Source organism: Hemitrygon akajei, chromosome 28, assembly GCF_048418815.1.
Source record: "Hemitrygon akajei chromosome 28, sHemAka1.3, whole genome shotgun sequence".
NCBI lineage: Eukaryota > Metazoa > Chordata > Chondrichthyes > Myliobatiformes > Dasyatidae > Hemitrygon > Hemitrygon akajei.
This window is the reverse complement of record NC_133151.1, coordinates 20,371,522-20,500,253: the sequence shown is the minus strand read 5'-3', so window position 1 is coordinate 20,500,253 and position 128,732 is coordinate 20,371,522. Positions and strand designations below refer to the sequence as shown.

General features: G+C 44.3%; 3 protein-coding genes, 1 non-coding gene and 2 pseudogenes across 4 annotated transcripts; 1 reads left to right on the top strand and 5 right to left on the bottom strand.

Moving 5' to 3' along the window:
* Nucleotides 1-13,082: 13,082 nt before the first annotated feature.
* LOC140717847 (uncharacterized) lies at nucleotides 13,083-26,692 on the bottom strand. The gene is made up of 3 exons (XM_073031569.1): nucleotides 25,974-26,692; nucleotides 14,271-14,406; nucleotides 13,083-13,247 (listed from the first exon to the last, which is right to left on the bottom strand). Exons 1-3 carry the CDS (start codon nucleotides 26,690-26,692, stop codon nucleotides 13,083-13,085), a joined length of 1,020 nt encoding a protein of 339 aa, XP_072887670.1.
* Nucleotides 26,693-27,326: 634 nt separating this feature from the next.
* On the bottom strand, nucleotides 27,327-62,049 carry LOC140717846 (uncharacterized; annotated as a pseudogene).
* Nucleotides 61,892-61,973, top strand: trnas-aga (transfer RNA serine (anticodon AGA)). The gene has a single exon. It is a non-coding gene; the product is annotated as a tRNA-Ser (tRNA).
* Nucleotides 62,050-62,112: 63 nt separating the features above from the next.
* Nucleotides 62,113-76,505, bottom strand: LOC140717844 (uncharacterized). The gene is given in 3 exon segments (XM_073031567.1): nucleotides 62,113-62,248; nucleotides 64,875-66,042; nucleotides 76,331-76,505. Coding segments are annotated over 3 exon segments (1,479 nt in total).
* Nucleotides 76,506-82,155: 5,650 nt separating this feature from the next.
* On the bottom strand, nucleotides 82,156-101,014 carry LOC140717843 (uncharacterized). The gene is made up of 5 exons (XM_073031566.1): nucleotides 100,783-101,014; nucleotides 100,259-100,663; nucleotides 99,613-99,883; nucleotides 96,523-96,571; nucleotides 82,156-82,320 (listed from the first exon to the last, which is right to left on the bottom strand). Exons 1-5 carry the CDS (start codon nucleotides 101,012-101,014, stop codon nucleotides 82,156-82,158), a joined length of 1,122 nt encoding a protein of 373 aa, XP_072887667.1.
* Nucleotides 101,015-101,298: 284 nt separating this feature from the next.
* LOC140717842 (uncharacterized) lies at nucleotides 101,299-113,994 on the bottom strand (annotated as a pseudogene).
* Between the last annotated feature and the right edge of the window lie 14,738 nt (nucleotides 113,995-128,732).

Below are 128,732 nucleotides of genomic sequence, written 5' to 3'. Positions count from 1 at the left end.
AGCTTCGCCTAGCCTCGCTTCGCCTCGCCTCTGCCTCGCCTAGCCTCTGCCTGGAGCCTCGCCTCGCCTCGCCTAGCCTCTGCCTGGAGCCTCGCCTAGCTTCGCCTAGCCTCGCTTCGCCTCGCCTCTGCCTCGACTCTGCATGGAGCCTCGCCTCGCCTCGCCTCTGCCTCGCCTCTGCCTGGAGCCTCGCCTCGCCTCGCCTAGCCTCGCCTCGCCTCTGCCTGGAGCCTCGCCTCGCCTCGCCTAGCCTCGCCTCGCCTCTGCCTGGAGCCTCGCCTCGCCTCGCCTAGCTTCGCCTCGCCTCAGCCTGGAGCCTCGCTTCGCCTCGCCTCTGCCTGGAGCTTCGCCTAGCTTCGCCTCGCCTCTGCCTGGAGCCTCGCCTAGCTTCGCCTCGCCTCTGCCTGGAGCTTCGCCTAGCTTCGCCTCGCCTCTGCCTGGAGCCTCGCCTAGCTTCGCCTAGCTTCGCCTCGCCTCTGCCTGGCGCCTCGCCTAGCTTCGCCTCGCTTCGCCTCGCCTCTGCCTGGAGCCTTGTCTCGCCTCGCCTCGCCTCTGCCTGGAGCCTTGTCTCGCCTCGCCTCGCCTCTGCCTGGAGCCTTGTCTCGCCTCGCCTCGCCTCTGCCTGGAGCCTTGTCTCGCCTCGCCTCGCCTCGGCTCTGCCGGGAACCTTGCCTCGCCTCGACTCGGCTCTGCCGGGAACCTTGCCTCGCCTCGCCTCGGCTCTGCCGGGAGCCTTGCCTCGCCTCTGCCTCGCCTCTGCCTGGAGCCTTGTCTCGCCTCGCCTCGCCTCAGCCTTGTCTCGCCTCGCCTCGCCTCTGCCTGGAGCCTTGTCTCGCCTCGCCTCGCATCTGCCTCGACTCCGTCTGGAACCTCGCCTCGCATTACCTCCATCTGGAACCTCGCCTCGCATTGCCTCCGTCTGGAACCTCGCCTCGGCTCTGCCGGGAGCGTTGCCTCGCCTCGCCTCGCCTCGGCTCTGCCGGGAGCCTTGCCTCGCCTCTGCCTCGGCTCTGCCGGGAGCCTCGCCTCGCCTCGCCTCGCCTCGCCTCTGCCTCGACTCTGCCTGGAGCCTCGCCTCGCCTCTGCCTCGCCTCTGCCTGGAGCCTCGCCTCGCCTCTTCTCTGCCTCGCCTCTGCCTGGAGCCTCGCCTAGCTTCGCCTAGCCTCGCTTCGCCTCGCCTCTGCCTGGAGCTTCGCCTCGGCTCTGCCGGGAGCGTTGCCTCGCCTCGCCTCGCCTCGGCTCTGCCGGGAGCGTTGCCTCGCCTCGCCTCGCCTCGGCTCTGCCGGGAGCGTTGCCTCGCCTCGCCTCGCCTCGGCTCTGCCGGGAGCGTTGCCTCGCCTCGCCTCGCCTCGGCTCTGCCGGGAGCGTTACCTCGCCTCGCCTCTGCCTCGACTCTGCCTGGAGCCTCGCCTCGCCTCGCCTAGCCTCTGCCTGGAGCCTCGCCTAGCTTCGCCTAGCCTCGCTTCGCCTCGCCTCTGCCTCGACTCTGCCTGGAGCCTCGCCTCGCCTCGCCTCTGCCTCGCCTCTGCCTGGAGCCTCGCCTCGTTTCGCCTCGCCTCGCCTCGGCTCTGCCGGGAGCCTCGCCTCGCCTCGCCTCGCTTCTGCCTCGACTCTGCCTGGAGCCTCGCCTCTGCCTGGAGCCTCGCCTCTGCCTGGAGCCTCGCCTCGCCTAGCCTCGCCTCGCCTAGCTTCGCCTAGCCTCGCTTCGCCTCGCCTCTGCCTCGACTCTGCCTGGAGCCTCGCCTCGCCTCGCCTAGCCTCTGCCTGGAGCCTCGCCTAGCTTCGCCTAGCCTCGCTTCGCCTCGCCTCTGCCTCGACTCTGCCTGGAGCCTCGCCTCGCCTCGCCTCTGCCTCGCCTCTGCCTGGAGCCTCGCCTCGCCTCGCCTAGCCTCGCCTCGCCTCTGCCTGGAGCCTCGCCTCGCCTCGCCTAGCTTCGCCTCGCCTCGCCTCAGCCTGGAGCCTCGCTTCGCCTCGCCTCTGCCTGGAGCTTCGCCTCGCCTCTGCCTGGAGCTTCGCCTAGCTTCGCCTCGCCTCTGCCTGGAGCCTCGCCTAGCTTCGCCTCGCCTCTGCCTGGAGCTTCGCCTAGCTTCGCCTCGCCTCTGCCTGGAGCTTCGCCTAGCTTCGCCTCGCCTCTGCCTGGAGCCTCGCCTAGCTTCGCCTAGCTGCGCCTCGCCTCTGCCTGGCGCCTCGCCTAGCTTCGCCTCGCTTCGCCTCGCCTCTGCCTGGAGCCTCGCCTAACTTCGCCTAGCTTCGCCTCGCCTCTGCCTGGAGCCTTGTCTCGCCTCGCCTCGCCTCTGCCTGGAGCCTTGTCTCGCCTCGCCTCGCCTCTGCCTGGAGCCTTGTCTCGCCTCGCCTCGCCTCGGCTCTGCCGGGAACCTTGCCTCGCCTCGCCTCGGCTCTGCCGGGAGCCTTGCCTCGCCTCGCCTCGGCTCTGCCGGGAGCCTTGCCTCGCCTCTGCCTGGAGCCTTGTCTCGCCTCGCCTCGCCTCTGCCTGGAGCCTTGTCTCGCCTCGCCTCGCCTCTGCCTGGAGCCTTGTCTCGCCTCGCCTCGCCTCGGCTCTGCCGGGAACCTTGCCTCGCCTCGCCTCGGCTCTGCCGGGAGCCTTGCCTCGCCTCTGCCTCGCCTCTGCCTGGAGCCTTGTCTCGCCTCGCCTCGCCTCAGCCTTGTCTCGCCTCGCCTCGCCTCTGCCTGGAGCCTTGTCTCGCCTCGCCTCGCCTCTGCCTCGACTCCGTCTGGAACCTCGCCTCGCATTGCCTCCGTCTGGAACCTCGCCTCGGCTCTGCCGGGAGCGTTGCCTCGCCTCGCCTCGCCTCGGCTCTGCCGGGAGCCTTGCCTCGCCTTTGCCTCGGCTCTGCCGGGAGCCTCGCCTCGCCTCGCCTCGCCTCGCCTCTGCCTCGACTCTGCCTGGAGCCTCGCCTCGCCTCTGCCTCGCCTCTGCCTGGAGCCTCGCCTCGCCTCTTCTCTGCCTCGCCTCTGCCTGGAGCCTCGCCTAGCTTCGCCTAGCCTCGCTTCGCCTCGCCTCTGCCTGGAGCTTCGCCTCGCCTCTGCCTCGACTCTGCCTGGAGCTTCGCCTCGCCTCAGCCTGGAGCCTCGCTTCGCCTCGCCTCTGCCTGGAGCTTCGCCTCGCCTCTGCCTGGAGCTTCGCCTAGCTTCGCCTCGCCTCTGCCTGGAGCCTCGCCTAGCTTCGCCTCGCCTCTGCCTGGAGCTTCGCCTAGCTTCGCCTCGCCTCTGCCTGGAGCTTCGCCTAGCTTCGCCTCGCCTCTGCCTGGAGCCTCGCCTAGCTTCGCCTAGCTGCGCCTCGCCTCTGCCTGGCGCCTCGCCTAGCTTCGCCTCGCTTCGCCTCGCCTCTGCCTGGAGCCTCGCCTAACTTCGCCTAGCTTCGCCTCGCCTCTGCCTGGAGCCTTGTCTCGCCTCGCCTCGCCTCTGCCTGGAGCCTTGTCTCGCCTCGCCTCGCCTCTGCCTGGAGCCTTGTCTCGCCTCGCCTCGCCTCGGCTCTGCCGGGAACCTTGCCTCGCCTCGCCTCGGCTCTGCCGGGAGCCTTGCCTCGCCTCGCCTCGGCTCTGCCGGGAGCCTTGCCTCGCCTCTGCCTGGAGCCTTGTCTCGCCTCGCCTCGCCTCTGCCTGGAGCCTTGTCTCGCCTCGCCTCGCCTCTGCCTGGAGCCTTGTCTCGCCTCGCCTCGCCTCGGCTCTGCCGGGAACCTTGCCTCGCCTCGCCTCGGCTCTGCCGGGAGCCTTGCCTCGCCTCTGCCTCGCCTCTGCCTGGAGCCTTGTCTCGCCTCGCCTCGCCTCAGCCTTGTCTCGCCTCGCCTCGCCTCTGCCTGGAGCCTTGTCTCGCCTCGCCTCGCCTCTGCCTCGACTCCGTCTGGAACCTCGCCTCGCATTGCCTCCGTCTGGAACCTCGCCTCGCATTGCCTCCGTCTGGAACCTCGCCTCGGCTCTGCCGGGAGCGTTGCCTCGCCTCGCCTCGCCTCGGCTCTGCCGGGAGCCTTGCCTCGCCTTTGCCTCGGCTCTGCCGGGAGCCTCGCCTCGCCTCGCCTCGCCTCGCCTCTGCCTCGACTCTGCCTGGAGCCTCGCCTCGCCTCTGCCTCGCCTCTGCCTGGAGCCTCGCCTCGCCTCTTCTCTGCCTCGCCTCTGCCTGGAGCCTCGCCTAGCTTCGCCTAGCCTCGCTTCGCCTCGCCTCTGCCTGGAGCTTCGCCTCGCCTCTGCCTCGACTCTGCCTGGAGCTTCGCCTCGCCTCTGCCTCGACTCTGCCTGGAGCCTCGCCTCGCCTCTGCCTCGCCTCAGCCTGGAGCCTCGTCTCGCCTCGCCTCGCCTAGCCTCGCCTCTGCCTGGAGCCTCGCCTAGCTTCGCCTAGCCTCGCTTCGCCTCGCCTCTGCCTGGAGCTTCGCCTCGCCTCTGCCTGGAGCCTCGCCTCTGCCTGGAGCCTTGTCTCGCCTCGCCTCGCCTCTGCCTGGAGCCTTGCCTCGCCTCGCCTCTGTCTGGAGCCTCGCCTCTGCCTGGAGCCTTGCCTCGCCTCGCCTCGCCTCTGCCGGGAGCCTTGCCTCGCCTCGCCTCGGCTCTGCCGGGAGCCTTGCCTCGCCTCGCCTCGGCTCTGCCGGGAGCCTTGCCTCGCCTCGCCTCGGCTCTGCCGGGAGCCTTGCCTCGCCTCGCCTCGGCTCTGCCGGGAGCCTCGCCTCGCCTCTGCCTCGACTCTGCCTGGAGCCTCGCCTCGCCTCGCCACTGCCTGGAGCCTCGCCTCGCCTCGCCTAGCCTCGCCTCTGCCTCGCCTCTGCCTGGAGCCTCGCCTATCTTCGCCTAGCCTCGCTTCGCCTCGCCTCTGCCTCGACTCTGCCTGGAGCCTCGCCTCGCCTCGCCTCTGCCTCGACTCTGCCTGGAGCCTCGCCTCGCCTCGCCTCTGCCTCGACTCTGCCTGGAGCCTCGCCTCGCCTCGCCTCTGCCTCGACTCTGCCTGGAGCCTCGCCTCGCCTCGCCTCTGCCTAGACTCTGCCTGGAGCCTCGCCTCTGCCTCGACTCTGCCTGGAGCCTCGCCTCGCCTCGCCTCTGCCTGGAGCTTCGCCTCGCCTCTGCCTGGAGCTTCGCCTCGCCTCTGCCTGGAGCTTCGCCTAGCTTCGCCTAGCCTCTGCCTGGAGCCTCGCCTAGCTTCGCCTAGCTTCGCCTCGCTTCGCCTCGCCTCTGCCTGGAGCCTCGCCTAGCTTCGCCTCGCTTCGCCTCGCCTCTGCCTGGAGCCTCGCCTAACTTCGCCTAGCTTCGCCTCGCCTCTGCCTGGAGCCTTGTCTCGCCTCGCCTCGCTCTGCCTGGAGCCTTGTCTCGCCTCGCCTCGCCTCTGCCTGGAGCCTTGTCTCGCTCGCCTCGCCTCTGCCTGGAGCCTCGTCTCGCCTCGCCTCGCCTAGCCTCGCCTCTGCCTGGAGCCTCGCCTAGCTTCGCCTAGCCTCGCTTCGCCTCGCCTCTGCCTGGAGCTTCGCCTCGCCTCTGCCTGGAGCCTCGCCTCTGCCTGGAGCCTTGTCTCGCCTCGCCTCGCCTCTGCCTGGAGCCTTGCCTCGCCTCGCCTCTGTCTGGAGCCTCGCCTCTGCCTGGAGCCTTGTCTCGCCTCGCCTCGCCTCTGCCGGGAGCCTTGCCTCGCCTCGCCTCGGCTCTGCCGGGAGCCTTGCCTCGCCTCGCCTCGGCTCTGCCGGGAGCCTTGCCTCGCCTCGCCTCGGCTCTGCCGGGAGCCTCGCCTCGCCTCTGCCTCGCCTCGCCTCGCCTCTGCCTCGACTCTGCCTGGAGCCTCGCCTCGCCTCGCCACTGCCTGGAGCCTCGCCTCGCCTCGCCTAGCCTCGCCTCTGCCTCGCCTCTGCCTGGAGCCTCGCCTATCTTCGCCTAGCCTCGCTTCGCCTCGCCTCTGCCTCGACTCTGCCTGGAGCCTCGCCTCGCCTCGCCTCTGCCTCGACTCTGCCTGGAGCCTCGCCTCGCCTCGCCTCTGCCTCGACTCTGCCTGGAGCCTCGCCTCGCCTCGCCTCTGCCTCGACTCTGCCTGGAGCCTCGCCTCGCCTCGCCTCTGCCTCGACTCTGCCTGGAGCCTCGCCTCGCCTCGCCTCTGCCTGGAGCTTCGCCTCGCCTCTGCCTGGAGCTTCGCCTAGCTTCGCCTAGCCTCTGCCTGGAGCCTCGCCTAGCTTCGCCTCGCTTCGCCTCGCCTCTGCCTGGAGCCTCGCCTAGCTTCGCCTCGCTTCGCCTCGCTTCGCCTCGCCTCTGCCTGGAGCCTCGCCTAACTTCGCCTAGCTTCGCCTCGCCTCTGCCTGGAGCCTTTTCTCGCCTCGCCTCGCCTCTGCCTGGAGCCTTTTCTCGCCTCGCCTCGCCTCTGCCTGGAGCCTTGTCTCGCCTCGCCTCGCCTCTGCCTGGAGCCTTGTCTCGCCTCGCCTCGCCTCTGCCTGGAGCCTTGTCTCGCCTCGCCTCGCCTCTGCCTGGAGCCTTGTCTCGCCTCGCCTCGCCTCTGCCTGGAGCCTTGTCTCGCCTCGCCTCGCCTCTGCCTGGAGCCTTGTCTCGCCTCGCCTCGCCTGTGCCAGGAGCCTCGACCTGTTTCGAACTGTCTTTCGGTCTCCACGCCTTCTCTTGGTATGTCTGTGTTCCATGTTCCTGTCTCTGTGTTCTGCGTTCCTGTTCTCGATCGACCAAGGCTCTGGGTTCTCGTCATGTCCTTGTGCCTCGCCCAGCTCAGGAGTACCTTTGCCCAGCCCGGTGCTGGGATTACCTCTTCCTGTGCTGGGGTTCCCTTGTACCTACCAGGAGTCTCGCGGTCCGTCCTGTGCCTCCCCTCATCATGTAGCCACGTCTTGTTCTCGCCAGGTTCTGAAGTCCGAGCCCGAGTCAAGAACCAGGTTCTGGGTCCTTGTCCAGTCTCTGTCTCGAAGTCCAAGCCCAGGCTCCTAGTTCCCAGTTCCATGTCTTGGTTCCGCGGTCCTTGTCAAGTCCTCTCCCAGGCCCGGAGTCCTGGTCTCGTCCGGGGCCTGTGTCGTGTCGAGCGTCCTTTGTCCCTCTCTTCCCTTGCTTCCTTCTCAAGCCTAGTCCTTTTCCTGGTAGTTCAGTGTTTGTCTTGCTTTTGGGTCCACTCCCAAAGCCCGCGTCATGACAGCTTGTATATGGAAAACTACAGGCAAAGAAAGCAGGGGTCAGTCCAGTGTCGCTGGTCTCAGTTCACTCTCTGTAACTAAAGATACTGGCCTTTTCTCCCACCAGAGATAGTGCCGAGGTAATTCCCAGTTGTTCTGCTGTATTTGTCTTCAATCAACCCAATATTTGCATCAGAGACAATATGTTATGTGTTTGTTCAAGCAACTGGAACAAAGGAAGTTAGTGAGGTGTATAACCTTATCTCTGGAGACAGGTAGTCGGTATAAATCAGGGTAGTTTTCAGTTCCTCAGTTCAGAGTGTCTGCTGGAGCAAGAAAAGTCACAACTTCTCTCTGAAATGGCGTATCCGGTCATCTGGCGGATAGAGGACGTTTACTTTCCTTTTATTTCAGCCTTTGGGATCCCCGGTAAGGCGCAGTGTCAGCTGTCGTGGGAGGGATATTAAGTTTAATTCCAATGTTGTGATTGATTCTGAAGTTGGTTTACACTGTTACCTGTTCAGTCCCAGTGTTCCTCATTTCAGCAGTGGATTGAAAACACCGGGACTGACGATGTGAAAACAAACGGCCACAGGAACTCAGCGACTCAGTCGGCATCTCTGGAGCTGATCGGTTCAGACAGCGTCCTTCCAGAGGCCGTGATCAGCATAGGATGTTATGGTCTCTGTGCCTTGGGTCTTGTAGCAGCAAAACTGCATTTGCGAATATAGTGTTTCGTCAGCCCGCAGAGATTATACCAATTGATTGTCTTCCTTTTAAGCGACCGGCTCTCTGATCTAGGAGCGGAATATGAAGCACATCATGGACAGCACAATGAAGTCGTTTCTGAGCCAATCGACACCAGAGACGTGATGCGTCATAGTTATCAATACTGCGTAATGTATTCTATGATATCTACAACTGACGCTGTTACAGACATCTGTCTGCGGCACCGAGTTTGCTGCTGGACGCTGAATTCCTCTCCGCTGCTTCCCTGTGATGGATTCAGTGGGAGGCGTCCTGTCTGTCTGTGAGGTTGGGCGCTGTATCTGTTGGATGAAGTCAACGTTCTGTTATAAGTTCATTGAGCTGGCAAACAAACCAAGGGAATGCTGGAAACACTGAGCCCCCAGCAGCTAGTCATGAAAGGGAAACAATTTAACAATCGTGTCAGGGTTCTCTCTGAGAACAGTTCTGAGGACAGATACTTAACTGTTATTCCACATATTCTGTTTTACCTGGGTGAGTGTTTCCAGCATTTCCAGCTTTTGTTCGGTCCTTCGGCTGTTCTGTCGATGCCACAGATCGCCATGGAGGTTGATGATTGTCGAATTGAAGAGTCCCGCCATCAGCGTCCGGAGTAATTCATTTCACCCAGACGAGACGCAGAAGGGGCCGGCAGAAAAGTGTTCCATCAAAGATTGACTCTCCAGAGGTAGTTACCCAGTTTTAGCTTTTGCTGCCACTTCACATTTCGGCCATCAGTCAGGAATCCGTATCCAGATCATACTGACTTTATTTTTCTGTGTAAACTCCTTCTCTGTCTCCGCCAGCTCTGCGTCCTCTCTGGACCCTCCCACCGCTAAATGCAGCAATAAAGTGGAAATATTACAAAATCGCCTCAAACTGCTGCATTGGCTTCAGCTCAGTATTTTCTCAACTTACTGTTCCCTGTCCTTCTTCCAGCAAACTTGGTGGCGATTGTGATCCTGTCCCGGGGAAAGTGCAGTCTCTCCACCTGTGTCACTCGCTACCTGGTGGGAATGGCAGCAGCCGATCTTCTGGTCGTTATCTTTGATCCGCTGCTCTCGTGGACTGCTTCGATTTATTTTCGCCGATCCTTCCTTTTCATCACTCCTGTGTGCAAACTGAATACTTGGTTAATTTTCACGAGCACTGCGACCTCAGTCTGGCTGACTGTCGCTTTCACCGTCGATCGATTTGTGGCTATTTGCTGTGAGAAGCTGAAAACAAAATATTGCACCGAGAGAACGGCGGCTGTGGTTATCGGGACAGTGAGTGTGTTGGTCTGTTTGGAGACTGTGCCCTGGTACTTTAAAAACGAGTCAAGAGAAATAATTGATGGCGTTCCCTGGTATTGTGTTAATACACCAAGCTTCAGTACGTCTCCCTCCTGGGCGGCATTTGACATGTTTGACGTCATTTTTACCCCTTGTGTCCCATTCTGTCTGATTTTGCTGTTCAATATCCTGACCGTTAGGCGGATTCTAGCGGCCAGTCGAGTCCGCAGGGGGCTCCGGGGGCAAAAGAGTGGAGAGAATGACAAGGACCGGGAGATGGAGAACCGACGCAAATCCATCGTTTTGCTTTTCAGTATAACCGGTAGTTTCATATTGTTGTGGGGAACAATGGTGGTATTTTCCATCTTCGAGCGGATTTCAGTAAGTTATGTCTATAATTCCGTTAATGATCCCCGTTACATCACAAAACACACATCGACAATGCTGCAGATTCTCAGTTCCTGCACCAACACGTGTATTTACGCCCTGACTCAGAGCAAATTCCGAGAAGAACTAAAGAATGCGGTGAAATACCCACTGAATCGGATTTTGAAACTCACGAAAAGTTAAAAATGAATGCCTTAAAAATTCAGCTGCCTTCGTGCTTCCTATTCTATATCCACACGTGGATAAATGTTAACAACGTGATGAACAGAGTTACAAGTCATACACGAGAAAATCTGCAGATGCTCGAAATACAAAACAACACACAAATCAGGGTGTTGATGAAGGGTCTCGGCCAGAAACGTCAACCGTGTTCTCTTTTCCACAGACATAATGCTGGAGGAACTCCACAGGCCGGTCAGCATCTATAGAAAAGATTTCGCGCCGAGGCTATTAATCAGTCCTGATGAGTGGTCTCGGCTCTTTGTGTGTATGGGTTGTACTTCCAGCATCTGTACATCTTCTCTCGTTCGATATTAACTATTGAGTTGAAGTCGGCCATAGAAAATACAGATTGTGCTCGAACCTTAAGAGGAGGTGTTGTGCCTATCGTTAAGTCAGGATAAGAGGCTGTGAGAGGGCATTACATTTGGAGACTTTATTTCTGAAAAAAGATAACATCTGCGTTCCCTACTGAAAATAGAGGCATTAGGGGTGTTAGAACGGGATTTCCCGTGGAGATTTCAATAGAAGAGATAAAATGTCATTTATTGGGAGGCAAGTTTAAGAATGTAAAGAAACTACAAGTAGTCAGAAATAGAGAAAGGATGTAGAGTTTATCTGTATTGATGTATTATGATGAGGTGAAGCTTCATGATAAAGATAGTTTGGGGTATGTTAGTTATAATCTATGAGCTTATATTTCGGCTCAGCTTAGATGTTACAAATGTCAGAGGTTTGGATACGTTGTGGCAGTATGTCTTAGGAAACTAAGGTGTAATAAGTGCGGTGGGAAACTGAGAATGAAGATTGCGAATATGTAAAGTTTAATTGTTCTAATTGCAAGGAGAACAAGTGCAGCTCATAACGATGTGAAGAGCTTCAGGTGGCAGCGGAGTTCAACAGTTAAATGTGCCTCAGACAAAGGCTCAGCAAAAACAAACGAACAACCCGGATGTAGACCAAGTCAGAGAACAGAATGTGAATTCAGTGGCTGAATGTCGCATCGCAGGACCATTACTAAAAATACTTCACTAGATGACGCTTTAGTAGATATGTGATGTTTATAAAGGAGGCGGTGAATTGTACTGATCAGACATCTAGTCCTAGTGCGAAGATTAAAATTATTTCGAAAGGTGTTGAAAAGTACCTAAGCATATCTGGTATTATGTGGGAATCTGTAAATTAGGTCTGATGGGTGGTGTATCTGTATTTCAGTCTCCTTGTGCAGGTAAATAATATTGTTAAGAATATTGCAGAGAATGAGAGAATACTGATTGTCAAGACATTAAGAAGTTTATTTCTGATTCATCAAATTCACCCAATATGATACCCCGCTGTTACCGCATTTATGTTTTCCTTTGCAGGTTTACATTGTTAGGGTAGTTAGGTTTACAATCGTTAGGGTAGTTGGTAGAGGAAGTGGTGTTGAAACTTTACTAAGACAAGGGATAGAACACAGAGTTGTGGATGCGAATGAAGTTGATGAGGTGTTGATAGTAGAAATATTTGATTTAGCAGGTTGGGGTATTGAAGTGGTGAAACTCTTCTGGGAAGCGTTTGATTGATTTGTTGCAGAGCATATGTAGCTCTAGCTCACTGAGGGTTGAATGGTTTGGGTTTTCTAGTGCACATAGTTCACTGTGGGGTTGATAATGGAACGCTTTAATTGTAGAGTAATTAGTAGATATTTCGCTTCCTGTGCGTCTTAATAGTCGGAGAGTGTGAGATTTCATAATAGTTCAGATGCTGTCGATTTAAATTCAGTTTCAAAATTTCTGGCTGTAGTGAGTAAGAGGGATGTCATGAGTGACTAAACAATGGGGAGTGATCATTTTCCTAAGCTTCAGTTTGGGGTTATATAGGGGACAGGAGTCTGCTCGTAGGAAGTGGAATATTGGTAAAGCAAACAGAAAGAAGTTTAAGATTTTATGTGATAAACATTTGTCAGAGCTGAAGGTTGAGAATGGTACACCATTCATCATTCATCATACTGTGGTGGAAGTGACTCCTGTTAGCAAGGCTGTACCATGGTGGATGGAGGAGTGTGCAGAGGCAATTACGGGGAGAAATAATGTGTTTCGGAGAGTTAAGAAGCATCACTCTCTAAGTGATCTTTTTAAGTATGAATGGGGCCCAGGCTGTTGTGTGGAATGTGTTGCGAGAATGGTTCACGGGAGGTTTACTTGTGAGAGTATTGGACAGGATGTTAAACTTGGATATATTTAGGAAACGATTACGGAAATTGGGCGGAGGCTATTGATAGGATAAATAACATCCCAGTATTGATTAAAGAAGGTGATTGTTCCTAAAATACAGAAGGCTGAGTTACAGCCTCGGTCGTTTGCTGCAAATCATAATCAAAATAATTTAAGTAAAGTGCCTAAACAATGTAGGGATACGTTTTTCATTGTATACACTGAAGTGTTGGAAGCTAGCAATAGAATTGATAGCGATGGAGAGTATTCTTTGCATGAATTTCAGGAAGCTTTTAATAGTACAGATCAGACGTTCCCAGGAAAGGACGATATATATTATTGTATGTTTAAACATATGGCTTACCACTGCTGAGATATTATTAATATTTTGAAATAATATTTGGAGCGTTGGCCATCGTGGAATATGACAGAAGTAGTTCCTATTCCGAAAGTTGGGAAACCGCAATAGGATTAATCTAATTAAAGACAAATATCATTAACGTTCCGTTCCGTTTGTGAAAACGCATAGAATGTATGGCAGTAGAGCAGTTGAAATATATTTTGGAAAAGAGAGGTGATATAGCATTTTATCAGTGCGGATTTCGAAAGGGCTGAATTATATTGGATTCGGTTTTATTTCTGGGAGATGATATTAGAAAAGTATAAGTCAATATATAAGTTGCAATTACAGTAGTTTTATACAGAAAAAATACATATAAAATGTTATGAGACGATTAAATTGTTGAAATTAGGAGTGAAGTGAAAGCCAAATATTTTTTTGCCTTTTTTATTTGTACAGTCTAAGCGGTTAAGGGTGGGTGAGGTATATATGGGCTTCTAAGTGATAGACAATAGTACCACACGACAGTACTTATAACTCTTTATTGTTTAATAATATGTTAATGATTTTTCTGAGGTAGGTACTGGGGTGTGTAAATCACTGTTTGCAGATGATGCAGCTGTTTGGATTAAAGGTAGAAAATTCATTTGAGTTGTAGATAGAATATGATTAGTGATTAATAAGTTCGAACAGTGGGCACATAGACAAGCCGTTGATTTGATACTGTATTGTCAAACTCTTGAGTAATTGTCAGCGGTTGATCTCTTGGCATGTGACTGGATAATAAGCTGACATGGAAGCACCATATCAGGAAAATAATTAATAAATGTGAATCTTGCCTATTCTTGGGGCACTACCGGCTCGCCTCCGTGCCTCTGCGGGAGATCCGGCGCTAGCAGAAATCCGGTCTGCTTACTCGTAAATTCCCCTTCCAGCGCCGAATGCTGGAGAGTGCTCAGGACTTCAAAACCGATCTGCCCTTCCAGAGCTCGGCCGTTCAGGCACTGCAGGAGACCAATGAGGCAATTAATGCAATCCAAGCCAAGCCAGTCACCACCATGACTAGAAACATGCATTTGAACACTGCCTCCATGGAGAGCGCACGTAGGCCTGACCCCTGCACAAAGCATAACAAAAGGCTCTTTTAAGAGGTACTAACGTGGCAGAGGAAAGGGCTGTCACTTGCTGTCCCATACACTATTGTATCCCTCTGACAAGAATTTTCATCAATCTTCATTCTGGATGGCAGAAGTAATATGCCGGAAATTCAAGAGTGAGAGCAGAAGTGAGTGCAGTTGCTATTATTAAGGTGAATGTTTTTGGTGCACTGAAAGTTCTGATGTTATATAACCCATCTGCACCCCAGGGGTGTGACAATATAGCTGAGAAGATCGTTTAGGCATTAGTAATGATCCTTCAAGAATCGTTTGAATCTGGTATGTTTCAGTCGAACTGGGAAATTTCATTATCCATTCCAATCTTTAAGAAGATGGCAGAGGCAGAAGATAGGAAACTTAGGTCAGGTTGCCTGACTTCTGTGATTGGGAAGATGTTAGCGACCATTATTAAGGATGACGTATCGGGGTACTTGGAGGCACATGACAAAATTGGTCAAAGTTAGCATTGTTTCCTACAGGGGAAATCCTGATTTACAAGTTTGTTGGAATTATTTCAGGAATTAACAGACAGGATAGACAAAGGAGTGTCTATGGATGGTGTACACATGGATTTTCAGTAGGTCGTTGACAAGGTGCTGCACATGAGGCTGCTTTACAAGATAAGTGCCTATAGTATTACAGGAAACATACAAGCAGGAATAGAAGGTTGGCGGAATCACAGGAAGTAAACAATGGGGATATACGGGTATATTATGGTTGGCTGCCAGTGACCAGTGATGTTCCAAAGATGTCGGTGTTGGAACTGCCTCTTTTCACATTATGTCTCATGTGGCCAAATTTGTGAACAATATGAAGATAAACATTGGAATAGGTAATGTTTTGCAAGCTGTTATCTTTGCATTTACATACAGTAGCCTGAACTTCCCAGAGTAGAACACAGTAAACCAGAATTGGTGGAGTTGGGGTGCGAGGGAAAGAATCAGAGTGACAGACAAAAGCAGAGAGTTTCTTTTTATCTTGCAGCTCCACCTCCAAGTTAACACAGCTGCGAATTTTAAACAGTTTATGCACAGCAGAAAGAAGCACAGTAGTCCGGACAATCACTCTCATACACCGGGGCCAACGTGATCTCATTGACCACAGCTCTGTTCCATAATTATAAGAAATAATATTCTATTCTCCGACCAAATACTTGAGGATCTTGATGAAAGTGGCATACATCCTTCCGTGGGCCCAAGAACAATGCAGCAGTCCCATTTCACACACAGTACATGGTGATCGAGGGCGAAGTTGGTCTCAGTGAAAAATGGTGGAAGCACCAGGGAGTCAAGTTGGAAATGGGAATCCGATCAACAAGTGGCCGAATGTGCTCCCAGAGCCTTCTGCCTCGCATTTAAAGGGATTTCAAAAGCTAAAATCAGACTGGGTACTCACTGAATACACAGATAGCAGAGATGTGCTCAGGCAGGTGATTAGAGAAGCCAAAATGTGGGCCACGAATTGTCGTTGGCAAGGAACACCAAGGATAATCTCAAGGGATTTTTCACATGTGAAGTGGAGAGTAAGTAAGGAGAGGGCAAGTCCATTCGAGGTGAAAGGAACAACATTGTGGTTGAAGTCAGAGTAAGTGGCTGAGGTACTGAATGAGTACTTTGTGTCAGTATTTACCGAGAAGAAGGAATTGGAGGAGAGTGAAAACAGAGGGGGGCATGCGAATGTGCTGAGACGTGTTGAGATTAAGGAGTGGACACTGCTGTGTCTTCTGAACGGCATGAAGATGGATAAGTCTCCAGGGTTTGGTGGTATATATCCTACAATAATAAAATAAGCAGATGAAGAGATTACTGGGAATTTGACAAGGACATTTGTGAAGTCACTAGCAACATCAAGGTCCTGGAGAACTGGAAAAGTGTAATGATTTGGCTTTGTCCAAGAAGGGAAACAAGGATAATCAAGGTAATTATAGGCCGCTGAGCTTCACGTCATTGGTAGGGAAGTTGTTTAGGAGGATACCAAGGGACGGGATTGATGACCATCTGGAAACTCAGGTCCTTCTTAGGGACAGTCAGCATGGCTTTGTGTGGGCTTTCCATCAGTAACAAACGTGATCGAGATTTTTTGAGGTGATGAAATCGATACTTGGTGAAGGAAACACAATGAATGTTATCTTCATGGATCTTCTTAAATCATTCAATAAGTTTCCTCATGACAATTTGATTCAAAAGATGAGATCCAGAGTGAATTGCAAGTTTTGTTTGGGAGCTATCTTGTTCAGAGAAAGCAAGCTGTTATTCTGTCTGGAGGTACATGACCTGTGGTGTTGCATAGAGATCGGCGCTGTAAGCTCGTGTTTCTGATATACAGTATATTTAGGATTTGGATGAAAATGTGGATGTGTTGCTTTGCAAAAGTGCAGATAACAACGAGAGTCCTCATTTGGGGATCTGAGTAGGAGAGTATCAATAACTTTAAATTCCTTAGCTTTATCTTATTAGAGGGACACCATTGTGACCAGCCGTTAATGTCATTGCAAAGAAGGCACAACAGCACGACTAATTTATTTGAAGTTGAGCAGATTTGGTATGTCATATAAACCATTGAAAAAGCTCTATAAATGTACAATGCAGAGTATCATGACTACTTCACCAGGATGATGCTGGATTAGAGTACACGAGCCATAAGGAAATACTGGACACACTTGTGTGTTTTCCTGGAACAGCACCTCCCGAGGAGAGACCGGATGGATGTATTTAAAATTATGAGAGACATAGACAGTGTAGGTCGTCAGAGTCATTTCCTCACGGTAGGAATTTCAAATACCAGAGGATATGTTTTTTAAGGTTAGATAGAACTGGAAGCATTTCCCTACTTGAAAGATGTTAATAAGATTGAAAGAGTCAGAAAATCCAATGGGGCTGAAAAAAAAACAGACTATTCCAGGTACCAATTATCTGCACTCGAGCGTTGTACTGGAAAAGACTGGAGAGAAAATGGAGATAAAAATTGAACTTTGTCAATATTCAGTGTGTTCAGGAAGGCCGAGCGAAGTGAGGAAATGTGTCTCCATTGTCCAAGAAAAGAAAAAGACAAAAGTTGGTAACTGTAGCCATTTTAACTTCAAATCTGTTGTTGGTAAGCCGCTGGAATTTCAGGATCAGAATCTGGCTTGTTTTCACCGGCATATGTCGTGTTAATTACTATCGCAGCAACTAGCGGTTTAACGCAATACATAAAATAGAAGCGTAAATAAATAAATTAAGGTATACGTGCATTGAAAGAGATTAAAAATCAGACACATACAGAAATAATATAAACTAAACAAGCGAGGTATTGTTCACGGGTTCAATATCCATTTAGGAATCGGATGGCAGAGCGGAAGATGCGATTCCAATTTCGCTGAGTGGGTTCCTTTCGGCTTCGTTACCTCCCACCTGATAGTAACAGTGATAAAAGGGCATGCACAGTTTGCAGGGGATGCTTAATAATGGACGCGGCCTCTCTGAGACACCGTTCCCTATAGATGTCCAGGGTACATTGTAAGCCAGTACTCAGTATGAAGCTGACTAAATTTATGACCCTCTGCTGCTTCTTTCGGTCCTGTGCAGGTGCTCCCCCATACCAGACAGTGATTCAGCCTGTCAGAGTGCTGTCCATGGTACGTGAATGTTTTGTAGTGCTTTTGTTAACATATCAAATCTCTTCAAATTCCTAATGAAGTATAGTCGCTGCCTTGCATTCTGTAAGCTGCGTCGATAGTTAGGGACCAGGTTACGACCTCAGACACCTTGAGAGCCTGGAACTAGCAACTGCGCATTCTCTCCACTTCTAATCCCTCATTGAAGATTGGTTCGTGTTCCTTAGTCTTACCCTTCCTGAAGTCCACAGTCAGCTCTTTCGTCTTACTGATGTTCAGTGCCAGATTGTCGCTGACACACCACAACAGTAGTTAGAATATCTTGCTCCTCTACGCCCATTCGTCTCCATCTAAGGTTCTACCACCAATAGTTTTATCATCAGCGAATTTATACATGGTGTTTGAGCTATGCCTAGCCACACAGTCACGGGTACAGAGAGAGAAGAGCAGTGGGCTCAGCACAGACCGCTGATATGCACCAGTGTTGAACATCAGCGATGAGGAGATATTAATCCACACAGACTGTGGTTTCCACTTAGGAAGACAAGTTTCCAATTGCAGAGGGTGATACAAAAGAGCATATTCTGTAACTTATCAATCAGGATTGTGGAGATTGATGGTGATAAATGCTGAGTTATAGTCAATAAACAGGAGTTTGTGATCTATGAAGAAATTGCAAGTTATTAAGAGACGTTCAATGTAATCAAACCGAATCAACATGGTTTAGATTTGTAGAGTCACACTTCATGGAGGAAACGTATTTCGGCCCATCTGGCCCAGGCCAACTAAAGGTCCCATCTAAGTTGCCCCAATATCTCTCTGTCCCTTTTAGGTCCATATCCCTGCTAATGACTCATTCTTAATCACTTTGTCAAGTTCGATATCCTGACCACCGTCTGGATGAGAGAAATAGTCCATCAGGTTCCATTTCAATCTATGCCATCTCAGCATATAGTGCCCTCTCGTCCTTATTCCACGTCCCTGTTAAAAATATCTCTGTGCATTCACCCAGTCTATGACACTCATTATTTTATACACGTCTATTATATTGCCCCGCATTCTTACACATTCCATGGGGGAAAAAGTCCTAATCAGCACGTTATCCCTCCATTGCTCAGTTATTCAACTGCCAGAAAGGTCCTCGTAACTGTCCCGTATGTTCCAATCACTATAGTCATTGCACTGCCTGATGAAGGCCAGTGTGCGAAAACGTTTCTTCTGCACGACGTCCACCTGTGACCTTGTTTGAGATTATGTCAGGTGAAAGCCAATTCACGTTTGATCAACAAGACCGAGTTTTTTTTTCCTCTGGATGTTATGAAGGTTACCTGAAAATATACAAGATAGATTTTCAGAATGTTCTTGGCAAGCTGCCAGACGAAAGCCTGGTGTAAAAAACCAGACCTCAGAAGATTGAGGGAACTGAGTTAACAAGGACTGAAGATCTGTTGTCACGTTGAAGACATGGACTGAATGAGCAAGTCTACTGCAGGTAGGGTCGACATAACTATTGGAGTGCCCTGTGGTCTGTTCTCTGTCAATTATTTACACTCGATATTAATCACCCGGAGAAGGGCAGAGTTTGAGGGATTAATGTTGTCAAAAATGGGGAATGTGATGGGTAGAACGTTGATGGTACAATTGGTCTCTACAGCAGTATATAGATAGGTTGGGTATGAGGGAGAATACTTGCAAAATTCAGTTTAACGTGGGGAAGCATGTTGGTGAATACAATTTTAGGAGGATTCGAAAGGCAGATGATTACTTATATAGAGAGAAATCACTGGAATGAAATATAAAGGGGTCCAAGCGTTTTCCTGCACAAGTTACAGACAAGTAGCAGACGAGGCGCAGCAAATGGTACAGAAGAAGAATGTTGCATTGATATCTATTTCTGGGCCATTGGTACAGAGAACAAGAGAACTGTTGTTTCCGTATCAGACAAATACACAATAATAGATTTTACGAAGTTAAAGTTGGCCAGTGCAGACACATTGAATGACAGGGTCCTGGGGAGTGTTAGTGAAAAGGGAGAGACCATGGACATACATGTAGTCCTCTGAAACTGGCCACACAGGTAGACAAGGTTGTGAAGAAGGTAAACTGTATGTTGCTGATTAAGCTGGAAAGCTGCAGGAAGTATTCACAGAGCTGTTCCCTAGAATGGGCTGTCGAATTACAAGGAAAGTTCACGAGGGCTGGACACTGTTTTCTCTGGATGGAAGGAGCCAGAGAGGAGACCTGACTGAAGTTCGTAAAACTATGAGAGGTGTAGGTAAATTAGACAATCAAAATCCGTTTCTCATGGTGAAAATTTCAGATAGGAGAAAACATTGCTTCAAGGTGACAGAGTGAGAATTTAAAAGTGATCTGCAGTGCAAGTGTGAGAAATTAAAGGCGCTGTGCAGTGCAAGTAATAGCTGAGTTGAAGCTGCAGTGCAGAGTACAAGTACAATGTTTAACAGGTACGTGGATAGGATATTTTCAGTGAGATATTGACTAAACAGAGGTAAACAGAATTCGCTCGGATATATATCTTAGTCCCGGTGGAAAAGTCGGACACTCGGCCAGTTTCTGTCATGGGCAACTCTATGAATCTGAGCAAAAGATGTGCGGGACCAGAGACACCTCACTCCAGGTCTAGAAGTTTCATGTTTGATAGGGAGGGATGTAAATGTTTGGGAGGAGTAATGTTGCAATATTGATCAAAGAGACCATCTTTGCAGTAATGAGGATTGAGGTCTCAGAAGATTCATCATATGAGGCCGTATGGGTTGTGTTAAGGAATAAATAAAATAGCAATCAGATTATACTGCAAATTTCCTCACAGTTGGTGGAAAATTCAGGAACTGATCTGTTTGCAAATCAAACAGAGATGTCACGGGTATAGGGCTATAGCGATCAGACATTTCAACTTCGCCAAATTCAACCGGATTAGCTTTATGTGAAAGGATACGAAATGGAATTTTTGAAGTGCATCTGGGAGAGTTTTTTATTCCAGTCCATCGATAGTCCTGCAAGTATTTACTGTTCGTCAAAGTAACCAAATTAGGAAATTTACTTCGTAACTTGTCGTTAATCATACCTTGCACTTTATTGCCTTTGCAGAAACAACACTGTAAATATGTTGACATGGGGCCATAATTTAGAAACTGAATACTACTGTTCCCTCAGCACCAATCCTCACTCAGAATAATTTTCCAATTTATTACACCAAAATAGGGGATCCAAGTTGGCCAGCTGATTTATTCGTTCTTTTCCCAGTCATTAAAATGAGGTTTCTTCCCTTGTGTAAATCTCGCTCCGGCTGGCGGCTTAATATAAGGGGTGAAATCCCCTGGCCCGTCCAAACTTAAGATATCTCGTTTAGGTGGACGCTGCGCCTGTTACAAATCAGAACCCTAAATAACAAGTAGTACACAATATGCGATTAAACGATAGAGCTTTATAATTCTTACTTTGACTATATGCTTAGTAAAGAAAACAAACAAAAAAAATCAAATGGGCCCATTCTCAAGAAACAGTCTATCGCGCAAGGTTAGAGCTCACTGATAAAGCCGATTGTTCACCATCGCTAACCTTCGGACCCTCGCTCCGAGTCCACTCCATTCGTTGGCCAGGTAACTCTTTCCATTCACGTCTTCTCTCCTCATCTCTCCCCGGCAAAAGAACCGTGAATTCGCAACTCCCAGACACACACGGAAGAATAGCATTCCACTTATTGCCTAGCATGTCTTGCAATCGGTGGTCAGAACCTAAACATTGTTGCTGCAGAGAAGCCATTACATTAGTCCTGAATACTTACAGCGTGTTACACTTGTCATGCTGCATCACTGGGAAGAGTTGTTGCTGCTAGCACAATCGAAGTCTTCGCTTTTATATTCATCCTTTCCATTCAATTACAAAAATAAAACCCGACTTTCACAAACTTGCAATTCATATTTTATCAGAAGCCCCTGACAATTAACATCTAATTCGGAAATGATCTCTTGTCCCACAGCTTAACTGAAGTAATGCTGTGCTTACATTCAAACACAGAAAGCAAAACATTTTCATCTCACAAAGTAAAGGATGCAAAAACAGTTCCACAAAATGACAGCCTCCGTCTCCAAGCACATGCCAGGAACAAAGACAGTTAATCTGTCTACTTCACAATGAGAGTCCAGTACCAGAGGGCATGTTTTGAGAATAAGTGGTAGGTCATTTAGGACAGAGTTAAGGAAAAACTTCTCCCAGAGAGTTGTGGGGGTCTGGAATGCAATACATCGGAAAGAAGTGGAGGCCAATTCTCTAGATGCTTACAAGAAGGAGCTAGATTTGTATCTTATGGATAGGGGAATCAAGGAATATGGGGACAAGGCAGGAACCGGGTATTGATAGAAGATGATCAGCCATGATCTCATAATGGCGGTGCAGGCACAAAGGGCCGAATGGTCTATTGCTGCACCTATTGTCTATTGTCTATTGTCCTATCCGAGTTGGATGTTACAGTATCATCCATTTTTTAAACTGTGCATGGCCAACATCTTCTTTATTTCGATTTACAGTAAATCACATTGCTGTTAATATGTCGGAATGAAAATAGCAAAATAATGAACAGCAGCATTCATGACTAAGTTAGATACTTATTTTAAGATGTTAGCAGAACAAAAGCGTGAAAACCATGATAAAGTAATAAAGTGAACTCAATTTCATACCAAAAATCTAAGTATTTAACTGTATTTAACATCACTGAATCACAATATAATTGTAAGAAATCAAACACCAAAACGAATTATGGAATTACACGTGGCCAGCAAACACTTAAGTTACTAAAGTTGCCCATAATAGTAAAAAAAGCACCTCTGGGAAAATACCATGGGTAACCACTAGAATAAAGAGCAAAGCAATAACAACGTTTGAAGTAATACACATACAATGATGTCCATTAACAACTAAACCCCAGTTCCACACCTTATTCGAAAAGGGTTGGATTCTGCAAATTATCATTAGCTAAACCCACACGATCTTTAATAGACTTGGATAACAGATCCATTTGTTTAATAATAATTTTTCATTATGGTAAATGACTATCATATTATGCTGTACAATAAAATATAGGTGGAAGAGCAGTAGCTATTTATCTAACTAAGTAAGAAAGTAAGCCCTCAACGGTATCAGTGGTGTATATATATCCAGTTGTATAGCTGGTTTTACAAATGGGTTAGGTAATAATTACCCAGTCAAAACTATGACCCTGAAAACATCAAACATCACAAGTAAATGGAACATAGAGCTGCCATTTTGTCAGATATGCTTGAAGTAGCAACGTGATAAGTATTATTCACCACACTAAAGTCATATCAAAAAACATTAATCACATTTCCATTACACAATATAGCCTCAGATCTTTACAATTCATTCATACTACATGCTACTTTCAACATTTATGAGTCCACTCATTAGTTGTATTCCAACAGCAAACGTTTCTGAACAGCAGCGTCTTTAAATAAATTTCGCTGTGTTTAACATATTGATGGATTATCTACTTTGGCTTGTTCACAACACTTTTCCAGACTGCAATCAAGTAAGGAATATGAGACAACTTGATAACAACATTGTCCCCATAAAATGATTTGAGCCAGTTTAATTCATTACACAACAACTAATGCGGAATTGCTGATTCCCTAGTAGGCTCAACCAAAGAGACATCTCTGAGGCCTTCCACACCTTCATTCCTTGGTGTCCAACATCAACTTGATTATCTATATGTATGACTGTTGAAAGGATCTACATCTTCCGATCCTACTCCGCTCTGACAGATTCCGTACATTCAATTGACCACATTGATTTCCGGGTGAAAGGTCATAGTTCTGAACGTGAACTCTTTCTCCCTTCACAGACGCTAACAGATCTGCTGGGCATTTTCAGCAGTATCCGCTTTTACTTCAGGTTCAATCCTGATAATCTGACTAACTGACTCCACGAGTTATGTGCAACTGCAAGGAACGTTGTCGCCGTGGCCGAGTGGTTAAGGCGATGGAATAGAAATCCATTGGGGTTTCCCCGTGTAGGTTCCAATCCTGCCGATTACGTGTTCCTATCGGTTTTGACTCCCTGATCCTTCTCACGGATGCAGTTGAATCACCGATCTCTCGTCGCCGACGCCATGTGTTCCGCTTTTGTTCAGGTTGCCACTGCTATGCAGTTGGTGATCAACAGAGGCACCACTTTTTCACTTTATCGGAGAGCGAGTGCCTGTGGTATGTGAAAATACCGGGTGAACGAGTAGTCTTTCGGTGACTGTATGTCTGTCTTTGTTTTCATGCACGCTTGCGTGCTCGGTGGGGGGCGCTGATGATTTTTTGCTGGTAGGGTTGAAGGGGAGGGAGTCAGTGCCTCACTGCTGCTTGTGCATGCGAGGGGGAACTGTGAGGAGGCTTTGGGATTCTAACGTTTAACTATCGTCATTCTTTGGCACACTCCTGTGTTTTTGTGGATGTTTCCGAAGAAGAAGAATTTCATAATGTTTATTGTACATTTATTTTCTGACATTAAATGTACCTATTGAAACCTATTGTTATTATATTTATAGTATCCTTTCTCAGCTCAAACTGGTAAAACCTGAAGTATGGGTAGAGTCAAACACACTCATTCCTCAATAGCTGCGGACTTCGTATCATTCTAGTGGTGTAGAGTACAGTGGTTTTCAGGACATTTACAGAAATATTGCTTTGCACTTCTAACTGTTTAGTGTTATTGTTGAGCGACTTTGAGATGATAGTTATGGTTGGTATCACCATTGGAACAATATATACCCTGTTCTTGATTGATAGTATTTCCATTTCATCTCTTGTCAGCATATTTACGGTGATATTCACTTTTTAATTCCTGTATGTTATGCGTGTTTGCAGTGGCTATATCGATTAAGTAAGTAGTTCTTGCATTTTAATCCAGTAATATTATATCCGAACGGTTACCATGGATTGTCCCATCAGTAATAGTGGATCAATCGTAATATAGTTTGTAGGACTCTGGCTCTAATTTGGATGAAGCTTATATTTCTAGTAAGGTATGCGTCATTTATGAGTTTACATTTTAAATCAAGATTTTGATGAATGACATTTGTCAGTTGATTATCGCCGTGTAAGGACGTAGTTTGAACTGAACTGCTACTCAAACCTGATTGTTTCTATCTGGGGCTAAAGCCCAATCTTGTGTCTGTTGATATATTTGCTTAATCTGTCTCCACCTTAGCGTTTTAGCCATGAATTCATAATACTATGAAGTTATAATTAAATAACTACTACTGTTATTTTTTGGTTTTAAGTCAGATAGTCACGTAAATATTTCACAGTGGCACAGTCTCTGCCAAAATTATAAATAATTGAAGAATTCCATCAGATTTTCATACACAAAATGTGTCAAAAATCTGGAGAGAGACCATGAACATCAGATGATCTGGTGGAATCGAACTGAATGGCAGAGCAGGGTTGAAGGTCTGGCCGTATCGCCTTTGACTTCCGTTTTCTACCTTTCAAAGTTCACCATTTGTGATCAGCGACTCTGAAAGAGGGATGACACGTACATTTTTCAAGATGGATATATTTCAGTGGCAGAGACGCGGGGTGAATCCTAACGTTTCATATGAAACGGTGAGAAGCGCGGCGATAAGCAACTTCCATCCTGCATTTAAACGCCCCACGTGGGGGAGTTAAAAACTTAGTTACTGTCTCCAGTGCAAATCCTCGAGAAATGGAGAAACCGGTAGCATGCAGCAGAGCGGGACGAATTATCATCGGTACCCCACACTTCCGCATCTATCACTGACTGGTTCTCCCGTGATGATCTGAACGTTATACCAACAGTAATTCAGCAACCATGAATCCAGGAGGTGGGATGGAAGCATTAAGGAAAGTACTTGCTGTGGATGAACTGCCTGTTACAAGAAACTTGATTCAACAGTAAGGGAATCCGATGTTCATTCCATTTTTGGAGCAGGATTGGGAAGTGAATGAAAACTCTGGATTGTACGTGATTAGTCCCCGGTATGGAGTAAAACGTCGTTATTTATTTCTAAAGCACAAGCAGACGGAGGAGTTGTCCATCTGAACAATTAAATAATGTAAAACACATTCACCGGCGAAATATCGGGAACGAGGTGCAAGATGGGATGAGGCATAAATGGCACATAGAGTAGGACTGGGTGCAACGGCAGATGCAATCTCAATGGCTCTTCACACAGCCTTAGATCACCTGGAGAACAGAAACATCTATTTCAGGATGCGGTTCATCGAATATACCCAAGCATTTAATAACATCATTCGAACAATCCAAATTGAGAATTACAGAACCTTGTCCTCTGTAACTTCGTCTCTAATTGAATCCTCGAATTCCCAAGCTGAAGACCACAATCTGAGCGCATTGGCAATAACATCTCCTCATCACCGGCGATTAATACTGGTGCACCTCAGGATTATGTGCCTTGCCCACTGCTCTACTGTATCTATGCCCACGACTCTGTGGTTAGGCATAGTTCAAATACCATCTGCAAATTTGTTGATGCTACAACCATTGTTGGTAGAATCTCAGATGGAGACGAGACGGCGTACAGGAGCGAGATCTGCCAACTAGTGCAGTGATGTCGCGGCATCAACCTTGTACACAACGTCAGGAAGACGGAGGAGCTGATTGTGGACTTCAGGAAGTGTAAAATGAAGGAACACTTATCACTATTCATAGAGGGATCAGACGTGGAGAGTGTGAGCAGTTTCAAATTCCCGGGTGTTAAGATTTCTGACGAACCTAACCTAGTCCCTACATATTGAAAGCAAGACAACGACTATGCTTCATAAGGAGTATGAAGATATTTTGTATGTTAGCAAAAGCACTCAGAACATCTATCAGCTATAGAATGCAGATCATTCTGACATGCTGCATCATTGACTGGAATTGGAAGGTGGGGGGGGGGGGGGGTGGCGGGTGTGTGGCTACGGTACAGGTTCCAGTCAATTCGAAGTCCAGGCTCTGTGATCCAGTCAAGTCCAATTCCGGGCTCGGTCTTCCTTTCAAGTCCAAGTCCAGGCTCTGTGTTCCAATCAAGTCCAATTCCGGGATCGGTCTTCCTTTCAAGTCCAAGTCCGGGCTCTGTGTTCCATTCAAGTCCAAGTCCGGGCATTGTGTTCCGTTCAATTCCAAGTCCGGGCTCTGTGTTCCGTTCAATTCCAAGTCCGGGCTCTGTGTTCCAGTCAAGTCCAAGTCCGGGCTCTGTGTTCCTGTCAAGTCCAAGTCCCGGCTCTGTGTTCCATTCAATTCCAAGTCCGGGCTCTGTGTTCCATTCAAGTCCAAGTCCGGGCTCTGTGTTCCTGTCAAGTCCAAGTCCCGGCTCTGTGTTCCGTTCAATTCCAAGTCCGGGCTCTGTGTTCCATTCAAGTCCAAGTCCCGGCTCTGTGTTCCGTTCAATTCCAAGTCCGGGCTCTGTGTTCCTGTCAAGTCGAAGTCCCGGCTCTGTGTTCCGTTCAATTCCAAGTCCGGGCTCTGTGTTCCGTTCAATTCCAATTCCCGGCTCTGAGTTCCATTCAATTCCAAGTCCGGGCTCGGTGTTCCATTCAATTCCAAGTCCGGGCTCTGTGTTCCATTCAAGTCCAAGTCCGGGCTGGGTGATCCATTCAAGTACAAGTCCAGGCTCTGAGTTCCCGGTATTTCCAAGTCCGGGCATTGTGTTGATGTCTCATCAAAGTCAAGTCTTGGTTTTCCAATCAATTCCAATTCCGGGCTCTGTGTTCCTGTCAAGTCCATGACCGGGTTGGGTGTTACTGTCAGGTCTATATCCGGGCTCTGTGATTGAGTCAAGTCCAATTCCGGGCTCGGTCTTCCTTTCAAGTCCAAGTCGTGGCTCTGAGTTCCTCTCAAGTATATGCCCGGTCTCTGTGTTCCAGTCACGTCCAAGAGCAGGCTCTGTGTTCCAGTCACGACCAAGTCCAGGCTCTGTGTTCCAGTCAAATCCAAGTCCAGGCTCTGTGTTCCAGTCAAATCCAAGTCCAGGCTCTTTGTTACTGTCTCGTCCAAGTCCAGGCTCTGTGTTCCAGTCAAATCCAAGTCTGGGCTCGGATTTCCTGTCAAGTCGAAGTCCGGGCACCGTGTTCCTGTCAAGTCCAAATCCGTGCTCTGTGTTCCAGTCACGTCCAAGTCCAGGCTCTGTGTTCCGTTCAAGTCCAAGTCCAAGCTCTGTGTTCCAGTCAAATCCATGTCCAGGCTTTTATTCCTGTCAAGGCCAAGTCTGGGCTCGGTTTTCCTCTCATGTCCATGTCCGCACTCGTTGTTCCAGTCAAGTCCAAGTCCGTGCATTGTTTTCATGTCAAGTCAAAGTCCAGTCTTGGTGTTCTGACAAGTCCATGTTCAGGCTCTGTGTTCCTGTCAAGTCCAATTCCTGGCTCTGTGTTCCGTTCAATTCCAAGTCCGGGCTCTGTGTTCCGTTCAATTCCAAGTCCGAGCTCTGTGTTCCAGTCAAGTCCAAGTCAGGGCTCTGTGTTCCGTTCAATTCCAAGTCCGGGCTCTGTGTTCCGTTCAATTCCAAGTCCGGGCTCTGTGTTCCGTTCAATTCCAAGTCTGGGCTCTGTGTTCCGTTCAATTCAAAGTCCGGGCTCTGTGTTCCAGTCAAGTCCAAGTCCGGGCTCTGTGTTCCGTTCAATTCCAAGTCCGGGCTCTGTGTTCCGTTCAATTCCAAGTCCGGGCTCTGTGTTCCATTCAAGTCCAGGTCCGGGCTCTGTGTTCCATTCAAGTCCAAGTCCGGGCTCTATGTTCCTGTCAAGTCCAAGTCCCGGCTCTGTGTTCCGTTCAATTCCAAGTCCGGGCTCTGTGTTCCATTCAAGTCCAAGTCCGGGCTCTGTGTTCCTGTCAAGTCCAAGTCCCGGCTCTGTGTTCCAGTCAATTCCAATTCCGGGCTCTGTGATCTTGTCAAATCAGAATCGGGGCTGGGTGTTCCTGTCAGGTCTATAGCCGGGCTCTGTATTCCAGTCACGTTCAAGTCCAGGCTCTGTGTTCCAGTCAAATCCATGTCCAGGTTCTGTATTACTTTCAAGGCGAAGTCTGGGCTCGGATTTCCTGTCAACGCCAAGTCCGGGCTCCGTGTTCCTATTGTTACGTACCCGTGACACGTGACAGTGGTACCCTTGTCACGTGACTGGGGTTGAAGTTATACTGGACTTGAGGTAATGGTCTTGTGATGGTGGAGTGATGTCATTTTCCCTCCAGTAGAGGTCATGTGACAGTTTTTTTTTACAGTGTATAAAAGGAGGACCCACCCTGTCAGGTGGGTCAGTTGGTGGCGGGATGTGCCAAGCTGACTTCATGTCCCTGCGTGATTTAATGTTATGACGCAGTTTAGTTGAAAAATGAAGTTTTATATAATGCCTAAAGTTTAAAAATGTCATTGCCAGCGGTTTCTTTGCTGGTGGAGAGTGAAGATAAGAATTTTGAAGATAAAAATCGAGGAGAATCGATTTTCGACGGTGGATTGGTTACGACCTTATTTGATCCTCATTCGGAAGGATTTCGTTGACTGTTCTCGTGTTAATCTCCGCTGGGATAGCGGGAGATTGAGGACAGAGTGTGGAAGAAAGGTCAGTGTTTTTTTTTTAAGCCGTTATATTTTATAAAATTCTTCGTGGGAAAGTTCGACGCCGTGGAATCGAAGGACATCGACGTGGAAGAGAATTTAAATCGCCTTAAAAAGTCTCTCCATTTAAATGGACTGTGAGCTTTTGAACTTTCGGCATACGGCTTTAAAGAACTGTTTTTTTTTTTCAATACCGCTTTAAAGACTGTTTGATCTGCAACGCTATTAAGATCTGTGAATCTGCCGCACAGCGGCTGAGTTCCGTTTAAGCTAATGCTTGTTTAATTTTGGGGGGTTGGTTTTCAGAGTTTAATAAAGGTGTTATTTGTTATGAAAACCCTTGCCTAACTTATATATATTTATTGTTGCCTGAATACGTAACATAATTATGGAGGCTACGTCCGGAATTGGATCGTTTGAGTTAAATGCTTGTTAACTTTTGAAACGGTGTTTTGGTAACGGGGACTGCTCGATTCTTTTGTTTCATTGGCTTGTGAGTGGTATTCGGCAACGATGAATATTGATGAGTTTCTGGATTCGCCAGCCGCGGATTTGTTAGCGAAGGCGAAAAAAACTGAAGCATCTGAGATTGCTAATAGATTACAACTTAAAGGTATTTTGAAGACTGCATCAAAAGCTGTAATACAGAGAAAAATCGCATCACATTTTGTGGCTTCGGGTGATTTTGATGAATCGATTTTAGAATCGTTTCCAATAAGTAATCTGGAGATACAGTTGCAAATTGAACAAATGAAGTTGGAACAAAGTAAAGCAGAATTGGAGCGTTATAAATTGGAATCTGACCAGCAAAAGAGAGAGTTTGAATATGCAATGATGAATTTAAGGTCTGACAATCAGTCTTCTGATTCTAAAAAACCGTTTGTTGCTAGCCAAGAAATTAAATTGATCCCTCCATTTAGTGAAACAGAAGTGGAAAGATATTTTCAACATTTTGAAACTATTGCTCGGATGTCAGAGTGGCCGAAATATAAATGGTCAGTGTTGTTACAGAGTGTGATTAAAGGCAAAGCACAACAAGTTTACACAGCTTTAACTGCTACGCAAGCATTAGATTATGATATTGTGAAAAGGTACATACTCAAAGCATATGAATTGGTACCAGAAGCATATAGGGAAAGATTCAGGAGTTTGAAAAAATCTGTGGAAAAGACTTATGTGGAATTTGCCTATGATAAAGCTATGTGTTTTGAGAGATGGGTTTCTTCTAAAAATGTAAATGAGGACTATGATACATTGAGAGAGCTGATTTTAATGGAGGAATTTAAAAGAAGCATTCCTGTTGAAGTAAGGACCTACTTAAATGAGAGGTATACTGATAAATTGCAGGACTGTGCTAGACTAGCTGATGAGTATGTTTTAATCCATAAGAACAAATTTCCTCAGGGTAGAACTTTTAAGATGAAAAATAATATGGAGACTCAAGGTAAATCAGAAATTAAATCAGCCGTTAATGAGAGAGGTAAGGAGGAAGGAAAGCCTGTGAAGGAAAGACAGTTTGCTCTTATTTGTAACTATTGTAAGAAGCCTGGCCATGTAATAGCTAACTGTTTCAAATTGAAAAAGAAAGAGAAGGAAGCAGTTCCAGATGCTTGTGTGCAACGTACTGAAGCACCTGTAAAATTACAGGGTTTGGTAAACACAAATGAGGATTTGTTAGAGTCTGACCAAGTTAGAAAGGGATATGATCATTTTATAACTGAAGGGTTTGTATCCTTGAAATAAGGATCTACTCCGGTGCCAATAAAAATTCTTAGGGATACTGGAGCTTCTCAATCACTGATGTTAGATAGTGTGTTGAAGTTTAATGAAGAGAGTGATACTTGTGAGGTAAATTACATAAGAGGTGTTGGAAGTGATTTTATGCCTGTACATTTACATGAAGTAAATTTAAAGTCAGGGTTAGTTACAGGATTTGTTAATGTAGGATTACAGCATAGCTTACCTGTGAAGGGTATTCCTTTATTGTTAGGTAATGACTTGGCAGGTGGACAAGTTTTTCCTGAAGTGCATTTGACAATGGAGTCAAAGGAACCAGAGATGAATTCTAACACAGATTCTTCCTGTGTTGTGACTAGAGCTATGGCTAAAAAGATTGATGTGCAGGATGAGGTTGTTACTCATGACTGTTTAACTCAGGATTCGAGTTTTGAGGATGTGTCAGAGCCTTTCTTACCTTCGTTGTTTGAACAAGGTTCTGGGAGTAAGTCTGACTCTGAAGATTTGTCTCTGTCTCGGAAGGAGATGATAGCAGAGCAGAATAGAGATCCTGAGATTATAAAATTAAGGGAACAAGCTTTACTAGGTAGTGAAATTGAGAAGGTGTCAGTAGGATATTACTTGGAAAAAGGAGTGTTGATGAGGAAGTGGAGGTCGCCTACAATTCCTGCAAGTGAGGAATGGAATGTTGTTTATCAGGTAGTTGTTCCTAAAGTTTATCTGAATGAGATTTTGACTTTAGCTCATAGTGTGCCTTTAGGTGGACATCAAGGGGTAAGGAAAACTGTGGACAAGATTTTAAAACATTTTTACTGGCCTGGTTTAAGAAAAGATGTGGCGATGTTTTGTAAGACGTGCCATACTTGTCAAATTGTGGTTAAACCAAATCAGGTTACACCAGTAGCTCCATTACAACCTATTCCAGCATTCGGTGAACCGTTTTCTAAAGTTACTGTAGATTGTGTTGGTCCATTACCAAAGACAAAAACTGGTTATCAGTATTTGTTGACTATCATGTGTACTTCGTCTAGGTTTCCAGAGGCAGTACCACTTAGGAATATAAAAGCTAAAACTGTGACAAAGGCTCTTATAAAATTCTTTACTTATTTTGGATTGCCTAAGGAAATACAAACTGATCAAGGCAGTAATTTTATGTCTGGATTGTTTAAACAGATAGTTTATAAATTGGGAGCTAAGCAAATCACTTCGTCTGCATACCATCCAGAATCGCAAGGTGCCTTGGAGAGGTTTCATTCTACTCTCAAGAATATGATTAGGACATATTGTGTGGAAAATGAAAGTGACTGGGATGAGAGTATAAACTTACTTTTATTTGCAGTAAGGGAATCGGTACAGAATTCTTTAGGTTTTAGTCCATTTGAACTTGTGTTTGGGCATAGAGTTAGAGGACCTTTAGCTTTATTGAAGGAACAGTGGATTAGTAAGGAAGTGCATACTAATTTGTTGGACTATGTTTTGAAATTTAAGGACAGGTTACATAAAGCTTGTAGTTTAGCCAAGGAAAATTTAAAGTTGGCTCTGGAGAAAATGAAAAATTGGTATGATAAAGAAGCTAGGTTGAGGATGTTCAAGCCTGCAGATAAGGTGTTGGTTCTTTTCCCAGTGCAGACAAATCCGTTACAAGCTAGATTTCATGGCCCTTATGAAATTGTGTCTAGAATCAATGATGTGGATTATGTAATAAAAACTCCAGATCGTAGAAGGTCAACACAACTTTGCCACATAAATATGATTAAACCATATTTTGAGAAACAATTTAATACTGTGACTGTTGTGGTTGGTGAGAATGAGTTTGATTTAACTGGGAACATGATAGATGATTCATCTGACTTTCATTCTAAATCTAACATTGTTTCTGTTAGGTTACCTAATTCGACCATTCTGGAAAATATGGATGAGAAATTAGCAGATTTACAGCTGGAGCAGAAACAACAGATGAAGGAATTGATTTTTAAGTATACGGATTTGTTTCCAGACGTTCCGAGAAGGACTATTATAGCTTCACATGATGTAGATGTTGGAGATACCAAACCTATTAAACAACATCCATATAGGATGAACATGGAAAAATGTGAACTTGCTAAGAAAGAAATTGAATACATGTTAGAGAATGATATTATTAGACATTCTAACTCGAATTGGAGTTCGCCATGTGTTATGGTGCCAAAACCTGATGGTAGTATTAGGTTTTGTACGGACTATAGGACGGTGAATGCTGTAACGAAAACAGATGCATATCCAATTCCTAGAGTAGATGATTGTGTAGATAAGGTTGGAACAGCAAAGTTCCTTACAAAGATTGATTTATTGAAAGGGTATTGGTGTGTTCCATTAACGGACAGAGGTAGAGAGATTTCTCAACTTGTAACTCCATCAGGGTTATATGAGTATAATGTTCTTCCATTTGGGATGAAGAATGCCCCAGGTACTTTCCAGAGGATGATTAACGCTGTGATTCAGGGATTGAAAGATGCTGATGCTTATATTGATGATTTAGTGACAGGAAATGATACTTGGGAAGCACAAATAATTGCGGTGGAGAAATTGTTTGAAAAGCTTTCAAAAGCTAACTTGACTATTAATTTAGCTAAGAGTGAATTTGGACATGCCACTGTGACTTACCTTGGTTATGTTGTAGGTCAAGGTAAGGTAGCTCCTGTTCAGGCAAAAGTTCAGGCAATTTTAGAGATTCCCACTCCGACGGGGAAAAAAAACTCTAAGAAGTTTTTTGGGAATGGTAGGATATTATCGAAAATTTTGTAAGAATTTTGCTAATGTTGCCCTTCCATTAACTAACCTTCTGCAGAAGAATGTGAAGTTTGTGTGGACAGTGCCTTGTCAGGAAGCATTTGAAAAATTGAAAACAATGATATGTCAACAACCTGTGCTTAACGCACCTGACTTTGGAAAACCTTTTTCATTAGCTGTAGATGCTAGTGATGAAGCTGCGGGAGCAGTATTGATGCAAAGGAATGAGGGTGATGAGGTTGATCATCCAGTAGCTTACTTTTCTAAGAAATTTAATAAGCATCAAAGAAACTATTCAACAATAGAGAAAGAATTGTTATCTCTTGTTTTAGCTTTGGAATATTTTGAGGTATATGTTGGTACAACTCAAAAAACACTTATTGTTTACACTGATCATAATCCGTTAGTTTTTCTGAGTAAGATGAAAAACAAAAACAGAAGATTATTAAATTGGAGTTTGATGTTACAAGAGTACAATATTGTGATAACTCATGTTAAAGGTAAAGGTAATGTGGTTGCTGATTGTCTATCTCGAAGTTGAATGTACAATGTAATTTTTTTTTGGAGTGTTTTTTATTGTAACACTCCTACTGCATTGTATATTGCGTATGTTATATAATTTATACATTTGTTTTTATTAGATAGATAGATAGATAGATACTTTATTCATCCCCATGGGGAAATTCAACACTTTTTCCAATGTCCCATACACTTGTTGTAGCAAAAACTCATTACATACAATACTTAACTCAGTAATACTATGATATGCATCTAAATCACTAACTCAAAAAGCATTAATAATAGCTTTAAAAAAAGTTCTTAAGTCCTGGCAGTTGAATTGTAAAACCTAATGGCATTGGGGAGTATTGACCTCTTCATCCTGTCTGAGGAGCATTGCATCGACAGTAACCTGTCGCTGAAACTGCTTCTCTGTCTCTGGATGGTGCTATGTAGAGGATGTTCAGGGTTTTCCATAATTGACCGTAGCCTACTCAGCGCCCTTCGCTCAGCTACCGATGTTAAACTCTCCAGTACTTTGCCCACGACAGAGCCCGCCTTCCTTATCAGCTTATTAAGACGTGAGGCGTCCTTCTTCTTAATGCTTCCTCCCCAACACGCCACCACAAAGAAGAGGGCGCTCTCAACAACTGACCTATAGAACATCTTCAGCATCTCACTGCAGACATTGAATGACGCCAACCTTCTAAGGAAGTACAGTCGACTCTGTGCCTTCCTGCATAAGGCATCTGTGTTGGCAGTCCAGTCTAGCTTCTCGTCCAACTGTACTCCCAGATACTTGTAGGTCTTAACCTGCTCCACACATTCTCCATTAATGATCACTGGCTCCATATGAGGCCTAGATCTCCTAAAGTCCACCAACAGCTCCTTGGTCTTGGTGACATTGAGACGCAGGTAGTTTGAGTTGCACCATATCACAAAGTCCTGTATCAGTTTCCTATACTCCTCCTCCTGTCCATTCCTGACACACCCCACTATGGCCGTGTCATCAGCGAACTTCTGCACATGGCAGGACTCCGAGTTATATTGGAAGTCAGATGTGTACAGGGTGAACAGGACCGGAGAGAGTACGGTTCCCTGTGGCGCTCCTGTGCTGCTGACCACTGTGTCAGACCTACAGTCTCCCAACCGCACATACTGAGGTCTATCTGTCAAGTAGTCCACTATCCAATCCACCATGTGAGAGTCTACTCCCATCTCCGTTAGTTTGTGCTTTAAGATCTTGGGCTGGATGGTGTTAAAGGCACTAGAGAAGTCAAGGAATGTAATCCTCACAGCACAACTGACCCCATCTAGGTGAGAGAGTGATTTGTGCAGCAAATACGTGATAGCATCCTCCACTCCCACCTTCTCCTTATACGCAAACTGAAGCGGATCCCGGGCGTGCCTGGTTTGTGGCCTCAGATTCTGTATTATCAGCCGCTCCATGGTCTTCATCACGTGCGACGTCAAGGCAACAGGTCTGAAGTCATTCAACTCCTTTGGTTGTGGTTTCTTCGGTACCGGGACAATACAAGATGTTTTCCACTGTCTGGGTACTCTTCTCTGATCTAGACTCATGTTGAAGATGCGCTGTAGTGGTTCTCCCAGTTCAGTCGCACAGGCCCTCAGTAATCGTGGGGAAACTCCATCCGGTCCAGCCGCCTTGCTGGTACAGATCTTCCTCAGTTGACCTTCCACCTGTGCAGCCGTAAACCTGGGCGTTGGCCAGGTCTCCTGTGAGTGGATATTTTCCTGTGAGGGAAGTAAGCCTGGTGTGGAGTTCTGCAGTGAGGGTGAGATTGTGCTGTCGAACCTATTGAAGAAGTTGTTCAGCTGGTTCGCTTTCTCCACATCTCCACTTATGTTTGCCCCCCGCTTTGCACCACATCCGGTGATGATCTTCATCCCATCCCACACCTCCTTCATGCTTTTTTCCTGCAGCTTTTGTTCTAACTTTCTCCTATAGTGCTTGTAAGTAATTGTTAAAATTTTTGTTCTTGTCAGACCAAAAATGTTTTTTTTTGGAGGGAGGTGTTAGGTACCCGTGACACGTGACAGTGGTACCCTTGTCACGTGACTGGGGTTGAAGTTATACTGGACTTGAGGTAATGGTCTAGTGATGGTGGAGTGATGTCATTTTCCCGCCAGTAGAGGTCATGTGACAGGTTTTTTTTACAGGGTATAAAAGGAGGACCCACCCTGTCAGGTGGGGCAGTTGGTGGCGGGATGTGCTAAGCTGACTTCGTGTCCCTGCGTGATTTAATGTGATGACGCAGTTTAGTTGAAAAATGAAGTTTTATATAATGCCCAAAGTTTAGAAAGGTCATTGCCAGCGGTTTCTTTGCTGGTGGGGAGTGAAGATAAGAATTTGGAAGATAAAAATCGAGGAGAATCGATTTTCGACGGTGGATTAGTTACGACCTTATTTGATCCTCATTCGGAAGGATTTCGTTGACTGTTCTCGTGTTAATCTCCGCTGGGATAGTGGTAGATTGAGGACAGAGTGTGGAAGAAAGGTCAGTGTTTTTTTTAAGCCGTTATATTTTATAAAATTCTTCGTGGGAAAGTTCGATGCCGGGGAATCGAAGGACATCGACGAGGAAGAGAATTTAAATCGCTTTAAAAAGTTTCTCCTTTTAAATGGACTGTGAGCTTTTGAACTTTCGGCATACCGCTTTAAAGAACTGTTTTTTTTTCAATACCGCTTTAAAGACTGTTTGATCTGCAACGCTATTAAGATCTGTGAATCTGCCCCACAGCAGCTGAGTTCCGTTTAAGCTAATGCTTGTTTACTTTTGGGGGGTTGGTTTTCAGTGTTTAAAAAGGTGTTATTTGTTATGAAAACCCTTGCCTAACTTATATATATTTATTGCTGTCTGAATACGTAACACTATCAATTCCAAGTCCGGGCACTGAGTTCCTGTCAGGTCATTGTCCGGGCTCTGTATTCCAGTCACGTCCAAGTTCAGGCTCTGTATTCCAGTCACGTCCATGTCCAGGCTCTGTGTTCCAGTCAAATCCATGTCCAGGCTCTGCATTCCTTTCAAGGCGAAGTCTGGGCTCGGATTTCCTGTCAACGCCAAGTCGGGGCTCCGTGTTCCTATCAATTCCAAGGCCGCGCTCTGTTTTCCTGTCAAGTCCAAGTCCGGGCACTGTGTTCCAGTCACGTCCAAATCCAGGCTCTGTGTACCGTTCAATTCCAAGTTCAGTCTCTGAGTTCCAGTCAAATCCAATTCCAGGCTCTTTGTTCCTGTCAAATCCAATTCCAGGCTCTGTGTTCCTGTCAAGTCCAAGTCCAGGCTCTGAGTTCCTGTCATTTCCAAGTCCGGGCATTGTGTTGATGTCACGGCAAAATCAAGTCTTGGTGTTCCTGTCAAGTCCAAGTCCGGGCTGGTTGTTCCTGTCAGGTCTATATCCGGGCTCTGTGATCTAGTCAAGTCCATGTCCTGGCTCGGTCTACCTTTCAAGCCCAAGACCAGGACCTGTGTTCCTGTCACGTCCAATTCCGGGCACTGTGTTCCTGTCACTTCCTATTCCGGGCTCTGTGATCTTGTCAAATCCGAATCGGGGCTGGGTGTTCCTGTCAGGTCTATATCCGGGCTCTGTGATCCTGTCAATTCCAAGTCCGGGCTCTGCGTTCCTGTCAAGTCCAAGTCCGGGCACTGTGTTCCAGTCACGTCCAAGTCCAGGCTCTGTGTTCCAGTCAAATCCTTGTCCAGGCTCTGTATTCCTTTCAAGGCGAAGTCTGGGCTCGGATTTCCTGTCAACGTCAAGTCCGGGCTCTGTGTTCCTATCAATTCCAAGTCCGGGCACTGTGTTCCAGTCACGTCCAAGTCCGGGCTCTGTGTACCGTTCAATTCCAAGTTCAGTCTCTGAGTTCCATTCAAATCCAATTCCAGGCTCTTTGTTCCTGTCAAGTCCAAGTCCAGGCTCTGAGTTCCTGTCATTTCCAAGTCTGGGCATTGTGTTGATGTCACGGCAAAATCAAGTCCTGGTGTTCCTGTCAAGTCCAAGTCCGGGCTGGATGTTCCTGTCAGGTCTATATCCGGGCTCTGTGATCTAGTCAAGTCCATGTCCTGGCTCCGTCTACCTTTCAAGCCCAAGTCCAGGCTCTGTGTAATAGTCAAGTCCAAGTCCAGGCTCTGTGTTCCTGTCAAATCCAAGTCCAGGCTCTGTGTAACAGTCAAGTCCAAGTCCAGGCTCTGTGTTCCCGTCAAATCCAAGTTAAGGCTCTTTGTTCCTGTCAGGTCTATATCCGGGCTCGGTGTTCCAGTCAATTCCATGTCCGTGCTCGGTGTTCCTGTCAAGTCCAAGTCCGGGCTGTGTGATTCAGTCAGGTCCAAGTTTCAGCTCGGATTTCCCGTTAAGTCGAAGTCCGCTGTCAGGTTTCCTGTCAAGTCCAAGTCCGGGCATTGTGTTCCAGTCACGTCCAAGTCCAGGCTCTGTGTTTTACTGTCAAGTGCAAGTCCAGGACTGGAGGCCAGGCTGTACTGTACTGTACCTGAGACTGAACAGTGCGTAACGAATCCCACAATTACACACTGTATCAGAAACTGGGAGATACAAGACGAACATCACAATCCTACACTCGACGCATCTGTCTCTGGCTGTCTGTTTGCCTGTTTGTGTGATGGACTGGTCCATGAAATCCACGTTCCGGCTCACGGTCCGGTCCGTGGACAACAGACTCCGGGTCTTCTGGCTGTCCATTCTCTCATTTGTGGCTTAATGGCAGGCACCTGATTCTCTTTTGTGGCCGGGAATATAAGTGGCCCTGGGTTCGAGTGTAGGTACCAGATCGTCTTGCCCCCGTCCCTGTGGGGTTGGTTCCGTCGGTATCCTGTCCTCGCCTCCGTGGGCTAAGTGAGGCCGTCGTTGCCGTTACCCTACGGTGGGATCTGTCACTCCCGGTCCTTGCCTCCGTTGGGTAAGTCGGGCCATCATTGTCGGTACCATGAGGCTTGACTGTTCCCTGAACGTCCTTCTGAAGCCCTGCCGGCTCCTCACGCCTAGTTCTGTTCCTAGTGTCTGTGTCTTCCTTTTGGGTCCACCCTCCAACGCCCGCGTTATAACAGAAACTAACCGGTCATAGAAGGACCCAGCAACGCAGATATTGTCGTCTAACTCTCAACATCTTGGATTCCCTACGGACTGAATACCACCCCAACCCTCCAAGGTCGTCCTTAGTCCTGGGGAGCCTGTTAGGTCGCCCGGAGGCTCCCATGGTGGGGGGGAGGTTGGGTGCTGTCATAGTCCGGTTCGTTTATCCGCATTCCGGATAACGGTCCGGTCCGTGGACACAAGACTCCCGGTCTTCCGGCTGCCCTTGTCTCACTAGGGGCTTAATTGTAGGCACCTGATTCTCGTCAAAGGGTCGGGAATTTAAGTGGCCCTGTGTTCGTGTGTAGTTGTCGCCTCCGTGGGGTAAGTCGGGTCGTCATTGCCGTTACCCTGAGGTTGGACTGTTCCGTTCTGTCCCGACGAAGCCCTGATGGCTACCCACGCCTGAAGCCCTGCCCTGCAGCCTATGTCTGGGGCGTTGCCTCGCCTCGGCTTGCCTCTACCGGGAGCCACGCCTCGCCTCGCTTCTACCGGGAACCTTGCCTCACCTCGCATTGCCTCTGTCTGGAACCTTGCCTCGCCTCGCCTTGCCTCTGCCTGGAGCCTCGCCTCGCCTAACCTCTTCCGGGAAACATGCCTCACCTCGCCTCGGCTCTACCGGGAGCCTCGCCTCGCCTCGCCACGCCTCTGCCTGGAGCCTTGCCTAGCTTCGCTTCGCTTCGCCTCGCCTCTGACTGGAGCCTTGTCTCGCATCGCCTCGCCTCTACCTGGAGCCTTGCCTCGCCTCAACACGCCTCTGCCTGGAGCCTTGCCTCGCCTCATCTCCCCTCGCCTCTTCCTGGAGCCTTGCCTCGCCTCGCCTGTGTTTGGAGCCTCGACCTGTTTGGAACAGTCTTTCTGTCTCCACGCCTTCTCTAGGTATGTCTGTGTTCCATGTTCCTGTCTGTCCCTCGACTCTGTGCTCTGCGTTCCTGTTCTCGCTCGACCAAGGCTCTGGGTTCTCGTCATGTCCTTGTGCCTCGCCCAGCTCAGGAGTACCTATGCCCAGCCCGGTGCTGAGATTAACTCGTCCTGTGCTGGGGTTCCCTTGTCCCTTCCAGGAGTCTCTAGGTCCGTCCTGTGCCTCCCCTCATCCTGTATCCACGTCTTGTTCTCGCCAGGTTCTGAAGTCAGAGCCCGAGTCAAGACCCAGGTTCTGGGTCCTTGTCCAGTCTTTGTCTCGAAGTCCAAGCCCAGGCTTCTAGTTCCCTTTTCCTTGTCCTGGTTCCCCGTTCCTTGTCAAGTCCTCCCCCAGGCCCGGAATTCTTGTCTCTTCCGGGGCCTGTGTCGTGTCGAGCGTCCTTTGTCCCTCTCTTCTCTTGCTTCCTTCTCAAGCCTAGTCCTTTTCCTGGTAGTTCAGTGTTTGTCTTGCTTTTTGGTCAACTCACAAAGCTCGCGTCATGACAGCTTGTACATGGAAAACTACAGGCAAAGAAAGCAGGGGTCAGTCCAGTGTCGCTGGTCTCAGTTCACTCTCTGTAACTAAAGCTACTGTCCTTTATTCCCACCAGAGATAGTGCCGAGGTAATTCCCAGTTGTTCTGCTGTATTTGTCTTCAATCAACCCAATATTTGCATCAGAGACAAAGTGTTAAGTGTTTGTTCAAGCAACTGTAACAAAGAAAGTTAGTGAGGTGTATAACCTTATCTCTGGAGACAGATTGTCGGTATAAATCAGGGTAGTTTTCAGCTCCTCAGTTCAGTGTGTCTGATGGAGCAAGAACAGTCACAACTTTTCTCTGAAATGGCGTATCCGGTCATCTGGCGGATAGAGGACGTTTACTTTCCTTTTATTTCAGCCTTTGGGATCCCCGGTAAGCCGCAGTGTCAGCTGTCGTGGGAGGGATATTAAGTTTAATTCCAATGTTGTGATTGATTCTGAAGCTGGTTTACACTGTTACCTGTTCAGTCCCAGTGTTCCTCATTTCAGCAATGGATTGAAAACACCGGGACTGACGATCTGAAAACAAACGGCCACAGGACCTCAGCGACTCAGTCGGCATCTCTGGAGCTGATCGGTTCAGACAGCGTCCTTCCAGAGGTCGTGATCAGCATAGGATGTTATGGTCTCTGTGCCTTGGGTCTTGTAGCAGCAAAACTGCATTTGCGAATATCGTGTTTAGTCAGCCCGCAGAGATAATACCAATTGATTGTCTTCCTTTTAAGCGACCGGCTCTCTGATCTAGGAGCGGAATATGAAGCACATCATGGACAACACAGTGAAGTCGTTTCTGAGCCAATCGACACCACAGACGTGATGCGTCATAGTTATCAATACTGCGTAATGTATTCTATGATATCTACACCTGACGCTGTTACGGACATCTGTCTGCGGCACCGAGTTTGCTGCTGGACGCTGAATTCCTCTCCGCTGCTTCCCTGTGATGGATTCAGTGGGAGGCGTTCTGTCTGTCTGTGAGGTTGTGCGCTGTATCTGTTGAATGAAGTCAACGTTCTGTTATAAGTTCATTGAGCTGGCAAACAAACTCAGGGAATGCTGGAAACACTGAGCCCCAAGCAGCTTGTCATGAAAGAGAAGCAATTTAACAATCGTGTCAGGGTTCTCTCTGAGAGCAGTTCTGAGGACAGATACGTAACTGTTATTCCACATATTCTGTTTTACCTGGGTGAGTGTTTCCAGCATTTCCTGCTATTGCTCGGAACTTCGGCTGTTCGGTCGATGCCACAGATCGCCATGGAGGTTGATAATTGTCGAATGGAAGTGTCCCGCCATCAGCGTCTCGATTTATTAATTTCACCCAGACGAGACGCAGAAGGCGCCGGCAGAAAAGTGTTCCATCAAAGATTGACTCTCCAGAGGTAGTTACCCAGTTTTAGCTTTTGCTGCCACTTCACATTTCGGTCATCAGTCAGGATTCCGTATTCAGTTCATACTGACTTTATTTTTCTGTGTAAACTCCTTCTCTCTCTCCGCCAGCTCTGCGTCCTCTCTGGACCCTCCCACCGCTAAATGCAGAAATAAAGTGGAAATATTACAGGATCCACGAAAACTGCTGCATTGGCTTCTGCTCGGTATTTTCTCAACTGGCTTTTCCCTGTCTCTCTTCCAGCGAACTTGGTGGCGATTGTGATCCTGTGCCGGGGAAAGTGCGGTCTCTCCAAATGTGTCACTCGCTGCCTGGTGGGAATGGCAGTGGCCGATCTTCTGGTCGTTATCTCCGATCCGCTGCTCTCGTGGACTGCTTCGATTTATTTTCGCCGAACCTTCCTGTTCATCACTCCTGTGTGCAGACTGAATACTTGGTTGATTTTCGCGAGCACTGTGACCTCAGTCTGGCTGACTGTCGCTTTCACCGTCGATCGTTTTGTGGCAATTTGCTGTGAGAAGCTGAAAACAAAATATTGCACCGAGAGAACGGCGGCATTGGTTATCGGGACAGTGAGTGTGCTGGCCTGTTTGGAGACTGTGCCCTGGTACTTTACAAACGAGTCAGGAGAAATAATTGATGGCGTTCCCTGGTATTGTGTTAATACACCAAGCTTCAGTACGTCTCCCTCCTGGGCGGCATTTGACATGTTTGACGTCATTTTTACCCCTTGTGTCCCATTCTGTCTGATTTTGCTGTTCAATATCCTGACCGTTAGGCGGATTCTAGCGGCCAGTCGAGTCCGCAGGGGGCTCCGGGGACAAAAGAGTGGAGAGAATGACAAGGACCGGGAGATGGAGAACCGACGCAAATCCATCGTTTTGCTTTTCAGTATAACAGGTAGTTTCATATTGTTGTGGGGAACAATGGTGGTATTTTCCATCTTCGAGCGGATTTCAGTAAGTTATGTCTATAATTCCGTTAATGATCCCCGTTACATCACAAAACACACATCGGTAATGCTGCAGATTCTCAGTTCCTGCACCAACACGTGTATTTACGCCCTGACTCAGAGCAAATTCCGAGAAGAACTAAAGAATGCGGTGAAATACCCACTGAATCGGATTTTGAAACTCACGAAACGTTAAAAATAAATGCCTTAAATATTCAGCTGCCTTCGTGCTTCCTATTCTATAACCACACGTGGATAAATGTAAACAACGTGATGAACAGAGTTACAAGTCAAACACGAGAAAATCTGCAGATGCTCGAAATACAAAACAGCACACAAATCAGGGTGTTGATGAAGGGTCTCGGCCAGAAACGTCAACTGTGTTCTCTTTTCCACAGACATAATGCTGGAGGAAATCCACAGGCCGGTCAGCATCTATAGACAAGATTTCGCGCCGAGGCTATTAATCAGTCCCGATGAATGGTCTCGGCTCTTTGTTGTGTATGGGTTGTACTTCCAGCAACTGTACATCTTCTCTCGTTCGATGTGAACTATTGAGTTGAAGTCGGCCGTAGAAAATATAGATTGTGCTCGAACCTTAAGAGGAGGTGTTGTGCCTATCGTTAAGTCAGTATAAGAGGCTGTGAGAGGGCATTACATTTGTATACTTTATTTCTGAAAAAAGATAACATCTGCGTCCCCCAATGAAAATGGAGGCATTAGGGGTGTTAGAACGGGTTTTCCCGTGGAGATTTCGATAGAAGCGATTAAATCTCATTTATTGGGAGGTAAGTTTAAGAATGTAAAGAAACTACAAGTAGTCAGAAATAGAGAAAGGATGGAGAGTTTATTTGTATTGGTGTATTATGATGAGGTGAAGCTTCATGATAAAGATAGTTTGGGGTATGTTAGTTATAATCTACGAGCTTATATTTCGGCTCTGCTTACATGTTACAAAAGTCAGAGGTTTGGGCATGTTGTGGCAGTATGCCATAGGAAACTAAGGTGTAGTGAGTGCGGTGGGAAACTGAGAATGAAGATTGCGAATGTGTAAAGTTTAATTGTTCCAATTGCGAGGAGAACAAGTGCAGCTCATAAAGACGTGAAGAGCTTCAGAAGGCAGCGGAGTTCAACAGTTAAATGTGTCTCAAACAAAGGCTCAGCAAAAACAAACAACCCGAATGTTGACCACGCCAGAGAACAGAATGTGAATTCAGTGGCTGGATGTCGCATCGCAGGTCCATTACTAAATATACTTTACTAGATTATGCTGTAGTAGATTTGTGATTTTTATAAAGGATGCGGTGAATTGTAATGATCAGACATCTAGTCCTGTTGAGAAAATTAAAATTATTTCGAAAGGTGTTGAAAAGTATCTAAGCATAACTGGCATTATGTGGGAATCTGTAAATTAAGGTCGGATGGGTGGTGTATCTGTATTTCAGTCTCCTTGTGATGGTAAATAATATTGTTAAGAAAATTGCAGAGAATGAGAGAATACTGATTGTCAAGACATTAAGAAGTTTATTTCTGATTCATCAAATTCACCCAATATGATACCCCGCTGTTTCCGCTGTTATGTATTTCTTTTGCAGGTTTACATTTTTTTAATCGTTAGGATAGTTGTTAGAGGAGGTGGGGTTGAAACGTTACTAAGACAAGGGATAGAACACAGAGTTGTGGATGCGAATGAAGTTTATGAGGTGTTGATAGTAGAAGTATTTGATTCGGCAGGTAAGGGTATTGAAGTGGTGAAACTCTTCTGGGAAGCGTTTGATTGATTTGTTGCAGAGCATATGTAGCTCTAGCTCACTGAGGGTTGAATGGTTTGGGTTTTCTAGTGCACATTTTTCACTGTTATGTTGATAATGGAACACTTTAATTGTAGAGGAATTAGTAGATATTTCGCATCATGTGCGTCTTAATAGTGGGAGAGTGTGAGATTTAATGTTCATAATAGTTCAGATGCTGTCGATTTAAATTCAATTTCAAAATTTCTGGCTGGAGTGAGTAAGAGGGATGTCATGAGTGATTAAACAATGGAGAGTGATCATTTTCCTAAGCATCAGTTTGGGGTTACATAGGGGGCAGGAGTCTGCTCGTAGGAAGTGGAATATTGGTAAAGCAAACGGGTAGAAATTTAAGATTTTATGTGATAAACATTTGTCAGAGCTGAAGGTTGAGAATGGTACACCATTCATCATTCATCATCCTGTGGTGGAAGTGACTACTGTTAGGAAGGCTGTACCATGGTGGATGGAGGAGTGTGCAGAGGCAATTACGGGGAGAAGTACTGTATTTCGGAGAGTTAAGAAGCATCACTCTCTAAGTCATCTTTTTAAGTATGAATGGGCCCAGGCTGTTGTGTGGAATGTGTTGCGAGCAAGGTTCACTGGAGCTTTACCTGTGAGAGTATTGCGCAGGATATTAAACTTGGAGATATTTAGGAAACAATTACGGAAATTGGGCGGAGGGGATTGATAGGATTAATAAATATCAGTATTGATTAAAGAAGGTGATTGTTCCTAAAATAGAGAAGGCTGTGTTACTGCCTCGGTCGTTTGCTGTAAATCACAATCAAGATAATTTAAGTGAAGAGCCTAAACAATGTAGGGATACCTTTTTAATTGAATACTCTGAAGTGTTGGAGGCCAGTAATAGACATGATAGCGATGGAGAGTATTCTTTGCATGAGTTTCAGAAAGCTTTTAATAGTACAGATCAGACGTTCCCAGCAAAGAATGATATATATTATTGTATGTTTAAGCATGTGGCTTACTACTGCTGAGATATTATTAATATTTGGAAATCATATTTGGAGCGTCGGCCATCTTCCCTCTCCGTGGAATATGACAGTAGTAGTTCCTATTCCGAAACATGGGAAACCCAAATAGGATTCATCTAATTAAAGACAAATATCATTAACGTCCCGTTCCGTTTGTGTAAAAGCACAGAATGTATGGCAATAGAGGAGTTGAAATATATTTTGCAAAAGAGAGGTGATATAGCATTTTATCAGTGCGGATTTCGAAAGGGATGAATTATATTGGGTTCGGTTTTATTTCTGGGAGATGATATTAGAAAAGTATAAGTAAATAAATAAGTTGCAATTACAGTAGTTTTATACAGAAAAAAACATATAAAATGTTATGAGACGATTAAATTGTTGAAATTAGGAGTGACAGGAAAGCCACATAATTTTTTGACTTTTTTATTTGTACAGTCTAGGCAGTTAAGTGAGGGTAAGGTATATATGGGCTTCTGAGTCATAGACAATAGTACCACACGACAGTACTTATAACTCTTTATTGTTTAATAATATGTTAATGATTTTTCTGAGGTAGGTACTGGGGTGTGTAAATCACTGTTTGCAGATGATGCAGCTGTTTGGATTAAAGGTAGAAAATTCATTTGAGTTGTAGATAGAATGTGATTAGTGATTAATAAGTTCGAACAGTGGGCACATAGACCAGCCGTTGATTTGATACTGTATTGTCAAACTCTTGAGTAATTGTCAGTGGTTGATTTCTTGGCATGTGACTGGATAATAAGATAACATGGAAGCACCATATCAGGAAAATAATTGATAAATGTGAATCTTGCCCATTCTTGGGGCACTACCGGCTCGCCACCGTGCCTCTGCGGGAGATCAGGCGCTAGCAGAAATCCGGGCTGCTTATTCGTAAAGTCCCCTTCCAGCGCCGAGTGCTGGAGAGCGCTCAGGATTTCAAAACCGATCTGCCCTTCCAGAGCTCGGCCGTTGAGGCACTGCAGGAGACCAATGAGGCAATTAGTGCAATCCAAGCCAAGCCAGTCACCACCATGACTAGAAACATCCAGTTGACACACTGCCTTCATGGAGAGCGCACCTAGGCCTGACCTCTGCACAAAACACAACAAAAGGCTCTTTTAAGAGGTACTAACGTGGCAGAGGAAAGGGCTGTCACTTGCTGTCCCTTACACTATTGTATCCCTCTGACCTACCCCTGTGGAACATTGCGATTGTTTAATGGGGAGTGCCAGTTCTCACACAAATTGAGGGACTTCTTTTGGTCAGTGGTATTTAATTGTTTCAGTTTAATTCACTAGCGTCTCCCATTTAGTAGAAGTCCCATTTCTAGCAGAGCCCACTATGATAGGATGATGGCGACACAAGTCTTCAGACTCTGGAACTAGAGCTCTCACAGAACAACATGGTGTTACAGTATAGCCTGGTTTGCGAAGGGAGACTAGAGCATAACCTGATACCATTTAGACTGACTGATAGATAATATTCTGCAGCCATTGGCCAGTCTTTTGATTCGTTTAAATCTGTATGACATGCTGCTTTAGTTGGAGTGACAGCAAAGAGAACCGCCTCCCATCTTCTAGCTCCGCTCTCACTTTACTACAACCACCAATTGCAAGCGGTTTACTATCAAAGAACCATAATGGAACGTGCGGGTATCTTACTGAAAGACAGACAGTAATGTTATCGGGTAGATTCTGTATCATATATAAACCCTTTCCTCTCTAATCCACGGACCATTCCCTCCTTACACGTAACCCTGCCCAGACGATTCATAAGCTCACAATCAGTTGGGGAACCTCCCGTGCTGGGTTTTGTGCTCTAAGAGCAGTTATCTCTCTCAGTGTTACCATCTCACCGTTACTCGCTCCCGGCACATGAGAAGGAATTAGGCCTTGTAAATCTTTTCTACACTCTCCAAAGTTTAACCACATTTCCTTTTGCGCTGACAGGAGCTGATCACAATACGGCAAGTGTGGCTATCAATCACTTGCAGCACCGTAAAGTGATATCCCAACTGATATACTCATTCCGCTGACTAATGAAGACCAGCATGATAAACCCTATTCTTCCTCACCCTGCCTACCAGTGTCACCACTTTCACTTTTACTCCCCAGACATCCCTAAAGCCCTGTAGTATGAGTTCTACCTGGCTTGTCTTTCTGATATGAATTATGGTACACTGGTCTGTATTGAAATACATTTGCCGTGCTGTGGTCGGCTTCCCTCACCGATCAACATCCCCTGTAATCTAAAACAACTTTCTTCACTTACTTCAAGGTAGATATACAATCCTGAGGGTAGAGGTTGGTGAACCGTCATGGTCTTTTTTGTAGCTGTAGAATTGCGGAGTCTAATACTAAGGGGTAGAAACTAAGGGAAGATGTTTAAGGAGGATTGGAGTGGCAGTCCTTTCATACAGAGAGTGAAAATTCGTGTGGAATGGGCTTCCAAGGAAGCCGTAGAGATTAGGTCAATTTCAGCATTTCTAAAGACATTTCAGTGCGCACAGACATAGGGAAGGTTCAGAGGGATATGGGTCAAAAGCAAGCAAATGGGATGATACAAAGAAAGGTGGAGGGGCAGGTAGTGTTGAGGAATCAGAGAGTCTGCAGAGGGTTAGACAGATTAGGAGAATGTGCAGAGAAGTGGCAGATGGTATATAGCATAAGCGAGTATGATATGCACTTGAGTAGAAGAAAAAAATATACATAAAACACTCTGGTTCCGTTGGCTGCGTAAATCTAGGTGAGAGAATCACCGACCCCGCGAAACATGGGAGAATGAAGTGCAAACCTACCAAATCCCCCTGTCTGTGTTGCTGCTGTACGAGTATTTTTGTCAGCAGTGGCTTTCTCTTGAACTCTGTTACGGCTGATGAAGCAGCCGGGCAACAGTTGTTGTATGTGCAGTCTCTCCCATCTCAACCACTGAAGCTTGTATATCGTTCAGAGTTGTCACAGGTCTCTCTTACACGGTAACTCAGATTCTGAGGATAGTATGTTCTAGGCAGATTTACACCTGACCCATATTCTTTCCATTTCAGGATGATTGGCTTAACTGTACTCCGAGGGATATTCAGTGACTTGGAAACGTTTTTGCATCCATCTCTTGACTAGTGCTTTTCATTTTGCAATATGCAGAGTTACCTGGAGTGCTCTTTTGGTTTCATGGTGTAGTTTTTGCCACTACGCTGTCTCACTTGCAGTTAGACCTTCTAGAAACAGAAGTATTTTTATTACAATCAATTGTCACAACTTGACAGCACACAGGTTTATATATAGCTAAAACACTTCAACTAATTATTTGAATTCTAAATTCTATAGGCTGCACCAGTGATGATTTGGTGCGCCATATTATAGGGTGTGAGTACTGATGCAATCAATGATGTGTTTTGTATTTGTTATTAATTTAGATCATATGTAGTTAATCAGTGTCAACTTGTAAAACATGTAAACTTCCAAAGGAGTTAAATATTTTTATAGGCAATGCAATGCACTTGCAAAAGGGATATCCGAGGCAATATTCATCTCCTGCAATACAAGGTTCAATCAACTACCGATGGCATTTTACAGCCCGACTATTATGTCTGCTGTGTTACCAGAAAGCTTGGGTTCACTTTCAATATCCAGCCTCTTATAACAATCTGAATTGACCAGGAGTGAAGATTAATTACAATGTGAAGCGCAGACCGTTGAAGAGACAGGACTTTAGTTTCTTCTGATATGAGTTGCATGAAATTCCATTTCTAGGTCATCAGCTATTGAGGTGCCTGCAGCCGGCTGATTGTGTGTGGGGCATCTCCTGTTGTTTGGAGAATAGGGACACGAATGAAAAGAACAGAAAATGCAAGAGAGCGCACAATGCTCTGACAAGAAGCAGTCGGACTGCTCTTTGAAGCCCACTTTTTTACTCTCTTGTGCTGTTACAGCATTCAGCAGCCATACCTTTTGAACTGTTGGTCAGAACTGCGTTCAGACCATCGTAAATTCTGAAACTTTGAACTTATTTCATTAGAAGGTGCAAGGCATCATAATCACGACTTCTGCAGAGTGGATGTTTTAATTGTGAGCAAAACGTAGACAAAAACAATCCAGATTGTGTTTGAGCGTACGAGTGAATGCATCGCCAAATCAAAAACTGAATCAGGGATGGAATGGTAAACGCACTTTTCCTTCTATTTATTTTCTTCTTCACCGGGGTGGACCAATAGTCTAAGAGGAAATTTTTAAACATCCTGAAAACTGTGAGGCAATTTCATTTTTCTTTTTGTATGTTTGCACCAAACAAACACAAATCACAACTCACAACACAAGTAAATCATGTCAGGCAGTCAACGGGCAGGCACAATGGGAAAAATAAAACACTTTGACCAGACGGTGTCAGCAATTGGAAGACCTCCAGTTTATTAGCTATGAGCTACCTTCATTAATAAAAGTACTGAGCCCAGGAGATGGGTTGTTACATTAAAGTTGTATAAGATGTTGGTGAGGCCTAACTTAGAGCGCTGGGTTCAGTTATGGTCAGCTAACTACAGGAAAGATATAAATAAGCTTGAAAGAGTACAGACGACTTTTACAATAATGTTACCGATCCGGAGACCTGAATTATAAGGAAGGGTTGATTTGATTAGGAAATTATACCTTTGAATATAGAGGATTGAGAGGAGATTTGATCTATGTATAGATCAAATGCAAGCAGGCTTTTTCATTAAGGTTTGCTGGAGCTACAACCAGGGGTAATGGGTTAAGGCTGAAAAGGGAAAATTGAGAAGGAACATGAAGGGAAACGACTTCACTAAGCCTGTCATAAGAATGTACAAAGAGCTTCCAGCACAAGTGGTGCAAACGAACTCGATTTCAACGTTTAAACTAAGTTGAGATAGTTATGTGGATGGTACGGGTATGGAGGGCTGTGGTTCCAGTTTAGGTCGATATGATTAGAGAGCTTAAATGGTTCCATCATGATCTAGAAGGGCCGAAGGGGATGTTTCTGTGTTGCACTTTACGAAGATTTTCTGACTTTCACCAGGAAATTGCGTCTCCTATCTTATCTGTTCTTCATTTCGTTTGTTTCTTAAATTTTATCTTACACTGGATAGCAACAATTGGCCATGTAGTTTTGATACAGATGCAATTAAGGCATGGGGCATCCCGCAAAAATGTATATGAGACTCTGGCAGGAAAGACTTCGTGGGCATCACTGAGTTGTGGTTGAAAAGGTTATATTTTTGGAGCTAACATCGAAGGATACAAAGATCGAAAGGATACAGAGGAAGACAGAAGAAGTGAGTGGCTCTTTTGGTTAAATGTGAAAGCAAATACTTTGGAAAGAGGTGACATAGGATCAGCAGATTTAGTATGCTTATTAGTAGAATTAAGAAACTGCAAGGCTATAAATCCCTTGTTGGGAGTTATAAACAGGCTTCAAAATTGCAGTGAATATGTGTAAATCAAATTACAGTGGTGATAGAAAAGCCATGTAAAAACGGCAATGCTGGAAAAGTGATGGGTTTTCAATATTGAAGTAGATTGGAAAAATTAGATTGCTGCTGGATCTCAAGAAAGAGATTCTGTAGAATCTTTACAAGACTGCTTTTTGGAGCAGTTTTACTTAAGCCCTCCAAGGGCATGGCAGCTGTGGATTGGGCATGGTCTAAAGAGACAGATTTGACTCAGGACCTTAAGGCAAAAGAACCCGTAGGAGACAATGACTGCACACTGCAGTCTGAGTAGAAGAAGATGAAGTCAGATATGTCAGTATTACAGTGGAGGAAAGGGAATTATAGAGGCATGAGAGGGCAGTGGGAACATGTTTATTGGAAAGAGTCCCTAGCGGGAATGACGGCAGAGACCAATGGCTGGAGTTTCGGGTTCAGTTCGATAGATAGATAGATACATCCCAGTGATGAAACAGTTTAGCAAAAGGAGGACGAGGCAGCTGTGGCTGACAAGGAAAATCAAAAGATTACATAAAAGGAAAAGGCAGGGCCTCTGTTATAGCAACAAATAATGGGAGGTGAAAAGATTTGGATGCTTTTGATATCCAAAAGAATGCAATTAGAAAGGACACAAGGAGAGGAAAGCTGACATATCAAGGAATACTAGCCAATAATATAAAGAGGATACCTTTTCTTTAATATAGAAAGAGTAAAGCAGAGGTGAGAGTGGATATTGGATCATTGGAAAATGAAGCTGGAGCAACTGTAATGCGGTTAACAAAGAAATATCGGAAGAACAAAACAAGAATTTTCATCAACCTTCATTATGGATGTCAGTAGTAATACGCCGGAAATTCAAGAGTGAGAACAGAAGTGAATGCAGTTGCTATTATTAAGGTGAATGTTTTTGGTGCGCTGAATGTTCTGATGTTACATATCCCATCTGCACTCCAGGGTTGTGACAATATTGCTGAGAAGATCGTATAGGCATTAGTAATGATCCTTCAAGAATCATTTGAATCTGGTATGTTTCAGTCGGACTGGGAAATTTCAAGATCCATTCCACTCTTTAAGAAGATGGCAGAGGCAGAAGATAGGAAACTTAGGCCAGGTAGCCTGACTTCTGTGATTGGGAAGATGTTAGCGACCATTATTAAGGATGACGTATCGGGTTACTTGGAGGCACATGACAAAATAGGTCAAAGTTAGCATTGTTTCCTACAGGGGAAATCCTGATTTACAAATTTGTTGGAATTATTTCAGGAATTAATAGACAGGATAGACAAAGGAGAGTCTATGGATGGTGTACACATAGATTTTCAGTAGGTCTTTGACAAGGTGCTGCACATGAGGCTGCTTTACAAGATAAGAGCCTATAGTATTACAGGAAACATACAAGCAGGAATAGAAGGTTGGCTGAGTCACAAGAAGTAAACAATGGGGATATACGGGTATATTATGGTTGGCTGCCAGTGACCAGTGGTGTTCCAAAGATGTCGGTGTTGGAACGGCCTCTTTTCACATTATGTCTCATGTGGCCAAATTTCTGAACAATATGAAGATAAACATTGGAATAGGTAATGTTTTGCAAGCTGTTATCTTTCCATTTACATACAGTAGCCTGAACTGCCCAGAGTTGTACACAGTAAACCAGAATTGGTGGAGTTGGGGTGCGGGAGAAAGAATCAGAGCGACAGATAAAAGCGGAGAGTTTGTTTTTATCTTGCAGCTCCACCTCCACGTTAACACAGCTGCGAATTTTAAACAGTTTACGCACAGCAGAAAGAAGCACAGTAGTCCGGACAAACACTCTCATACATCGGGTCCAACGTGATCTCATTGACCACAGCTCTGTTCCATAATTATAAGAAGTATTGTTCTATTCTCCGAACAAATACTTGAGGTTCTTGATGAAAGTGGTATACATCCTTCCGTGGGCCCAAGAACAATGCAGCAGTCCCATTTCACACACAGTACCTGGTGATCGAGGGCGAAGTTGGTCTCAGTGAAAAATAGTTGCAGCACCAGGGAGTCAGAAGGAAATGGGAATCCGGTCAACAAGTGGCGGAATGTGCTCCCAGAACCTTCTGCCACGCAGTTAAAGGGGTTTCAAAAGCTAAAAGCAGAATGGGTACTCACTGAATACACAGATAGCAGTGATGTGCTCAGGCAGGTGATTAGAAAAGCCAAAAAGTGGGCCACGAATTGTCGTTGGCAAGGAACACCAAGGATAATCTCAAGGGATTTTTCACATGTGAAGCGGAGAGTAAGTAAGGAGAGGGCAAGTCCATTCGAGGTGAAAGGAACAACGTTGTGGTTGAAGTCAGAGTAAGTGGCTGAGGTACTGAATGAGTACTTTGTGTCAGTATTTACGAAGAGAAGGAATTGGAGGTGAGTGAAAACAGAGGGGGGCATGCGAATGTGCTGAGACATGTTGAGATTAAGGAGTGGACACTGCTGTGTCTTCTGAACGGCATGAAGATGGATAAGACTCCAGGGCTTGGTGGTATATATCCTACAATACTAAAAGAAGCAGATGAAGAGATTACTGGGAATTTGACAAGGAAATTTGTGAAGTCACTAGCAACATCAAGGTCCTGGAGAACTGGAAAAGTGTAATGTTTTGGCATTGTCCAAGAAGGGAAACAAGGATAATCAAGGTAATTATAGGCTGCTGAGCTTCACGTCAGTGGTAGGGAAGTTGTTTAGGAGGATACCAAAGGACGGGATTGATGCACATCTGGAAAGTCAGGTCCTTCTTAGGGACAGTCAGCATGGCTTTGTGTGGGCTTTCCATCAGTAACAAACGTGATCGAGATTTTTTGAGGTGATGAAATCGATACTTGGTGAAGGAAACACAGTGGCCGTTATCTACATGGATCTTCTTAAATCATTCAATAAGTTTCCTCATGACAATTTGATTCAAAAGATGGGATCCAGAGTGAATTACAAGTTTTGTTTGGGAGCTATCTTGTTCAGAGAAAGCAAGCTGTTATTCTGTCTGGAGGTCCATGACCTGTGGTGTTGCATAGAGATCGGCGCTGTAAGCTCGTGTTTCTGAAATACAGTATATTTAGGATTTGGATGAAAATGTGGATGTGTTGCTTTCCAAAAGTGCAGATAACAACGAGAGTCCTCATATGGGGATCGGAGTAGGAGAGTATCAATAACTTTAAATTCCTTAGTTTTATCATATTAGAGGGACACCATTGTGACCAGCCCGTAAGTGTCATTACAAAGAAGGCACAACAGCACGACTAATTTATTTGAAGTTGAGCAGATTTGGTATGTCTTATAAACCATTGAAAAAGCTCTATAAATGTACAATGCAGAGTATCATGACTGGTTCACCAGGATGATGCTGGATTAGAGTACACGAGCCATAAGGAAATACTGGACACACTTGTGTGTTTTCCTGGAACAGCACCGCCCGAGGAGAGACCGAATGGATGTATTTAAAATTATGAGAGGCATAGACAGTGTAGGTCGTCAGAATCATTTCCTCACGGTAGAAATGTCAAATACCAGAGGATATGTTCTTTAAGGTTAGATAGCACTGGAAGCATTTACCTACTTGAAAGATGTTAATAAGATTGAAAGAGTCAGAGATATTTTCCGAGCGTGATGCTGCCAATTGAACACCTGAGCTATAAGAAGGTATTGAATGACTTATGATTTTATACCCTGGAGCACATGCGAATGAGGGGAGATTTGACAGAGGTAAACAAAATTATGAATTGATAGGGTGAATAAATGCAGGAATTGTATTGTGACAATATGTTTGATCTTATAGCTATTGTAGGGATATGGTTGCAGGCTGACCGGAAGTGGAACCTCAGTATTCCAGTGTATTCCATGTTCCACCACTCTCCCATGGATGGTATGATGCCCGGATGCGATTGGCGGGAGCTGGACATGGGGCGAGCATCTACATCCCGTTAAAACCGGAAGCTGCAGTAGCTCTGAACAGTAAATCCCTGGGAGAGGATGGATCCGCCACTTAGATTGGCTAAACTTGCGGACTCTAATGAGGTACTGTCAGTGGCCTATGCCAAGTGGAAGTGATGGAGGTTAAACAACTAACAACGCTCCACACGAATCAGCAAAAGTGAAAGGAGGAGGGTGGCCGTGTTCATTATGAGTTCCTGAAGTCTGATGTACATGTAGGGATTATGAACAGCGGGGAAAGACAACGTGAGTGGTAGATTCACCTGTTGCCTGTTCATGGGACAGACAGGGCCAAGTGAATAAAATTTTAGGAATCAGCAGCAAGTGGCTTGGTTGCAGAAACTGACAGGAACTTACAGTAAGTTAAAGAAAAATGATAAAATCGTTCCCTTTTCCACATATTGCAATCATTTACAATAGTCACCATCATGAGAGAAAATCCAATGGGGTTGAAAAAAAAACAAACTATTCCAGGTACCAATGATCTGCACTCGAGCGTTGTACTGGAAAAGACTGGAGAGAAAATGGAGATAAAAATTGAACTTTGTCAATATTCAGTGTGTTCCAGGAAGGCCCAGCGAAGTGAGGAAATGTGTCCCCATTGTCCAAGAAAAGAAGAAGACAAAAGTTGGTAACTGTAGCCACGTTAACATCACATCTGTTGTTGGTAAGCCGCTGGTATTTCAGGATCAGAATCTGGCTTGTTTTCACCGGCATATGTCGTGTTATTTACTATCGCAGCAACTAGCGGTTTAACACAATACATAAAATAGAAGCGTAAATAAATAAATTAAGGTATACGTACTTTGAAAGAGATTAAAAATCAGACACATACAGAAATAATATAAACTAAACAAGCGAGGGATTGTTCACGGGTTCAATATCCATTTAGGAATCGGATGGCAGAGCGGAATATGCGATTCCACTTTCGCTGAGTGGGTTCCTTTCGGCTTCGTTACCTCCCACCTGATAGTAACAGTGATAAAAGGACATGCACAGTGTGCAGGGGATGCTTAATAATGGACGCTGCCTCTTTGAGACACCGTTCCCTATAGATGTCCAGGGTACATTGTAATCCAGTACTCAGTATGAAGCTGACTAAATTTATGTCCCTCTGCTGCTTCTTTCGGTCCTGTGCAGTTGATCCCCCATACCAGACAGTGATTCAGCCTGTCAGAGTGTTGTCCAAGGTACGTGAATCCTTTGTAGTGCTTTTGTTAACATATCAAATCTCTTCAAATTCCTAATGAAGTATAGTCGCTGCCTTGCATTCTGTAAGCTGCGTCGATATTTTGGGACCAGGTTAGGAGCTCAGACACCTTGACAGCCTGGAACTAGCAACTGCGCATTCTCTCCACTTCTAATCCCTCATTGAGGATTGGTTCGTGTTCCTTCGTCTTACCCTTCCTGAAGTCCACAGTCAGCTCTTTCGTCTTACTGATGTTCAGTGCCAGATTGTCGCTGACACACCACAACAGTAGTTAGGATATCTTGCTCCTGTAGGCCCATTCGTCTCCATCTAATGTTCTACCACCAATAGTTTTATCATCAGCGAATTTATACATGGTATTTGAGCTATGCCTACCCACACAGTCACGGGTCCAGAGAGAGAAGAGCAGTGGGTTAAGCACAGACCGCTAATATGCACCAGTGTTGAACATCAGCGATGAGGATATATAAATCCACATAGACTGTGGTTTCCACTTAGGAAGACAAGGTTCCAATTGCAGAGGGTGATACAAAAGAGCATATTCTGTAACATATCAATCAGGATTGTGGGGATTGATGGTGATAAATGCTGAGTTATAGTCAATAAACAGGAGTTTGTGATCTATGAAGAAATTGCAAGTTATTAAGAGACGTTCAATGTAATCAAACCGAATCAACATGGTTTAGATTTGCAGTGTCACACTGCATGGAGGAAACGTATTTCGGCCCATCTGGCCCAGGCCAACTAAAGGTCCCATCTAAGTTGCCCCAATATCTCTCTGTACCTTTTAGGTCCATATCCCTGCTAATGACTCATTCTTAATCACTTTGTCAAGTTCGATATCCTGACCACCGTCTGGATGAGAGAAATAGTCCATCAGGTTCCATTTCAATCTATGCCATCTCAGCATATACGTGCCCTCTCGTCCTTATTCCACGTCCCTGTTAAAAATGTCTCTGTGCATTCACCCAGTCTATGACCCTCATTATTTTATACACGTCTATTATATTTCCCGCATTCTCCCACATTCCATGGGGGAAAACGTCCTAATCAGCACATTATCCCTCAATTTCTCAGTTATTCAACTGCCAGAAACATCTTCGTAACTGTCCCGTATGTTCCTTCGAGCTTAATGTCATGTTTCCTGTTATAGGGTGACTAAAGGGAAATACGATATTTTAATGTAGTCTCAACAGCATCTTGTTTAACTGCAACACAACATCCCAATCTCTATAGTCATTGCACTCCCTGATGAAGGCCAGTGTGCCAAAGCGTTTCTTCTGCACCACGTCCACCTGTGACCTCGTTTGTGATTATGTCAGGTGAAAGCCATTTCACGTTTGATCAACAAGACAGAGTTTTTTTTCCTCTGGATGTTAGAAGGTAACCTGAAATTGTACAAGGTAGATTTTCAGAATGTACTTGGCAAGCTGCCAGACGAAAGCCTGGTGTACAAAACCAGACCTCAGAAGATTGAGGGAACTGAGTTAACAAGGACTGAAGACCTGCTGTCACGTTGAAGACATAGACTGAATGAGTCAGTCTATTTCAGGCAGGGACGACATAACTATTGGAGTGTCCCAGGGGTCAGTTCTCTGTCAATTATTTACACTCGATATTAATCACCCGGTGAAGGGCAGAGTTTGAGGGATCAATGTTGTCAATAATGGGGAATGTGATGGGTAGAACGTTGATGGTACAATTGGTCTCTACAGCAGTATATAGATAGGTTGGGTATGTGCGAGAATACTTGCAAAATTCAGTTTAACGTGGGGAAGCATGTTGGTGTGTACAAAGTTAGGAGGATTCGAAAGGCAGATGATTACTTATATAGAGAGAAATCACAATGGAATGAAATATAGAGGGGTCCAGGCGTTGTCCTGCACATGTTACAGTCAAGTAGCAGACGAGGCGCAGCAAATGGTTCAGAAGATGAATGTTGCATTGATATCGATTTTTGGGCCATTGGTACAGAGAACAAGAGAAGTGTTGTTTCCGTATCAGACAAATACACAATAATAGATTTTGGGAAGTTAAAGTTGGCCAGTGCAGACACATTGAATGACAGGGTCCAGGGGAGGGTTAGTGAACAGGGAGAGACCATGGACATACATGTAGTCCTCTGAAACTGGCCACACAGGTAGACAAGGTTGTGAAGAAGGTAAACTGTATGTTGCTGATTAAGCTGGAAAGCTGCAGGAAGTATTCACAGAGCTGTTCCCTAGAATGGGCTGTCGAATTACAAGGAAAGTTCACGAGGGCTGGGACTGTTTTCTCTGGATGGAATGAGGCAGAGAGGAGACCTGACTGAAGTTCAGAAAACTATGAGAGGTGTAGATAATCTAGACAAATCAAAATCCGTTTCTCATGGTGAAAATTTCAGATAGGAGAAAACATTGCTTCAAGGTGACAGAGTGAGAATTTAAAAGTGATCTGCAGTGCAAGTGTGAAAAATTAAAGGTGCTGTGCAGTGCAAGTAATAGCTTAGTTGAAGCTGCAGTGCAGAGTTCAAGTACAATGTTTAACAGGTACGTGGATAGGATATTTTCAGTGGGATATTGACTAAACAGAGGTAAACAGAATTCGCTCGGATAGATATCTTAGTCTCGGTGGAAAAGTCGGACACTCGGCCAGTTTCTGTCATGTGCAACTCTATGAATCTGAGCAAAAGATGTGCGGAACTGGAGACACCTCACTCCAGGTGTAGAAGTTTCATGTTTGATAGGGAGGGATGTAAAAGTTTGGGAGGGGTAATGTTGCAATATTGATCAAAGAGACCATCTTTGCAGTAATGAGGTTTGAGGTCTCAGAAGATTCTTCACATGAAGCCGTGTGGGTTGTGTTAAGGAATAAATAAAATAGCAATCAGATTATACTGCAAATTTCCTCACAGTTGGTGGAAAATTCAGGAACAGATCTGTTTGCAAATCACACAGAGATGTCATGGGCATAGGGCTATAGCGATCAGACATTTCAACTTCTCCAAATTCAACCGGATTAGCTTTATGTGAAAGGATACGAAATGGAATTTTTGAAGTGCATCTGGGAGAGTTTTTTATTCCAGTCCATCGATAGTCCTGCAAGTATTTACTGTTCGTCAATGGAACCAAATTAGGAAATTTACTTCGTAACTTGTCGTTAATCTTACCTTGCACTTTATTGCCTTTGCAGAAACAACACTGTAAATATGTTGACATGGGGCCATAATTTAGAAATGGAATACTACTGTTCCCTCAGCACCAATCCTCACTCAGAATAATTTTCCAATTTATTACACCAAAATAGGGGATCCAAGTTGGCCAGCTGATTTATACGTTCTTTTCCCAGTCATTAAAATGAGGTTTTTTCCCTTGTGTAAATCTCGCTCCGGCTGGCGGCTTAATATAAAGGGTGAAAACCCCCTGGCCCGGCCAAACTTAAGATATCTCGTTTAGGTGGAAGCTGCGCCTGTTACAAATCAGAACCCTTAAATAACAAGTAGTACACAATATGCGATTAAACGATAGAGCTTTATAATTCTTACTTTGACTATATGCTTAGTAAAGAAAACAAACAAAAAAAAATCAAATCGGCCCATTCTGAAGAAACAGTCTATCGCGCAAGGTTAGCGCTCTCTGATAAAGCCGATTGTTCACCATCGCTAACCTTCGCACCCTCGCTCCGAGTCCACTCCATTCGTTGGTCAAGTAACTCTTTCCATTCACATCTTCTCGCCTCATCGCTCCCCGGCAAAAGAACCGTGAATTCCCAGCTCCCAGACACACACGAAAGAATGGCATTCCACTTATTGCCCAGCATGTCTTGCAATCGGTGGTCAGAACCTAAACATTGTTGCTGCAGAGAAGCCATGACATTAGTAGTGAATACTTACAGCGTGTTACACTTGTGATGGTGCATCACTGGAAATAGTTGTTGCAGCTAGCACAATCGAAGTCTTCGCTTTTATATTCATGATTTCCAATCAATTACAAAAATAAACCCCGACTTTCACAAACTTGCATGCCATATTTTATCAGAAGCTCCTGACAATTAACTTCTAATTTGGAAATGATCTCTTGTCCCAAAGCTTAAATGAAGCAATGTTGTGCTTGCTTTCAAACACAGAGAGCAAAATATTTTCATCTCACAAAGTAAAGGATGTAAAAACAGTTCCCCAAAATGACAACCACCGTCTCCAAGCACATGCCAGGAACAAATACAGTTAATCTGTCTACTTCACAATGAGAGTCCAGTACCAGAGGGCATGGTTTGAGAATAAGCGGTTCGTCATTTAGGACAGAGTTAAGGAAAAACTTCTTCTCCCAGAGAGTTGTGGGGGCCTGGAATGCACTGCCTCGGAAGGTAGTGGAGGCCAATTCTCTGGATGCTTTCAAGAAGGAGCTAGGTAGGTATCTTATGGATAGGGGAATCAAGGGATACGGGGACAAGACAGGAACCGGGTATTGATAGTAGATGGTCAGTCATGATCTCAGAATGACGGTGCAGGCTCGAAGGGCCGAATGGTCTATTTCTGCACCTATTGTCTATTGTCTATTGTCCTATTCGAGTTGGATGTTACAGTATGATCCATTTTTTAAACTGTGCATGGCCAACATCTTCTTTATTTCGATTCACAGAAAATCACATTGCTGTTAATATGTCTGAGTGAATATAGCAAAATAATGAACAGCAACATTCATGACTAAGATAGATACTTATTTTAAAATATTAGCAGAACAGAAGCGGGAAAACCATGATAAAGTGATAAAGTAATCCCAATTTCATACCAAAAATCAAAGCATTTAACTGTATTTAACATCACTGAATCACAACATAATTGTATGAAATCAAACACCAAAACGAAGTATAGAATTACACGTGGCCTGCAAACACTTAAGTTACTAAAGTTGCCCATAATAATAAAAAAAGCACCTCTGGGAAAATACCATGGGTAACCACTAGAACAAAGAGCAAAGCAATAACAACGTTTGAAGTAATGCACATCCAATGATGTCCATTAACATTTAAACCCCAGTTCCACACCTTATTCCAAAAGGGTTGGATTCTGCAAATTATCATTAGCTAAATCCACACGATCTGTAATATTCTTGGATCTGTTATCCAAGATACAAAATGTTGTACAAAAAAATATAGGTAGAAGAGCAGTAGCTATTTAGCTAACTAAGTAAGCACTCAACAGTATCAGTATATATATATATATATATATAAATCCAGTTGAATAGCTGGTTTTACAAATGGGTTAATTAATAATTGCCCATTCAAAACTATGACTCTGAAAACATCTAACATCACAAGTAATTGGAACATAGAGCTGCCTTTTTGTCAGATATGCTTGAAGTAGCAACGTGATAAGTATTATTCACCACACTAATGTCATATCAAAAAACATTAGCCTCATTTCCTTTACACAATATAGCCTCAGATCTTTACAATTCATTCATACTACATGCTACATCCAACGTTTATCAGTCCACTCATTAGTAGTATTCCAACAGCAAACATTTCTGAACAGCAGCGTCATAAAATATATTTCGCTGTGTTTAACCTATTGATGGATTATCTACTTTGGCTTGTTCACAACACTTTTCCAGATTGCAATCAAGTAAGGAATATGAGACAACTTGATAACAACATTGCCCCCATAAAATGATTTGAGCCAGTTTAGTTCATTACACAACAACTAACGCGGAATTGCTGATTCCCTAGTAGGCTCAAACAAAGAGACATCTCTGAGGCCTTCCAGACATTCATTCCCTGGTGTCCAACATCAACTTGATTATCTATATGTATGCCTGTTGAAAGGATCTACATCTTCCGACCCTACTCCGCTCTGACAGATTCCGTACATCCAATTGACCACATTGAATTCCGGGTGAAAGGTCATAGTTCTGAACGTGAACTCTTTCTCCCTTCACAGACGCTAACAGATCTGCTGGGCATTTTCAGCAGTATCCGCCTTTACTTCAGGTTCAATCCTGATAATCTGACTAACTGACTCAACGAGTTATGTGCAACTGCAAGGAACGTTGTCGTCGTGGCCGAGTGGTTAAGGCGATGGAATAGAAATCCATTGGGGTTTCCCCGTGTAGGTTCCAATCCTGCCGATTACGTGTTCCTATCGGTTTTGACTCTCTGATCCTTCTCACGGATGCAGTTGAATCACCGATCTCTCGTCGCCGACGCCATGTGTCCGCTTTTGTTCAGGTTGCCGCTGCTATGCAGTTGGTGAGCGACCGAGGCACCACTTTTTCACTTTATCGGGAGAGCGAGTGCCTGTGGGATGTGAAAATACCGGGTGAACGAGTAGTCTTTCGGTGACTGTATGTCCTTGTCTTTGTTTTCATGCACGCTTGCGTGCTCGGTGGAGGGCGCTGATGATTGTTTGCTGGTAGGGTTGAGGAGGAGGGAGTCAGTGCCTCACTGCTGCTTGTGCATGCGAGGGGGAACTGTGAGGATGATTTGGGATTCTAACGTTTAACTATCGTCATTCTTTGGCACACTCCTGTGTTTTTGTGGATGTTTGCGAAGAAGAAGAATTTCATAATGTTTATTGTATATTTTTTCTGACATTAAATGTACCTATTGAAACCTATTGTTATTATAATTATAGTATCCTTTCTCAGCTCAAGCTGGTAAAACCTGAAGTACGGGTATAGTCAAACACACTCATTCCTCAATAGCTGCGGACTTCGTATCATTCTAGTGGTGTAGAGCATAGTGGTTTTCAGGACATTTACAGAAATATTGCGTTGCACTTCTAACTGTTTAGTGTTATTGTTGAGCGACTTTGAGATGATAGTTATGGTTGGTATCACCATTGGAACAATATATACCCTGTTCTTGCTTGATAGTATTTCCATTTCATCTCTTGTCAGCATATTTACGGTGATATTCACTTTTTAATTCCTGTATGTTATGCTTGTTTGCAGTGGCTATATCGATTAAGTAAGTAGTTCTTGCATTTTAATCCAGTAATATTATATCCGAACGGTTACCATAGATTGTCCCATCAGTAATAGTGGATCAATCGTAATATAGTTTGTAGGACTCTGGCTCTAATTTGGATGAAGCTTATATTTCTAGTAAGGTATGCGTCATTTATGAGTTTACATTTTAAATCAAGATTTTGATGAATGGCATTTGTCAGTTGATTATCGCCGTGTAAGGACGTAGATTGAACTGAACTGCGACTCAAACCTGATTGTTTCTATCTGGGGCTAAAGCCCAATCTTGTGTCTGTTGATATATTTGCTTAATCTGTCTCAACCTCAGCGTTTTAGCCATGAATTCATAATACTATGAAGTTATAATTAAATAACTACTACTGTTATTTTTTGGTTTTAAGTCAGATAGTCACGTAAATATTTCACAGTGGCACAGTCTCTGCCAAAAATATAAATAATTGAAGAATTCCGTCAGATTTTCATACACAAAATGTCAAAAATCTGGGGAGAGATCATGACCATCAGATGATCTGGTGGGATCGGACTGAATGGCAGAGCAGGGTTGAAGGTCTGGCCGTATCCCCATTGACTTCCGTTTTCTACCTTTCAAAGTTCACCATTTGTGATCAGCGACTCAGAAAGAGGGATTACACGTACATTTTTCAAGATGGATATATTTCAGTGGCAGAGACGCGGGGTGAATCCTAACGTTTCATATGAAACGGTGAGAAGCGCGGCGATAAGCAATTGCCATCCTACATTTAAACGCCCCACGTGGGGGAGTTAAAAACATAGTTACTGTATCCAGTGCAAATCCTCGAGAAATGGAGAAACCGGTAGCATGCAGCAGAGCGGGACGAATTATCATCGGTACCCCACACTTCCGCATCTATCACTGACTGGTTCTCAAGTGATGATCTGAACGTTATACCAACAGTAATTCAGCAACCATGAATCCAGGTGGTGAGATGGTAGCATTAAGTTTAGCACTTGCTGTGGATGAACTTCCTGTCACAAGAAACTTGGTTCAACAGTAAGGGAATCCGATGTTCAGTCCATTTTCGGAGCAGGATTGGGAAGTGAATGAAAACTCTGGATTGTACGTGGTTAGTCCCCGGTATGGAGTAAAACGTCGTTATTTATTTCTAAAGCACAAGCAGACGGAGGAGTTGTCGATCTGAACAAGTAAATAATGTAAAACACATTCACCGGCGAAATATCGGGAACGAGGTGCAAGATGGGATGAGGCATAAATGGCACATAGAGTAGGACTGGGTGCAACGGCAGATGCAATCTCAATGGCTCTTCACACGGCCTTAGATCACCTGGAGAACAGAAACATCTATTTCAGGATGCCGTTCATCGAATATACCCAAACATTAGATAACATCATTCGAACAATACCAATTGAGAATTACAGAACCTTGTCCTCTGTAACTTCTTCTCTAATTGAATCCTTGAATTCCCAAGCTGAAGACCACAATCTGAGCGCATTGGCAATAACATCTCCTCATCACCGGCGATCAATACTGGTGCACATCAGGAGTATGTGCCTTGCCCACTGCTCTACTGTATCTATACCCACGACTCTGTGGTTAGGCATAGTTCAAATACCATCTGCAAATTTGCTGATGCTACAACCATTGTTGGTAGAATCTCAGATGGAGACGAGACGGCGTACAGGAGCGAGATCTGCCAACTAGTGCAATGATGTCGCGGCATCAACCTTGTACACAACGTCAGGAAGACGGAGGAGCTGATTGTGGACTTCAGGAAGTGTAAAATGAAGGATCACTTATCAATATTCATAGAGGGATCAGACGTGGTGAGTGTGAGCAGTTTCAAATTCCCGGGTGTTAAGATTTCTGACGAACCTAACCTAGTCCCTACATATTGAAAGCAAGACAACGACTATGCTTCCTAAGGAGTTTGAAGGATTTTGTATGTTAGCAAAAGCACTCAGAACATCTATCAGCTATAGAATGCAGATCATTCTGACATGCTGCATCATTGACTGGTATTGGAAGGTGGGGGGGGGGGGGGTTGTCGGGTGTGTGGCTACGGTACAGGTTCCAGTCAATTCGAAGTCCAGGCTCTGTGTTCCAGTCAAGTCCAATTCCGGGCTCGGTCTTCCTTTCAAGTCCAAGTCCGGGCTCTGTGTTCCATTCAAGTCCAAGTCCGGGCTCTGTGTTCCGTTCAATTCCAAGTCCGGGCTCTGTGTTCCGTTCAATTCCAAGTCCGGGCTCGGTGTTCCATTCAAGTCCAAGTCCGGGCTCTGTGTTCCTGTCAAGTCCAAGTCCGGGCTCTGTGTTCCGTTCAATTCCAAGTCCCGGCTCTGTGTTCCATTCAATTCCAAGTCCGGGCTCTGTGTTCCGTTCAATTCCAAGTCCGGGCTCGGTGTTCCATTCAAGTCCAAGTCCCGGCTCTGTGTTCCATTCAATTCCAAGTCCGGGCTCTGTGTTCCGTTCAATTCCAAGTCCGGGCTCGGTGTTCCTGTCAAGTCCAAGTCCAGGCTCTGTGTTCCTGTCAAGTCCAAGTCCGGGCTCTGTGTTCCTGTCAATTCCAAGTCCCGGCTCTGTGTTCCATTCAATTCCAAGTCCGGGCTCTGTGTTCCGTTCAATTCCAAGTCCGGGCTCTGTGTTCCGTTCAATTCCAAGTCCGGGCTCGGTGTTCCTGTCAAGTCCAAGTCCAGGCTCTGTGTTCCTGTCAAGTCCAAGTCCGGGCTCTGTGTTCCATTCAATTCCAAGTCCCGGCTCTGTGTTCCATTCAATTCCAAGTCCGGGCTCTGTGTTCCGTTCAATTCCAAGTCCGGGCTCTGTGTTCCATTCAAGTCCAAGTCCGGGCTCTGTGTTCCTGTCAAGTCCAAGTCCGGGCTCTGTGTTCCGTTCAATTCCAAGTCCAGGCTCTGTGTTCCAGTCACGACCAAGTCCAGGCTCTGTGTTCCATTCAAGTCCAAGTCCGGGCTGGGTGATCCATTCAAGTACAAGTCCAGGCGCTGAGTTCCTGTCATTTCCAAGTCCGGGCATTGTGTTGATGTCACCTCAAAGTCAAGTCTTGGTTTTCCAATCAATTCCAATTCCGGGCTCTGTGTTCCTGTCAAGTCCATGACCGGGTTGGGTGTTCCTGTCAGGTCTATATCCGGGCTCTGTGATCGAGTCAAGTCCAATTCCGGGCTCGGTCTTCCTTTCAAGTCCAAGTCCTGGCTCTGAGTTCCTCTCAAGTACATGTCTGGTCTCTGTGTTCCAGTCACGTCCAAGTCCAGGCTCTGTGTTCCAGTCACGACCAAGTCCAGGCTCTGTGTTCCAGTCAAATCCAAGTCCAGGCTCTGTGTTCCAGTCAAATCCAAGTCCAGGCTCTGTGTTCCAGTAAAATCCAAGTCTGGGCTCGGATTTCCTGTCAAGTCGAAGTCCGGGCACCGTGTTCCTGTCAAGTCCAAATCCGTGCACCGTGTTCCTGTCAAGTCCAAGTCCAGGCTCTGTGTTCCAGTCAAATCCATGTCCAGGCTTTTATTCCTGTCAAGTCCAAGTCTGGGTTCGGTTTTCCTCTCATGTCCATGTCCGCACTCGTTGTTCCAGTCAAGTCCAAGTCCGTGCACTGTTTTCATGTCAAGTCAAAGTCCAGTCTTGGTGTTCTGACAAGTCCATGTTCAGGCTCTGTGTTCCTGTCAAGTCCAAGTTCCGGCTCCATGTTCCAGTCACGTCCAAGTCCAGGCTCTGTGTTCCAGTCACGACCATGTCCAGGCTCTGATTTCCAGTCAAATCCATGTCCAGGCTCTGTGTTCCTTTCAAAGACAAGTCCCGGCTCTGTGTTCCATTCACGTTCAAGTCCAGGCTCTGTGTTCCTGTCAAGTCCAAGTCCCGGCTCTGTGTTCCATTCACGTTCAAGTCCAGGCTCCGTGTTCCAGTCAAGTCCAAGTCCAGGCTCTGTGTTCCAGTCAAATGCAATTTCAGGCTCTTTGTTCCTATCAAGTCCACGTCCGGGCTCTGTGTTCCAGACAAGGCCAATTCCGGGCTCTGTCTTCCTGTGAATTCCAAGTCCAGGCTCTGTCAAGTCCAAAACCGGGCTCGGTGTTCATGTCAAGTAAAACTCCAGTCCTGCTGTTCCTTTCAAATTCAAGACCGGACACGGTGTTCCTGTCATGCCCAAGTCCGGTGTCAGGTTTCCAGTCAAGGCCAATTCCGGGCTCTGTGATCTTGTCAAATCCGAATCGGGGCTGGGTGTTCCTGTCAGGTCTATAGCCGGGCTCTGTATTCCAGTCACGTCCAAGTCCAGGCTCTGTATTCCAGTCAAATCCATGTCCAGGTTCTGTATTAATTTCAAGGCGAAGTCTGGGCTTGGATTTCCTGTCAACGCCAAGTCCGGGCTCCGTGTTCCTATTGTTACGTACCCGTGACACGTGACAGTGGTAACCTTGTCATGTGACTGGGGTTGAAGTTATACTGGACTTGAGGTAATGGTCTTGTGATGGTGGAGTGATGTCATTTTCCCTCCAGTAGAGGTCATGTGACAGTTTTTTTTTACAGTGTATAAAAGGAGGACCCACCCTGTCAGGTGGGGCAGTTGGTGGCGGTATGTGCCAAGCTGACTTCATGTCCCTGCGTGATTTAATGTGATGACGCATTTAGTTGAAAAATGAAGTTTTATATAATGCCTAAATTTTAAAAAGGTCATTGCCAGCGGTTTCTTTGCTCGTGGAGAGTGAAGATAAGAATTTGGAAGATAAAAATCGAGGAGAATCGATTTTCGACGGTGGATTGGTTACGACCTTATTTGATCCTCATTCGGAAGGATTTCGTTGACTGTTCTCGTGTTAATCTCCGCTGGGATAGCGGGAGATTGAGGACAGATTGTGGAAGAAAGGTCAGTGTTTTTTTTTAAGCCGTTATATTTTATAAAATTCTTCGTGGGAAAGTTCGACGCCGGGGAATCGAAGGACATCGACGTGGAAGAGAATTTAAATCGCCTTAAAAAGTCTCTCCTTTTAAATGGACTGTGAGCATTTGAACTTTCGGCATACGGCTTTAAAGAACTGTTTTCTTTCGGCATACCGCTTTAAAGAACTGTTTTTTTTTCAATACCGCTTTAAAGACTGTTTGATCTGCAACGCTATTAAGATCTGTGAATCTGCCGCACAGCAGCTGAGTTCCGTTTAAGCTAATGCTTGTTTAATTTTGGGGGGTTGGTTTTCAGAGTTTAATAAAGGTGTTATTTGTTATGAAAACCGTTGCCTAACTTATATATATTTATTGTTGCCTGAATATGTAACATAATTATGGGGGCTACGTCCGGAATTGGATCGTTTGAGTTAAATGCTTGTTAACTTTTGAATCGGTGTTTTGGTAACGGGGATTGCTCGATTCTTTTGTTTGATTGACTTGTGAGGGGTATTCGGCAACGATGAATATTGATGAGTTTCTGGATTCGCCAGCCGCGGATTTGTTAGCGAAGGCGAAAAAAACTGAAGTATCTGAGATAGCTCGTAGATTGCAACTTAAAGGTATTTTGAAGACTGCATCAAAAGCTGTAATACAGAGAAAAATCGCATCACATTTTGTGTCTTCGGGTGATTTTGATGAATCGATTTTAGAATCGTTTCCAATAAGTAATCTGGAGATACAGTTGCAAATTGAACAAATGAAGTTGGAACAAAGTAAAGCAGAATTGGAGCGTTATAAATTGGAATCTGACCAGCAAAAGAGAGAGTTTGAATATGCAATGATGAATTTAAGGTCTGAGAATCAGTCTTCTGATTCTAGAAAACCTTTTGTTGCTAGCCAAGAAATTAAATTGGTCCCTCCATTTAGTGAAACAGAAGTGGAAAGATATTTTCAACATTTTGAAACTATTGCTCGGATGTCAGAGTGGCCGAAAGATAAATGGTCAGTGTTGTTACAGAGTGTGATTAAAGGCAAAGTACAACAAGTTTACACAGCCTTAACTGCTGCGCAAGCATTAGATTATGATATTGTGAAAACGAACAATCTCAAAGCATATGAATTGGTACCAGAAGCATATAGGGAAAGATTCAGGAGTTTGAAAAAATCTGTGGAAAAGACTTATGTGGAATTTGCCTATGATAAAGCTATGTGTTTTGAGAGATGGGTTTCTTCTAAAAATGTAAATGAGGACTATGATACATTGAGAGAGCTGATTTTAATGGAGGAATTTAAAAGAAGCATTCCTGTTGAAGTAAGGACCTACTTAAATGAGAGGTATACTGATAAATTGCAGGACTGTGCTAGACTAGCTGATGAGTATGTTTTAATCCATAAGAACAAATTTCCTCAGGGTAGAATTTTTAAAAATAATATGGAGACTCAAGGTAAATCAGAAATTAAATCAGAGGTTAATGAGAGAGGTAAGGAGGAAGGAAAACCTGTGAAGGAAAGACAGTTTGGTCTTATTTGTAACTATTGTAAGAAGCCTGGCCATGTAATAGCTAACTGTTTCAAATTGAAAAAGAAAGAGAAGGAAGCAGTTCCAGATGCTTGTGTGCAACATACTGAAGCACCTGTAAAGTTACAGGGTTTGGTAAACACAAATGAGGATTTGTTAGAGTCTGACCAAGTTAGAAAGGGATATGATCATTTTATAACTGAAGGGTTTGTATCCTTGAAAGAAGGATCTACTCCGGTGCCAATAAAAATTCTTAGGGATACTGGAGCTTCTCAATCACTGATGTTAGATAGTGTGTTGAAGTTTAATGAAGAGAGTGATACTGGTGAGGTAAATTACATAAGAGGTGTTGGAAGTGATTCTATGCCTGTACATTTACATGAAGTAAATTTAAAGTCAGGGTTAGTTACAGGATTTGTTAAAGTAGGATTACAGCATAGCTTACCTGTGAAGGGTATTCCTTTATTGTTAGGTAATGACTTGGCAGGTGGACAAGTTTTTCCTGAAGTGCATTTGACAATGGAGTCAGAGGAACCAGAGATGAATTCTAACACAGATTCTTCCTGTGTTGTGACTAGAGCTATGGCTAAAAAGATTGATGTGCAGGATGAGGTTGTTACTCATGACTGTTCAACTCAGGATGTGAGTTTTGAGGATGTGTCAGAGCCTTTCTTACCTTCGTTGTTTGAACAAGGTTCTGGGAGTAAGTCTGACTATGAAGATTTATCTCTGTCTCGGAAGGAGATGATAGCAGAGCAGAATAGAGATCCTGAGATTATAAAATTAAGGGAACAAGCTTTACTAGGTAGTGAAATTGAGAAGGTGTCAGTAGGATATTACTTGGAAAAAGGAGTGTTGATGAGGAAGTGGAGGTCGCCTACAATTCCTGCAAGTGAGGAATGGAATGTTGTTTATCAGGTAGTTGTTCCTAAAGTTTATCTGAATGAGATTTTGACTTTAGCTCATAGTGTGCCTTTAGGTGGACATCAAGGGGTAAGGAAAACTGTGGACAAGATTTTAAAACATTTTTACTGGCCTGGTTTAAGAAAAGATGTGGCGATGTTTTGTAAGACGTGCCATACTTGTCAAATTGTGGATAAACCAAATCAGGTTACACCAGTAGCTCCATTACAACCTATTCCAGCATTCGGTGAACCGTTTTCTAAAGTTATTGTAGAATGTGTTGGTCCATTACCAAAGACAAAAACTGGTTATCAGTATTTGTTGACTATCATGTGTACTTCGTCTAGGTTTCCAGAGGCAGTACCACTTAGGAATATAAAAGCTAAAACTGTGACGAAGGCTCTTATAAAATTCTTTACTTATTTTGGATAGCCTAAGGAAATACAAACTGATCAAGGCAGTAATTTTATGTCTGGATTGTTTCAAAAGATAGTTTATAAATTGGGAGCTAAGCAAATCACTTCGTCTGCATACCATCCAGAATCGCAAGGTGCCTTGGAGAGGTTTCATTCTACTCTCAAGAATATGATTAGGACATATTGTGTGGAAAATGAAAGTGACTGGGATGAGAGTATAAACTTACTTTTATTTGCAGTAAGGGAATCGGTACAGGATTCTTTAGGTTTTAGTCCATTTGAACTTGTGTTTGGGCATAGAGTTAGAGGACCTTTAGCTTTATTGAAGGAACAGTGGATTAGTAAGGAAGTTCATACTAATTTGTTAGACTATGTTTTGAAATTTAAGGACAGGTTACATAAAGCTTGTAGTTTAGCCAAGGAAAATTTAAAGTTGGCTCAGGAGAAAATGAAAACTTGGTATGATAAAGAAGCTAGGTTGAGGATGTTCAAGCCTGCAGATAAGGTGTTGGTTCTTTTCCCAGTGCAGACAAATCCGTTACAAGCTAGATTTCATGGTCCTTATGAAATTGTGTCTAGAATCAATGATGTGGATTATGTAATAAAAACTCCAGATCGCAGAAGGTCAACACAACTTTGCCACATAAATATGATTAAACCATATTTTCAGAAACAATTTAATACTGTGACTGTTGTGGTTGGTGAGAATGAGTTTGATTTAACTGGGAACATGATAGATGATTCATCTGACTTTCATTCTAAATCTAACATTGTTTCTGTTAGGTTACCTAATTCGACCATTCTGGAAAATATGGATGAGAAATTAGCACATTTACAGCTAGAGCAGAAACAACAGATGAAGGAATTGAATTTTAAGTATACGGATTTGTTTCCAGACGTTCCGAGAAGGACTACTATAGCTTCACATGATATAGATGTTGGAGATACCAAACCTATTAAACAACATCCATATAGGATGAACATGGAAAAATGTGAACTTGCTAAGAAAGAAATTGAATACATGTTAGAGAATGATATTATTAGACATTCTAACTCGAATTGGAGTTCGCCATGTGTTATGGTGCCAAAACCTGATGGTAGTATTAGGTTTTGTACGGACTATAGGAAGGTGAATGCTGTAACGATAACAGATGCATATCCAATTCCTAGAGTAGATGATTGTGTAGATAAGGTTGGAACAGCAAAGTTCCTTACAAAGATTGATTTATTGAAAGGGTATTGGTGTGTTCCATTAACGGACAGAGGTAGAGATATTTCTGCACTTGTAACTCCATCTGGGTTATATGAGTATAATGTTCTTCCATTTGGGATGAAGAATGCCCCAGGTACTTTCCAGAGGATGATTAACGCTGTGATTCAGGGATTGAAAGATACTGATGCTTATATTGATGATTTAGTGACAGGAAATGATACTTGGGAAGCACAAATAATTGCGGTGGAGAAATTGCTTGAAAAGCTTTCAAAAGCTAACTTGACTATTAATTTAGCTAAGAGTGAATTTGGGCATGCCACTGTGACTTACCTTCGTTATGTTGTAGGTCAAGGTAAGGTAGCTCCTGTTCAGGCAAAAGTTCAGGCAATTTTAGAGATTCCCACTCCGACGGGGAAAAAAAACTCTTAGAAGATTTTTGGGAATGGTAGGATATTATCGAAAATTTTGTAAGAATTTTGCTAATGTTGCCCTTCCATTAACTAACCTTCTGCAGAAGAATGTGAAGTTTGTGTGGACAGTGCCTTGTCAGGAAGCATTTGAAAAATTGAAAACAATGATATGTCAACAACCTGTGCTTAAGGCACCTGACTTTGGAAAACCTTTTTCATTAGCTGTAGATGCTAGTGATGAAGCTGCGGGAGCAGTATTTATGCAAAGGAATGAGGGTGATGAGGTTGATCATCCAGTAGCTTACTTTTCTAAGAAATGTAATAAGCATCAAAGAAACTATTCAACAATAGAGAAAGAATTGTTATCTCCTGTTTTAGCTTTGGAATATTTTGAGGTATATGTTGGTACAACTCAAAAAACACTTATTGTTTACACTGATCATAATCCGTTAGTTTTTCTGAGTAAGATGAAAAACAAAAACAGAAGATTATTAAATTGGAGTTTGATGTTACAAGAGTACAATATTGTGATAACTCATGTTAAAGGTAAAGATAATGTGGTTGCTGATTGTCTATCTCGAAGTTGAATGTACAATGTAATTTTTTTTGGAGTGTTTTTTTTATTGTAACACTCCTACTGTATTGTATATTGTTTTTGTTATATAATTTATACATTTGTTTTTCTTGTAAGTAATTGTTAAAATTTTTGTTCTTGTCAGACCAAAAATGTTTTTTTTTTGGAGGGAGGTGTTAGGTACCCGTGACACGTGACAGTGGTACCCTTGTCACGTGACTGGGGTTGAAGTTATACTGGACTTGAGGTAATGGTCTTGTGATGGTGGAGTGATGTCATTTTCCCGCCAGTAGAGGTCATGTGACAGGTTTTTTTTACAGGGTATAAAAGGAGGACCCACCCTGTCAGGTGGGGCAGTTGGTGGCGGGATGTGCCAAGCTGACTTCATGTCCCTGCGTGATTTAATGTGATGACGCAGTTTAGTTGAAAAATGAAGTTTTATATAATGCCTAAAGTTTAAAAAGGTCATTGCCAGCGGTTTCTTTGCTGGTGGAGAGTGAAGATAAGAATTTGGAAGATAAAAATCGAGGAGAATCGATTTTGGACGGTGGATTGGTTACGACCTTATTTGATCCTCATTCGGAAGGATTTCGTTGACTGTTCTCGTTTTAATCTCCGCTGGGATAGCGGGAGATTGAGGACAGAGTGTGGAAGAAAGGTCAGTGTTTTTTTTAAGCCGTTATATTTTATAAAATTCTTCGTGGGAATGTTCGACGCCGGGGAATCGAAGGACATCGACGAGGAAGAGAATTTAAATTGCCTTAAAAAATTTCTCCTTTTAAATGTGAGCTTTTAAAACTTTCGGCATACCGCTTTAAAGAACTGTTTTCTTTCGGCATACCGCTTTAAAGAACTGTTTTCTTTCGGAATACCGCTTTAAAGAACTGTTTTTTTCAATACCGCTTTAAAGACTGTTTGATCTGCAACGCTATTAAGATCTGTGAATCTGCCGCACAGCAGCTGAGTTCCGTTTAAGCTAATGCTTGTTTACTTTTGGGGGGTTGGTTTTCAGTGTTTAATAAAGGTGTTATTTGTTATGAAAACCTTTGCCTAACTTATATATATTTATTGTTGCCTGAATACGTAACACTATCAATTCCAAGTCCGGGCACTGAGTTCCTGTGACGTCATTGTCCGGGCTCTGTATTCCAGTCACGTCCAAGTCCAGGCTCTGTATTCCATTCACGTCCAAGTCCAGGCTCTGTGTTCCAGTCAAATCCATGTCCAGGCTCTGCATTCCTTTCAAGGCGAAGTCTGGGCTCGGATTTCCTGTCAACGCCAAGTCGGGGCTCAGTGTTCCTATCAATTCCAAGTCCGGGCTCTGTTTTCCTGTCAAGTCCAAGTCCGGGCACTGTGTTCCAGTCACGTCCAAATCCAGGCTCTGTGTACCGTTCAATTCCAAGTTCAGTCACTGAGTTCCAGTCAAATCCAATTCCAGGCTCTTTGTTCCTGTCAAGTCCAAGTCCAGGCTCTGAGTTCCTGTCATTTCCAAGTCTGGGCATTGTGTTGATGTCACGGCAAAATCAAGTCCTGGTGTTCCTGTCAAGTCCAAGTCCGGGCTGGATGTTCCTGTCAGGTCTATATCCGGGCTCTGTGATCTAGTCAAGTCCATGTCCTGGCTCCGTCTACCTTTCAAGCCCAAGTCCAGGCTCTGAGTTCCTGTCACGTCCAAGTCCAGGCTCTGTGTAACAGTCAAGTCCAAGTCCAGGCTCTGTGTTCCTGTCAAATCCAAGTTAAGGCTCTTTGTTCCTGTCAGGTCTATATCCGGGCTCGGTGTTCCAGTCAATTCCATGTCCGTGTTCGGTTTTCCTGTCAAGTCCAAGTCCGGGCTGTGTGATTCAGTCAGGTCCAAGTTTCCGCTCGGATTTCCCGTTAAGTCCAAGTCCGCTGTCAGGTTTCCTGTCAAGTCCAAGTCCGGGCTCTGTGTTCCAGTCACGTCCAAGTCCGGGCTCTGTGTTTTACTGTCAAGTGCAAGTCCAGGACTGGAGGCCAGGCTGTACTGTACTGTACCAGAGACTGACCAGTGCGTAACGAATCCCTCAATTACACACTGTATCAGAAACTGGGAGATACAAGACGAACATCACAATCCTACACTCGACGCATCTGTCTCTGGCTGTCTGTTTGCCTGTTTGTGTGATGGACTGGTCCATGAAATCCACGTTCCGGCTCACGGTCCGGTCCGTGGACACCAGACTCCGGGTCTTCTGGCTGTCTTTTGTCTCATTTGTGGCTTAATGGCAGGCACCTGATTCTCTTTTGTGGCCGGGAATATAAGTGGCCCTGGGTTCGAGTGTAGGTACCAGATCGTCTTGCCCCTGTCCCCGTCTCTGTGGGGTAGGTCCCGTCGGTATCCTGTCCTCGCCTCCGTGGGCTAAGTGAGGCCGTCCTTGCCGTTACCCTACGGTGGAATCTGTCACTCCCGGTCCTTGCCTCCGTTGGGTAAGTCGGGCCATCATTGTCGGTACCATGAGGCTTGACTGTTCCCTTAACGTCCTTCTGAAGCCCTGCCGGCTCCTCACACCTAGTCCTGTTCCTAGTGTCTGTGTCTTCCTTTTGGGTCCACCCTCCAACGCCCGCGTTAAAACAGAAACTAACCGGCCATAGAAGGACCCAGCAACGCAGATATTGTCGTCTAACTCTCATCATCTTGGATTCCCTACGGACTGAATACCACCCCAACCCTCCAAGGTCGTCCTTAGTCCTGGGGAGCCTGTTAGGTCGCCCGGAGGCTCCCATGGTGGGGGGGAGGTTGGGTGCTGTCATAGACCGGTCCATTCTATCCGCATTCTGGATAACGGTCCGGTCCGTGGACACAAGACTCCGGGTCTTCCGGCTGCCCTTGTCTCACTAGGGGCTTAATTGTAGGCACCTGATTCTCGTCAAAGGGTCGGGAATTTAAGTGGCCCTGGGTTCGTGTGTAGGTGTCGCCTCCGTGGGGTAAGTCGGGTCGTCATTGCCGTTACCCTGAGGTTGGACTGTTCCGTTCTGTCCCGACGAAGCCCTGATGGCTACCCACGCCTGAAACCCTGCTCTGCAGCCTATGTCTGTGGCGTTGCCTCGCCTCGGCTTGCCTCTACCGGGAGCCACACCTCGCCTCGCCTTGCCTCGCCTCGCCACGCCTTTGCCTGGAGCCTCGCCTCGCCTAACCTCTTCCGGGAAACATGCCTCACCTCGCCTCGGCTCTACCGGGAGCCTTGCCTCGCCTCGCCTTGCCTCGCCTCGCCACGCCTCTGCCTGGAGCCTTGCCTAGCTTCGCTTCGCTTCGCCTCGCCTCTGACTGGAGGCTTGTCTCGCATCGCCTCGCCTCTACCTGGAGCCTTGCCTCGCCTCAACACGCCTCTGCCTGGAGCCTTGCCTCGCCTCATCTCCCCTCGCCTCTTCCTGGAGCCTTCCCTCGCCTCGCCTGTGTTTGGAGCCTCGACCTGTTTGGAACAGTCTTTCTGTCTCCACGCCTTATCTAGGTATGACTGTGTTCCATGTTCCTGTCTGTCCCTCGACTCTGTGTTCTGCGTTCCTGTTCTCGCTCTAACAAGGCTTTGGGTTCTCGTCATGTCCTTGTGCCTTGCCCAGCTCAGGAGTACCTATGCCCAACCCGGTGCTGAGATTACCTCGTCCTGTGCTGGGGTTCCCTTGTCCCTTCCAGGAGTCTCTAGGTCCGTCCTGTGCCTCCCCCCATCCTGTAGCCACGTCTTGTTCTCGCCAGGTTCTGAAATCAGAGCCCGAGTCAAGACCCAGGTTCTGGGTCCTTGTCCAGTCTTTGTCTCGAAGTCCAAGCCCAGGCATCTGGTTCCCATTTCCATGTACTGGTTCCCCGGTCCTTGTCAAGTCCTCTCCCAGGACCGGAATCGTTGTCTTGTCCGGGGCCTGTGTCGTGTCGAGCGTCCTTTGTCCCTCTCTTCCCTTGCTTCCTTCTCAAGCCTAGTCCTTTTCCTGGTAGTTCAGTGTTTGTCTTGCTTTTTGGTCAACTCACAAAGCTCGCGTCATGACAGCTTGTATATGGAAAACTACAGGCAAAGAAAGCAGGGGTCAGTCCAGTGTCGCTGCTCTCAGTTCACTCTCTGTAACTAAAGCTACTGACCTTTTTTTCGCACCAGAGATAGTGCCGAGGTAATTCCCAGTTGTTCTGCTGTATTTGTCTTCAATCAACCCAATATTTGCATCAGAGACAAAGTGTTAAGTGTTTGTTCAAGCAACCGTAACAAAGAAAGTTAGTGAGGTGTATAACCTTATCTCTGGAGACAGATTGTCGGTATAAATCAGGGTAGTTTTCAACTCCTCAGTTCAGAGTGTCTGCTGGAGCAAGAACAGTCACAACTTCTCTCTGAAATGGCGTATCCGGTCATCTGGCGAATAGAGGACGTTTACTTTCCTTTTATTTCAGCCTTTGGGATCCCCGGTAAGCCGCAGTGTCAGCTGTCTTGGGAGGGATATTAAGTTTAATTCCAATGTTGTGATTGATTCTGAAACTGGTTTACACTGTTACCTGTTCAGTCCCAGTGTTCCTCATTTCAGCAATGGATTGAAAACACCGGGACTGACGATCTGAAAACAAACGGCCACAGGAACTCAGCGAATCAGTCGGCATCTCTGGAGCTGAGCGGTTCAGACAGCGTCCTTCCAGAGGTCGTGATCAGCATAGGATGTTATGGTCTCTGTGCCTTGGGTCTTGTAGCAGCAAAACTGCATTTGCGAATATCGTGTTTAGTCAGCCCGCAGAGATAATACCAATTGATTGTCTTCCTTTTAAGCGACCGGCTCCCTGATCTAGGAGCGGAATATGAAGCACATCATGGACAACACAGTGAAGTCGTTTCTGAGCCAATCGACAGCACAGACGTGATGTCCGGCAGAAAAGTGTTCCATCAAAGATTGACTCTCCAGAGGTAGTTACCCAGTTTTAGCTTTTGCTGCCACTTCACATTTCGGCCATCAGTCAGGAATCCGTATCCAGATCATACTGACTTTATTTTTCTGTGTAAACTCCTTCTCTTTCTCCGCCAGCTCTGCGTCCTCTCTGGACCCTCCCACCGCTAAATGCAGCAATAAAGTGGAAATATTACAGGATCCACGAAAACTGCTGCATTGGCTTCTGCTCGGTATTTTCTCAACTGGCTGTTCCCTGTCTCTCTTCCAGCGAACTTGGTGGCGATTGTGATCCTGTGCCGGGGAAAGTGCGGTCTCTCCAAATGTGTCACTCGCTGCCTGGTGGGAATGGCAGTGGCCGATCTTCTGGTCGTTATCTCCGATCCGCTGCTCTCGTTGACTGCTTCGATTTATTTTCGCCGATCCTTCCTGTTCATCACTCCTGTGTGCAGACTGAATACTTGGTTGATTTTCGCGAGCACTGTGACCTCAGTCTGGCTGACTGTCGCTTTCACCGTCGATCGTTTTGTGGCAATTTGCTGTGAGAAGCTGAAAACAAAATATTGCACCGAGAGAACGGCGGCTGTGTTTATCGGGACAGTGAGTGTGCTGGCCTGTTTGGAGACTGTGCCCTGGTACTTTACAAACGAGTCAGGAGAAATAATTGATGGCGTTCCCTGGTATTGTGTTAATACACCAAGCTTCAGTACGTCTCCCTCCTGGGCGGCATTTGACATGTTTGACGTCATTTTTACCCCTTGTGTCCCATTCTGTCTGATTTTGCTGTTCAATATCCTGACCGTTAGGCGGATTCTAGCGGCCAGTCGAGTCCGCAGGGGGCTCCGGGGACATAAGAGTGGAGAGAACGACAAGGACCGGGAGCTGGAGAACCGACGCAAATCCATCGTTTTGCTTTTCAGTATAACAGGTAGTTTCATATTGTTGTGGGGAACAATGGTGGTATTTTCCATCTTCGAGCGGATTTCAGTAAGTTATGTCTATAATTCCGTTAATGATCCCCGTTACATCACAAAACACACATCGGTAATGCTGCAGATTCTCAGTTCCTGCACCAACACGTGTATTTACGCCCTGACTCAGAGCAAATTCCGAGAAGAACTAAAGAATGCGGTGAAATACCCACTGAATCGGATTTTGAAACTCACGAAACCTTAAAAATAAATGCCTTAAATATTCAGCTGCCTTCGTGCTTCCTATTCTATAACCACACGTGGATAAATGTAAACAACGTCATGAACGGAGTTACAAGTCAAACACGAGAAAATCTGCAGATGCTCGAAATACAAAACAACACACAAATCAGGGTGTTGATGAAGGGTCTCGGCCAGAAACGTCAACTGTGTTCTCTTTTCCACAGACATAATGCTGGAGGAACTCCACAGACCGGTCAGCATCTATAGAAAAGATTTCGCGCCGAGGCTATTAATCAGTCCTGATGAATGGTCTCGGCTCTTTGTGTGTATGGGTTGTACTTCCAGCATCTGTACATCTTCTCTCGTTCGATATTAACTATTGAGTTGAAGTCGGCCATAGAAAATATAGATTGTGCTCGAACCTTAAGAGGAGGTGTTGCGCCTATCGTTAAGTCAGGATAAGAGGCTGTGAGAGGGCATTACATTTGTAGACTTTATTTCTGAAAAAAAGATAACATCTGCGTCCCCCAATGAAAATGGAGGCATTAGGGGTGTTAGAACGGGTTTTCCCGTGGAGATTTCGATAGAAGAGATAAAATGTCATTTATTGGGAGGCAAGTTTAAGAATGTAAAGAAACTACAAGTTGTCAGAAATAGAGAAAGGATGGAGAGTTTATCTTTATTGATGTATTATGATGAGGTGAAGCTTCATGATAAAGATAGTTTGGGGTATGTTACTTATAATCTACGATCTTACATTTCGGCTCTGCTTACATGTTACAAATGTCAGAGGTTTGGGCATGTTGTGGCAGTATGCCATAGGAAACTAAGGTGTAGTTAGTGCGGTGGGAAACTGAGAATGAAGATTGCGAATGTGTAAAGTTTAATTGTTCTAATTGCGAGGAGAACAAGTGCAGCTCATAAAGACGTGAAGAGCTTCAGAAGGCAGCGGAGTTCAACAGTTAAATGTGCCTCAAGCAAAGGCTCAGCAAAAACAAACAACCCGAATGTTGACCAAGCCAGAGAACAGAATGTGAATTCAGTGGCTGGATGTCGCATCGCAGGTCCATTACTAAATATACTTTACTAGATTACGCGTTAGTAGATTTGTGATTTTTATAAAGGATGCGGTGATCAGACATCTAGTCCTGTTGAGAAAATTAAAATTATTTCGAAAGGTGTTGAAAAGTATCTAACCATAACTGGCATTATGTGGGAATCTGTAAATTAAGGTCGGATGGGTGGTATATCTGTATTTCAGTCTCCTTGTGCAGGTAAATAATATTGTTAAGAAAATTGCAGAGAATGAGAGAATACTGATTGTCAAGACATTAAGAAGTTTATTTCTGATTCATCAAATTCACCCAATATGATACCCCGCTGTTTCCGCATTTATGTTTTTTTTTTGCAGGTTTACATTGTTTTAATCTTTAGGATAGTTGGTAGAGGAGGTGGGGTTGAAACTTTACTAAGGCAAGGGATAGAACACAGAGTTGTGGATGCGAATGAAGTTTATGAGGTGTTGATAGTAGAAGTATTTGATTCGGCAGGTAGTGGTATTGAAGTGGTGAAACTCTTCTGGGAAGTGTTTGATTGATTTGTTGCAGAGCATATGTAGCTCTAGCTCACTGAGGGTTGAATGGTTTGGGTTTTCTAGTGCACATAGTTCACTGTGGGGTTGATAATGGAACGCTTTAATTGTAGAGGAATTAGTAGATATTTCGCATCCTGTGCGTCTTAATAGTGGGAGAGTGTGAGATTTAATGTTCATAATAGTTCAGATGCTGTCGATTTAAATTCAGTTTGAAAATTTCTGGCTGGAGTGAGTAAGAGGGATGTCATGAGTGATTAAACAATGGAGAGTGATCATTTTCCTAAGCTTCAGTTTGGTGTTCCATAGGGGACAGGAGTCTGCTCGTAGGAAGTGGAATATTGGTAAAGCAAACGGGTAGAAATTTAAGATTTTATGTGATAAACATTTGTCAGAGCTGAAGGTTGAGAATGGTACACCATTCATCATTCATCATTCTGTGGTGGAAGTGACTCCTGTTAGGAAGGCTGTACCATGGTGGATGGAGGAGTGTGCAGAGGCAATTACGGGGAGAAATAATGTGTTTCGGAGAGTAAAGAAGCATCACTCTCTACGTGATCTTTTTAAGTATGAACGGGCCCAGCCTGTTGTGTGGAATGTGTTGCGAGCAAGGTTCACTGGAGGTTTACTTGTGAGAGTATTGCGCAGGATATTAAACTTGGAGATATTTAGGAAACGATTACGTAAATTGGGCGGAGGGGATTGATAGGTTTAATAAATATCAGTATTGATTAAAGAAGGTGATTGTTCCTAAAATAGAGAAGGCTGTGTTACTGCCTCGGTCGTTTGCTGTAAATCACAATCAAGATAATTTAAGTGAAGAGCCTACACAATGTAGGGATACGTTTTTAATTGAATACTCTGAAGTGTTGGAGGCCAGTAATAGACATGATAGCGATGGAGAGTATTCTTTGCATGAGTTTCAGAAAGCTTTTAATAGTACAGATCAGACGTTCCCAGGAAAGGACGATATATATTATTGCATGTTTAAGCATGTGGCTTACTACTGCTGAGATGTTATTAATATTTGGAAATCATATATGGAGCGTCGGCCATCTTCCCTCTTCGTGGAATATGACAGCAGTAGTTCCTATTCCGAAACATGGGAAACCCAACTAGGATTCATCTAATTAAAGACAAATATCATTAACGTCCCGTTCCGTTTGTGTAAACGCACAGAATGTATGGCAATAGAGGAGTTGAAATATATTTTGCAAAAGAGTGGTGATATAGCATTTTATCAGTGCGGATTTCGAAAGGGATGAATTATATTGTATTCGGTTTTATTTCTGGGAGATGATATTAGAAAAGTATAAGTAAATAAATAAGTTGCAAAAGCAGTAGTTTTATACAGAAAAAAACATATAAAATGTTATGAGAAGATTAAATTGTTGAAATTAGGAGTGACAGGAAAGCCACATAATTTTTTGCCTTTTTTATTTGTACAGTCTTTGCAGTTAAGGGTGGGTGAGGTATATATGGTCTTCTAAGTGATAGACAATAGTACCACACGACAGTACTTATAACTATTGTTTAATAATATGTTAATGATTTTTCTGAGGTAAGTACTAGTGTGTGTAAATCAGCTGTTTGCAGATGATGCAGCTGTTTGGATTAAAGGTAGAAAATTCATCTGAGTTGTAGATAGAATATGATTAGTGATTAATAAGTTCGAACAGTGGGCACATAGACCAGCCGTCGATTTGATACTGTATTGTCAAACTCTTGAGTAATTGTCAGCGGTTGATCTCTTGGCATGTGACTGGATAATAAGCTGACATGGAAGCACCATATCAGGAAAATAATTGATAAATGTGAATCTTGCCTATTCTTGGGGCACTACCGGCTCGCCACCGTGCCTCTGCGGGAGATCCGGCGCTAGCAGAAATCCGGTCTGCTTACTCGTAAACTCCCCTTCCAGCGCAGAGTGCTGGAGAGTGCTCAGGACTTCAAAACCGATCTGCCCTTCCAGAGCTCGGCCGCTGAGGCACTGCAGGAGACCAATGAGGCAATTAGTGCAATCCAAGCCAAGCCTGTCACCACCATGACTAGAAACATCCAGTTGACACACTGCCTCCATGGAGAGCGCACCTAGGCCTGACCTCTGCTCTTTTTAGAGGTACTAACGTGGCAGAGGAAAGGGCTGTCACTTGCTGTCCCTTACACTATTGTATCCCTCTGACCTCCCCCTGTGGAACATTGCGATTGTTTAATGGGGAGTCCCAGTTCTCACACAAATTGAGGGACTTCTTTTGGTCAATGGTATTTAATTGTTTCAGTTTAATTCACTAGAGTCTCCCATTTAGTACAAGTGCCATTTCCAGCAGAGCCCACTATGATAGGTTGATGGCGACACAAGTCTTCAGACTCTGGAACTAGAGCTCTCACAGAACAACATGGTGTTACAGTATAGCCTGGGTTGCGAAGGGAGACTAGTGCATAACCTGATACCATTTAGACTGACTGATAGATAATATTCTGCAGCCATTGGCCAGTCTTTTGCTTCGTTTAAATCTGTATGACATGCTGCTTTAGTTGGAGTGACAGCGAAGAGAACCGCCTCCCATCTTCTAGCTCCGCTCTCACTTTACTACAACCACCAATTGCAAGCGGTTTACTATCAAAGAACCATAATGGAACGTGCGGGTACCTTACTGAAAGACAGACAGTAATGTTATCGGGTAGATTCTGTATCATATATAAACCCTTTCCTCTCTAATCCACGGACCATTCCCTCCTTACACGTAACCCTGCCCAGACGATTCATAAGCTCACAATCAGTTGGGGAACCTCCCGTGCTGGGTTTTGTGCTCTAAGAGCAGTTATCTCTCTCAGTGTTACCATCTCACCGTCACTCTCTCCCGGCACATGAGAAGGAACTAGGCCTTGGAAATCTTTTCTACACTCTCCAAAGTTTAACCACATTTCCTTTTGCGCTGACAGGAGCTGATCACAATACGGCAAGTGTGGCTATCAATCACTTGCAGCACCGTAAAGTGATATCCCAACTGATATACTCATTCCGCTGACTAATGAAGACCAGCATGATAAACCCTATTCTTCCTCACGCTGCCTACCTGTGACACCACTCTCACTTTTACTCCCCAGACACTCCCTAATGCCCTGTAGTATGAGTTATATCTGGCTTGTCTTTCTGATATGAATTATGGTACACTGGTCTGTATTGAAATACATTTGCCGTGCTGTGGTCGGCTTCCCTCACCGATCAACATCCCCTGTAATCTAAAACAACGTTCTTCACTTACTTCATGGTAGATATACAATCCTGAGGGTAGAGGTTGGTGAACCGTCATGGTCATTTTGTAGCTGTAGAATTGCGGAGTCTAATACTAAGGGGTAGAAACTAAGGGAAGATGTTTAAGGAGGATTGGAGTGGCAGTCCTTTCATACAGAGTGTGAAAATACGTGTGGAATGGGCTTCCAAGGAAGCCGTAGAGATTAGGTCAATTTCAGCATTTCTAAAGACATTTTAGTGTGCACAGACATAGGGAAGGTTCAGAGGGATATGGGTCAAAAGCAGGCAAATGGGATGATACAAAGAAAGGTGGAGGGGCAGGTAGTGTTGAGGAATCAGAGAGTCTGCAGAGGGTTAGACAGATTAGGAGAATGTGCAGAGAAGCAGCAGATGGTATATAGCATAAGCAAGTATGATATGCACTTGAGTAGAAGAAAAAAAATATATACATAAAACACTCTGGTTCCGTTGGCTGCGTAAATCTAGGCGAGAGAATCACCGACCCCGCGAAACATGGGAGAATGAAGTGCCAACCTACCAAATCCCCCTGTCTGTGTTGCTGTTGTACGAGTATTTTTGTCAGCAGTGGCTTTCTCTTGGACACTGGTACGGCTGATGAAGCAGCCGGGCAACAGTTGTTGTATGTGCAGTCTCTCCCAGCTCAACCACTGAAGCTGGTATATCGTTCAGAGTTGTCACAGGTCTCTCTTACACGGTACCTCAGGTTCTGAGGATAGTATGTTCTAGGCAGATTTTCCCCTGTCCCATATTATTTCCATTTCGGGATGATTGGCTTAACTGTACTCCGAGGGATATTCAGTGCCTTGGAAACGTTTTTGCATCCATCTCCTGACTAGTGCTTTTCAGTTTGCAGTTTGCAGAGTTATCTGGAGTGCTCTTTTGGTTTCATGGTGTAGTTTCTGCCAGTATGCTGTCTCACTTGCAGTTAGACCTTCCAGAAACAGAGTATTTTTATTACAATCAATTGTCACGACTCAGGGATGGAATGGCAAACGCACTTTTCCTTCTATTTATTTACTTCTTTACCGCGGTGGACCAATAGTCTAAGAGGAAATTTTTAAACATCCTGAAAACTGTGAGGCAATTTCATTTTTCTTTTTGTATGTTTGCACCAAACAAACACAAATCACAACTCACAACACAAGTAAATCATGTCAGGCAGTCAACGGGCAGGCACAATGGGAAAAATAAAACACTTTGACCCGACGGTGTCATCAATTGGAAGACCTCCAGTTTATTAGCTATGAGCTACCTTCATTAATAAAATTACTGAGCCCAGGAGATGGGTTGTTACATTAAAGTTGTATAAGATGTTGGTGAGGCCTAACTTAGAGCGCTGGGTGCAGTTATGGTCAGCTAACTACAGGAAAGATATAAATAAGCTTGAAAGAGTACAGAAGACATTTACAATAATGTTGCCGATCTGGAGACCTGAATTATAAGGAAGGGTTGATTTGATTAGGAATTTATTCCTTAGAATATAGAGGATTGAGAGGAGATTTGATCTATGTATAGATCAAATGCAAGCAGGCTTTTTCAGTTAAGGTTTGCTGGAGCTACAACCAGGGGTAATGGGTTAAGGCTGAAAAGTGAAAATTGAAAAGGAACATGAAGGGAAACGACTTCACTAAGCGTGTCATAAGAATGTACAATGAGCTTCCAGCACAAGTGGTGCAAACGAACTCGATTCCAACGTTTAAACTAAGTTGAGTTAGTTATGTGGATGGTACGGGTATGGAGGGCTGTGGTTCCAGTTTAGGTCGATATGAGTAGAGAGCTTAAATGGTTCCATCATGATCTAGAATGGCCGAAGGGGATGTTTCTCTGTTGCACTTTACGAAGATTTTCTGACCCTCACCAGGAAAATGCGTCCCCTATCTTATCTGTTCTTCATTTCGTTTTTTTCTTAAATTTTATCTTACACTGAATAGCAACAATTGGCAAAGTAGTTTTGATACAGATGCAATTAAGGCATGGGGCATCCCGCAAAAATATATATGAGACTCTGGCAGGAAAGACTTCGTGGGCATCACTGAGTTGTGGTTGAAAAGTTTATATTTTTGGAGCTAACATCGAAGGAAACAAAGATCGAAAGGATACAGAGGAAGACAGAAGAAGTGAGTGGCTCTTTTGGTTAAATGTGAAAGCAAATCCTTTGGAAAGAGGTGACATAGGATCAGCAGATCTAGTATGCTTGTGAGTAGAATTAAGAAACTGCAAGGCTATAAATCCCTTGTTGGGAGTTATAAACAGGCTTCAAATTTGCACTGAATATGTGTAAATCAAATTACAATGGGTGATAGAAAAGCCATGTAAAAACGGCAATGCTGGAAAAGTGATGGGTTTTCAATATTGAAGTAGATTGGAAAAATTAGATTGCTGCTGGATCTCAAGAAAGAGATTCTGTAGAATCTTTACAAGACTGCTTTTTGGAGCAGTTTTACTTAAGCCCTCCAATGGCATGGCAGCTGTGGATTGGGCATGGTCTAACGAGACAGATTTGACTCAGGACCTTAAGGTAAAAGAACCCGTAGGTGACAATGGCTGCACTCTGCAGTCTGAGTAGAAGAAGATGAAGTCAGATATGTCGGTATTACAGTGGAGGAAAGGGAATTATAGAGGCATCAAAGGGCAGTGGGAACATGTTTATTGGAAAGGGTCCCTAGCGGGGATGACGGCAGAGACCAATGGCTGGAGTTTCTGGGTCAGTTCTTTAGATAGATAGATACATCCCAATGATGAGACAGTTTAGCAAAAGGAGGACGAGGCAGCTGTGTCTGACAAGGAAAATCAAAAGATTACATAAAAGGAAAAGGCAGGGCATCTGTTATAGCAACAAATAATGGGAGGTGAAAAGACTTGGATGCTTTTGATATCCAAAAGAATGCATTTAGAAAGGACACAAGGAGAGGAAAGCTGACATATCAAGGAATACTAGCCAATAATATAAAGAGGATACCTTTTCTTTAATATAGAAATAGTAAAACAGAGGTGAGAGTGGATATTGGATCATTGGAAAATGAAGCTGGAGCAACTGTAATGCGGTTAACAAAGAAATATCGGAAGAACAAAACAAGAATTTTCATCAACCTTCATTATGGATGGCTGTAGTAATATGCCTGAAATTCAAGAGTGAGAGTAGAAGTGAGTGCAGTTGCTATTATTAAGGTGAATGCTTTTGGTGCACTGAAAGTTCTGATGTTATATAACACATCTGCACCCCAGGGTTGTGACAATATATCTGAGAAGATCGTTTAGGCATTAGCAATGATCCTTCAAGAATCATTTGAATCTGGTATGTTTCAGTCGGACTGGGAAATTTCAAGATCCATTCCACTCTTTAAGAAGATGGCAGAAGGAGAAGATAGGAAACTTAGGCCAGGTAGCCTGACTTCTGTGATTGGGAAGATGTTAGCGACCATTATTAAGGATGACGTATCGGGGTACTTGGAGGCACATGACAAAATAGGTCAAAGTTAGCATTGATTCCTACAGGGGAAATCCTGATTTACAAATTTGTTGGAATTATTTCAGGAATTAATAGACAGGATAGACAAAGGAGTGTCTATGGATGGTGTACACATGGATTTTCAGTAGGTCTTTGACAAGTTGCTGCACATGAGGCTGCTTTACAAGATAAGAGCCTATAGTATTAAAGGAAACATACAAGCAGGAATAGAAGGTTGGCTGAGTCACAGGAAGTAAACAATGGGGATAAACGGGTATATTATGGTTGGCTGCCAGTGACCAGTGGTGTTCCAAAGATGTCGGTGTTGGAACTGCCTCTTTTCACATTATATCTCATGTGGCCAAATTTGTGAACAATATGAAGATAAACATTGGAATAGGTAATGTTTTGCAAGCTGTTATCTTTCCATTTACATACAGTAGCCTGAACTGCCCGAGTAGAACACAGTAAACCAGAATTGGTGGAGTTGGAGTGCGGGAGAAAGAATCAGAGTGCAGAGAAAAGCGGAGAGTTTGTTTTTATCTTGCAGCTCCACCTCCACGTTAACACAGCTGCGAATTTTAAACAGTTTATGCGCAGCAGAAAGAAGCACAGTCGTCCGGACAAACACTCTCATACACCGGGTCCAACGTGATCTCATTGACCACAGCTCTGTTCCATAATTTTAAGAAATAATGTTCTATTTTCCGAACAGATACTTGAAGATCTTGATGAAAGTGGTATACATCATTCCGTGGGCCCAAAAACAATGCAGCAGTCCCATTTCACACACAGTACCTGGTGATCGAGGGCGAAGTTGGTCTCAGTGAAAAATGGTTGCAGCACCAGGGAGTCAAGGTGGAAATGGGAATCCGGTCAACCAGTGGCCGAATGTGCTCCCAGAGCCTTCTGCCACGCATTTAAAGGGGTTTCAAAAGCTAAAAGCAGACTGGGTACTCACTGAATACACAGATAGCAGAGATGTGCTCAGGCAGGTGATAAGAAAAGCCAAAAAGTGTGCCACGAATTGTCGTTGGCAAGGAACACCAAGGATAATTTCAAGGGATTTTTCACATGTGAAGTGGAGAGTAAGTAAGGAGAGGGCAAGTCCATTGGAGGTGAAAGGAACATCGATGTGGTTGAAGTCAGAGTAAGTGGCTGAGGTACTGATTGAGTACTTTGTGTCAGTCTTTACCGAGGAGAAGGAATTGGAGGAGAGTGAAAACAGAGGGGGGCATGCGAATGTGCTGAGACGTGTTAAGATTAAGGACTGGACACTGCTGTGTCTTCTGAAGGGCATGAAGATGGATAAGACTCAGGGCTTGGTGGTATATATCCTACAATAGTAAAAGAAGCACATGACGAGATTACTGGGAATTTGATAAGGAAATTTGTGAAGTCACTAGCAACATCAAGGTCCTGGAGAACAGGAAAAGTGTAATCTTTTGGCATTGTCCAAGAAGGGAAACAAGGATAATCAAGGTAATTATAGGCCGCTGAGCTTCACGTCAGTGGTAGGGAAGTTGTTTAGGAGGATACCAAGGGACGGGATTGATGAACATCTGGAAAGTCAGGTCCTTCTTACGGACAGTCAGCATGGCTTTGTGTGGGCTTTCCATCCGTAACAAACGTGATCGAGATTTTTTGAGGTGATGAAATCGATACTTGGTGAAGGAAACACAGTGGATGTTATCTACATGGATCTTCCTAAATCATTCAATAAGTTTCCTCATGACAATTTGATTCAAAAGATAAATATGCATGGGATCCAGAGTGAATTGCAAGTTTTGTTTGGGAGCTATCTTGTTCAGAGAAGGCAAGCTGTTATTCTGTCTGGAGGTCCATGACCTGTGGTGTTGCATAGAGATCGGCGCTGTAAGCTCGTGCTTCTGATAAACAGTATATTTAGGATTTGGCTGAAAGTATTGATGTGTGGCTTTGCAAAAGTGCAGATAACAACGAGAGTCCTCATTTGGGGATCGGAGTAGGAGAGTATCAATAACATTAAATTCCTTAGCTTTATCATATTAGAGGGACACCATAGTGAGCAGCCCGTAAGTGTCATTACAAAGAAGGCACAACAGCACGACTAATTTATTTGATGTTGAGCAGATTTGGTATGTCATATAAACCATTGAAAAAGCTCTATAAATGTACAATGCAGAGTATCATGACTGGTTCACCAGGATGATGCTGGATTAGAGTACACGAGCCATAAGGAAATACTGGACACACTTGTGTGTTTTCCTGGAACAGCACCGCCCGAGGAGAGACCGAATGGATGTATTTAAAATTATGAGAGGCATAGACAGTGTAGGTCGTCAGAATCATTTCCACACGATAGAAATGCCAAATACCAGAGGATATGTTTTTTAAGGTTAGATAGAAGTGGAAGCATTTACCTACTTGAAAGATGTTAATAAGATTGAAAGAGTCAGAGATATTTTACAAGCGTGACGCTGCCAATTGAACACCTGAGCTATAAGGAGGTATTGAATGACTTATGATTTTATACCCTGGAGCACATGCGAATGATGGGAGATTTGACAGAGGTAAACCAAATTATGAAGTTGATAGGGTGAATAAATGCAGGCATTGTATGGCGACAATATGTTTGATCTTATAGCGATTGTAGGGACATGGTTGCAGGCTGACCGGGAGTGGAACCTCAATATTCCAGTGATTTCGATTTTCCACCACTCTCCCATGGATGGTTTGAAGCCCGGATGCGATTGCGGGAGCTGCACATGGGGCGAGCATCTACATCCCGTTAAAACCGGAAGCTACAGTAGCTCTGAACAGTTAATCCCTGGGAGAGGATGGATCCACCACGAAGATTGGCTAAACTTGCGGACTCTAATGAGGTACTGTCAGTGGCCTATGCCAAGTGGAAGTGATGGAGTTTAACCAAATAACAACGCTCCACACGAATCAGCAAAAGTGAAAGGAGGAGGGTGACCATGTTCATTATGAGTTCCTGAAGTCTGATGTACATGTAGGGATTATGAACAGCGGGGAAAGACAACGTGGGTGGTAGATTCACATGTTGCCTGTTCATGGGACAGACAGGGCCAAGTGAATAAAATGTTAGGAATCAGCAGCAAGTGGCTTGATAGCAGAAACTGACAGGAAATTACAGTAAGTTAAAGAAAAATGATAAAAATCGTTCCCTTTTCAACATATTGCAATCATTTACAACAGTCACCATCATGAGAGAAAATCTAATGGGCTGAAAAAACCCAGACTATTCCAGGTACCAATGATCTGCACTCGAGCGTTGTACTGGAAAAGACTGGAGAGAAAATGGAGATAAAAATTGAACTTTGTCAATATTCAGTGTGTTCCAGGAAGGCCCAGCGAAGTGAGGAAATGTGTCTCCATTGTCCAAGAAAAGAAGAAGACAAAAGTTGGTAACTGTAGCCATGTTATCTTCACATCTGTTGTTGGTAAGCCGCTGGAATTTCAGGATCAGAATCTGGCTTGTTTTCACCGGCATGTGTCGTATTATTTACTATCGCAGCAACTAGCGGTTTAACGCAATACACAAAATAGAAGCGTAAATAAATAAATTAAGGTAGACGTACATTGAAAGAGATTAAAAAATCAGACACGTACAGAAATAATATAAACTAAAAAAGCGAGGTATTGTTCACGGGTTCAATATCCATTTAGGAATCGGATGGCAGAGCGGAAGATGCGATTCCAATTTCGCTGAGTGGGTTCCTTTCGGCTTCGTTACCTCCCACCTGATAGTAACAGTGATAAAAGGGCATGCACAGTGTGCAGGGGATGCTTAATAATGGACGCGGCCTCTCTGAGACACCGTTCCCTATAGATGTCCAGGGTACATTGTAAGCCAGTACTCAGTATGAAGCTGACTAAATTTATGACCCTCTGCTGCTTCTTTCGGTCCTGTGCAGTTGCTGCCCCATACCAGACAGTGTTTCAGCCTGTCAGAGTGCTGTCCATGGTACGTGAATGCTTTGTAGTGCTTTTGTTAACATATCAAATCTCTTCAAATTCCTAATGAAGTGTAGTCGCAGCCTGGCATTCTGTATAGCTGCGTCGATGATTTGGGACCAGGTTAGGACCTCAGACACCTTGACAGCCTGGAACTAGCAACTGCGCATTCTCTCCACTTCTAATCCCTCATTGAGGATTGGTTCGTGTTCCTCCGTCTTACCCTTCCTGAAGTCCACAGTCAGCTCTTTCGTCTTACTGATGTTCAGTGCCATATTGTCGCTGACACACCACTCCAGTAGTTAGAATGTCTTGCTCCTGTACGCCCATTCGTCTCCATCTAAGGTTCTACCACCAATAGTTTTATCATCAGCGAATTTATACATGGTATTTGAGCTATGCCTAGCCACACAGTCACGGGTACAGAAAGAGAAGGGCAGTGGGCTAAGCACAGACCGCTGATATGCACCAATGTTTAACATCAGCGATGAGGAGATATAAATCCACATAGACTGTGGTTTCCACTTAGGAAGACAAGGTTCCAATTGCAGACGGTGATACAAAAGAGAATATTCTGTAACATATCAATCAGGATTGTTGGGATTGATGGTGATAAATGCTGAGTTATAGTCAATAAATATGAGTTTGTGATCTATGAAGAAATTGCAAGTTATTAAGAGACGTTCAATGTAATCAAACCGAATCAACATGGTTTACATTTGCAGTGTCACACTGCATGGAGGAAACGTATTTCGGCCCATCTGGCCCAGGCCAACTAAAGGTCCCATCTAAGTTGCCCCAATATCTCTCTGTACTTTTTAGGTCCATATCCCTGCTAATGACTCATTCTTAATCACTTTGTCAAGTTCGATATCCTGACCACCGTCTGGATGAGAGAAATAGTCCATCAGGTTCCATTTCAATCTATGCCATCTCAGCATATAGTGCCCTCTCGTCCTTATTCCACGTCCCTGTTAAAAATGTCTCTGTGCATTCACCCAGTCTAAGATACTCATTATTTTATACATGTCTATTATATTTCCCGCATTCTCCCACATTCCATGGGGGAAAACGTCCTAATCAGCACATTATCCCTCCATTTCTCAGTTATTCAACTGCCAGAAAAATCCTCGTAACTGTCCCGTATGTTCTTTCCTGCTTAATGTCATTTTTCCTGTTATAGGGTGACTAAAGGGAAATACGATATTTTAATGTAGCCTCAACAGCATCTTGTTTAACTGCAACACAACATCCCAATCTCTATAGTCATTGCACTGCCTGATGAAGGCCAGTGTGCCAAAACGTTTCTTCAGCACGACGTCCACCTGTGACCTCGTTTGAGATTATGTCAGGTGAAAGCCAATTCACGTTTGATCAACAAGACCGAGTTTTTTTTTTCCTCTGGATGTTAGAAGGTAACCTGAAAATATACAAGGTAGATTTTCAGAATGTACTTGGCAAGCTGCCAGACGAAAGCCTGGTGTACAAAACCAGACCTCAGAAGATTGAGGGAACTGAGTTAACAAGGACTGAAGACGTGTTGTCACGTTGAAGACATAGACTGAATGAGCAAGTCTATTTCAGGCAGGGACGACATAACTATTGGAGTGTCCCAGGGGTCAGTTCTCTCTCAATTGTTTACACTCGATATTAATCACCCGGAGCAGAGCAAAGTTTGAGGGATCAATGTTGTCAATAATGGGGAATGTGATGGGTATAACGTTGATGGTACAATTGGTCTCTACAGCAGTATATAGATAGGTTGGGTATGTGGGAGAATACTTGCAAAATTCAGTTTAACGTGGGGAAGCATGTTGGTGAATACAAACTTAGGAGGATTCGAAAGGCAGATGATTACTTATATAGAGAGAAATCACAATGGGATGAATTATCTTAGTCTCGGTGGAAACGTCGGACACTCGGCCAGTTTCTGTCATGTGCTACTCTATGAATCTGAGCAAAAGATGTGCGGGACTGGAGACACCTCACTCCAGGTCTAGAAGTTTCATGTTTGATAGGGAGGGATGTAAATGGTTGGGATTGGTAATGTTGCAATATTGATCAAAGAGACCACCTTTGCCGTAATGAGGATTGAGGTCTCAGAAGATTCTTCACATGAGGCCGTGTGGGTTGTGTTAAGGAATAAATAAAATAGCAATCACATTATACTGCAAATTCCTCACAGTTTGTGGAAAATTCAGGAACAAATCTGTTTGCAAATCACACAGAGATGTCATGGGTATAGGGCTATAGCGATCAGACATTTCAACTTCTCCAAATTCAAGAAGATTAGCTTTATGTGAAAGGATACGAAATGGAATTTTTGAATTGCATCTGGGAGAGTTTTTTATTCCAGTCCATCGATAGTACTGCAAGTATTTACTGTTCGTCAATGGATCCAAATTAGGAAATTTACTTCGTAACTTGTCGATAATCTTACCTTGCACTTTATTGCCTTTGCAGAAACAACACTGTAATTATGTTGACATGGGGCCATAATTTAGAAATGCAATACTACTGTTCCCTCAGCACCAATCCTCACTCAGAATAATTTTCCAATTTATTACACCAAAATAGGGGATCCAAGTTGGCCAGCTGATTTATACGTTCTTTTCCCAGTCATTAAAATGAGGTTTTTTCCCTTGTGTAAATCTCGCTGCGGCTGGCGGCTTAATATAAGGGGTGAAATCCCCTGGCCCGGCCAAAATTAAGATATCTCGTTTGGGTAGATGTTGTGCCTGTTACAAATCAGAACCCCTAAATAACAAGTAGTACACAATATGCTATTAAACGATAGAGCTTTATAATTCTTACTTTGACTATATGCTTAGTAAAGAAAACAAACAAAAAAATCAAATGGGCCCATTCTCAAGAAACAGTCTATCGCGCAAGGTTAGAGCTCACTGATAAAGCCGATTGTTCACCATCGCTAACCTTCGGACCCTCGCTCCGAGTCCACTCCATTCGTTGGCCAAGTAACTCTTTCCATTCACGTCTTCTCTCCTCATCTCTCCCCGGCAAAAGAACCGTGAATTCGCAGCTCCCAGACACACACCCAGAAAGATATTCTCCAAGAAAGAATAGCATTCCACTTATTGCCTAGCATATCTTGCAATCGGTGGTCAGAACCTAAACATTGTTGCTGCAGAGAAGGCATTGCATTAGTCCTGAATACTTACAGCGTGTTACACTTGTGATGGTGCATCACTGGAAAGAGTTGTTGGTGCTAGCACAATCGAAGTCTTCGCTTATATTCATCCTTTCTAATCAATCACAAAAATAAACCCCGAATTTCACAAACTTGCAATTCATATTTTATCAGAAGCCCCTGACAATTAACTTCTAATTTGGAAATGATCTCTTGTCCCACAGCTTAACTGAAGTAATGTTGTGCTTACATTCAAACACAGAAAGCAAAACATTTTCATCTCACAAAGTAAAGGATGCAAAAACAGTTCCACAAAATGACAGCCTCCGTCTCCAAGCACATGCCAGGAACAAAGACAGTTAATCTGTCTACTTCACAATGAGAGTCCAGTAACAGAGGGCATAGTTTGAGATAAAGAGTAGCTCATTTCGGACAGAGTTAAGGAAAAACTTCTTCTCCCAGAGAGTTGTGGGGGTCTGGAATGCATTACATCGGAAGGTAATGGAGGCCAATTCTCTAGATGCTTTCAAGAAGGAGCTAGATATGTATCTTATGGATAGGGGAATCAAGGAATATGGGGACAATGCAGGAACCGGGTATTGATTGTAGATGATCAGCCATGATCTCAGACAGGCGGTGCAGGCTCGAATGGCCGAATGGTCTATTTCTGCACCTATTGTCTATTGTCTGTTGTCCTATCCGAGTTGGATGTTACAGTATCATCCATTTTTTAAACTGTGCATGGCCAACATCTTCTTTATTTCGATTCACAGAAAATCACATTGCTGTTAATATGTCTGAGTGAATATAGCAAAATAATGAACAGCAACATTCATGACTAAGATAGATACTTATTTTAAAATGTTAGCAGAACAAAAGCGTGAAAACCATGATAAAGTGATAAAGTGAACCCAATTTCATACCAGAAATCTAAGCATTTAACTGTATTTAACATCACTGAAACACAATATAATTGTATGAAATCAAACACCAAAACGAATTATAGAATTACACGTGGCCTGCAAACACTTAAGTTACTAAAGTTGCCCATAATAATAAAAAAAGCACCTCTGGGAAAATACCATGGGTAACCACTAGAACAAAGAGCAAAGCAATAACAACGTTTGAAGTAATACACATCCAATGATGTCCATTAACAATTAATCCCCAGTTCCACACCTTATTCCAAAAGGGTTGGATTCTGCAAATTATCATTATCGAAACCCACACGATCTTTAATAGTCTTGGATAACAGATCCATTTGTTTTATAATAATTTTTCATTATGGTAAATGACTATCATATTATGCTGTACAATATAATATAGGTGGAAGAGCAGTAGCTATTAATCTAACTAAGTAAGAATGTAAGCCCTCAACAGTATCAGTGACGTATATATATATATATCCAGTTGTATAGCTGGTTTTACAAATGGGTTAGGTAATAATTAACCAGTCAAAACTATGACCCTGAAAACATCAAACATCGCAAGTAATTAGAACATAGAGCTGCTTTTTTGTCAGATATGCTTGAAGTAGCAACGTGATAAGTATTATTCATCACACTAAAGTCATATCAAAAAACATTAGTCTCATTTCCTTTACACAATATAGCCTCAGATCTTTACAATTCATTCATACTACATGCTAACTTCAACGTTTATGAGTCCACTCATTAGTTGTATTCCAACAGCAAACGATTCTGAACAGCAGTGTCTTTAAATAAATTTCGCTGTGTTTAACCTATTGATGGATTATCTACTTTGGCTTGTTCACAACACTTTTCCAGACTGCAATCAAGTAAAGAATATGAGACAACTTGATAACAACATTGCCCCCATAAAATGATTCGAGCCAGTTTAGTTCATTACACAACAACTAATGCGGAATTGCTGATTCCCTAGTAGGCTCAACCAAAGAGACATCTCTGAGGCCTTCCACACATTCATTCCCTGGTGTCCAACATCAACTTGATTATCTATATGTATGCCTGTTGAAAGGATCTACATCTTCCGACCCTACTCCGCTCTGACAGATTCCGTACATCCAATTGACCACATTGATTTCCGGGTGAAAGGTCATAGTTCTGAACGTGAATTCTTTCTCCCTTCACAGACGCTATCAGATCTGCTGGGCATTTTCAGCAGTATCCGCTTTTACTTCAGGTTCAATCCTGATAATCTGACTAACTGACTCCACGAGTTTTGTGCAACTGCAAGGAACGTTGTCCTCGTGGCCGAGTGGTTAAGGCGATGGAATAGAAATCCATTGGGGTTTCCCCGTGTAGGTTCCAATCCTGCCGATTACGTGTTCCTATCGGTTTTGACTCCCGGATCCTTCTCACGGATGCAGTTGAATCACCGATCTGTCGTCGCCGACGCCATGTGTTCCGCTTTTGTTCAGGTGTCCACTGTTAAACAGTTGGTGAGCAACCGAGGAACCACTTTTTCACTTTATCGGGAGAGCGAGTGCCTGTGGTATGTGAAAATACCGGGTGAACGAGTAGTCTTTCGGTGACTGTATGTCCTTGTCTTTGTTTTCATGCACGCCTGCGTGCTCGGTGGAGGGCGCTGATGATTTTTTGCTGGTAGGGTGGAGGGGGAGGGAGTCAGTGCCTCACTGCTGCTTGTGCATGCGAGGGGGAACTGTGAGGAGGCTTTGGGATTCTAACGTTTAACTATCATCATTCTTTGGCACACTCCTGTGTTTTTGTGGATGTTTGCGAAGAAGAAGAATTTCATAATGTATACTGTATATTTTTTTCTGACATTAAATGTACCTATTGAAACCTATTGTTATTATATTTATAGTATCCTTTCTCAGCTCAAGCTGGTAAATCCTGAAGTACGGGTATAGTCAAGCACACTCATTCCGCAATAGCTGCGGACTACGTATCATTCTAGTGGTGTAGAGTATAGTGGTTTTATGGAGATTTACAGAAATATTGCTTTGCACTTCTAACTGTTTATTGTTATTGTTGAGCGACTTTGAGATGATAGTTATGGTTGGTATCACCATTGTAACAATATATACCCTGCTCTTACTTGATAGTATTTCCAATTCATCTGTTAAGTCAGCATATTTACGGTGATATTCACTTTTTAATTCCTGTATGTTATGCGTGTTTGCAGTGGCTATATCGAATAAGTAAGTAGTTCTTGCATTTTAATCCAGTAATATTATATCCGAACGGTTACCATGGATTGTCCCATCAGTAATAGTGGATTGATCGTAATATAGTTTGTAGGACTCTGGCTCTAATTTGGATGAGGCTTATATTTCTAGAAAGGTATGCGTCATTTACGAGTTTAGATTTTTAAATCAAGGTTTTGATGAATGACATTTGTTTGTTGATTATCGCCGTGTAAGGACGTAGATTGAACTGAACTGCTACTCAAACCTGATTGTTTCTATCTGGGGCTAAAGCCCAATCTTGTGTCTGTTGATATATTTGCTTAATCTGTCTCCACCTTAGCGTTTTAGCCATGAATTCATAATACTATGAAGTTATAATTAAATAACTACTACTGTTATTTTTTGGTTTTAAGTCAGATAGTCACGTAAATATTTCACAGTGGCACAGTCTCTGCCAAAATTATAAATAATTGAAGAAGTCCGTCAGATTTTCATACACAAAATGTGTCAAAAATCTGGGGAGAGATCATGAACATCAGATGATTTGGTGGAATCGAACTGAATGGCAGAGCAGGGTTGAAGGTCTGGCCGTATCCCCTTTGACTTCCGTTTTCTACCTTTCAAAGTTCACCATTTGTGATCAGCGACTCAGAAAGAGGGATGACACGTACATTTTTCAAGATGGATATATTTCAGTGGCAGAGACGCGGGGTGAATCCTAACGTTTCATATGAAACGGTGAGAAGCGCGGCGATACGCAACTGCCATCCTGCATTTAAACGCCCCACGTGGGGGAGTTAAAAACTTAGTTACTGTCTCCAGTGCAAATCCTCGAGAAATGGAGAAACCGGTAGCATGCAGCAGAGCGGGACGAATTATCATCGGTACCCCACACTTCCGCATCTATCACTGACTGGTTCTCCCGTGATGATCTGAACGTTATACCAACAGTAATTCAGCAACCATGAATCCAGGAGGTGGGATGGAAGCATTAAGGAAAGTACTTGCTGTGGATGAACTGCCTGTTACAAGAAACTTGATTCAACAGTAAGGGAATCCGATGTTCATTCCATTTTTGGAGCAGGATTGGGAAGTGAATGAAAACTCTGGATTGTACGTGATTAGTCCCCGGTATGGAGTAAAACGTCGTTATTTATTTCTAAAGCACAAGCAGACGGAGGAGTTGTCCATCTGAACAATTAAATAATGTAAAACACATTCACCGGCGAAATATCGGGAACGAGGTGCAAGATGGGATGAGGCATAAATGGCACATAGAGTAGGACTGGGTGCAACGGCAGATGCAATCTCAATGGCTCTTCACACGGCCTTAGATCACCTGGAGAACAGAAACATCTATTTCAGGATGCGGTTCATCGAATATACCCAAGCATTTAATAACATCATTCGAACAATCCAAATTGAGAATTACAGAACCTTGTCCTCTGTAACTTCTTCTCTAATTGAATCCTTGAATTCCCAAGCTGAAGACCACAATCTGAGCGCATTGGCAATAACATCTCCTCATCACCGGCGATTAATACTGGTGCACCTCAGGAGTATGTGCCTTGCCCACTGCTCTACTGTATCTATGCCCACGACTCTGTGGTTAGGCATAGTTCAAACACCATCTGCAAATTTGTTGATGCTACAACCATTGTTGGTAGAATCTCAGATGGAGACGAGACGGCGTACAGGAGCGAGATCTGCCAACTAGTGCAGTGATGTCGCGGCATCAACCTTGTACACAACGTCAGGAAGACGGAGGAGCTGATTGTGGACTTCAGGAAGTGTAAAATGAAGGAGCACTTATCAATATTCATAGAGGGATCAGACGTGGAGAGTGTGAGCAGTTTCAAATTCCCGGGTGTTAAGATTTCTGACGAACCTAACCTAGTCCCTACATATTGAAAGCAAGACAACGACAATGCTTCATAAGGAGTTTGAAGAGATTTTGTATGTTAGCAAAAGCACTCAGAACATCTATCAGCTATAGAATGCAGATCATTCTGACATGCTGCATCATTGACTGGAATTGGAAGGTGGGGGGGGGGGGTGGCGGGTGTGTGGCTACGGTACAGGTTCCAGTCAATTCGAAGTCCAGGCTCTGTGTTCAGGTCAAGTCCAATTCCGGGCTCGGTCTTCCTTTCAAGTCCAAGTCCGGGCTCTGTGTTCCATTCAAGTCCAAGTCCGGGCTTTGTGTTCCGTTCAATTCCAAGTCCGGGCTCTGTGTTCCGTTCAATTCCAAGTCCGGGCTCTGTGTTCCAGTCAAGTCCAAGTCCGGGCTCTGTGTTCCTGTCAAGTCCAAGTCCCGGCTCTGTGTTCCATTCAATTCCAAGTCCGGGCTCTGTGTTCCATTCAAGTCCAAGTCCGGGCTCTGTGTTCCTGTCAAGTCCAAGTCCCGGCTCTGTGTTCCGTTCAATTCCAAGTCCGGGCTCTGTGTTCCATTCAAGTCCAAGTCCCGGCTCTGTGTTCCGTTCAATTCCAAGTCCGGGCTCTGTGTTCCTGTCAAGTCCAAGTCCCGGCTCTGTGTTCCGTTCAATTCCAAGTCCGGGCTCTGTGTTCCGTTCAATTCCAATTCCCGGCTCTGAGTTCCATTCAATTGCAAGTCCGGGCTCGGTGTTCCATTCAATTCCAAGTCCGGGCTCTGTGTTCCATTCAAGTCCAAGTCCGGGCTGGGTGATCCATTCAAGTACAAGTCCAGGCTCTGAGTTCCCGGTATTTCCAAGTCCGGGCATTGTGTTGATGTCTCATCAAAGTCAAGTCTTGGTTTTCCAATCAATTCCAATTCCGGGCTCTGTGTTCCTGTCAAGTCCTTGACCGGGTTGGGTGTTTCTGTCAGGTCTATATCCGGGCTCTGTGATTGAGTCAAGTCCAATTCCGGGCTCGGTCTTCCTTTCAAGTCCAAGTCGTGGCTCTGAGTTCCTCTCAAGTACATGCCCGGTCTCTGTGTTCCAGTCACGTCCAAGAGCAGGCTCTGTGTTCCAGTCAAGTCCAAGTCCCGGCTCTGTGTTCCATTCAATTCCAAGTCCGGGCTCTGTGTTCCATTCAAGTCCAAGTCCGGGCTCTGTGTTCCTGTCAAGTCCAAGTCCCGGCTCTGTGTTCCATTCAATTCCAAGTCCGGGCTCTGTGTTCCATTCAAGTCCAAGTCCGGGCTCTGTGTTCCTGTCAAGTCCAAGTCCCGGCTCTGTGTTCCGTTCAATTCCAAGTCCGGGCTCTGTGTTCCATTCAAGTCCAAGTCCCGGCTCTGTGTTCCGTTCAATTCCAAGTCCGGGCTCTGTGTTCCTGTCAAGTCCAAGTCCCGGCTCTGTGTTCCGTTCAATTCCAAGTCCGGGCTCTGTGTTCCGTTCAATTCCAATTCCCGGCTCTGAGTTCCATTCAATTGCAAGTCCGGGCTCGGTGTTCCATTCAATTCCAAGTCCGGGCTCTGTGTTCCATTCAAGTCCAAGTCCGGGCTGGGTGATCCATTCAAGTACAAGTCCAGGCTCTGAGTTCCCGGTATTTCCAAGTCCGGGCATTGTGTTGATGTCTCATCAAAGTCAAGTCTTGGTTTTCCAATCAATTCCAATTCCGGGCTCTGTGTTCCTGTCAAGTCCTTGACCGGGTTGGGTGTTTCTGTCAGGTCTATATCCGGGCTCTGTGATTGAGTCAAGTCCAATTCCGGGCTCGGTCTTCCTTTCAAGTCCAAGTCGTGGCTCTGAGTTCCTCTCAAGTACATGCCCGGTCTCTGTGTTCCAGTCACGTCCAAGAGCAGGCTCTGTGTTCCAGTCACGACCAAGTCCAGGCTCTGTGTTCCAGTCAAATCCAAGTCCAGGCTCTGTGTTCCAGTCAAATCCAAGTCCAGGCTCTGTGTTCCGTTCAAGTCCAAGTCCAGGCTCTGTGTTCCAGTCAAATCCATGTCCAGGCTTTTATTCCTGTCAAGGCCAAGTCTGGGCTCGGTTTTCCTCTCATGTCCATGTCCGCACTCGTTGTTCCAGTCAAGTCCAAGTCCGTGCATTGTTTTCATGTCAAGTCAAAGTCCAGTCTTGGTGTTCTGACAAGTCCATGTTCAGGCTCTGTGTTCCTGTCAAGTCCAATTCCTGGCTCTGTGTTCCGTTCAATTCCAAGTCCGGGCTCTGTGTTCCGTTCAATTCCAAGTCCGAGCTCTGTGTTCCAGTCAAGTCCAAGTCAGGGCTCTGTGTTCCGTTCAATTCCAAGTCCGGGCTCTGTGTTCCGTTCAATTCCAAGTCCGGGCTCTGTGTTCCGTTCAATTCCAAGTCTGGGCTCTGTGTTCCGTTCAATTCAAAGTCCGGGCTCTGTGTTCCAGTCAAGTCCAAGTCCGGGCTCTGTGTTCCGTTCAATTCCAAGTCCGGGCTCTGTGTTCCGTTCAATTCCAAGTCCGGGCTCTGTGTTCCGTTCAATTCCAAGTCCGGGCTCGGTGTTCCATTCAAGTCCAAGTCCGGGCTCTGTGTTCCTGTCAAGTCCAAGTCCGGGCTCTGTGTTCCGTTCAATTACAAGTCCCGGCTCTGTGTTCCATTCAATTCCAAGTCCGGGCTCTGTGTTCCTGTCAAGTCCAAGTCCGGGCTCTGTGTTCCATTCAATTCCAAGTCCGGGCTCTGTGTTCCATTCAAGTCCAGGTCCGGGCTCTGTGTTCCATTCAAGTCCAAGTCCGGGCTCTATGTTCCTGTCAAGTCCAAGTCCCGGCTCTGTGTTCCATTCAATTCCAAGTCCGGGCTCTGTGTTCCATTCAAGTCCAAGTCCGGGCTCTGTGTTCCTGTCAAGTCCAAGTCCCGGCTCTGTGTTCCAGTCAATTCCAATTCCGGGCTCTGTGATCTTGTCAAATCAGAATCGGGGCTGGGTGTTCCTGTCAGGTCTATAGCCGGGCTCTGTATTCCAGTCACGTCCAAGTCCAGGCTCTGTGTTCCAGTCAAATCCATGTCCAGGTTCTGTATTACTTTCAAGGCGAAGTCTGGGCTCGGATTTCCTGTCAACGCCAAGTCCGGGCTCCGTGTTCCTATTGTTACGTACCCGTGACACGTGACAGTGGTACCCTTGTCACGTGACTGAGGTTGAAGTTATACTGGATTTGAGGTAATGGTCTTGTGATGGTGGAGTGATGTCATTTTCCCTCCAGTAGAGGTCATGTGACAGTTTTTTTTTACAGTGTATAAAAGGAGGACCCACCCTGTCAGGTGGGTCAGTTGGTGGCGGGATGTGCCAAGCTGACTTCATGTCCCTGCGTGATTTAATGTTATGACGCAGTTTAGTTGAAAAATGAAGTTTTATATAATGCCTAAAGTTTAAAAATGTCATTGCCAGCGGTTTCTTTGCTGGTGGAGAGTGAAGATAAGAATTTTGAAGATAAAAATCGAGGAGAATCGATTTTCGACGGTGGATTGGTTACGACCTTATTTGATCCTCATTCGGAAGGATTTCGTTGACTGTTCTCGTGTTAATCTCCGCTGGGATAGCGGGAGATTGAGGACGGAGTGTGGAAGAAAGGTCAGTGTTTTTTTTTAAGCCGTTATATTTTATAAAATTCTTCGTGGGAAAGTTCGACGCCGGGGAATCGAAGGACATCGACGTGGAAGAGAATTTAAATCGCCTTAAAAAGTCTCTCCATTTAAATGGACTGTGAGCTTTTGAACTTTCGGCATACGGCTTTAAAGAACTGTTTTCTTTTGGCATACTGCTTTAAAGAACTGTTTTTTTTTCAATACCGCTTTAAAGACTGTTTGATCTGCAACGCTATTAAGATCTGTGAATCTGCCGCACAGCGGCTGAGTTCCGTTTAAGCTAATGCTTGTTTAATTTTGGGGGGTTGGTTTTCAGAGTTTAATAAAGGTGTTATTTGTTATGAAAACCCTTGCCTAACTTATATATATTTATTGTTGCCTGAATACGTAACATAATTATGGAGGCTACGTCCGGAATTGGATCGTTTGAGTTAAATGCTTGTTAACTTTTGAATCGGTGTTTTGGTAACGGGGACTGCTCGATTCTTTTGTTTCATTGGCTTGTGAGTGGTATTCGGCAACGATGAATATTGATGAGTTTCTGGATTCGCCAGACGCGGATTTGTTAGCGAAGGCGAAAAAAACTGAAGTATCTGAGATTGCTAATAGATTACAACTTAAAGGTATTTTGAAGACTGCATCAAAAGCTGTAATACAGAGAAAAATCGCATCACATTTTGTGGCTTCGGGTGATTTTGATGAATCGATTTTAGAATCGTTTCCAATAAGTAATCTGGAGATACAGTTGCAAATTGAACAAATGAAGTTGGAACAAAGTAAAGCAGAATTGGAGCGTTATAAATTGGAATCTGACCAGCAAAAGAGAGAGTTTGAATATGCAATGATGAATTTAAGGTCTGACAATCAGTCTTCTGATTCTAAAAAACCGTTTGTTGCTAGCCAAGAAATTAAATTGATCCCTCCATTTAGTGAAACAGAAGTGGAAAGATATTTTTAACATTTTGAAACTATTGCTCGGATGTCAGAGTGGCCGAAATATAAATGGTCAGTGTTGTTACAGAGTGTGATTAAAGGCAAAGCACAACAAGTTTACACAGCTTTAACTGCTACGCAAGCATTAGATTATGATATTGTGAAAAGGTACATTCTCAAAGCATATGAATTGGTACCAGAAGCATATAGGGAAAGATTCAGGAGTTTGAAAAAATCTGTGGAAAAGACTTATGTGGAATTTGCCTATGATAAAGCTATGTGTTTTGAGAGATGGGTTTCTTCTAAAAATGTAAATGAGGACTATGATACATTGGGAGAGCTGATTTTAATGGAGGAATTTAAAAGAAGCATTCCTGTTGAAGTAAGGACCTACTTAAATGAGAGGTATACTGATAAATTGCAGGACTGTGCTAGACTAGCTGATGAGTATGTTTTAATCCATAAGAACAAATTTCCTCAGGGTAGAATTTTTAAGATGAAAAATAATATGGAGACTCAAGGTAAATCAGAAATTAAATCAGAGGTTAATGAGAGAGGTAAGGAGGAAGGAAAACCTGTGAAGGAAAGACAGTTTGCTCTTATTTGTAACTATTGTAAGAAGCCTGGCCATGTAATAGCTAACTGTTTCAAATTGAAAAAGAAAGAGAAGGAAGCAGTTCCAGATGCTTGTGTGCAACGTACTGAAGCACCTGTAAAGTTACAGGGTTTGGTAAACACAAATGAGGATTTGTTAGAGTCTGACCAAGTTAGAAAGGGATATGATCATTTTATAACTGAAGGGTGTGTATCCTTGAAATAAGGATCTACTCCGGTGCCAATAAAAATTCTTAGGGATACTGGAGCTTCTCAATCACTGATGTTAGATAGTGTGTAGAAGTTTAATGAAGAGAGTGATACTTGTGAGGTAAATTACATAAGAGGTGTTGGAAGTGATTTTATGCCTGTACATTTACATGAAGTAAATTTAAAGTCAGGGTTAGTTACAGGATTTGTTAATGTAGGATTACAGCATAGCTTACCTGTGAAGGGTATTCCTTTATTGTTAGGTAATGACTTGGCAGGTGGACAAGTTTTTCCTGAAGTGCATTTGACAATGGAGTCTAAGGAACCAGAGATGAATTCTAACACAGATTCTTCCTGTGTTGTGACTAGAGCTATGGCTAAAAAGATTGATGTGCAGGATGAGGTTGTTACTCATGACTGTTTAACTCAGGATTCGAGTTTTGAGGATGTGTCAGAGCCTTTCTTACCTTCGTTGTTTGAACAAGGTTCTGGGAGTAAGTCTGACTCTGAAGATTTATCTCTGTCTGGGAAGGAGATGATAGCAGAGCAGAATAGAGATCCTGAGATTATAAAATTAAGGGAACAAGCTTTACTAGGTAGTGAAATTGAGAAGGTGTCAGTAGGATATTACTTGGAAAAAGGAGTGTTGATGAGGAAGTGGAGGTCGCCTACAATTCCTGCAAGTGAGGAATGGAATGTTGTTTATCAGGTGGTTGTTCCTAAAGTTTATCTGAATGAGATTTTGACTTTAGCTCATAGTGTGCCTTTAGGTGGACATCAAGGGGTAAGGAAAACTGTGGACAAGATTTTAAAACATTTTTACTGGCCTGGTTTAAGAAAAGATGTGGCGATGTTTTGTAAGACGTGCCATACTTGTCAAATTGTGGGTAAACCAAATCAGGTTACACCAGTAGCTCCATTACAACCTATTCCAGCATTCGGTGAACCGTTTTCTAAAGTTATTGTAGATTGTGTTGGTCCATTACCAAAGACAAAAACTGGTTATCAGTATTTGTTGACTATCATGTGTACTTCGTCTAGGTTTCCAGAGGCAGTACCACTTAGGAATATAAAAGCTAAAACTGTGACGAAGGCTCTTATAAAATTCTTTACTTATTTTGGATTGCCTAAGGAAATACAAACTGATCAAGGCAGTAATTTTATGTCTGGATTGTTTAAACAGATAGTTTATAAATTGGGAGCTAAGCAAATCACTTCGTCTGCATACCATCCAGAATCGCAAGGTGCCTTGGAGAGGTTTCATTCTACTCTCAAGAATATGATTAGGACATATTGTGTGGAAAATGAAAGTGACTGGGATGAGAGTATAAACTTAATTTTATTTGCAGTAAGGGAATCGGTACAGAATTCTTTAGGTTTTAGTCCATTTGAACTTGTGTTTGGGCATAGAGTTAGAAGACCTTTAGCTTTATTGAAGGAACAGTGGATTAGTAAGGAAGTGCATACTAATTTGTTGGACTATGTTTTGAAATTTAAGGACAGGTTACATAAAGCTTGTAGTTTAGCCAAGGAAAATTTTAAGTTGGCTCAGGAGAAAATGAAAACTTGGTATGATAAAGAAGCTAGGTTGAGGATGTTCAAGCCTGCAGATAAGGTGTTGGTTCTTTTCCCAGTGCAGACAAATCCGTTACAAGCTAGATTTCATGGTCCTTATGAAATTGTGTCTAGAATCAATTATGTGGATTATGTAATAAAAACTCCAGATCGTAGAAGGTCAACACAACTTTGCCACATAAATATGATTAAACCATATTTTGAGAAACAATTTAATACTGTGACTGTTGTGGTTGGTGAGAATGAGTTTGATTTAACTGGGAACATGATAGATGATTCATCTGACTTTCATTCTAAATCTAACATTGTTTCTGTTAGGTTACCTAATTCGACCATTCTGGAAAATATGGATGAGAAATTAGCAGATTTACAGCTGGAGCAGAAACAGCAGATGAAGGAATTGATTTTTAAGTATACGGATTTGTTTCCAGACGTTCCGAGAAGGACTACTATAGCTTCTCATGATGTAGATGTTGGAGATACCAAACCTATTAAACACCATCCATATAGGATGAACATGGAAAAATGTGAACTTGCTAAGAAAGAAATTAAATACATGTTAGAGAATGATATTATTAGACATTCTAACTCGAATTAGAGTTCGCCATGTGTTATGGTGCCAAAACCTGATGGTAGTATTAGGTTTTGTACGGACTATAGGAAGGTGAATGCTGTAACGAAAACAGATGCATATCCAATTCCTAGAGTAGATGATTGTGTAGATAAGGTTGGAACAGCAAAGTTCCTTACAAAGATTGATTTATTGAAAGGGTATTGGTGTGTTCCATTAACGGACAGAGGTAGAGAGATTTCTGCACTTGTAACTCCATCTGGGTTATATGAGTATAATGTTCTTCCATTTGGGATGAAGAATGCCCCAGCTACTTTCCAGAGGATGATTAACGCTGTGATTCAGGGATTGAAAGATACTGATGCTTATATTGATGATTTAGTGACAGGAAATGATACTTGGGAAGCACAAATAATTGCGGTGGAGAAATTGTTTGAAAAGCTTTCAAAAGCTAACTTGACTATTAATTTAGCTAAGAGTGAATTTGGACATGCCACTGTGACTTACCTTCGTTATGTTGTAGGTCAAGGTAAGGTAGCTCCTGTTCAGGCAAAAGTTCAGGCAATTTTAGAGATTCCCACTCCGACGGGGAAAAAAAACTCTAAGAAGATTTTTGGGAATGGTAGGATATTATCGAAAATTTTGTAAGAATTTTGCTAATGTGGCCCTTCCATTAACTAACCTTCTGCAGAAGAATGTGAAGTTTGTGTGGACAGTGCCTTGTCAGGAAGCATTTGAAAAATTGAAAACAATGATATGTCAACAACCTGTGCTTAAGGCACCTGACTTTGGAAAAACTTTTTCATTAGCTGTAGATGCTAGTGATGAAGCTGCGGGAGCAGTATTGATGCAAAGGAATGAGGGTGATGAGGTTGATCATCCAGTAGCTTACTTTTCTAAGAAATTTAATAAGCATCAAAGAAACTATTCAACAATAGAGAAAGAATTGTTATCTCTTGTTTTAGCTTTGGAATATTTTGAGGTATATGTTGGTACAACTCAAAAAACACTTATTGTTTACACTGATCATAATCCGTTAGTTTTTCTGAGTAAGATGAAAAACAAAAACAGAAGATTATTAAATTGGAGTTTGATGTTACAAGAGTACAATATTGTGATAACTCATGTTAAAGGTAAAGGTAATGTGGTTGCTGATTGTCTATCTCGATGTTGAATGTACAATGTAATATTTTTTTTGGAGTGTTTTTTATTGTAACACTCCTACTGCATTGTATATTGTGTATGTTATATAATTTATACATTTGTTTTTCTTGTAAGTAATTGTTAAAATTTTTGTTCTTGTCAGACCAAAAATGTTTTTTTTTTTGGAGGGAGGTGTTAGGTACCCGTGACACGTGACAGTGGTACCCTTGTCACGTGACTGGGGTTGAAGTTATACTGGACTTGAGGTAATGGTCTTGTGATGGTGGAGTGATGTCATTTTCCCGCCAGTAGAGGTCATGTGACAGGTTTTTTTTACAGGGTATAAAAGGAGGACCCACCCTGTCAGGAGGGGCAGTTGGTGGCGGGATGTGCTAAGCTGACTTCATGTCCCTGCGTGATTTAATGTGATGACGCAGTTTAGTTGAAAAATGAAGTTTTATATAATGCCCAAAGTTTAGAAAGGTCATTGCCAGCGGTTTCTTTGCTGGTGGAGAGTGAAGATAAGAATTTGGAAGATAAAAATCGAGGAGAATCGATTTTCGACGGTGGATTAGTTACGACCTTATTTGATCCTCATTCGGAAGGATTTCGTTGACTGTTCTCGTGTTAATCTCCGCTGGGATAGCGGTAGATTGAGGACAGAGTGTGGAAGAAAGGTCAGTGTTTTTTTTTTGGCCGTTATATTTTATAAAATTCTTCGTGGGAAAGTTCGACGCCGGGGAATCGAAGGACATCGACGAGGAAGAGAATTTAAATCGCTTTAAAAAGTTTCTCCTTTTAAATGGACTGTGAGCTTTTGAACGTTCGGCATACCGCTTTAAAGAACTGTTTTCTTTCGGCATACCGCTTTAAAGAACTGTTTTTTTTCAATACCGCTTTAAAGAATGTTTGATCTGCAACGCTATTAAGATCTGTGAATCTGCCCCACAGCAGCTGAGTTCCGTTTAAGCTAATGCTTGTTTACTTTTGGGGGGTTGGTTTTCAGTGTTTAATAAAGGTGTTATTTGTTATGAAAACCCTTGCCTAACTTATATATATTTATTGCTGTCTGAATACGTAACACTATCAATTCCAAGTCCGGGCACTGAGTTCCTGTCAAGTCATTGTCCGGGCTCTGTATTCCAGTCACGTCCAAGTCCAGGCTCTGTATTCCAGTCACGTCCAAGTCCAGGCTCTGTATTCCAGTCACGTCCAAGTCCAGGCTCTGTATTCCAGTCACGTCCAAGTCCAGGCTCTGTATTCCAGTCACGTCCAAGTCCAGGCTCTGTGTTCCAGTCAAATCCATGTCCAGGCTCTGCATTCCTTTCAAGGCGAAGTCTGGGCTCGGATTTCCTGTCAACGCCAAGTCGGGGCTCCGTGTTCCTATCAATTCCAAGGCCGGGCTCTGTTTTCCTGTCAAGTCCAAGTCCGGGCACTGTGTTCCAGTCACGTCCAAATCCAGGCTCTGTGTACCGTTCAATTCCAAGTTCAGTCTCTGAGTTCCAGTCAAATCCAATTCCAGGCTCTTTGTTCCTGTCAAATCCAATTCCAGGCTCTGTGTTCCTGTCAAGTCCAAGTCCAGGCTCTGAGTTCCTGTCATTTCCAAGTCCGGGCATTGTGTTGATGTCACGGCAAAATCAAGTCTTGGTGTTCCTGTCAAGTCCAAGTCCGGGCTGGTTGTTCCTGTCAGGTCTATATCCGGGCTCTGTGATCTAGTCAAGTCCATGTCCTGGCTCGGTCTACCTTTCAAGCCCAAGTCCAGGACCTGTGTTCCTGTCACGTCCAATTCCGGGCACTGTGTTCCTGTCACTTCCTATTCCGGGCTCTGTGATCTTGTCAAATCCGAATCGGGGCTGGGTGTTCCTGTCAGGTCTATATCCGGGCTCTGTGATCCTGTCATGTCAAAGACCGGGCTCGGCGTTCCTTTCAAGGCCAAGTCCAGGCTCTGCGTTCCTGTCAAGTCCATGTCCGGGCTCTGTATTCCTGTCACGTCCAAGTCCAGGCTCTGTGTTCCAGTCAAATCCATGTCCAGGCTCTGTATTCCTTTCAAGGCGAAGTCTGTGCTTGGATTTCCTGTCAACGTCAAGTCCGGGCTCTGTATTCCTGTCAATTCCAAGTCCGGGCTCTGCGTTCCTGTCAAGTCCAAGTCCGGGCACTGTGTTCCAGTCACGTCCAAGTCCAGGCTCTGTGTTCCAGTCAAATCCATGTCCAGGCTCTGTATTCCTTTCAAGGCGAAGTCTGGGCTCGGATTTCCTGTCAACGTCAAGTCCGGGCTCTGTGTTCCTATCAATTCCAAGTCCGGGCACTGTGTTCCAGTCACGTCCAAGTCCGGGCTCTGTGTACCGTTTAATTCCAAGTTCAGTCTCTGAGTTCCAGTCAAATCCAATTCCGGGCTCTTTGTTCCTGTCAAGTCCAAGTCCAGGCTCTGAGTTCCTGTCATTTCCAAGTCTGGGCATTGTGTTGATGTCACGGCAAAATCAAGTCCTGGTGTTCCTGTCAAGTCCAAGTCCGGGCTGGATGTTCCTGTCAGGTCTATATCCGGGCTCTGTGATCTAGTCAAGTCCATGTCCTGGCTCCGTCTACCTTTCAAGCCCAAGTCCAGGCTCTGTGTAACAGTCAAGTCCAAGTCCAGGCTCTGTGTTCCTGTCAAATCCAAGTCCAGGCTCTGTGTTCCCGTCAAATCCAAGTTAAGGCTCTTTGTTCCTGTCAGGTCTATATCCGGGCTCGGTGTTCCAGTCAATTCCATGTCCGTGCTCTGTGTTCCTGTCAAGTCCAAGTCCGGGCTGTGTGATTCAGTCAGGTCCAAGGTTCAGCTCGGATTTCCCGTTAAGTCCAAGTCCGCTGTCAGGTTTCCTGTCAAGTCCAAGTCCGGGCACTGTGTTCCAGTCACGTCCAAGTCCAGGCTCTGTGTTTTACTGTCAAGTGCAAGTCCAGGACTGGAGGCCAGGCTGTACTGTACTGTACCTGAGACTGACCAGTGCGTAACGAATCCCACAATTACACACTGTATCAGAAACTGGGAGATACAAGACGAACATCACAATCCTACACTCGACGCATCTGTCTCTGGCTGTCTGTTTGCCTGTTTGTGTGATGGACTGGTCCATGAAATCCACGTTCCGGCTCACGGTCCGGTCCGTGGACAACAGACTCCTGGTCTTCTGGCTGTCCATTCTCTCATTTGTGGCTTAATGGCAGGCACCTGATTCTCTTTTGTGGCCGGGAATATAAGTGGCCCTGGGTTCGAGTGTAGGTACCAGATCGTCTTGCCCCCGTCCCCGTCTCTGTGGGGTTGGTCCCGTCGGTATCCTGTCCTCGCCTCCGTGGGCTAAGTGAGGCCGTCCTTGCCGTTACCCTACGGTGGGATCTGTCACTCCCGGTCCTTGCCTCCGTTGGGTAAGTCGGGCCATCATTGTCGGTACCATGAGGCTTGACTGTTCCCTGAACGTCCTTCTGAAGCCCTGCCGGCTCCTCACGCCTAGTTCTGTTCCTAGTGTCTGTGTCTTCCTTTTGGGTCCACCCTCCAACGCCCGCGTTATAACAGAAACTAACCGGTCATAGAAGGACCCAGCAACGCAGATATTGTCGTCTAACTCTCAACATCTTGGATTCCCTACGGACTGAATACCACCCCAACCCTCCAAGGTCGTCCTTAGTCCTGGGGAGCCTGTTAGGTCGCCTGGAGGCTCCCATGGTGGGGGGGAGGTTGGGTGCTGTCATAGTCCGGTTCGTTTTATCCGCATTCCGGATAACGGTCCGGTCCGTGGACACAAGACTCCGGGTCTTCCGGCTGCCCTTGTCTCACTAGGGGCTTAATTGTAGGCACCTGATTCTCGTCAAAGGGTCGGGAATTTAAGTGGCCCTGTGTTCGTGTGTAGTTGTCGCCTCCGTGGGGTAAGTCGGGTCGTCATTGCCGTTACCCTGAGGTTGGACTGTTCCGTTCTGTCCCGACGAAGCCCTGATGGCTACCCACGCCTGAAGCCCTGCCCTGCAGCCTATGTCTGGGGCGTTGCCTCGCCTCGGCTTGCGTCTACCGGGAGCCACGCCTCGCCTCGCCTAACCTCTTCCGGGAAACATGCCTCACCTCGCCTCGGCTCTACCGGGAGCCTTGCCTCGCCTCGCCACGCCTCTGCCTGGAGCCTTGCCTAGCTTCGCTTCGCTTCGCCTCGCCTCTGACTGGAGCCTTGTCTCGCATCGCCTCGCCTCTACCTGGAGCCTTGCCTCGCCTCAACACGCCTCTGCCTGGAGCCTTGCCTCGCCTCATCTCCCCTCGCCTCTTCCTGGAGCCTTGCCTCGCCTCGCCTGTGTTTGGAGCCTCGACCTGTTTGGAACAGTCTTTCTGTCTCCACGCCTTCTCTAGGTATGTCTGTGTTCCATGTTCCTGTCTGTCCCTCGACTCTGTGTTCTGCGTTCCTGTTCTCGCTCGACCAAGGCTCTGGGTTCTCGTCATGTCCTTGTGCCTCGCCCAGCTCAGGAGTACCTGTGCCCAGCCCGGTGCTGAGATTAACTCGTCCTGTGCTGGGGTTCCCTTGTCCCTTCCAGGAGTCTCTAGGTCCGTCCTGTGCCTCCCCTCATCCTGTATTCACGTCTTGTTCTCGCCAGGTTCTGAAGTCAGAGCCCGAGTCAAGACCCAGGTTCTGGGTCCTTGTCCAGTCTTTGTCTCGAAGTCCAAGCCCAGGCTTCTAGTTCCCTTTTCCTTGTCCTGGTTCCTCGTTCCTTGTCAAGTCCTCCCCCAGGCCCGGAATCCTTGTCTCTTCCGGGGCCTGTGTCGTGTCGAGCGTCCTTTGTCCCTCTCTTCTCTTGCTTCCTTCTCAAGCCTAGTCCTTTTCCTGGTAGTTCAGTGTTTGTCTTGCTTTTTGGTCAACTCACAAAGCTCGCGTCATGACAGCTTGTATATGGAAAACTACAGGCAAAGAAAGCAGGGGTCAGTCCAGTGTCGCTGGTCTCAGTTCACTCTCTGTAACTAAAGCTACTGTCCTTTTTTCCCACCAGAGATAGTGCCGAGGTAATTCCCAGTTGTTCTGCTGTATTTGTCTTCAATCAACCCAATATTTGCATCAGAGACAAAGTGTTAAGTGTTTGTTCAAGCAACTGTAACAAAGAAAGTTAGTGAGGTGTATAACCTTATCTCTGGAGACAGATTGTCGGTATAAATCAGGGTAGTTTTCAGCTCCTCAGTTCAGTGTGTCTGATGGAGCAAGAACAGTCACAACCTCTCTCTGAAATGGCGTATCCGGTCATCTGGCGAATAGAGGACGTATACTTTCCTTTTATTTCAGCCTTTGGGATCCCCGGTAAGCCGCAGTGTCAGCTGTCGTGGGAGGGATATTAAGTTTAATTCCAATGTTGTGATTGATTCTGAAGCTGGTTTACACTGTTACCTGTTCAGTCCCAGTGTTCCTCATTTCAGCAATGGATTGAAAACACCGGGACTGACGATCTGAAAACAAACGGCCACAGGAACTCAGCGAATCAGTCGGCATCTCTGGAGCTGAGCGGTTCAGACAGCGTCCTTCCAGAGGTCGTGATCAGCATAGGATGGTATGGTCTCTGTGCCTCGGGTCTTGTAGCAGCAAAACTGCATTTGCGAATATCGTGTTTAGTCAGCCCGCAGAGATAATACCAATTGATTGTCTTCCTTTTAAGCGACCGGCTCTCTGATCTAGGAGCGGAATATGAAGCACATCATGGACAACACAGTGAAGTCGTTTCTGAGCCAATCGACACCACAGACGTGATGCGTCATAGTTATCAATACTGCGTAATGTATTCTATGATATCTACACCTGACGCTGTTACAGACATCTGTCTGCGGCACCGAGTTTGCTGCTGGACGCTGAATTCCTCTCCGCTGCTTCCCTGTGATGGAATCAGTGGGAGACGTTCTGTCTGTCTGTGAGGTTGTGCGCTGTATCTGTTGGATGAAGTCAACGTTCTGTTATAAGTTCATTGAGCTGGCAAACAAACTCAGGGAATGCTGGAAACACTGAGCCCCAAGCAGCTTGTCATGAAAGAGAAACAATTTAACAATCGTGTCAGGGTTCTCTCTGAGAGCAGTTCTGAGGACAGATACGTAACTGTTATTCCTCATATTCTGTTTTACCTGGGTGAGTGTTTCCAGCATTTCCTGCTATTGCTCGGAACTTCGGCTGTTCGGTCGATGCCACAGATCGCCATGGAGGTTGATGATTGTCGAATGGAAGTGTCCCGCCATCAGCGTCTCGATTTATTAATTTCACCCAGACGAGACGCAGAAGGCGCCGGCAGAAAAGTGTTCCATCAAAGATTGACTCCCCAGAGGTAGTTACCCAGTTTTAGCTTTTGCTGCCACTTCACATTTCGGCCATCAGTCAGGAATCCGTATCCAGATCATACTGACTTTATTTTTCTGTGTAAACTCCTTCTCTCTCTCCGCCAGCTCTGCGTCCTCTCTGGACCCTCCCACCGCTAAATGCAGAAATAAAGTGGAAATATTACAGGATCCACGAAAACTGCTGCATTGGCTTCTGCTCGGTATTTTCTCAACTGGCTGTTCCCTGTCTCTCTTCCAGCGAACTTGGTGGCGATTGTGATCCTGTGCCGGGGAAAGTGCGGTCTCTCCAAATGTGTCACTCGCTGCCTGGTGGGAATGGCAGTGGCCGATCTTCTGGTCGTTATCTCCGATCCGCTGCTCTCGTGGACTGCTTCGATTTATTTTCGCCGATCCTTCCTGTTCATCACTCCTGTGTGCAGACTGAATACTTGGTTGATTTTCGCGAGCACTGTGACCTCAGTCTGGCTGACTGTCGCTTTCACCGTCGATCGTTTTGTGGCAATTTGCTGTGAGAAGCTGAAAACAAAATATTGCACCGAGAGAACGGCGGCATTGGTTATCGGGACAGTGAGTGTGCTGGCCTGTTTGGAGACTGTGCCCTGGTACTTTACAAACGAGTCAGGAGAAATAATTGATGGCGTTCCCTGGTATTGTGTTAATATACCAAGCTTCAGTACGTCTCCCTCCTGGGCGGCTTTTGACATGTTTGACGTCATTTTTACCCCTTGTGTCCCATTCTGTCTGATTTTGCTGTTCAATATCCTGACCGTTAGGCGGATTCTAGCGGCCAGTCGAGTCCGCAGGGGGCTCCGGGGACAAAAGAGTGGAGAGAATGACAAGGACCGGGAGATGGAGAACCGACGCAAATCCATCGTTTTGCTTTTCAGTATAACAGGTAGTTTCATATTGTTGTGGGGAACAATGGTGGTATTTTCCATCTTCGAGCGGATTTCAGTAAGTTATGTCTATAATTCCGTTAATGATCCCCGTTACATCACAAAACACACATCGGTAATGCTGCAGATTCTCAGTTCCTGCACCAACACGTGTATTTACGCCCTGACTCAGAGCAAATTCCGAGAAGAACTAAAGAATGCGGTGAAATACCCACTGAATCGGATTTTGAAACTCACGAAACGTTAAAAATAAATGCCTTAAATATTCAGCTGCCTTCGTGCTTCCTATTCTATAACCACACGTGGATAAATGTAAACAACGTGATGAACAGAGTTACAAGTCAAACACGAGAAAATCTGCAGATGCTCGAAATACAAAACAGCACACAAATCAGGGTGTTGATGAAGGGTCTCGGCCAGAAACGTCAACTGTGTTCTCTTTTCCACAGACATAATGCTGGAGGAAATCCACAGGCCGGTCAGCATCTATAGACAAGATTTCGCGCCGAGGCTATTAATCAGTCCCGATGAATGGTCTCGGCTCTTTGTGTGTATGGGTTGTACTTCCAGCAACTGTACATCTTCTCTCGTTCGATGTTAACTATTGAGTTGAAGTCGGCCGTAGAAAATATAGATTGTGCTCGAACCTTAAGAGGAGGTGTTGTGCCGTGCCTATCGTTAAGTCAGTATAAGAGGCTGTGAGAGGGCATTACATTTGTAGACTTTATTTCTGAAAAAAGATAACATCTGCGTCCCCCAATGAAAATGGAGGCATCAGGGGTGTTAGAACGGGTTTTCCCGTGGAGATTAAATCTCATTTATTGGGAGGTAAGTTTAAGTATGTAAAGAAACTACAAGTAGTCAGAAATAGAGAAAGGATGGAGAGTTTATCTGTATTGGTGTATTATGATGAGGTGAAGCTTCATGATAAAGATAGCTTGGGGTATGTTAGTTATAATCTACGAGCTTATATTTCGGCTCTGCTTACATGTTACAAAAGTCAGAGGTTTGGGCATGTTGTGGCAGTATGCCATAGGAAACTAAGGTGTAGTGAGTGCGGTGGGAAACTGAGAATGAAGATTGCGAATGTGTAAAGTTTAATTGTTCCAATTGCGAGAACAAGTGCAGCTCATAAAGACGTGAAGAGCTTCAGAAGGCAGCGGAGTTCAACAGTTAAATGTGTCTCAAACAAAGGCTCAGCAAAAACAAACAACCCGAATGTTGACCAAGCCAGAGAACAGAATGTGAATTCAGTGGCTGGATGTCGCATCGCAGGTCCATTACTAAATATACTTTACTAGATTATGCTGTAGTAGATTTGTGATTTTTATAAAGGATGCGGTGAATTGTAATGATCAGACATCTAGTCCTGTTGAGAAAATTAAAATTATTTCGAAAGGTGTTGAAAAGTATCTAAGCATAACTGGCATTATGTGGGAATCTGTAAATTAAGGTCGGATGGGTGGTGTATCTGTATTTCAGTCTCCTTGTGCAGGTAAATAATATTGTTAAGAAAATTGCAGAGAATGAGAGAATACTGATTGTCAAGACATTAAGAAGTTTATTTCTGATTCATCAAATTCACCCAATATGATACCCCGCTGTTTCCGCTGTTATGTATTTCTTTTGCAGGTTTACATTGTTTAAATCGTTAGGATAGTTGTTAGAGGAGCTGGGGTTGAAACGTTACTAAGACAAGGGATAGAACACAGAGTTGTGGATGCGAATGAAGTTTATGAGGTGTTGATAGTAGAAGTATTTGATTCGGCAGGTCAGGGTATTGAAGTGGTGAAACTCTTCTGGGAAGCGTTTGATTGATTTGTTGCAGAGCATATGTAGCTCTAGCTCACTGAGGGTTGAATGGTTTGGGTTTTCTAGTGCACATTTTTCACTGTTATGTTGATAATGGAACACTTTAATTGTAGAGGAATTAGTAGATATTTCGCATCATGTGCGTCTTAATAGTGGGAGAGTGTGAGATTTAATGTTCATAATAGTTCAGATGCTGTCGATTTAAATTCAGTTTCAAAATTTCTGGCTGGAGTGAGTAAGAGGGATGTCATGAGTGATTAAACAATGGAGAGTGATCATTTTCCTAAGCATCAGTTTGGGGTTACATAGGGTGCAGGAGTCTGCTCGTAGGAAGTGGAATATTGGTAAAGCAAACGGGTAGAAATTTAAGATTTTATGTGATAAACATTTGTCAGAGCTGAAGGTTGAGAATGGTACACCATTCATCATTCATCATCCTGTGGTGGAAGTGACTACTGTTAGGAAGGCTGTACCATGGTGGATGGAGGAGTGTGCAGAGGCAATTACGGGGAGAAATAATGTGTTTCGGAGAGTTAAGAAGCATCACTCTCTAAGTGATCTTTTTAAGTATGAATGGGCCCAGGCTGTTGTGTGGAATGTGTTGCGAGCAAGGTTCACTGGAGGTTTACTTGTGAGAGTATTGCGCAGGAAATTAAACTTGTAGATATTTAGGAAACGATTACGGAAATTGGGCGGAGGGGATTGATAGGATTAATAAATATCAGTATTGATTAAAGAAGGTGATTGTTCCTAAAATAGAGAAGGCTGTGTTACTGCCTCGGTCGTTTGTTGTAAATCACAATCAAGATAATTTAAGTGAAGAGCCTAAACAATGTAGGGATACGTTCTTAATTGAATACTCTGAAGTGTTGCAGGACAGTAATAGAAATGATAGCGATGGAGAGTATTCTTTGCATGAGTTTCAGAAAGCTTTTAATAGTACAGATCAGACGTTCCCTGCAAAGAACGATATATATTATTGTATGTTTAAGCATGTGGCTTACTACTGCTGAGATATTATTAATATTTGGAAATCATATTTGGAGCGTCGGCCATCTTCCCTCTTCGTGGAATATGACAGTAGTAGTTCCTATTCCGAAACATGGGAAACCCAAATAGGATTCATCTAATTAAAGACAAATATCATTAACGTCCCGTTCCGTTTGTGTAAACGCACAGAATGTATGGCAATAGAGGAGTTGAAATATATTTTGCAAAAGAGTGGTGATATAGCATTTTATCAGTGCGGATTTCGAAAGGGATGAATTATATTGGGTTCGGTTTTATTTCTGGGAGATGATATTAGAAAAGTATAAGTAAATAAATAAGTTGCAATTACAGTAGTTTTATACAGAAAAAAATATATAAAATGTTATGAGACGATTAAATTGTTGAAATTAGGAGTGAGAGGAAAGCCACATAATTTTTTGACTTTTTTATTTGTACAGTTTCGGCAGTTAAGGGTGGGTAAGGTATATTTGGGCTTCTGAGTGATAGACAATGGGACACCAGACGACAGTACATATAACTCTTTATTGTTTAATAATATGTTAATGATTTTTGAGGTAGGTACCGGGGTGTGTAAATCACTGTTTGCAGATGATGCAGCTGTTTGGATTAAAGGTAGAAAATTCATTTGAGTTGTAGATAGAATGTGATTAGTGATTAATAAGTTCGAACAGTGGGCACATAGACCAGCCGTTGATTTGATACTGTATTGTCAAACTCTTGAGTAATTGTCAGCGGTTGATCTCTTGGCATGTGACTGGATAATAAGCTGACATGGAAGCACCATATCAGGAAAATAATTGATAAATGTGAATCTTGCCTATTCTTGGGGCATTGCCGGCTCGCCACCGTGCCTCTGCGGGAGAAAGGGCGCTTGCAGAAATCCGGGCTGCTTATTCGTAAAGTCCCCTTCCAGCGCCGAGTGCTGGAGAGCGCTCAGGACTTCAAAACCGATCTCCCCTTCCAGAGCTCGGCCGTTGAGGCACTGCAGGAGACCAATGAGGCAATTAGTGCAATCCAAGCCAAGCCAGTCACCATCATGACTAGAAACATCCAGTTGACACACTGCCTCCATGGAGAGCGCACCTAGGCCTGACCTCTGCACAAAACACAACAAAAGGCTCTTTTTAGAGGTATTAACGTGGCGGAGGAAAGGGCTGTCACTTGCTGTCTCTTACACTATTGTATCCCTCTGACCTCCCCCTGTGGAACATTGCGATTGTTTAATGGGGAGTCCCAGTTCTCACACAAATTGAGGGACTTCTTTTGGTCAGTGGTATTTAATAGTTTCTGTTTAATTCACTAGAGTCTCCCATTTAGTACAAGACCCATTTCTAGCAGAGCCCACTATGATAGGTTGATGGCGACACAAGTCTTCAGACTCTTGAACTAGAGCTCTCACAGAACAACATAGTGTTACAGTATAGCGTGGTTTGCGAAGGGAGACTAGTGCATAACCTGATACCATTTAGACTGACTGATAGATAATATTCTGCACCCATTGGCCAGTCTTTTGCTTCGTTTAAATCTGTATGACATGCCTCTTTAGTTGGAGTGACAGCGAAGAGAACCGCCTCCCATCTTCTCGCTCCGCTCTCACTTTACTACAACCACCAATTGCAAGCAATTTTCTATCAAAGAACCATAATGGGACGTGCGGGCACCTTACTGAAAGACAGGCAGTAATGTATTCGGGTAGATTCTGTATCATATATAAACCCTTTCCTCTCTAATCCACGGACCATTCCTTCCCTACACTTAACCCTGCCCAGACGATTCATAAGCTCACAATCAGTTGGGGAACCTCCCGTGCTGGGCTTTGTGCTCTAAGAGCAGTTATCTCTCTCAGTGTTACCATCTCACCGTCACTCTCTCCGGGCACATGAGAAGGAACTAGGCCTTGGAAATCTTTTCTACACTCTCCACAGTTTAACCACATTTCCTTTTACGCTGACAGGAGCTGAACACAATACGGCAAGTGTGGCTATCAATCATTTGCAGCACCGTAAAGTGATATCCCAACTGATATACTCATTCCGCTGACTAATGAAGACCAGCATGATAAACCCTATTCTTCCTCACCTTGCCTACCTGTGACACCAATTTCACTTTTACTCCCCAGTCACTCCCTAATGCCCTGTAGTATGAGTTCTACCTGTCTTGTCTTTCTGATATGAAATATGGTACACTGGTCTGTATTGAAATACATTTACCGTGCTGTGGTCGGCTTACCTCACCTATCAACATCCCCTGTAATCTAAAACAACTTTCTTCACTTACTTCAAGGTAGATATACAATCCTGCGGGTAGAGGTTGGTGAACCGTCAAGGTCTTTTAGTAGCTGTAGAATTGCGGAGTCTAATACTAAGGGGTAGAAACTGAGGGAAGATGTTTAAGGAGGATTGGAGTGGCAGTCCTTTCATACAGAGAGTGAAAATTCGTGTGGAATGGGCTTCCAAGGAAGCCGTAGAGATTAGGTCAATTTCAGCATTTCTAAAGACATTTTAGTGTGTACAGACATAGGGAAGGTTCAGAGGGATATGGGTCAAAAGCAGGGAAATGGGATGATACAAAGAAAGGTGGAGGGGCAGGTAGTGTTGAGGAATCAGAGAGTCTGCAGAGGGTTAGACAGATTAGGAGAATGTGCAGAGAAGTGGCAGATGGCATATAGCATAAGCAAGTATGATATGCACTTGAGTAGAAGAAAAAATATATACATAAAACACTCTGGTTCCGTTGTCTGCGTAAATCTAGGCAAGAGAATCCCCGACCACGCGAAACGTGGGAGAATGCAGCGCAAACCTACCAAATCCCCCTGTCTGTGTTGCTGCTGTACGAGTATTTTTGTCAGCAGTGACTTTCTCTTGGACACTGGTACGGCTGATGAAGCAGCCGGGCAACAGTTGTTGTATGTGCAGTCTCTCCCAGCTCAACCACTGAAGCTTGTAAGTCGTTCAGAGTTGTCACAGGTCTCTCTTACACGGTAATTCAGATTTTGAGGATAGTATGTTCTAGGCAGATTTACACCTGTCCCATATTCTTTCCATTTCGGGATGATTGGCTTAACTGTTCTCCGAGGGATATTCAGTGACTTGGAAACGTTTTTGCATCCATCTCCTGACTAGTGCTTTTCAGTTTGCGGTTTGCAGAGTTGCCTGGAGTGCTCCTTTGGTTTCATGGTGTAGTTTCTGCCAGTATGCTGTCTCACTTGCAGTTAGACCTTCCAGAAACAGAAGTATTTTTATTACAATCAATTGTCACAACATGATAGCACACAGGTTTATATATAGCTAACAGACATCAACTAATTATATGAATTCTAAATTCTATAGGCTGCACCAGTGATGATTTGGTGCGCCATATTATAGGGTGTGCGTACTGATGCAATCAATTATGTGGTTTGGATTTGTAATTAACTTAGATCATATGTAGTTAATCAGTGTCAACTTGTAAAGCATGAAAACTTCCAAAGGGGTTAAATATTTTTGTAGGCAATGCAAAGTACTTGCAAAAGGGATTTCCGAGGCAATATTCATCTCTGGCAAGACAAGGTTCAATCAACTACCGATGGCATTTTACAGCCCGACTATTATGTCTTCTGTGTTACCAGAACGTTTGGGGTCACTATTAATGCTTTTTGAGACGGTGATTTAGTTGCATATCATATTTTTTTTACTGAGTTAAGTATTGTATGTAATTAGTTTTGCTACAGCAAGTGTATGGGACATTGGAAAAAAAAAGTTGAATTTCCCCATGGGGATGAATAAAGTATCTATCTATCTATCTATCTATCTATCTATCTATCTATCTATCTATCTATCTATCTATCTATCTATCTATCTATCTATCTATCTATCTATCTATCTATCTTATTACAATCCGAATTGACCAGGAGTGAAGATTAATTACAGTGTGAAGCGCAGACCGTTGAAGAGACAGGACTTTAGTTTCTTCTGATATGAGTTGCATGAAATTCCATTTCTAGGTCATCAGCTATTGAGGTGCCTGCAGCCGGCTGAGTGTGTGTGGGGCATCTCCTGTTGTTTGGAGAATGGGGACACGAATGAAAAGAACAGAAAATGAAAGAGAGCGCACAATGCTCTGACAAGAAACCGTCGGACTGCTCTTTGAAGCCCACTTTTTTACTCTCTTGTGCTGTTACAGCATTCAGCAGCCATACCTTTTGAACTGTTGGTCAGAACTGCGTTCAGACCATCGTAAATTCTGATACTTTGAACTTATTACATTAGAAGGTGCAAGGCATCATAATCACGACTTCTGCAGAGTGGATGTTTTAATTGTGAACAAAACGTAGACAAAAACAATCCAGATTGTGTTTGAGCGTCCGAGCGAATGCATCGCCAAATCAAAAACGGAATCAGGGATGGAATGGCAAACACACTTTTCCTTCTATTTATTTATTTGTTCACCGCGGTTGACAAATAGTCTAAGAGGACATTTTTAAACATCCTGAAAACTGTGAGGCAATTTCATTTTTCTTTTTGTATGTTTGCACCAAACAAACACAAATCACAACTCACAACACAAGTAAATCATGTCAGGCAGTCAACGGGCAGGCACAATGGTAAAAATAAAACACTTTGACCCGACGGTGTCAGCAATTGGAAGACCACCAGTTTATTAGCTATGAGCTACCTTCATCAGTAAAAGTACTGAGCCCAGGAGATGGGTTGTTACATTAAAGTTGTATAAGATGTTGGTGAGACCTAACTTAGAGCGCTGGGTGCAGCTATGGTCAGCTAACTACATGAAGGATGTAAATAAGCTTGAAAAAGTACAGAGAACATTTACAATAATGCTGCCGATCTGGAGACCTGAATTATAAGGAAGGGTTGATTTGATTAGGAACTTATTCCTTAGAATATAGAGGATTGAGAGGAGATTTGATCTATGTATAGATCAAATGCAAGCAGGCATTTTCAGTTAAGGTTTGCTGGAGCTACAACCAGGGGTAATGGGTTAAGGCTGAAAAGTGAAAATTGAAAAGGAAAATGAAGCGAATCGACTTCACTAAGCGTGTCATAAGAATGTACAATGAGCTTCCAGCACAAGTGATGCAAACGAGCTCGGTTTCAACGTTTAAACTAAGTTGAGATAGTTATGTGGATGGTACGGGTATGGAGGGCTGTGTTTCCAGTGCAGGTCGATATGAGTAGAGAGCTTAAGTGGTTCCATCATGATCTAGAAGGGCCGAAGGGGATGTTTCTGTGTTGTACTTTACTAAGATTTTCTGACTCTCACCAGGAAAATGAGTCTCCTATCTTATCTGTTCTTCATTTCGGTTTTTTCTTAAATTTTATCTTACACTGGATAGCAAGAATTGGCCATGTAGTTTTGATGCAATGGAATGAAGGCATGGGGCATCCCGCAAAAATGTATATGAGACTCTGGCAGGAAAGACTTGGAGGGCATCACAGAGTTGTGGTTGAAAAGGTTATATTTTTTGGAGCTAACATCGAAGGATACAAATATCGAAAGGACACAGAGGAAGATAGAAGAAGTGAGTGGCTCTTTTGGTTAAAAGTGAAAGCAAATGCTTAGAAAGAGGTGACATAGGATCAACACATGTAGTATGCTTGTGAGTAGAATTAAGAAACTGCAAGGCTATAAATCCCTTGTTGGGAAACAGGCTTCAAAATTGCAGTGAATATTTGTAAATCAAATTACAATTGTGATAGAAAAGCCATGTAAAAACGGCAATGCTGGAAAAGTGATGGGTTTTCAATATTGAAGTAGATTGGAAAAATTAGATTGCTGCTGGATCTCAAGAAAGAGATTCTGTAGAATCTTTACAAGACTGCTTTTTGGAGCAGTTTTACTTAAGCCCTCCAAGGGCATGGCAGCTGTGGATTGGGCATGGTCTAACGAGACAGATTTGACTCAGGACCTTAAGGTAAAAGAACCCTTAGGAGACAATGACTGCACTCTGCAGTCTGAGTAGAAGAAGATGAAGTCTGATATGTCAGTATTACAGTGGAGTAAAGGGAATTACAGAGGCATGAGAGGGCAGTGGGAAAATGTTTATTGGAATGTGTCCCTAGCGGGGATGACGACAGAGACCAATGGCTGGAGTTTCGGGGTCAGTTCAATAGATAGATAGATACATGCCAATGATGAGACAGTTTAGCAAAAGGAGGACGAGGCAGCTGTGGCTGACAAGGAAAATCAAAAGATTACATAAAAGGAAAAGGCAGGGCATCTATTATAGCAACAAATAATGGGAGGTGAAAAGACATGGATGCTTTTGATATTCAAAAGAATGCAATGAGAAAGGAAACAAGGAGTGGAAAGCTGACATATCAAGGAATACTAGCCAATAATATAAAGAGGATACCTTTTCTTTAATATAGAAAGAGTAAAACAGAGCTGAGAGTGGATATTGGATCATTGGAAAATGAAGCTGGAGCAACTGTAATGCGGTTAACAAAGAAATATCGGAAGAACAAAACAAGAATTTTCATCAATCTTCAATATGGATGGCAGTAGTAATATGCCGGAAATTCAAGAGTGAGAGCAGAAGTGAGTGCAGTTGCTATTATTAAGGTGAATGTTTTTGGTGCACTGAAAGTTCTGATGTTATATAACCCATCTGCACCCCAGGGTTGTGACAATATAGCTGAGAAGATCGTTTAGGCATTAGTAATGATCCTTCAAGAATCATTTGAATCTGGTATTTTCAGTCGGACTGGGGAATTTCAAGATCCATTCCACTCTTTAAGAAGATGGCAGAGGCAGAAGATAGGAAACTTAGGCCAGGTAGCCTGACTTCTGTGATTGGGAAGATGTTCGCGACCATTATTAAGGATGACGTATCGGGGTACTTGGAGGCACATGACAAAATAGGTCAAATGTAGCATTGTTTCCTATAGGGGAAATACTGATTTACAAATTTGTTGGAATTATTTCAGGAATTAATAGACAGGATAGAAAAAGTAGCGTTAATGGATGGTGTACACATGGATTTTCTGTAGGTCTTTGACAAGTTGCTGCACATGAGGCTGCTTTACAAGATAAGAGCCTATAGTATTACAGGAAACATACAAGCAGGAATACAAGGTTGGCTGATTCACAGGAAGTAAACAATGGGGATAAACGGGTATATTATGGTTGGCTGCCAGTGACCAGTGGTGTTCCAAAGATGTCGGTGTTGGAACTGCCTCTTTTCACATTATATCTCATGTGGCCAAATTTGTGAACAATATGAAGATAAACAATAATCCAAATAGAACATACGGGGTAAATGGTAGGGCATTGAGGAATGCAGTGGACCAGAGAGATCTAGGAATAACAGTGCATAGTTACCTGAAGGTGGAGTCTCATGTAGATAGGGTGGTGAAGAAGGCTTTTGGAACGCTGACCTTTATAAATCAGAGCATTGAGTACAGAAGTTGGGATGTAATTTTAAAATTGTACAAGGCATTGGTAAGGCCAAATTTGGAATATTTTGTACAGTTCTGGTCACCGATTTATAGGAAAGATATCAATAAATTAGAGAGAGTGCAGAGACGATTGTCTAGGATGTTACCTGGGTTTCAGCACTTAAGTTACAGAGAAAGGTTGAACAAGTTAGGTCTCTATTCATTGGAGCGTAGAAGGTTGAGGGGGGATTTGTTCGAGGTATTTAAAATTTTGAGAGGGACAGCTAGAGTTGACGTGAATAGGCTGTTTCCATTGAGAGTAGGGGAGATTCAAACGAGAGGACATGATTTGGGAGTTAGGGGGCAAAAGTTTAAGGGAAACACGAGGGGGTATTTCTTTACTCAGAGAGTGATAGCTGTGTGGAATGACTTCCTGTAGAAGCAGTAGAGGCCAGTTCAGTTGTGTCATTTAAGCTAAAATTGGATAGCTATATGGACAGGAAAGGAGTGGAGGGTTATGGCACGAGTGCGGGTAGGTGGGACTAGGTGAGTTTAAGAGTTCGGCACGGACTAGGAGGCCGAGATGGCCTTTTTCCGTGCTGTGATTGTTATATGTTATATATGTTATAAATTGGAATAGGTAATGTTTTGCAAGCTGTTATCTTTCCATTTACATACAGTAGCCTGACCCGCCCGAGTAGAACACAGAAAATCAGAATTGGTGGAGTTCGGGTGCGGGAGAAAGAATCAGAGTGACAGACAAAAGCGAGAGTTTGTTTTTATCTTGCAGCTCCACCTCCACGTTAACACAGCGGCGAATTTTAAACCGTTTACGCACAGCAGAAAGAAGCAGAGTAGTCCGGACAAACACTCTAATACACCGGGTCCAACGTAAGTAAGGAGAGGGCAAGTCCATTCGAGGTGAAAGGAACAACGTTGTGGTTGAAGTCAGAGTAATTGGCTGAGGAACTGAATGAGTACTTTGTGACAGTATTTACCGAGGAGAAGGAATTGGAGGAGAGTGAAAAGAGAGGGGGGCATGCTAATGTGCTGAGATGTGTTGAGATTAAGGAGGGGACACTGCTGGGTCTTCAGAACGGCATGAAGATGGATAAGACTCCAGGGCTTGGTGGTATATATCCTACAATAGTAAAAGAAGCAGATGAAGTGATTACTGGGAATTTGACAAGGAAATTTGTGAAGTCACTAGCAACATCAAGGTCCTGGAGAACTGGAAATGTGTAATGTTTTGGCTTTGTCCAAGAAGGGAAACAAGGATAATCAAGGTAATTATAGGCCGCTGAGCTTCACGTCAGTGGTAGGGAAGATGTTTAGGAGGATACCAAGGGACGGGATTGATGAACATCTGGAAAGTCAGGTCCTTCTTAGGGACAGTCAGCATGGCTTTGTGTGGGCTTTCCATCAATAACAAACGTGATCGAGTTTTCTGAGGTGATTAAATCGATACTTGGTGAAGGAAACACAGTGGATGTTATCTACATGGATCTTCTTAAATCATTCAATAAGTTTCCTCATGCCAATTTGATTCAAAAGATAAAGATGCAGGGATCCAGAGTGAATTGCAAGTTTTGTTTTGGAGCTATCTTGTTCAGAGAAGGCAAGCTGTTATTCTGTCTGCAGGTCCATGACCTGTGGTGTTGCATAGAGATCGGCGCTGTAAGCTCGTGTTTCTGATATACAGTATATTTAGGATTTGGATGAAAATGTGGATGTGTTGCTTTGCAAAAGTGCAGATAAAAACGAGAGTCCTCATTTGCGGATCTGAGTAGGAGAGTATCAAAAACTTTAAATTCCTTAGCTTTATCATTTTAGAGGGACACCATTGTGACCAGCCCGTAAGTGTCATTACAAAGAAGGCACAACAGCACGACTAATTTATTTGAGGTTGAGCAGATTTGGTATGTCATATAAACCATTGAAAAAGCTCTATAAATGTACAATGCAGAGTATCATGACTGGTTCACCAGGAGGATGCTGGATTAGAGTACACGAGCCCTAAGGAAATACTCGACACACTTGTCTGTTTTCCTGGAACAGCACCGCCCGAGGAGAGACCGAATGTATGTATTTAAAATTATGAGAGGCATAGACTGTGTAGGTCATCAGAATCATTTCCTCACGGTAGAAATGTCAAATAACAGAGGATATGTTCTTTAAGGTTAGATAGTACTGGAAGCATTTACCTACTTGAAAGATGTTAATAAGATTGAAAGAGTCAGAGATATTTTACAAGCGTGACGCTGCCAATTGATCACCTGAGCTATAAGGAGGTATTGAATGATTTATGATTTTATACCCTGGAGCACATGCGAATGAGGGGAGTTTTTACAGAGGTAAACAAAATTATGAATTGATAGGGTGAATAAATGCAGGAATTGTATTGTGACAATATGTTTGATCTTATAGCTATTGTAGGGATATGGTTGCATGCTGACCGGGAGTGGAACCTCAGTATTCCAGTGTATTCCATGTTCCACCACTCTCCCATGGATGGTTTGATGCCCGGATGCGATTGGCGGGAGCTGGACATGGCCGAGCATCTACATCCCGTTAAAACCGGAAGCTACAGTAGCTCTGAACAGTTAATCCCTGGGAGAGGATGGATCCACCACGAAGATTGGGTAAACTTGCGGACTCTAATGAGGTACTGTCAGTGGCCTATGCCAAGTGGAAGTGATGGAGTTTAACCAACTAACAAAGCTCCACACGAATCAGCAAAAGTGAAAGGAGGAGGGTGGCCGTGTTCATTATGAGTTCCTGAAGTCTGATGTACATGTAGGGATTATGAACAGCGGGGAAAGACAACGTGAGTGGTAGATTCACATGTTGCCTGTTCATGGGGCAGACAGGGCCAAGTGCATAAAATGTTAGGAATCAGCAGCAAGTGGCTTGGTGGCAGAAACTGGCAGGAAATTACAGTAAGTTAAAGAAAAATGATAAAATCGTTCCCTTTTCCACATATTGCAATCATTTACAACAGTCACCATCATGAGAGAAAATCTAATGGGGCTGAAAAAAAACAGACTATTCCAGGTACCAATGATCTGCACTCGAGCGTTGTTCTGGAAAAGACTGGAGAGAAAATGGAGATAAAAAATGAACTTTGTCAATATTCTGTGTGTTCCAGGAAGGCCCAGCGAAGTGAGGAAATGTGTCTCCATTGTCCAAGAAAAGAAGAAGACAAAAGTTGGTAACTGTAGCCATGTTAACTTCACATCTGTTGTTGGTAATCCGCTGGAATTTCAGGATCAGAATCTGGCTTGTTTTCACCGGCATATGTCGTGTTATTTACTATGGCAGCAACTAGCGGTATAACGCAGTACATAATATAGAAGCGTAAATAAATAAATTAAGGTATACGTACATTGAAAGAGATTAAAAATCAGACACATACGGAAATAATTTAAACTAAACAAGGGAGGTATTGTTCACGGGTTCAATATCCATTTAGGAATCGGATGGCAGAGCGGAAAATGCGATTCCACT

Bases quoted from the DNA above. Each gene is read 5' to 3' on its own strand.
- LOC140717847 (XM_073031569.1), bottom strand. From the start codon at position 26,692: ATGCCCGGACTTGGAAATACCGGGAACTCAGAGCCTGGACTTGTACTT. The intron at 14,407-25,973 runs GTACCGTAGCCA...TAAAATTCGCAG, and splicing joins CTTCGAATTGACTGGAACCT to CTGTGTTAACTTGGAGGTGG. The intron at 13,248-14,270 runs GTATGTAAATGC...GGTCTCCTGCAG, and splicing joins TCTGGGAAGTTCAGGCTACT to TGCCTGAACGGCCGAGCTCT.
- LOC140717843 (XM_073031566.1), bottom strand. From the start codon at position 101,014: ATGTACTTGAGAGGAACTCAGAGCCACGACTTGGACTTGAAAGGAAGA. The intron at 100,664-100,782 runs GCCTGGACTTGT...AATGGAACTCAG, and splicing joins GGAAATACCGGGAACTCAGA to AGCCGGGAATTGGAATTGAA. The intron at 82,321-96,522 runs GTGATTCAACTG...GGTCTCCTGCAG, and splicing joins GCGTCGGCGACGACAGATCG to TGCCTCAGCGGCCGAGCTCT.